The sequence below is a fragment of the Canis lupus genome, chromosome 37, assembly GCF_048164855.1.
Source record: "Canis lupus baileyi chromosome 37, mCanLup2.hap1, whole genome shotgun sequence".
In the NCBI taxonomy this organism is placed as follows: Eukaryota; Metazoa; Chordata; class Mammalia; order Carnivora; family Canidae; genus Canis; species Canis lupus.
The window spans coordinates 15,293,432-15,437,610 of record NC_132874.1 but is presented as its reverse complement, the minus strand read 5'-3'; the positions used below and the strand labels follow the sequence as shown (position 1 = coordinate 15,437,610).

Here is a 144,179-nt window from a genome sequence, read left to right as displayed (position 1 = left end):
ATCTTAACCTCTTTAAGTTCAGTTCAGTAGCATTAAGTACATTCATACGGTTGAGCAGCCCATCTCCAGAGCTCTCTTTATCTGGTAAGACTGCAAATCTGTACTAATTTAAGCCATGACTCCCCATTTTCAATCTCCCCCTGCCCCTAGAAATCACCATTCTACTTTCTTTCCATCGCTCTCAAGTGGAACTGATTTAGCTATTTCATATAAGTGGAATCATGTAGTATTTGTCCTTTTGTGACTGGTTGATTCCACTTAGCACAATGTCCTTAAAGCTCAACCACGCAGGAGCACGTGTCAGAATTTCCTTCCTTTTTCAAGGCTTAATAATATTCCATCATATGGATAGACCACATTTTGTTTATTCATTCATCTGTTGATGAACTCTTGGATTATTTCTATCTTTTGGCCATTGTGAATACTGCTGCTATAAACATGGATGTATGACATCAGTATTTTTTATTACAACAGTATGGGACTCATCTTCCATTTTATGGTCAATCTACTATTTGATCCTCAAGTCATATATTTTATAGAGAGTATAAAATTGTTCTGATTTGGGGAGCCCTTGTACCCCATGATACTGATACAGCTGAGTGGGGTTAACCTACGGGCTTAGAGCAGAAAAGAAGCTAACCGCTTTACACATCTACCTCAATTTTAATCTCTGCCTCCTTGGCACTTAATTTTTTTAATTGTCCAAACCATTCCAGCTAAGATATACCAAATGAGAAATATTATCCACGAGTCCTACCCTTACTGATATCAATCATGGCTCATATTTAAACAGCACTCAGAATGTTTCAGGCACCATTATTGGCTACTATGCTATCAGTACACCTGTTTTTCTAATGGGACAATGAGTCCAAAAGTGACTAAGCATCTTGTTGAGTGGTACACAGGCAGGGTTGTTATGTGAACCCAGGTAGTTTTGCTCTAGAGTTCATTCACTTTACCACTCTACCACACTGTAATTCATATATGAACATATATGGATAGATGTATGTGTTGGGGGGGTGTGTAACTAAGTGTTTTGACAACCAGCAATGAGAGAAGATGCATAAGAATTTCAATTGATGGGGATCCCTGGGTGGCTCAGCGGTTTAGCCCCTGCCTTCGGCCCAGGGCATGATCCTGGAGTCTGGCTCCCTGCATGGAGCCTGCTTCTCCCTCTGCCTGTGTCTCTGCCTCTCTGTGTCTCTCATGAATAAATAAATAAAATCTTAAAAAAAAAAGAATTTCAATTGATGTTGCATGAAAATGGTGCAACAATGTATGATAGAAAGTGCTCTGGTTTGTTTGATCATTGAACACAGCTAGTTAGAATCAGAGCTCTCCCACCCGCTGTCTGGTAACATTGGCCAATTGTTTTATGATTTTGGCTCCAGTTTCCTCCTCTGACAATGGGGATAATAATAATATCTATTTGACTTAGCAGCAAACACTTAAGGAAATAATGTCTATAATATAATTAACTCCTGGAAGGTACTCAATAAATGTTAGTTCTCTTAACTCTTACAATGCAAGGAAAGAACATGATCTCAAGAAAGAGATATGTGTTTTCCTAAGGACATGCACTGCAGAAACACATTCATTATAAACACACTCTGATTTTCTGTGCACAAGGGCACTTAAGAATTACATTGCTGCCTCTCTGTTGTATTCTGCTAGAGTCTAATCAGAAATACAAGAAACTTGCCATGTAGGAAATCTAATAGTAGGTCCTGATAAAATCAACCCCATATTTACTTCAAGTGGGGAAGGAGCTCCAAATTCTATGACTTTGGACATTTATCATAAATCAGCCTTTCATGCCAGCACAGGAAGGGCTGCCTCCCAGTCTTGACTCAAGGCCATTGTTGTGCAATCATGTCTTGACAGTCACATAATCAATTTTGCCTCTTCCCTTGATTTAATATTTTAAATGTTAAATTAAATTAAATTAAATTAAATTTGAAGAGTAGGAAGGATGATAGATTTGCTTCTTTATTGATAAAAATTATTCACATGGGACCTTATATATTGTCTAGTGAGTTGAATTGCTTGAAGAACATGCCTCCTGAGCTCAACTGATTCAAGCATGAGGACCCATAGTAGAATATTTTGTGCAAGAAAGGTGTCTTCACATTGCCCCAATACTCTGCTTTGAAGATACACACAGTAAGGCATGAACAGGATCAATGAGGGCTGCATACAAATCCAGGTCTGGCAACTCTCATAAGAAAGACTTTCCTGACAGCAGAGAAAGAGTTTCTTCACAGAGACCGAAAGATAGCCTATGTCTCTGTGCGGACATACTTGCATTTTTACACATGTATATAAAACAAATATAGGTTTTTGCAGTGTTTCTCACTATCCTCTTTCTTTTCTGTGTAATGTTTTCCTTTGAACAAAATGTTAACTTCTCAGTGTGTTTTCATTATATGATTATCAAGGATTGCTGTTAAGTCCAATACCAAATGGATGGCAAGTTTAAACACGCTTAAGGAGTTTAGGAACTGTCTGTAAGAGAGATCTGATTTTCCCATCTGTGCACTGACTGGTTTGTCATCTACATCGCTGGAGGTTCCAGCCTACTGATAAAGAAAAATATTTGATTGAGTTCAAAAAGCAGGAATGGAAATGTGGCATTTTTTTAAAAAAGACTATTATTTTAGAATAGTGTAAAGTTCACTGCAAAATTGAGAGGAAGATACAGAGGTATCCCAAGTATATGCTGCTTCTGCACGTGCACAGCCTCCCCCATTAGCACCATCCTCCACCACGTGGTACATTTGTTATAGTTGATGAACCCATATGAACACAACATCACCCACAGTCCATAGCTGACCTTTGGTGGGACACATTCTATGGGTTTGGACAAAGGACATGTAAGTGTATAATTATAGTGACAATAGAAGTGTGGATTGTTTCTTTTTTGTTTATTGCCTCAGATGACAAAATGCAGGTCTAGCAGCCAGATAAGCTGCATGGAGGGCTAGTGGCTTCCTAGAGGCAAGAGTTGGCTGGAACAATACCATTTTATAGAGTTGGATCAGCTCTTCTGACTGTTAAGTTGTAGCTGCCAGTTCTGCTGTGTCTGTGTGTGTCTGTGTGTCTGTTGTATTGTGTTGTTGTAGTCTATGCTTTCTGATGCCTTTTCTTGAACAAGTAGGTTCCTCCTCGGAAACGGGTGGCATGTCTCCTGACAATGCTTATGGCAGATTACACTTTCCCTTTAGTCCCACTCTGCTTATAACTGAGCTATTGAACTACCACCCTGAATGAGATTAGAGCACATGCTCTTTGCTGAAATGAAACCAAGCATGAAATAGGGTGGTGACTGGTTAAGAAGCTAAGATGAATTTTGGTTCAAGGTGAGAATTCACAGGCCTTGGCCCATTGAGCCATGTTTCCCATGCTTACATATCTGTGACACAGCTGCTATAAATGGAAACTTTGAGAAGTTTTCTCAGCAAAATTGAAGATTAAAAAAAATAAATAAAACAACTATGCTCTTCCTTCTGCCCTCTTCTTTAGACATAGCATCTGTCACAATCTTCACAGCTGCCTTTTGTCCTTGACTTCAGCACCCTGTGACAGGTGCTCACTGCCTTGCAAGAGATTCTACTCAGACCCAAGTACTTCTACTTGGTAAAAGATATTCCTCTGGTAGGTGGCATCCTGCATCCCTAAGAGTCTACTTCTTGGTTCTTGAAACTTGGCCAGCATTTTGGACAAGGATTTCTGAAAATCATTTTTAAAACAGAAGATACTGTATACCTTAGCAGCTGGATCACTAAACTTGAAGTTAATGAACCTTACTCCTATAATTTATAAATCAATTTAGTTCTTTACTTGTATCATCTTTTTGCCTTTGACCTCGGTCATTTTGCTCTCTTTTCCACTTGATTGTCTTCCTTCTCTCTGTGTATATGTCTATCTTTTTTTTTTTTTTTTCTCAGTCATGTTTATATTTCTCCCTCGGGTATTTTTTCAATTTTTCTTTTTTTCTTTTTTATTTTATTTTTACCTTTTCCATCAATCTTAGTGACCATTTATTATGCAACTACTTCAGACTGAGGAGTGGACTAGGTACTTAAAGAATATAATGAAAGCCTTTGCCTATCAAGAAAATTAGCTCCTCAATAAAATCTAGCATGTCTCCCTTAATTAACTATAATAGAAAACCAAGTTATTTTTCCTGGCTTTGTCTTATTGTTCCTCTTACTTAACTGAAAAAGAGCAAATTGAATATATGTTTTATTGTAAGGAACAAAAAGTATCATCTCAGTGGGTTTATTTTTTTACCTTTCTACAGCACCCAACTGATTTTCCGCCTTTTACATCCTAGGGCCTTGGCTGGAAAAAAAATATCTTTATCCCTGCATTGCTCCCCTTTCTTTGGCATAAGGAGAATGTTAAGAATAAGGGCCAGGAGTTCCAGAGACCCTTTTGGTTTATCTGTCTTATCAGTAAGCAATGCCATATGCCTGGCTTATAATACAAACAGCTAGTGGTCTTTTACATGAAGTATATAAACCAGCGGTCCTCAAACTTGAGCCTGCATTGGAATCACCTGGAGGGTTTGCTAAAGCATCCATTTCTGGGTCCCACCCTCAGTGTCTCATTCAGCAGATCTGGGGTGGAACCTGAGAATTTGCTTTTCTAACAAGTTTCAGAGCAGCCAATGCTGCTGGTGTGGGGACCACATCTTGAGGACCACTGTGCTAAATTGAATCTCAATGGGTTAAGAGACAGTTTTGCCAGGAGAGTGTTGGTGGCAGGTCTATTCATGTATTCCCCAGTTTTTTGGTTCAGAACAGTGAACTTTAAAATAAACCTTTATTATTAATTTTGGTCAGGTTTGTTCCCAGATATTTTATTCTTTTTGGTAATTTGGCAATTGTAAATGAGATTTTTAATTTCTCTTTCTGCTACTTTATTATTAGTATATAGAAATACAACTGATTTCTGTATATTAATTTTGCATCCTGTAGCTTTAGTAAATTCATTTATCAGTTTTTGTAGTTCTTTGATGGGGTCTTTAGGGTTTTCTAAATATGGCATCATGTCACCTACAAATAGTGAAAGCTTTACTCCTTTACCAATTTGGATGCCTTTTATTTCTTTTTCTTATCTGATACCTGTGGCTAGCATTCCAATACTATGTTGAATAAAAGTGGTGAGAAGGGATAGCCTTGCCTTATTCCTAATCTAGAGGAAAAGCTCTCAGTTTTTCCCCATTGACTATGGTATTAGCTATAAGTTTCTCATATATGGCCTTTATTATATTGAGATGTGTTCCCTTTAAACCTACTTTGTTGAAAGGCTTTTGGGTTTTTTTTTTTAAGATTTTATGTATTTAGGGATCCCTGGGTGGCGCAGCGGTTTGGCGCCTGCCTTTGGCCCAGGGCGTGATCCTGGAGACCCAGGATCGAATCCCACATCGGGCTCCCGGTGCATGGAGCCTGCTTCTCCCTCTGCCTGTGTCTCTGCCTCTCTCTCTCTCTCTCTCTGTAACTATCATAAATAAATAAAAATTAAAAAAAAAATAAGATTTTATGTATTTATTCATTAGAGACACAACCCCTGAGTCACTCAGATGCCCCATTGTTGAGAGTTTTTATCATGAATGTATGTTGTCAAAATAAGCCTTTAAATAAAAATATTATTTAATGCATTGTTCTCATTTAAATGTTTTTCTGTGAGTGAAAAATATGATTATTGTTGAAAGATTCAGAACTTCCAGCTGTGGTATGGATCCAAAGGGCAGGAAGACACTTTGTTAGGTGCTGCTTAGAGTTTGCACGCTTCTTTCCAACTGTGTCATGATCTGCTATGGAGATTTTAGGTCAACTCTGACAATCCTGTTTTTCCAAGCAAAGGAGCAAAGGCATGGGTGTGACTCAGATTATAAAATGTTGATTTTAAAGGCCTCCTGCTCTTACTGTTTTTGTAATTAAAAGAAATCTAATCCCTTCAAACTGTCCTGCTGTGCTGTTCCCTGAGCCATGTTTGGGCTTTGGATTCAATATTCAGATCATGATTTAAGGTCACCTGGGTGGCTCAGTAATTGAGCATCTGCCTTTGGCTCAGGGTGTGGTCCCTGGGTCCTGGGATCAAGTCCCTGAATCAGACTTCCCACAGAGAGCCTGCTTCTTCCTCTGCCTATGTCTTTGCCTCTCTCTGTGTCTCTCGACAATAAATACATAAAATCTTTTTAAAAAAAATTAAAAGAAAAAGAAAATGGCCCCCTTAAATGTCAGAGCTTCTTCTAGACACAGGCTGTGGACCAGCCAACCATTGTTGACAGGGATATATGTCCCTGTACACACATATGTGGTGTGCGTACATCTCTGCCAAGGGCACTTGTACAGGGGAGGGATGGAGAGCTCTGGCACTACCCAGCTCATGAAGCATTCAGATCCTTTATTGTTTAAGATTCCTGATGATCAGCTTGACAGATGGGCTAGGGACACAGGAAAGAATTGTAGCATTTATGAATTTCCACAAATTATGTTTCAGTGTCACTTAACTCAAACTTCCAAGACAACAGTGTTATGAACTTGTTGATTTCCAGTGCATCCCAGTAATACCAAACTTATTGCTGTGGTTCTCAAATGAGAATCTTCTTGGTTTCTAAGCCAAACTGTAAGCCACTACAATACTTCTCATTTGGACCATAAAAAAATTCGGTGTGAGTCCTGAGACTATTGCATCTACAAATATTATGTTCTTTCTTATTTATTCAGCAGACTTACCTTCGAGCCCAATATAGTAGTGCAGAGAATACTTTATTTCAACTTACTTAGTCTGTCTATGTGTAAATTGGTAATTGGTAGAACTGGAAAGATCCTGATATACACACTTTCCTGGCAAAGAAGAGATTTTTAATATTACGAGTAAAGAATAATTCTATTCCAAAAGAAGGAAGGAAGGAAGAAAGGAAGAAAAAAGGAAGGAAAGAATTGAGTGAGGGAGGGAGGGAGGGAGGAAGGAAGAAAAAGTAAATTGAATATATTTCTTATTACAAGGAAGAAAAGGAAAATCTAAGTGGGTTTGTCGGTTTGTTGTTTTTCTCTTAACCTTTATGTGATGCTCAGTTGATTTTCCACCTTCTATACCAATAGCTCTTGGCTGAAAAAAAAAAGTTCTTTATCCTTGCATTACTCTGCTTGTTTAGCACGAGAAAAAAATGTTAGGAATAAGGCTCAGGTGCTCCAGAGACCTTAGGGTTTACCTGTCTTACCAGTAAGCAAGGCCAAATGGTTAGGAAGAAAGTCCCAACTCTATTCCAAAGTATCTTTGTGATTTTCCCAAGACACAAACGCCACAGGTCACACCATCCATGGTCTTCTCTGGTCATTCGAAGAACCTCAGCTTTTTGGGGACATGGACAGAGAGAGACCCTGGAGACAACTAAACTAATCAAGAAAGGAATTTGTTGTTCTAGAACCAGGCTAACCTGGTTAGTGAGTCTTGTTTTCCCTGTTGATTATTTGTAACCTGCTTCAATAAATGGCATGTAATTGACACAGCAGCACACGGTTTATTTGTGATCATTAAGTGAAGCAATAAAGCGAGGGGAAGCTGATGATATATGCTCAGAGATGGAGCCATTTCTTCCAGGGAGACATCCCATTAGTTCATGTATTGAAGAGCAACCCAGTGCCCATTTCTGTACAATTATGGTTTCACTCAATCCCAGTTCTGCTTTCCCAGTCATGAGAGGCTAAAGGTATAGGGAACATTTTTCATTTTATTCGTTTCTCTACAAGGTCTTTCATATGCCAGTCTTTACAACCTTCCTTACTCTCCTTTACTAATATTGAGAGCAAATGCTATGGGGGTGGAGTGGGGACAAAAGGGCAGACTGAAAAAGCACAGAGACAGGAGAGAGGATGACAGACCCAAACCCCAGAGTCAGAGAAAGAGCCCAGCAGAATGATGTAAGACCTAAAGAAAGATAAGAACAGCATGCCCTCAGTGAATGGATCGGAGACCAGGAACTGACAAATTACCTCCAGGAAAGCCAGAGTGAGGCATGACTCAAAGTCAGGGCCAAAGAAAAGACCAGTAAATGGCTCACAGAGATGACCCAGGGAGATGACTGGAATCAAGGTAGAAGGTGCTCTGAGAGTGGCTCTCCCCTGGCTGTGCATAAGAATCATCTAGAGCTTTGGAAAAATGCCAGTGCCTAAAGAACTATCTGTCTTTTATAAAGTTTAAAAACAGGTAAAACTTAATAATATGTAATGTATATGATGCCTATTATATATGTGTTAAATACATAAAACATATATATACACATATAACACTTTTAAAGCAAAGGCAAATAATTTCAGGGTGTGGTTACCTCTGGTGCAGGAAAATGGATGAATAGATGAGAAACACATAGATAATAACCTACTTCTAATGTTTTGGTTCTTAAATCAGGTGATAGGTTCACAGGTATTTGTTACATTATTAAAATTCAATTAAAAGAGGGACATGCATGGACAGTGTTGATAGTGTGTGATGAATCATGAATCAAGTTTTGAACTTACCAAATTCTGAGCATCTGGGATTTGAATGTTAAACTTATTGATGCAGGGAGCTGACTCTCAAATGTTCTGATATAAGTGGTATGAGGTAAGGCCCAGGCATCAGTATCTTGTAAAAGCTTGCCAGTTGATTCTAGTGTGCAGCCAGGTTTGGGAACCAGGCTGGTATAAGAACACAGAGGAAAGTCACTGATTTCCCTTGGGACAAGAGAACCGTGGGTCTGGGAAGACTTCACACAGAAGGTAGCATTTAGGCTGGCAAAATGATGAATATGATTTGACAATGCACAAGACATTTCTAGGCAGAGGGAAAAGCATAGACAGTCCTATGTGGTGTAAGGATTTGTGGCATGCTCAGAGCAGCAGAGCAGCATGTAGGAAGGCTGCGTTGGATGCATGGGTCTACACTGAAGAGTGTATGGGGAATGGGCAGGGAGGAAATGAGGGAGGAAAAATAGACTGGGAGCAAATTGCACACTGTCTGCGGTGCTATGTAAGAAATCTGAATTTTGGTGCAGGCAGTGGAAAATCATTAACAATTTTTAAATGAGGAAGTGATTTTTTAAAAAAAAAAGTGTATTTCAGAAATATAATTTGTGAAAAAGCACTGAAAAAAGAAATAGAAACAGTGCCTTCATTAGTAAGCTATCTAGCAGACCAGATTTATTATTTATTTATTTATTTATTTATTTATTTATTTATTTGCTTACTTACTTATTTTTAGGAGTAGACCAGATTTAAAAAAGAATAGTCTGATTTTTGAAAGTGGCAGTGAGAGTAAGTCATTGATTTGAGATACATTTTGCAGAAGGAATTTACTTGACTAAGGAAGAAAGAGGAAGTGAAAATGATGCCCATTCTTCTAGCCTGGAAGACTAAGAGGGCGGTGAGACATCTGAGCGAACTAGTGAATAAGGAGAAGAATCCAACTTACAAATGTTGAGTTGGAGGTGTCCGGGGTAAAAGTGACCTGTAGTAAATAGGACTGAAGTTCAGGCAAAAAGCCCAGGTGGAGATGCAGACCTAGAAGTCTATGGTGAATAAGAGGGGCCCCAAGGAAAGTTGTGAGTATGTGAAGAGAAGTTGGCAGTGGCTGAGACCTTGGGATCCACCAGTCTTTAAAGGGTGGGCAGAGCGGGTGGGATTAATCTAAGGAAAAGATGGAGGAAAGGATTATCAGAGATGGAGGGGAAACAAAGTAAAATAATTTCAGAAATAGCAAAGGCAGTCAAGGGAGAAAAGCTATAGATAGAAGGAGGGGATCCAAAAGGAAAGTGAGTTGGCCTCCTTAGTGGGTCACTGAAGAATGTTTAAGAACAATCTAGCTGGGCTACGGAAGTGCTTTGGTTTCCTGTGTTGTAGGGTAAGTGAGATTTAAATGAGCGGGAAGTGAATGGGACTTTCCAATGGGAAAGACAGTCAAGAGGTAGAATAGGAAGGAGTCAGGTCCCAGAGGAGGCGCTGGAGGATGGCTGTGAGCACAAAGGACTGTGGTCATAGCTGCCGAAACACGCAAAGGAAGAGAAAAACGATGAAAATACACAAGCACAGAAGATGGCAGTAATGTTAAGAAGCTGGCTGGGTTAGGGGAGCCCTTTTTTTTCTGTCTTGATATTTCTGTGTTGCTGTTTTACGATGATTTTGTAATTATTTTACCTCATTTATATATTGGAGATGAAGTTTGTTTCTAAGAGCCATGTGAAGGGTCAGCCTTGGAAAGGAAAAGATACTTCTTCTAAAGACAGGGAGAAAGGTGGTACGGATTCTCTTCAGCTATTGACGATTGTGGAAGCTGAGGCAAGAGAATTTAGGAAGTTCATCCCAGATGGTTATTGTGAATTTTTTCCTGCTTTCCTAAGTGGAAGTAATGACCACTCTGCTTTGTTCCTTTTGCCCTATCCATCTACCCATCAGTGTACCTACATGGTTCGACTATGCTCCTTTCTTGTGTGTATCTCCCTCTAGCCAGCTCGAAGCCCACCCAGGGCAGAGGGCATGCGTAATCTGTCTTCGTATTCCAAAAACTCTGCCCATTTCCTACTTCATAGCAAGTGCTCAATACATTGTTAGGTAAAACACTGCATAGAGAAGACAGGATGTTTTATCACTGACTTTAAGAGCAGCATCAGCAGCAATGAAGTAACAGCTGATGCAGGCATATCCTTATAAGAAAAGACAATCCAAGTTGAGGCCTTCAAGGAGATGTGAGAGTTACCAAGCAAGATTCCTGAGACCGCCTCTCAAGCTCTGGTGAGTGTAGAGCTGGAAACCAGGGCACCTCAGGCCCTCCCTCAGCCTGAGAGATGTGTCTTCAGTGTGTCTAAGACCAGGATGCAGGAGCCTTGATGGCCGTCTGGCAGAGGACCAATCAAAACACCCCCTCTGCTGGTGGAAGGTCAGGGTCCAAGATGACAGGTACAGCAAAGGTCACAGGCACATGACTCTCAAGGATGCCAGCTGGCTTTACCATATCAGGTGATTTCTCTTACTCCCTTGGCCAAGTCTCCTGTTTTGTAACAGTTCAGTCAAGGGTTTTACTGGAGTAGACAAGCATGAAATGAATTTTCCAGAGCAGTTTCCGAAGTGGGGGAAAGTTCATGGCTCAAAAGCACTGGTGGGTAATGAAATAGGACGGTGAGCTTCTGTTTTTCTTTATAAAGAGAGCGCTCCAGGTTTTCAAATCTGAATCTAAAACTTTTGCTGTGCCCTGGACTCGAAGCTCATCTTATTCTCTGACTCTGCTGTTGCAAATATATTTTATGCCGCCTCTAAATCTCCCGAGTGGCTTATGCAGGTTCTGCTCTGCACCAGGATGTTGTTTGGAACATGCACAGGCTGGCCCCCCTTTGCTCTGGAGACTGTTGGTTTGTGAGTCATCGCCAGCCCAGGTCACAGTGACCCAAAGGAACACACTGAGAGGAAAACTGTGAAGGGTGCTTGCCTTCACCAGCTGGTAACCACACATTATCGATCTTTATTAGACTGTTATTTATTATCAGGAACTCATCTTTCACTTATCTATAACCAATTAATTCACAGTTTTAAGCATGAAGAAAGAAAACTAAAACAAAACAGGCCATCCCTTTCTGCCTTGGGTATTACCTATAGAGCCCTTGTCTTTGAAATACAAACTCATACAAACCAATGTTAGGTTCCCAGATTAGGAGAAAAATAAAATAAAATAGAAATAGAAATACAGCTTTCTAAAACAAACAAGTGAAAATACTTGGATTCATCCTAATTCAATCTGCTTATTCTTTTTTTTTTTTTTTTATAATCTGCTTATTCTTAATCTGCTGGTTCTTGACCCCAGTTCCACCATTTTACCTTGAGTAAGCCAATTCATCAGCCCCGGAGACTCAATTATCTCTAAATTGGAATAATCATGCCAATCAGGAAGGGTTGGTATGAGAATTACATATGTAAAATATAGAACACAGGACACTGGATAAATATCTGTTCCCATTCCCTTCAAACTGCCTCTTGGAATTACTCCTTTATCTCCATTAAAATTACCACAGTCAGAACAGAGACCTTTGACTGATTGCATCTTACAACCTATTACAGAGGCAGCATCATGGTATGACTCCAAGCTTACCTCCTTGAAACCCATCTTGCCTGATGGCTTCAAGAGTGTGCTTTCTAGGCACCAGTGTGGCTCAGTTGGTTAGGCACCTACCTTTGGCTCAGGTCAAGATCTTGAGGTCCTGGGATCAAGCCCCAAATCGGGCTTCCCGCTCAGTGGGGTGTCTGTTTGTCCCTCTCCCTCTCCTCTTCAGCCTGCTTGTGCTTTCTCTCTCTCTCAAGTAAATAAATAATTTTTTTTAAAGGAATGTCTCTTCCTAAAACACACTACCTTCATGATACTCTTGCTGGAGTTCTCCAAGAGCTCTTCCTGCCCACTCACACCGCACCTGCATTGTGTTCATGTCTTTCAACTACACGAAATGTCCCTTTGCTTCAAAACAGGGTACCCTTTGAATCTTTTTCCTACGGCCAGGGAAATCTAACTTATTTTTCCTAACTTTTTTGCTTGTTTGCTTCTCGGTATGTGTCTCCATTCACACTCTCTCCTCTGTGCTACTCTTTCTTCGTCAAAATCCTGGTTGAGCAGAAGATTTAGCAGCAGTCCAACCCCTCCCATAAAGTAATTCCGAGCTTCTCTGGGCCACACTGACCATGAGCCTCTCTGAGCCATGATTGCCCCTGTAGTCCTAACTTCACCATGGTTCCACACTTTTCAGAGTTGAGACACACTGCAAAGCATGGAAACCCAGAGTAATTGGTAAATAAACCTTGACCATTATCTTCTTGATGGTACACAACCCAGGAGACTGAGTTCCAATGGTCAAGCTAGCTCAGGCATGGCACCTCTTTGACAAACCCTGCCTTTCTTTCTCTTGCCCTTTTCTTCTTTCTTTTGTTCTTCTTTTCTTCCAAGAAAAAGTATTTGGCATTGGATCTTATATCTTGACCTGCCAAGTTTTATATTCAATTTATCATTTTTCCCCCTAAAGTATTTTGGAGGTACTTCTTTTCAATTTTCTTTTTTTTTTTTTAAGATTTTTATTTATTTATTCATGATTGAGAGAGAGAGAGAGAGAGAGAGTCAGAGACACAGGCAGAGGGAGATGCAGGCCCCATGCAGGGAGCCCGACGTGGGACATGATCCTGGGACTCCAGGGTCACATCCTGGGCTGAAGGCAGCGCTAAACCACTGAGCCACTAGGGCTGCCCCTCTATTTTCTATAATGCTGAATGTGATATTTCAATCTGACCTTCAGTTTTTGCAGACATTTCAACAAGTCATGATTTTGGGTTGCCAGAAGTCACATGCTTGAAACAATACACCTGTTAGTTGCGACTTTGTTTTACTTTTTTTACTTTAATATTACACACACACACTGTAATCCACCACAAAACACAGATGGTTTAGTATCCATTTCTGTTATGAGCTCATAGCATTACATCAATGTTTTATAGATACAATTTCATATCTCTAGGTATTGTTGCAATGAATTCCAAGTCAGCAATTTTATTTTGTAATTCTTGGAATAGGAAGAGTTAGCAACTGCATAGTCTTGGGACCAATGTATTTGAAAATAAACAAAAAGACTAATTTTGTAGGAGTTCTCAAATTTCAATAGTTGAAAAATTATAAATAAGCAACAGCTTCCATAGCTATGGTCACAGTGTAAATTCAGATCAAATAAAATCCACAAAAGGGAGAGAAAATAGAAAAGATTAAATTTTGTTAGTGAAAGTCTGATTGCTCTCATAATTTAAGCTTTGGTTATTCACCGTCATTAAGGGATATCCTGCTTCAAGGCTAAGACATAAAAGCTAGGAGCTCCCTCTAATCTGTTAAAGTTCCACATCCTCTTTGAACATAACCTGAAAATGAAATGTATTCCTTACTCTCACTGCCAGATATTTTACCAAGGAATAAATTGGCAGGCAACCAAGGAAAAACAAATGGTTGGAATAATCTAAAAAATCATTCATTCGTTCAAGAGATACTTATTGAACGTCTATTGAGGGCAGGCATTGTTCTAGGCAGCAGTGATGCAGCTATTAATAAGACTGAGCAAGTCCCTACTCTTAGGGCACTCACATTCTTGTAGGAGATGAATGACAACACAAACAAGTCTGTAATTACAACTTGTACTGAGGGCTTTCCTGGGCAAGAACTGGGTGTGGTGATGAGAAGGAACACTTCCTTTGAACAAAGTCTTGAGGGAGGTTTGATCTAAGGGGCTAACAGTAACCTATAAATTAAGAACTGACAAATAAGAAGGAACCAGCTATGCAAAGGGATAAAAGAGAAAGTATATACAAGGACCCTGAGGTGGAAAGCGTAACGGCATATTGGCAAAAAGACAGCCAACATGGCTTGGATAGAAGAGGTGAGGGAGAAATGGTATAAGGTGACAAGGAGTTAGGTAGAGGCCAAGTCCACTGGAGTCTTGTAAATGGGGGAAAAGAGGTGCCTCTTATTCTAAGTCCCTTTGGAAAGGAGATACCTGGAGAGTTTTAAGCATGGAAATGACACGATCTCCTTTATATTTTATTTTTTTAAGATTTTATTTATTTATTCATGAGAGACACACAGAGAAAGAGGCAGAGACACAGGCAGAGGGAGAAGCAGGCTCCATGCAGGAAGCCTGATGTGGGACTTGATCCTGGGTCTCCGGGATCATGCCCTGGGCTGAAGGCGGCGCTAAACCACTGAACCACCAGGGCTGCCCAGCTTTATATTTTAAAAATCATTCTCTGGTGGCTCTGTGGTAATGGATTGTAGTGGGGGGCGGGGAGTGTAGATAGGGAGACATTCAGAAGCAATTGTCATCAAGTAAGTGGCATTGGTGGTTTGAATTAACATGGCAGTGATGAAGATGGAACGAAGATGGATGGATTTGACATATTCATTGAAGATAAAGCCCCCAGTCTCACTGATGGAGTAAAAAAGAAAAATCAAGTCTTGAGCTCTTGGCTGGGAAGAGATGCCATTTTCTAAGATTGGGAGGCCTGGGGGAGGAAACAGTTTGGAAGGTAGGAGAAAATTAACTTTATATTGGAGGTACTTATTAGAGGGCCGAATGGAGATAATAAATACAAAGTCAGATATCTGGTCTGGAGCTCAGGAGAGAGGTTAGGATTGAAAAGGAGAACCTGGGGATCACGGCATAGCTGTCATCACAGGCCATGGGACAAGATTATTTCCTTAGAGAAACGATGTAGGTAGAGAAGGGACCTAGAAGGGACCTAGAACTATCCTCTGGGGGCCCTCCCTCCCGTGTGTCAGCTCAAGCTGACAGGAGAATCCCCCAGAGAAGACATAAAGAATGCTGCAGAGGTATGAGGAAAACCTGGTGAATAGAGACTCAGAGAAGTGGGACCTTCCAATGAAGAGGAACAGCCTCGTTAAAAGATAATGAGTGAGGCTCTAGTGAGAGGAGCACCTTGGGAAGAGTCTTGGATTTGGCATCGTGGAAGTTGCCGGAAAGAATCCAAGGAGGTGAGGACATGGATACAGATGCCAGGAAGGGCTCCATAGAGAATTTTGCCAGTAAAGGGAGGAGAGAGATAGGCAACAGCTGGAAATGAATATTGGGTCAAAGGAGAAGCTTGTATGTTTTATTTACTATTATGTTGGGGGGACAGCAAAGTGACAGATATTCTGAAAGTGACAGCCCTACAGATGACCCAGCAAGCCTGATGATTACAGAAGTGGCACCAGGCCTCAGATGGTTCTTGCCCTCAAGTGGAAGCTGGACTGAACCCCCAGAAAAGGTTCAAGCTTGATACTTGTATTCTAAGACAAATCCTTTGGCTTCTTCAATAAAATATAAAATCTGAATAAAAGGGCTACAATTTGTTTTCTATAATTCCTAAAATCCCAGAACAGGGATATAAAGAAAAACTTTAACACCCATGTTCACAACTGTGTAGATTCAGTTTCTGCTTCTCCTACTTAATACTTAGAGCAACTCTTAATCAGACAGGAATCTAAAACTTGCTAGAGCATTTTCGAAGCTTAATCCAAGTTAAGGGTAGAACCACATTCCTGTACCCCAGACCCTCTCCCACCTTGGGGAATGTCTGAAAGTAAAACAACTTTATTTTCACAAATGAAGTGGCTCTAAGCTTAGAGAATGGTTCAAGATGAATTTCCTTGGCTGAGGAAAATTCAGACACCCTAAAAAAAGAAAATGTCAATAAAATGAAAGGAAGAAGGAATGTGTCTTTAGAACAATTATTGCAAAACTTCTGACAGATTAAAAATGTAGGTTTAAAATCATGATTCCACTGTGCAAATAAAAGGGAGACTTAGATTAAGGAAGGTCCCATTGGGCCATTAGGACAATATATAAAAGGAAATGTATTGTATGGCTGCCAAAGGCTACACAGAAAATTGTGCATTTGTTTTCCTTTTTTAAAAAGATTTTCTTTATTTATTCATGGGACACACAAAGAGAGGCAGAGACATAGGGCGAGGGAGAAGCAGGCTCCATGTGGGTAGCCCGATGTGGGGGTCAGTCCCAGGCCCTCGTGATCACGACCTGAGCCAAAGGTAGACGCTCAACCACTGAGCCACCCAGGGGCCCAAATTGTGCATTTCTGCTGCAGTTTAGACACAGTGAATACAAAACTTGGCACTTTCTTGAAGCAGAGCTAGCAGGTTGACAAGGATTTAGAAATAAGACACAGCTACAAAAAATTAATTCCGTACCTTGGATTTATTAAAAATAAACAGGTGAAAAAGAACGGATCAACAGTGACACTGTGGTTTCCATGTCCATCTCTGATCTCTCTCTGACCTTCCACCACCAGCAGAATATCCCTGTTCTCAAACTTATGATCCAAACCCCATTTGCTAACCTAAGGCATTTGTCCTCAGCAAGTTTCCAAAGACCTGTGCATGGGGGTGAGGATGGTGGGTTAGATTTTAAAGATAGCTCCAAGTTTCTGATCTTGGGCAAGCAATTTCACCTTTTAGCTAAGTAAATAACCTTTGCATTTGTACCCATTTAAAAAGATTTATCATTCTGTGGTTTTTCAGCAGTGACCTTGTAGCTGTCAAGTTCGTTGATTTAAAATGAAGGGCTGACATGCTCGCGCTCACTCTCTCAAATAAATAAGTCTTTAAAAAAATAAAAATAAATAACATGAAGAGCTGAATAGGTTACATAGGTGATGGGGAAACAGGAGGGTACTCTCTGTGACAAACCCTGGGTGATTATGGAAGTGTTCAATCTCTGTATCATACCCCTGAAGCTAACATTACACTGTTATGTCAACTAACTGGAATTTGAATAAAAACTTTAAAAAAAGACGAAATAAAATGAACGGTTGAATTCTGTGTTAATGCATCATTGCCTCTACTTAGGAGGCTTGAGACTTTTTAAATAGGAGCTCTAGGATTAATTTGTTGTTTCAACTGAAAAGTTAAATAATGCCTAGATAGGAAAGAAGGCACATTCTACGACTCACATATAATTGATTTTTAAAATAGCACACTAATACTAACTTGAATTTTTAAAAATGAGATTACTTCTTCTCCCTTAGCTGCTTTTTTCCCATTCGTACACAGGTAGACATCACTGAAAAAGAAAAAAAGGAAGGAACGAAAGAGGCAGGAGGGAAGGAAAGAATGAAGAAAAGAAGGATGGAAGGAGAGAAGAGGCCTTTCTCATCAGTTATATAGAATATATTAGTTGTCCCAACAAATTTGAAATCACCAAATGAGAGTCCCCTTTAGCAAGCTGCTCTTTATAAAAATTACGTCAATATTTAGCAGGAGTTTACCTGAGATAAAACTAATATTAATTGTCACCTGAGGTTTTCTTGGTCATCCATTGAGTAAAAGCAGTAGCCAGGCCACAAGTCCCTGAAGTGAGTCATCCGTGTTAAATGCTTTCCCTATTGGCAGCCTAAAGCTCCTTAGACTCTGAGGGCCTTTCAGCCTTAGTATTTCTTCCTCTTTGCTTCTAAAAGATTATCTCTCTCAGAGGCTAGGATAAAGTTTCCACAACATCAACAAATATGTCACTTAAGAATCTCGCTTTACAACTTTTCGTTTGCTGGATATATGGCATTGCAGTAACTCCAGCTGTGCAGTAAGTTACCCCAAAATGTAGTGGCACCAAGTCATCATTCATTATGCTTGTGAATTCTGTTGGACAAGAATGGTGTCCAGAGAACAGTGGGGACAGCTTGCTTCTGCTCCACAATGTCTGGGCTCCAGTCAGAATAATCTGAAGGGCTTGTTCATGCAACTTGTCTAGAGGTTGATGACAGCTGATGGCCATGAATGTAGCTGGAGTTGTTGGCTCAAACACCTACATGCAGCCTCTCCTGTTGGCCTGAGTTCCAAAACATGGTTTCCAACATGGTGGTGGGGTTCCAGAGGTGAGTGTCCTGGGAGAAAGTGGGTAGAAGGAGGCGGGGAGGAGAGAGGAAGAGAAAGACAAAAAAGAAATAGAGACAGACAGAGACAGAAAGAGAAACAAAGGGAACGATAGTAAGAGAGAAAGGGAGAGGGAGAGAGGAAGGACAGAGAAAACCAAGGTAGAAGCCATTGTCTGCCATATGTCATTTATGATCTTGTCTTGGAAGTCACTCAGCTTTGCTTCCAGGGCATTCCATCCATTAGCAGCCAGTCACTAAACTCTGTCCATATTCTTCACCTCTCAATGGAGCAGTGTCAATGTCACATTATAGGTAGAGCATGTGGGATGAGATATATTTTTTGTGGCCATCTTGGAAAAACACAATCTACGAATTGGGCAATCCATGTTTAAACTAGCGAATGGGCTTGTTCCAACTGCATCGAGATAGCTTTACTCCTCTCTGCCTAGGAGGGTGAAAGATGTTTCATTGTTCCGGTTTCTCAGGGACAAAGGGACAATTCTTGTCATCAAAAGAGCCTGAATCTGGAGTTAGCACTTCACCTCTTACCTTTGAATTTTCTATGTGAAAAACTTGTCCTGATATTATGGTAAACTTTAACAGAACACTAAACTATACCAATTCAGGAAAAACAAGAAACAGTGATGAAAATTAATATTTTCGTCAAATGTTTCAAACCATTTTTAGGACTTTATTCAGAGATCTCAATATTACATTTCGATGTATAAAATAGATACTAATTTAATGATATAAATAATTAAGGCTCTTTTTTTTTTACACAATTCTTAGGAAATCTGAGGAACAAATTTTTACTCATGTAAAATTAAACTTCAGAAAACAGCAAAGTATTGTATCACAATTTAATTAAGAGGATAATGTTATGGGTTGAGTAGTGTCCCCCTCAAAGAGATATGTTTGTAATGAAGATCTTTGTAATGAAGCATCCTCTTCTCCCACTCAAGCCTTTCATTGTGACAAGGTTACATCTTTCACTACACACCCTCAAAGTATGAGGAGGGTGGCATAACAGAATGCTTACAAGCATGGACTCTGGGGAAGACAGGTTGGGTTCTCTAGTGTCCCACTCAGATCCCTCTTCAAAGAGCCTACTACAGGGAGTAGTAGAGTACTAGAGCCCCCAAAGTCTGCTGAGACTACTACACTAGGCCATTCATGAGGGTCAATGAAGGACTCTTCCAACTTTGACTCAAGACTCCTCATCCATTGGCCTGAGACTTTGTCAATAGTCAGAGACTTTTCCTACCCAGTTCTTCCTTCCTTTCTTTTACAGATAGATATCACACCCGCATCTTGATCTGCTCACTCCTTCTGCTCCCTCCCCATCCTTCATAGGTGTTTCTCTCAATAAACCTTGTGCACATCTAATCTCACCTTGGTGTTTACTCCCCCGTGGGAACAAATGGATACAAGTTTAAATCCTGGCCCTTTTATTTATAACCTCAAGGTTGACTTTGGTCAAATAGTTTTTATTTTTTGCCTCTGTTTACTCATCGCAAAAATTAGAGAAAGAATAGCGCCAACTTCAAAGGGCTGTCGTAAGGATTAGACCTATTCCTGTGTGTAAAGCACTTAGGACAGTGCCCTTAGAACAAGCACTCTGTTAGCTATCATGAATTCTTCAGTGCCTGAAGCTGATTAGATATTTGATCAAGGTGTGATGAATGTTACATTCCCCATTAGAAGTAAACACCATTATTATTTCAATTACCAATGGAAAGTATTTCTGACTCTGTGTTATGTAAATAGCATTACTTCTTCATTCCCCTTGATGGGTATTGCTGTGTTCTTAACCCCCAGGTTGCCCTGGGGAATAGCATTCTGAAACTATTCTAGGACAATTTTCTGAGTTCCTAAATGTTCCATTGTTACGAGAGAAAAAAAAAAAAAAACTAACTAAAAGTTATTTTAGTTTAAAGTCAAATTCTTGCTTCTGCGTATATTCACTCGTCCTTCCTTGCTCTTTGGTGAGAAAGAAGAATTGCACTCGTCCTGTTTATGACAGTTGGGGAAAAGTATGGCTCTACTTATTCTTCTTTTCTCTAGACTAAACATCACCAGTTCTCCTAATGCTTTCTTTTTGATCTCCATTTCCAAACTATTTATCACTCATGCTCTCTTTTCCTGAATGTTCTCCAGAGTTCCAAAGAGTTGAGCCACACATTGGAGAAACTTCTCCAAAGGGGTTTAAACGATTGCAAATAGAAGCAACAAGAGCTCTGCCTGCCTTCCCCAAAAGGCTTGTGATTAATAAAATCCAGGGAAGGCAGTTTCTTCCTTTAATTTATAACTTTGCTCTATTGGGGGGTGGTGGTGGTGGAAAGCAGTAGATTAATAAGGAATTAAGTGGAGGGGATTGTTTTTGCATCTGGATACAGTTAATATAAAAGAAATTCAGTATGAAGAGTTTCCATTTTTAAGTGCTACAAGATGCATTTGTTTATCATCGTTAAAAAGTTAATTGGAAAGGCTTACTATCAATTAATTCACATATCATTTGCTGGTAACCACATAACTCAGAAAACTTGTCAAGAGCCAGAACTTAAATTACAATGTGCTCTACAATTTTCTTAAAAAAAAAAAAAAAAAAAAAAAAGCACCAATTAAACCTAGTATTCTGTTCTATAATGCATCTTTTTTGGCAGTTAAACTGTTTTATGGTGCCAACATAAAAGCCTTGATGAGAATGTTTTGTTACGGATCCTGTTTTTAAGTAAGCACTACCTTTGGTGTTGCTTGGTGCTTCTTGTGAATGAGGCCTGTTTTTCTTCTCCATTTGCTGGAAGTGAAAATAAAGCAGAGTTTTCCAGGCCACTGGAGTGCTAATCTGCAGCACGCACGGCAGAATGATCACTGATAGTCTGTGTAGACCTGGTTGGTAGTCTCAGTTGCCTCTGTTGGCCTTTGTAACGGGCGGTCTAGGCCACAAGCCATCAGGTTCACAGCACAATGCCCGGCACTGCATCAATCATGCCAATCAGCGGAAACAAGTCCAGAAGCTTGAATTTCACCTGCAGAAGTGTGGATAAAATAATGGGATTTCTGAGAAACAGACTGTAGGCATTTCACTGTGTTTTTTTGTTTTGTTTTGTTTTTACACGTTGGGATTATGTAGAGATGCTGCCCAACAGACTAAGCTCAGTGAGCCAGGCCTCATTCAGATTCAAAAGCTTTGCCTTATTGCTAAATAAAATAAATGGGAGACACCATTCAAGGAGGGAAATCAGAGATTTGGAACACCCTGGTAGATGTCAACAACAAGAGTGTAGCACGGGACAGGAAGGCTACAAGACAATGAGTCTTAAGGCTCTAACACTAACAGGGCTGTGCTTTTAAAAGCTTGTCATCTGAAACCAACAGGGGATCAAGAAAGAAAATTAGTTTGGCATTCTGAGGCCCTAGTGTTAAAAGAAAAAAAAAAAAAAAAAACTAAAAGGTACACATGCTCAGAAAAAAAACAACAGAAACTAAAACTAAAATAAAATTTAATTACAAATCACTTCAACTTCCCCATCACGAATCCCTCAGCTGTCCCAGATTCTCTCATCAAAGGAGGTTCTGTAAGACAGTCAACAAATCGGAATTGTAAACACCAAGGAAAGAATAAGATCTCCTTGGTTAAATTTAGGGCTATTGGTCCAACGTGGTTTCTCATATTTAAAAATCATGAAGTCACTTTGGAATGTCTACAACCAATCATTTTTCCTAGTTAGGAACAAAGTGAGGAATGGGAATACAAATGGAAAATAACAAAAGGTCGTCACTAAGGTGGCCTAAGAATTGTTGGATTTTATAAGAAGCTTGAAATCATCCCTTTCTGTCAGATGATGAACTGGAATACCTCTTTGATACAGAGGCTGAGTGGAATGGCCAGCCAGTAGTCACCTCTGTTAGGGCTCTGCTACCCACTGGCCATTGGGTAACCTAGTCGTGGCTGACTCCTGTCAGCTGTCTATCTCTGGTCCTATCAACCCTTTGATGAGACAACATGGCAATAAGTGAGGTAACTGGTGGCCAAGGACTTCCTTTGAAAGGACATTGGGTGTTCTGGGTACTCTAAGACTTCACGAAAGTAGGAAATAGATCCAGTAGGCATCTCACTAAGTATTCCCAGTATATCTCACTTCTTTGCACTAAGCAAGAAGCTACAGAGTAGTTTGTATTCCTTGTCTTTACTTTCTCTACTACCTTAATACCTGAAATACTCTGACTTCTGAGCTCATATTTCTTTTAACTGTAATTGAAATGACCTCTTAGGTTCAATATCCATTTATCATTTTCTCCTCAAACTTGCTACTGCATTTAAAACCATTGATTGAGCACCTCCACCCACAAAGTCTTGTACCTTGGCTTCTCTGACTGCATTCTTCAGGGTGAGGAATGGACAGCAAGCTGTAGGAAAAGTCTTGGAGTCAATGGACCTGGATAAGTCCAGATTCTCTCCACTACTCAACATCTACCTAGTATAATGCATATGAATTCTACTCAGTCAATAAATTTAATTTTTGTCTACTTGTTATATTTGTGATGACTGTGTAATGGGGAAGAATTCCAGATAACACCAGGGATTGGATTTAGATGAATGTGAAAATAATCAAACCTTACTTCTCACACCCAATTAGATGCCAAGATCTACTAACTCCATGTCTGTAATATCTCCCACATTTATTCCTCTTCATCTCTATTACCCTCTAGAACCCCCCACGACCATTGACCTAGCTTAGTGGTTAACAAACTGAATTCTGAAATTCAGTCTTGGAAATCCCAGGGAGACCCTCATGGACTTCTGTATTTGGGAAAGTAAGAAAGTGGTGTGTCTCCTCTTGATGTCCATTCATGCCTTCTCAGTTTTAATAAAGTCAGTTCCATTTTTATGTTTTATGGGTTTTTTTTAACATTTGAAGGAAATATTTTCTATTTTGTTAAAAAAAAAACCATTGGTCCACATATTGATTTTTATCTCATAATTGGTCTATCTTTATAGCACCTTTTCTGTAATCTACTTTATAGTCAATTTTCAGATTATTTCAAGCAAAGCACACTTCAGCTCATGCCATTTTCCATTGTCTGGAAATGCAGTACTAGATTTGGTAGCCATCAGTCAGAAATCACTATTTAAATTAAACTAAATTAAAAATGCAGGTCCTCAGTTGCACCAGCCATATTTCATACTGCACACCCACATATATGGAGTGGCCTGTCATATTGCACAGCTCATATTTGGAATATTTCCATTCTTGCAGACATTTCTGTTGGACAGAGCTGGTTTGGATCACTATATAAAAACTTCTGACCTTGACTTAGCCCTTCAATCTCTCCTTCCTAAGCCTGTCTGCTGCTGTTTTCCTTGACACTCTTATTAGACTGGACTGTTACCCTACGTACATGCTCACTTCCTGTCCAGCTCATCCAACTCCTTTCAGTTTTCCTTCACTCAATCACTGCGTGCTCAAAACCTCCTCTCCACTTTGGGACTCTCCTCCATAAAGTCCTTGTGCATTCCTCAACTCAAAGTAATTTTCTCTTCCTGGGAACTCTCCTGGGATTTTAAATGACACACTCCACCGTCATCTTTGACCATTTTTTCTAGAATTAGAACTATATGTGCATATGTGTCAACCCTTGAGGTAGTACGGCTCCTTCCAGAAGTGGATTCTGAAACAAGGACTCAAATGTAAGTAGTTTAGTTGAGAAGAGATCCCAGAAATCTCCAGCTGGGGAGAAGCAAATCAATAAAGGATGCATTAGCAATTCAGATACTACTATGGACAATGGACCTCAGTCCCATGGAGAGACCATGTCAAACAAAGCACCCTAGGTCAAAGAGGTTGCAGTATTTTTTCTTTTTTTAAAAATTTATTTATTCATGATAGACATGGAAAGAGAGAGGCAGAGACACAGGCAGAGGGAGAAGCAGGCAGAGGGAGAAGTAAGCCAGCAGCTTAACGTGGGACTCCATCTCGGGCCTCCAGGATCGCACCCTGGGCCAAAGGCAGGCGCTAAACCACTCAGCCACCCAGGGATCCCCTGGAGTATTTTTTTCACCAATACGTCTTCCACTTTTTATTTGAGGGTTGCTTCCAGGGAAGAGAATTCTTGGGCACTTCCAGTTTTGTCCTACATTCAGGTCAAACACATTTGACCAGAAAAGAAAATCCCTCAAGCAGAGAGCTGTGAAGCTCACAGTATGAAGCCTTTCATGTGTAGCAGTGGATGCTGAGGTGGTACAGGCAGTGCACGAGCTGCCTTGGCCATAGTGCCTGCCAACTGGAAGGTAGGTCCTAGAGGGCTGAGGCCACCTGAATCAGTTCTGTGTGTCTTCCTCAGTCACTTAACACAGGCGATTGATAAATAGTTGTTCAGTGAACAAATATATTATCCCAAGGATACTAGGCACTAGAGAAGAATTCTCAGCAGAATCTAATGGCTTGGAACCTGAAGTCACTCTCTCTTAACCCAGGTAACGTCTGAACAGAGTGATACTTGGGGGTTTTCTGTTGGCTTTCACATCAGTACCTACAGACCACATATTGTATGTAGAAGTGTGGGAACTTGCCCAGGCAAACTATAAAGGAGCTCTGGGGTTGCTTCAGAAGCTTCCCTGGAAAAGGAGGTTGTAGCCAGAGAGGAATGGCTCAGCTCAGCCATCTGTAGTACTTGCCTTTAACCCTGCTAATGCTTTGCCACAGCTGTCAGAGATACCAGACTTCATTTCAGCAGTGACTGGGCTGAGTCCATCTTCTGTGTCAGTCAAGAGGGGTGAGGGAGTCACATAGAATTGGGAATCTAGGAGGAAAGCGAGTGTGTGTGTATGGGTGGTGTGCATGTGGTTTTGTATGTGATGTGTTTGTGTGGGGTATGTGTGTATGTGAGGGAAGTGTTGTATACGTGTGGTATGTATGTGTATGTATGTGTGATGTGTTTGTGTGTATGTGGGATGTGGGATGTGGGGTGTGTGTATGTGTACATGGGGTGTGGGGTGTGTGCACGGTGTGTAGGTGTACATGGGATGTGGTGTGTGATGCGTGTGTACTCACATCAGTGCTGGCTGGGCTGACAGCAGCCTGACCACCTGCCTTGTACTGCCCCCACCATGGGGCTGCAATAGCCCAGGCCCCTGGTGCCCCTGGTGACGCTGGTTCGCATCTCCTCTGACTCTCCCCAACAAGAAACCATGCAGAGCGCAGAGCTCCCGCGGCGGCCGTGCTCACAGAAGCTCCCTGCACACACTGTTGATAGCCAGCATCGAGCCCTTCGGCAAACACGCTGCCAGGCCCTGACCTTCCTGCTATCATTTGCCATTTCTGCAAATTAAACATTTAAACAAGAATAAACTAAAAAAAATTAATAAATAAACAAGAATAAACTTTCCGTCTCCCTCTTCATTTATTTCAGGCTAACTCCTACCGATTCTGTCCACTTTAAGGAATTAATTGTGTCCATTTACTTCTTTCCATTTTAGTGGAAATAAAGCTTCCAGGACAACTGATGCCTGTAAACAGACCTTTGGAAACCTAAGGCATGGCTGCAATTTCTCAGGAAGATGATAGAAAAGCGGAGTTGGGGACTGGTCCCAGGCTGGCCCAGGAGGATGGTGCACACAGAGGCAGGGCTGCTGACAGTGGAGCTTTCAGGAGGAAAAAACCAGAAACACTATGAGACTGCTCTCTTCTGTGTCCAAGGGCATCTCGAGGGATGAAGGCTCACAGATGACGTCAGGGGCCGGCCTAGGGCAGTCAGGCCTTGTCCCCCCAGACAAGGGCAAGATTGCAACAAGAAAATCCGGTAAATAATGTTTTAAAGGCCAGGCAACGTAAGCCTGGGCCGCATCCCTGAGGCTAATCCAGTCTCCCAAGAGGAGCCTGGTGAGAGCTGGAACTAGACAGATGGCCAGGGAGAAGCTAGAACAGATGTCAAAGTGTCAAAGCCACAGAGATGTGATTCCATGTGTCAGTCACACGGTAGAGTCACAGCCTGTAGACTGTAATTTCCAGAATGCTTGTCCTTCTAGCCCCAGCTTGATGCTCACCTGCGGAAGTTAAGCAACCTCTCTCCAGCCTCAGCATCCTCCACTTTAAACCAAAGATGGTGAAAGTGCCCACCGCAAGGCCTGTGTGAGGATGAGCAGTGATCAGATCATAAATACCCGGGGAGGGCAGCTAGCACTATGGATGCAGGACTTTTTAGATAGCTCTGTGCCCCCTCATCCTGGGCCACATTTACAGTAAGGGTATTTAAGGATATAATGGGGTGGGGTTGCCACTCACTCAGCAAATCCTGAATTACACACTGGATTTGTAGGATGGGGGTTTATAGTTGCAAACAACCCCATGCTGGTCTGGGAACTGGCGTGAGCTGAGCCTGCTGGGGTAGACATCAGTGCGCCCCATGCTTGGGGAGAGAAAGGCAGTTTGAGTATGGGATTGGAGCCTCATAGACTTTCCCCCGATAAATTGTGAAGTAAAACTGGAAATAGGTTGGCACAAAGCATAGGAAATGTGAAAATGGTCAGCTCAGGATAATTTGAGAGACTTTTGACCATGTCATCTCCAAATACCCCTTGCCTTCCCACCCCATAGAATTCCTGCCTGGTGATTTTATCTGCTGAGTGTCCTGAAGAGGCAACTAAGAAAGGAGTCTTCCCTGGGGATGGGGATTATTAAAATGCGTCTTTAAGCAGGAAGCAGAGAGATTCAGGGGGTTGGGGTGAACAGGGTTCACCCTGTTCTATCCCCTTAGCACCATGTTGGTATATAAAGACATGGTGATGGTCCTTGTTGGGATAAAACATGAAACAGATGGCTTTCCAGGTTGCAAACAGAATTACTGGAATTTCTGTGTTTATGATAAAGTTCTTCATGATTTGGTCAACATCACATATGAGGTCTAGCAAACGTCCCCCAATCCCTCCTCATAATTATAAGCATAGAGCACAGATCCTTCTAGTAGTAGTGCCACCGTGTTTAGCTTTCCCCTCTTCTGCGGCTGTCCCTATCTGAACTCAGAAGCAGCAGGGGAAATGAATCCCCCTCTCCCTCACTCAGAGCCAATCTTCCCACACCACTAGAATTCAAAAGGCCTATGTGGGCAGGTCTAATGAAAAGTGACAGACATAGGCCCAGCCTTACCAAACCACAGTGAAGAAAATCGGGCTAGGGTTGTAATGCAAAAAGGAAAAGAATGTGAGGGAAGGGGCCCAGCAAGGAGAAGAGGAGACCAGTGCCCTTGGAGAAATTATTTACCTCCAGGTGGCCAGGTCGGAGGCAGTTCACTAGCACCTGCTGTGATGCCAAAAAATTCCACATCTCATGGAACAGTGTTGCAAGACCCCTCGCTGCAAAATAACAGGGAAAGGACATGGCTCGGGGAGCTGAGTGCAAGTCCAGATAGAGATGAGGTTGGCCTGCCCCTGAGGACATTCTAACATTTATGGCTTGGGGGGTGGAAGTGGGGGAAGGTTGTGGAATATGCTAGTTTCCTATAGAAAGGGGTGGACACCCGAAACGACTGGCCTTGCAAGTGGGCCTCTGCTCTGCCTCTCCCAAATCTCAGGAACCTTCTTCCACCCCAGAAAGGCCATCATACCAGAAAACTGCATCCAGGGACTCCATCCCTCAGAAACAGGCTCCTGTGAAAAACTTCTAGCCTGCTTAAAGATTCTGAACCCTACTGTAACCCATTCTAGATTCAACTACTGAAAAAACAAAACAAAACAAAACAAAAACAAAAAACAGGTGCAGAGACTAGGTGCCCAATTGCTCTTGCCATTGTGGAGTTCATTGTATTGGGACACGTCCACAGGGCAGGCTCAAGATTGAGGAGCAAGTGGTTTATGAGAAGAAAGTCATCCCAGAGAGAGGCACATAGATTTGGGCCACAGGATATGGTCTTTCATCATCTCGGGAGGGGTTGGGAGGCAGGAGGGGCTGCTCATGCCTCTGGATGGTCTATCAGGACATCAGGGAAATGAAAAGAGCCCTTGAAGATGAGCCCTAAGAAGTGGTCCAGGCATGGAGGGTGACAGCTCTGGGGACACAGAATGCTAACTTCCTCGGCAGAGTCCACTGACTGTGCTGGCAGCCACTGAGGACATAGAATGAAACAGAAGCTCTCAATGGGGAGCACGAAGGGCCATCCCAGCAGGGACCCGAGTCTTTGCTGTCAGCATCAGTGACCCGGGCACCCAGCCACGCAGCCTCTGGAGTGTAGTGGGTGTGTCACCACCACAATTCGGATCTATAGTGTAGTCTGGGGAGCCAAGAGGCTCCTTAAGAACGTGTGTACGAAACTGCCTGGGAATTTCCAGAGCTCGCTGGGAGGGATCGGAGATGCTCTGAGGCTGTGCAGTCTGCAATTTGTGGTCAAGTCAAAGAGGACAATGTTCGCTGTTACTAGTGTGTTAAAGAAGAGTCTACCCCATATACATCCTGTGAGCACAGAGTGATGAGACATGGCCATAAATTATACCCATACATCACTCTCATCATTTATGGGCGCATGATGGGTTGCAACATTATTCTCCTGACTTTACCATACATGGTGTTTGGTTTGGTTTGAATCCCCAGCACAAGATGCATCGGTCCCATATTCCTTTCTCCCTTGGTTCTCTTTGGGATTGATCAGCATGATGGAAGGTAGGCTGGAGGGAGGTTACGGGAGACTCTCAAAGAATCCGCTCTTCTCTGCCCCCACTTAGCCCCTCTATACTCCACCAGGCTGCAGTGTCCTGACCTCACAGTGTAACCCTCTGATCAGATAAGCTGACCACAAAACCTTCTATGTTCTCAAGACCAGGGCTCCACTGGAGCCCAGCTGTACTCGAGCCACCCTACTCGGGGCAGGGGCCAGCCTTCAGGAGTGACACAGAGACTGGCAGGCTGTCACAGTAAGCGCAGGCTGCCAACCCTCTCGGGTTACTAGGAGGGATTATGGGTAAAGTATGCTTTGAATGTTGGAAAGGGGGGAGACCAAAAATGCATTTGGCTCAGACAATTCATTTTAAGGGATTTGGTCCCAAATTTCCTGCAATCATCATCATGGCCCATTTTCACAGTCACTAGACTCTCAAATCCTGCATATACAAAACAAAGAGCTATAAAAGGGGGAAATTTGGGAATTTTTAAGTTAGAGTGGTGGTACAAATGTGACAATAAAACAGTATGGGAAGTAAACTGCAGCAGAGGGACTGCTTCTCTGTGTTTCTACGTATGGCAGAGATTAGGTACAGCACTGTTTGGAAATCATAGCCTTGCAGATCTCTTCTCTTTTTAGGGGATTAAAGCGAATATAACCTGCTCTGCTTACATTTACAGCTGGGGAGGGGAGCGGATTTTCTGGTCTTTTGTTTGCACCTCCAGTCTGGGGGCAGCGTTGTATGGCAAAATAAGCTTCCTTGTTTTTTTAGACCGCGTTTGCAGAGTGTTCTGGAACGCAGCTTCCTTATGCATGCTAGCATACTGGTTATGAAGCCTTTCCCCCATTTTTGCCAAGTTGACCTTCTACCAAGGGACAGTGAAAAATTAGAGGCTGGCTCCTCCTGGAGGCTTGGCTGGAAAAGTACACCTGCTTGCATGCGGCCCTCGGTGCATGGAGGGGGTGCCCTCTAGTGCACAGAGACGGAGGAAAACTAGGAATGAAATGCCAGTTACTAATGTCTTATTAAAACACTAAAACTACAAAATGTCAAAACAAAAGCAAAAAGCGATGCCCTTTCTACAAGCCAGGCGTTGTGCTAAGGGCTGTCTATTGTTGCCTTGGTTGCTGATTGCTGTGGCTTAAAACACTGATGGTTTATTATCTCCCATGGGTTTCTGTGAGCAGGAATTCAGGAACACAGCTGGGGGGGGGTTCTGATGTCGGATGCTTTCAGTTGGCAGTGGCATCGAGAAGCCTTGTTCCTTCTGTGTCTGATGGCTGAGCTGCTAATACTGGAAAAGCTGTGGTGGGAACATCCTGAACGTCTCCCTGTCTCTGTGTAGCCCTTGCATGGTATTCCCCAGCATGTCCAGACTATTTTCATGTTGGCTCAGGGCTTCCAAGGTGGTGTCCCACAAAGGAGAGCCCAGAGAAGGAACTGGGTGGCTCAGTGGTTGAGCGTCTGTCTTTGGCTCAGGTTATGATCCCAGCATCCTTGGATCGAGTCCCACATCGGGCTCCTAGCAGGGAAACTGCTTCTCCAGAACTCTGCTTATGTCGCTGCCTCTCTCTGTGTCTCTCATGAATAAATAAATAAAATCTATTTTAAAAATCATCTATATTGTGTGTGTGTATAGATAGATATGCACACACATGCATATATGTGTGCACATATACAGTTCCCTACTTATGTTAGTTAGACTTATGATTTTTCAATCTTATGATGGTCTGAAAGTGATATGCATTCAACAGAAGCCATACTTAGAATTTTGAATTTTGATCTGCTCCCGGATTAGCAACATGCAGCTTGATCCTCTTTCGCAATGATGCTGGGCAGTGGCCACAGCTCCCAGTCAGCCGCTTGCTCACCAGGGTAAGCAAGCAATACGCTGGCAGCCATTCTGTACCCAGACAACCATGCTATTTTTCACTTTTGGTACAGTATTCAATAAACTACATGAGATGGTCAACACTTTATTATCAAGTAGGCTTTGTGTTAGATGATTTTGCCCACCTGTAACTGTTCTGAGCATGTTTAAGGTAGGCTAGGCTGAGCTATGATGTTTGAGCATTAAATACATTTTCAGTTTGTGATACTTTAAATTTGTGATGGGTTTGTTAGGACAGAACCTTATTGTAAGTCACGGTGGATCTGGGAAGAGAGAGAGGGAGGGAGAGAAGAGGATTTATTATGAGGAATTGGGTCACTTGGTTATGGATGCTGAGAAGTCCCATAATCTGCTATCTGCAAGCAGGATACCCAGCAAAGCCCTTGGTGTAATTCCAGTCTGAATCTGAAGGCCTGAGAACCAGGAGCTCAGTGGTGCGCCTCCCAGTTCAAGGGCAGGAGAAGACTGATATCTCATCACAAGCATGCAGGCAGGAAGCAAAAGGGGAACACATTTCTTCTTCCTTGGCCTTTAGTCCTGTTCAGGCTCTCAACAGATTGCATGCTGACCACTCCCACTGGAAGGACAACAATCTTCTGAGTCCACTGACTCAAATGCTAATCTCATCCAGAAACACCTTCCATATACACACCCAGAAATAATGTTGAATCTGGCATTCTTTGGCTTAGTCAGCTTAACACATAAAATTAACCATCATCAAATCATTCTTATTTTTCAGGATTTCTGTAATCTTCATTATTTTGTGTACAACTACGTTTCTGATATTATGGTAGTCCTTCTGTAAAAGATTAAAAAAAATTTTTGGCACAGGTGCACTGGTAATGAATTCTTTAAGCTTTAGTTTGTTCAAAAACAATATTTGTCTTCATTTTTGAAAGATACAGAATTCTGGGTTGATAAGTTCTTTTTCTTCTTTTCTTCTGGTGCTTTAAAGATGTCACTTCATTGTCTTCTGGGTTGTATAGATTCTAAGGAGAAATCTGCTATAATTTTATTTGGACTGTCTTCAAATTTTTCTCTTTATCTTTGGTTTCCAGCAGCTTGATATTATTTGTCCAGGTGGATTCTTTTTTCTCATACATGCTGTGTGGGCTTCCCTGTACATTTGGTATATGCATATCGAAGTCTTTCATTACTTTAGTTAGCTCTACAAATGCTTTGGCTGCCTTCTCTCTTCTATACCTTGTGTGGCATCTGATTTCTCTCCCCCTCATGCTTTACTCCAGGGTTAAAGTGCTTGCATTCGTAGAGAGGCCTATCTTTCTTTAAATGTCAGACTTCTTGGTTATTCTGCAACCCTGGTTCTCTAATGTATTCAAAAAGAGTTGTAATCTTACAGATTATCTGGCATTTTCTTGTCATTATGGTAGAAGTTATATTTTCTTTTTTTTATAATAAATTTATTTTTTATTAGTGTTCAATTTACCAACATACAGAATAACACCCAGTGCTCATCCCGTCAAAGTTATATTTTCTTTCTAGTTTTCTGTATCTTAAGAATCAATGGCACTTACCATCATTTATTTTACTATGATTTAAAATGTGGATAAAAGTTGGAAAAATGACAGGAGAAGCTCCCATATAACCTTTACCCATAATAATAAATTATTTATATTAGCTTTTTTAAAAAAAGATTTTATTTATTTATTTGAGAGAGACAGCACAAAGTGGAGGGAGGGGCAGAGGGAGAGACAGAAGCAGACTCCCTGCTGAGCACGGAGCCTTATGTGGAGCTCAATCCCAAGACCAATCCCAGGCAGATATTTAACCATCTAAGCCACCTTGGTGCCCCTTATATTTGCTTCGTAATCCTCCCTGTCTCTCTGCCTTTCTTTCTTTATATATATCTATTTATCTACATCTATATTTATATATCTTAGAAATTATTTGAGAATTGGTTGGAGTCATATTATCTTTTACCCTAAATATTTTAGTGATTGTTTTTGTGAGGGCTTTTCCTCATAAGCAATAGTATATTTATCAAAATCAGGAAGTTTAACATCAGAGCATATGTCAACATAGTCTATATCTTAAATTTTTAAAAAACTTCTCAATAATCTTTTTAGTTATTTATTGTTTGGTCCAGGATCTAATCATGCACTTAGTTGTCATACCACTTTAGTTTCCTTTAATCAGGAAGAGTTACTCAGTCTTTCTTGATGTTGACATATTTGAAGAATAAAGGCCAGTTTTTATATAGAGTTTCTTTTAAGGAGATTTGTCTTATGATAGATTCAGGTTATGATGCTTTAGCAGAGATGTCACATAAGTGGTCATGTGTCATTCCCAATGTGCCATGCTGGAAGGCACATGGTGATAGTTTGTCCTAACATTGGTGATGTTAGCACAATCACTTGGTTAAGGGGGTGTTTCCCAGGTTTCTATTTTTTTCCTCTTTATAATTAATAAATTATATGTGGAAATGTACTTGGAGGGTATGCAAATATACTATTCTCATAATTTTTTCACTTATACTTTTAGAGTCCATTGTTGATTTTTTTTTTAATTTTAGAGACAGAAAGTGATAGAGCCCATGCATGTGTGAGTGGAGTGGGGGAGATGGGCAGAGGGAGAGAGAGGATCTTAAGCAGATTCCATGCTCAGTGGGGAGCCCAGTACAGGGCTCAATCTCAGCACCCTGAAATCATGACCCGAGCAGAAATCAAGAGTTGAACAATTAACAGACTGAACCACCCACATGCCTCCTATTGTTGATTTTCTAAATCCATTCTACCTTTATTGACATTGCGTTTTGAGTTCTTTGGGGCACATGGGTGTTCAGGGGGAGTATGTGCAAGAGAGCAGGCAAAGAGCTCACAATCATGGATGGAGGACAGTAGATGTTCAGCTCATGATCATGGGCAGGAAAGGGGACTTGTTGGATGTGATGTTCTAGACATTCCACTGTTATCAGGGCTTTTCTGGTCTGGTGGTTGGAATGTTCCAATCATTGCAAAATGTCTTTGTGCCTCAAGAAAGTGCTATAAGAAAGAAATACAATGAGTTTCAGTTACAAGATGAATTAAGCAGTCTTGTCTATTTCTGGTTTTAACTATTGGGGTCTATAGCCGAGGAACACCAGAAAATATGTATCCATGCATGTGTATGTGTGTATATGCATATGTGTACACAAAGAGTGCATGAATATGTATGTATTTATCTTTAATGTGTTATGTATAATTAGTATAGACATGCACAAGCATATATAGAGAGACAAATATGCCAATAGTTATTTTTCTGTCAGTTTATACTGATATTTTCTATTGCAGTCAAACACCACAAGATACATTGCCACTTTCCCATTTCCATATGGAATTCCTTCTAAATGGTGAGAAACCCGGTTCTCATTCTTTAATTATCATAGCTATATTTCTATCTATTTGTATGTATAGATATCATATGATAGATATAGAGATATATTTTTATTAAGCCTAGAATACATGGAAAGACTCTTCAGAATTGCCCACCCATACCTCTGTAGAAAGCAATCCTACTAACTGGAACTCAACATCTCTTTACTGTGTTTCAGGTAAAATTTACACATGTTGAAATACACAAACCTTAAGTGTTCAATTTAATGAGCTTTAAAAATGTACATACTCTTAGTGTCACACTGAAACTTAACCTTTTCTTTGAAGATGACCTAGGTTAGCCGCCACATGCAACTCAAACATTTTTATGTTACAAAACCTACTGCAATTATTTCCCTGTAGATTATGGTCAGTAGACTATGAGCTCATTAAAGAAAGAGACTATGTCTCTTCATTTTTTGAGTACCTAGTTTCAAACGATGTCTAGCATATAAGTAAATAAGTAAAATGCCATTGCAACAAAGAGTCTGCAGCTTTCAATAAAGGGTATGTATAATGTTAAAAGCTAAGATCTGCTTATTATTTCTATTGAATCACCAGTAAGGGACATTTTGATAAGAATTGTCAAGACATGAGAAGGGGGAAAAAGGCAGCAGTTGGAATGCTAATAAATCATTAGGTTCTTGTAACTCTTTACAAAGCCCTAATGCTCTTTTAAGCATTCATCTAGTCTTTGAAATTGGTGGGTGGTATGAATTACTACCACTATATTTATATTATTAAGACCTTAAGTTTTAGCAAGATATTCAAAGGTAAATATAGGTTACCTGTCCAAAAGTAAGTGGAGAAGAACATTTTTGTAGTTCCTGGTTGATGTTCTGACACCTAAGATTTATTATTTTCAGTTGCCTAAAAGCAGTGGGTAATCAAATTTGTTGACAGACAGATATTAGTATAATATCACTAACTGTTATGACAAAAGGAGAAGCTACACGAGTTGAAATTTGATTCTGCAATTGCTTCAGAGTCATGTCTGGAGCTGTTTTTCTTTTTCTTCCAAAAAAAAAAAAAAGAAAAGAAAAAAAGAAAGCCAGAAAATATATATACTCTTTTGAATATAATTAGCTACATAAATATTTCTAATTCCTACGAGAAGTTATGGCAGAATAGTTTTATGACAGGAACCCTGGAAAGATATCAAAACACTCGGATTCTGGCTATGGATCATCCACTTGTCAACTTGAAATCTTATATAAGTCATAATACTTTAAGCTATATGATGACAAGAGAGCCACTTCATAAGGTTATTATGAAGGCTAAAGAAGATGATAATGATGCTGATTCTGAGAGTAGATTACATTTATTTGGGGCTTATCATATACTAGGCACTCCTGTTTATTTTTCATTAAATCCCCACAAAACCCCCTGAAGTTTAGTATACTTTTTGAAATATGAGACAACTGGAGTTTGGAGAATTTAGGTAACTTGCTCAAGGTCACATATTTCAAAAAGTGGTAGAGCAACATTTCAAATCCAGGTGTCTCCAATACCAAAGTACAATTGTAATTGTTCTTTATTCCAAACACATGAAAAAATATCAGAATTTCTGATGAATATTAAATAATCCTATTGTGCTAGTTCCTTTCACTTTTCCTTCTATGCTCTCTGGAGCATCTCAAGGCATGCTAACAAATTTAACAACCACCTAAAACATTATGCATCAAATCTGCGTTTGCAACTCAAACTGCCTTTCTGTAAACTCAATAACTATACATCCAACATCCTTGAATGTTCTATAGGCATCTCAAATTCAATATAGCCTTACCCAAACTCATTATTTCCATGTTAAATGTGTTCTATCCGTGGTCCCTGTATCAATCAACAGTTTTCTTGTAGCTACCTTACCTCTTTCAAGTCTTCATAACTTATTGGATGTTGTTTATACTCCTTAACATGACTGATCAAATCCTTCTACTCATTAAAAATTCAGCTTGAAAAACCCCTTCCTTTTTGGGTCTTTGCAATATCATTTAATTAGCATCACCTCTATTTAGCTTTCATATTTTGTATATGACTCTATTCTTATATTTTACCATTCTATATTTTAGTGATAAATAAATTTTTATCCCCCACTGCATAAACACAGTTCATTAGAAGTTCTTGGATAAGGGGCCTGGGTAGCTCCATTTGTTAAGTGCCTGCCTTCAGCTCAGGTCGTGATCCTGGGGTCCTGGGATCGAGCCTCGCATTGAGTCCCTGCTCGGCAGGGAGTCTGCTTCTCCCTCTCCCTCCACCCCTTTCCCCTGGTTGTGGTCTCTCTCTCAAATAAATAAATAAAATCTTTTTTAAAAAAAGGAAGCTTTGGATGATGGAAGTGTATTACATATGTTCTAGTAACTACTATGAGGCACAGTATAGCAATACACTCTATGGTCTGTAAGGGCAGAGACTATATCTTTGTTTAGTTTTATATATCTAATATCAAAAACATAGGAGATCCTCAATAAAATATAGGAAATCAATCAATTGGTCAATGAATAAATAAAATATTTTCCAGGGGCCGAGTGGGGGGAAATATACTTACCACAAATACCAGACAATTGCTACATGGAGGTACTGAGGAAACTAATTAATAAACTTTGATTTCTCAGTGAATGAAAAGTTAATGCAACTAGGTTTTCAGTAATAGAATAGGAGCTTCTATCAAGTCAACCTACTCTTAGATAACAACTATAAATTCTATTTGAAATATAAAACACAATAATCTAAAGGCATTCTAGAGGAACTAAAAGAAACTGGAAGTATATCTACATTGAGAAAAAGTAAGTGGCACAGGGTAATTTTTTTGTTTTTAGATAGTTTTTTGTTTGAGAGTAGGCCCTAGTTGTAGCTTGTTGCATGGCTAAAATTGTAATAGAAATGCACAGGCTTACAGCCATAGGAGAGAATTTGGGGAGACAACACAGCTGAAAAATGAAGAGGGAAATCCTGGGAAGTGAAAGCCACAGGCAGGGCAGGAAGAGGGTGGTTCTGCATATAAACTTGGCCCAACTCTCTGATTGATCTTTGAACTACAAACACATAGAGTAAACTCTAAATGCCCTGCAGGGAAAACAGAATTCAAGTTTGAGTCAAAGTCAAATTAACTGCCTGCTTAAAAATAAAAAAAAACAATGAAAAATATTCTTCAGAGAGACATAACACAATCCAGTGTCTCTACAATGTATTAGTCACTACGCTCAAGTCATTCAAAATTACTGGACTTATGAAGAAACAGGAAAATGTGATATACTCAAAACAAAGAAAATAAGTGGAGATAGAACTTAGATGACCCAGATGTTAGAATTAGCAGAGAAGGATTTTAAAACAGCTACTATAACCATCTCAAGGGTTTAAAGGAAACATGTTCATAAATAAACAAACAGAATATCTAAGCAGAAAAACTGAAATCACAAAAGAAAACCAGATGAAAATTCTAAAAATGGAAAATACAGTATTTGTTTGTTTTTAAAGATTTTATTAATTTATTCATGAGAGACAGAGAGACAGGCAGAGGGAGAAGCAGGCTCCATGCAGGGAGCCTGATGCAGGACTCAATCTCAGGACCCCAGGATCACAACCTGAGCCAAAGGCAGATGCTAAACCACTGAGCCACCCAGGTGCCCTGGAAAATACAGTATTTGAAATGAAAATTTCACAAAGTGACTTTAACAGCAGACTGAAATGAGAAGAGTCAGTAAATTTGAAGATAGATCAATAGAAAATATCTAAGCTAAAAAAATAAGAGATTGGAAAAAATGAAGAGTATCAGTGGCTATGAAGGCATTATGGAAAGGTTTAACATATATTTTACTTACAGTCACAGCATGAGAGAAAAAAATTTGAAAAAATAATCGCGATAATTTCCCTTAATTTGGTGAAAAGGATACATTCACACATATAACAAGTCCAGTGAACCCCAAGTAGAAAAAAAAATAAAATTACATCTAAGCATGTCAAAGTCAAAGACCTGAAAACCACAAATTAAAGAAATTCTTGAAAGAAATCAGATTAACCAGAGATTAGTTTATTGCCTGCAGTGGAGTGATTTGGATTAATAATTTCTCATCACAGACAATGGACAGAAGAAGATAGTGCAATGACATTTCTAAAATGGAAAAAGAAGAAAAAAGCCAACTCAATGCAGTGAAAATAACCTTCAAGAATGAAAAAAAAAAGACATTATTCGATAAACAAAAACTAAGAGAACTTTTATCAGCCAGCTTGCAGTACAAAAAAATTCAAAAGAAATTCTTCTGAGGAGAAGAATTAATTCCAAAGGGACACTGGGACACTCAAGTCTTCAGAAGAAAATGAAATACCAAAAATGGTACATGTGTAGCAATATATAAGATTAATTTCTTCCTTCCAGATTTTTAGAAATGTGCATGACTGTTTAAAGCAAAAAATTATAACAATTTATTATGGGATTGATAACATTTGTAGATTAAATACATATGGTAACTAAAAAATGAAGGAGTTTAAAATTCAATATTTTTAAAAAGGTCATTATACTTTATATAAAATGGCGCAATATTAAATCTAAGTTGACTGTGAAAAATTAAGGGTATGTATTGTGACCCTTAGGGTGGCCACTTGAAACAATGCAAAATGATGTAATGACCAAAACCCATTAGAAGGCAATTCTCTAAAAAGAGAACTAAGAGAAATTAAGAAAGTAGAGTCAGAGAATAAAGAAACTTGCTGTGACAAGAACTGGGTGTTGTGATGAATCACTGAAACAAATATTGCACTGTAAACTAACAAAACTTAAATAAAAGCAAACAAACACACACACACACACACACACAAAACAGATGGAACCAACAGAAAACAATAGTAAAATGGTTGGTCTGATTTCCAACACATTCATAATTAGATTAAATGTGAATGAACCAAACAATCCAACTAGAAGTCAGAAATTCTCAGAACAGATAATAGTGAGACCCAATATAGTCTCTTCACAAGAGATGAACTTTATTTATTTTTTAAGAGATGAACTTTAAATATAAACACACAGATTGGTTGAAAGTAAATGAGAGTAAAGGATGAGTCATGCAAACAGTAAACTCAAGAACACTGAAGTAGCTATATTAACATGACATATAATACATGCCAAGGCAGAGTATTACAAAAAGATAAGAACAATAAGAAGATAAATTTCCAAAAAGACATACTAATCATACATGTATATGCCTAATAAAAGAGGTTCAAAATATATTAGATAAAAAGATAACATAATTCTAGGAGAAAAGAGATTGACAATGATACCATATGACAGGTAAAGGGAACAAAATCATAGAACCTTCTCAATAGATGCATAAAAAGCACTTGACATATTAAAAACTTCATTCTTGATATTAAAAAAACCCCTCTAAGTAAACTAGAAATAGAAAGCAACTTCCTCCACTTGATATTTATGTAAATGTTACAGTTAATATAATACTCAATGGTGAGACACTGTTTTCTCTATTGGACTGGACACAGGGCAAAGATTTCCCCCCCCCCTTAATATTGTAACAGAGGCTCCAGTCAATGGAATAAGACAAGCAAATGAAATAAAGAGCAAATGCGTGTTTCTGTAGAAAATTCTAAGAAATCTATAAGCAACTACAGAAATAATAAGCAAATTGTAAAATGTTGCAGGATACATGATTAATCTTCTATAATAATGTGTTCTTTTTATATTTCATTGATTTGCTGCTATAAAATGTAAAATTCCATTTCTAATAACAATTAGAAAAATAAAACATTTAGAAATAAACAAAAATGTGCAAGACCTCTCCACTAAAAAACCCCAAAACATTGCTGAGGGAAATTCAGGAAAACCCAAATAAATGGACAGATATACCATGTTTATGGATTAGAAAACTCAGGTAAGTGTGAAAAAGAAGAAAAAGGCTGGAGGATTTATACTACCTGAATTTAAAATTTACCAAAGTTACATCAATCAAGACAGTATGATACTGGCATAAAGATGGACAAATATCAATAGAACAAAATAGAGAACTGAAAAATAGACTCACACTCATACAAGCAATTCATTTTCAATGAAGGCACCAAAGAAAAACATTATGGACAAGGAAAATTATTTCAAAGAAAGATACTGGAATAATTGGATATTGAACTGACAAATGTTTGCCCAGAGGGAACCTGGATATTTTTTAGTGTTGCTCTTGTCCAGTACACTAATCTTTTTTTTTTTTTTAAGATTTTATTTATTTATTCATGAGAGACACAGAGAGAGAGAGGCAGAGACACAGGCAGAGGGACAAGCAGGCTCCATGAGCCCTACATGGGACTCGATCCCTGGTCTCCAGGATCATGCCTGGGCTGAAGGCGGCGCTAAACTGCTAAGCCACACAGGGATCCCCCAATACACTAATCTAATGTGTCACCCTTTTCTATTTATCCCTTGGCAATCTGGCAATCCCTCAGCTAATCAAAGCACTGTTTCCACCATCATAGTAATATTCCTACTGTAGGAGAATTCTTTATTTTTTTATAAAAATTATCTTTTTAAGTTATAAGAGCAACAGTTTTTCATTAGTGAAAGCTCCAATGTTAAAGTATAAAGTAAACAAAAACTACCCATGATCACACAACCCAGACATTTTGGGGTGGTCTTTCTAATCTTCTGTATATGATGTCATAAATTTGTATAATTCATTTTTAACCTAATATTGTTTTGCATGTGATTTTCTTTTTTTCAAGACTCCTTTTAAGAGTTTATTATTTTTATTTCATGGCATGTGACAATATTAGCTTTCATTTCAACATATTCTCATGACATTTTTAGCTCCTTAAGAGTTTATTATTTTTATTTCATGGCATGTGACAATATTAGCTTTCATTTCAACATATTTTCATGACATTTTTAATTACATTTGCTGAAGACCTAAATTTTAACCGCAAGCTATATCCCAACTACTCTTCCAAGAGACATCTATTTCTGGAGTATATGCCGAATCCATAGTGACTCTTCTTCTGTGGAAATTGCCCATTTCACAATCACCTCACCAAAATATAACTTTGCTATTGAACAAGCATGGTTCAGAGAAGTATCACAGATCACATTTTATTATAAATTGTATTATAAACTTAAACTTTAAATTTATTGCGGATGTTTAGTTCTTGACTTGCCCCTGATGAAATTTAGGGGAAGGTCACAAACTGAGCATTTCAAAATTAAATTTTATATCCTGTTACAAGAAAAACCACAGAAGTGGTCTCTAGACTGCCAAAGTTACAGTAGATAATCTGTTCCAAGACCACAGATGATTCTAAATTTTGGGCAACATAAACAAAATGGGCCAATTATACTGTCACCTGGGAATTGCAAAACAAAGTTCAGAGTAAAATGTGCCTCTTCATGTGGCCTGTGTTCATAACCCACTTGATGGAATGAAGGACCAGAGAAAGGCAGTCTTTAGAGAGAAGGAAGCAGGAGGAAATGCACAAAGGAGAAGCAGCTATGGACTAAGAGCATTTCCTGAGTCTGTCAGCTGTCAGTTGTTGGTTTCACTTCCTTCCAGAATGCCAGTTGCATTCCTGCTTTTGGGTTCTGTGAAATCCCTCAATCTTTGCAACACCCAACTCCTCACTTCTTTGTTTTTGGTCAAACTGCATTTCTGATAAAGAGGCCCCAGTAATGCAAAAATAAATATAGCTAATGGGAGGTTTTCTCCTGTCAATCCTACTCATGATTAGTATATTCTTTGGCTTTGCCCCTGGAAGGGGGTCCTTCTCTGACCTATTATTGCCTTAGTCTCAGGGTCCATGTTGGCTTTATACTGCCCAGTGCTCACTCACCACTTATACTGCTCCTCACTCACTCAGTTTATGTTACCCCTGCTACTCACTACTTACATGCTCCACCTCTACTTAACGGGCCTCCCCTCCTACTCACTATTTATATGCACCCCCACTCAGTGCTTATATGCCCCCCCCACTCACTAAATGCTCCTCACTCACAAATTACTTATATGCCCTCTGCTCACTCATGAATATGCTGAGTAGAGTGTCTCAGATCACCTCTACTCTTTTGCAGCTTCAATGTCAAGCTTTAACCTATATTTTTCAGAGGTGAGAGAGTAGGCTGTCAGAAAATGCACAGGATTTTATATTCAGTGACTCCTTCAGATTAATTTTTAACTCAAATCCCTTTGTGTTGTTTCTAGAGAGGAAATCAAGTTTTATTTGCCTAGTAAATATTACTAGTATTTCCAATGTAATCAATAATTTTAATACTTTGACAATGAAATACCTGAGTTTTTGGCTTCTGAATGTCAGTAAGTTCTGTTTTCAGAAATTTTGCCTGGGGTGAAGCACAGATTTACATGTCATATTTTTAGTGACTAAGCCCTGCCCTCCCCACCCCATAAAAGACATTCACTCACCTTCTTAAACACAAATTTTTCCAGTATTACTAATACAATTCTTTTCGTTGTTGTTGCTTCCTCACAGCAGTGTGAACTCAGGATTGTTAGACCTGTCACATGAAGGCTGGCTTCCAGGAGGTCCTCTTTCAGCCTGGGCTCACCTTACCAATATATTTTTTATTGGTTAGTGTAGTTCTTTTTTTAAATATTTTTTTTATTTATTCATGACAGACATACAGAGAGAGAGAGAGGCAGAGACACAGGCAAAGGGAGGAGAAGCAGGCTCCATGCAAGGAGCCTAATGTGGGACTTGAACTCGGAAATCTGGGATCACACCCTGAGCCAAAGGCAGGCAGTCAACCACTGAGACACCCAGGGGGTCCTTGGTTAGTGCAGTTCTAAGCATACATCTAGAACACCAAAGATAGTAGAGACTTAGCAAAACTCTAAAATTTCTTGATAATTTTTCCTCACATAATTTAGAAAATTATCTTTATAATTCATGTTGCAGACTCTGTCTGCCTTGGGTGAAAAAGTTTTAGCTTAGAAAATTGGTTTGTAGAACGCATTAGGTTTTTGAAACTTGGTTTCTCTGCACTCTCAAACTATTGTGAAACTTTTTAAAAGTAAGTTAATCAAGCAAAAATGATCAATAAATGGCCTTGTGCTAGGTGACAGGTGTTATAGAACACCTCCCCCCACCATGAGATATGGACTTTGCCCTCCTTTGTCTAATCAAGTGGATGAAAAGAGATACAAAGCACCAGGAATAAAAGTGTAGAGTGATATACGTATGTTGATTTTTAGAACTTCTGAGACCAAGGAAAGAGAAATGGAAGAAGTAAACACAGAAGCTAAGTTACAAAGCATTCCCAGAGAGCGTACAGTTTGTATTTCTGACAATGTTTCTGTCATTCCTTTCTTGGGGCTTACCTAAAATGAACTAAAGCTAAAATGGTCAGAGAGAATATTCTAGAGAAGTGGAAGTTGATTTGGAGCCAAAAGGAGGACACAGGATTTGAAAGGATAAATCACCATGTGGACAACATAAGTCAAAGTATGGAGATGAGAATATACTCAGTTTTATAGAGAAGCAGTTAATCTTACCAGAGCATAAGTGCAGGTTGGAAGCCGTGGGAAGCAATACCAGGTGAACATGATGGATAAGGAGAAGTCAGAGGAATATAAACATAAGGAGCATTGGGAATTGCTGGACAGAGAAATAACAGGATGAAAATTGGGGTTGGGGAGATGAGTTGGCAAAGGTCATGAAAGACGCATTGGAAGGGTGGAGTCTGGAACCTGGAAAACTAACTAGGACGTTGCTGGAGTGGGCAATAAATCAATGGACTGGGCAGTGTCACTGCAATTATAGTTTCATTCTTTTGCATGAGGCTGTCCAGTTTTCCCAGCACCATTTATTAAAGAGACTGTCCTTTCCCTGTTGTATGTTCTTGGCTCTTTTTCATATATTAATTGACCATATACACATGGTTTTATTTCTGGGCTCTGTATTCTGTTCCATTGATCTATGTGTCTGTCTGTATGCCAATGCTATATGGTTTTGATTATTATAGCTTTATAATACAGTTTTAAATCAGGGACAAAGATACTTTGTTTTTTCTCAAGCTCTTTAGAGTCTTTTGTGGGTCTGTACAAATTTTCTGATTCTTTGTTCTATTTTAGGAAAAATGCCATTAGAATTTTGATAGGGATTGCACTGTATCTGTAGATTGCTTTGGGTAGGATGGGTTTTTCAACAATAGTCTTTCAATCTATGAGCATGAGACTTCTTCCCATTTATTTGTGTCTAATTTCTTTCATTAATATCTTATAAACTACATACTTCAGAGATTTATTATCATTTATATTAACCTTTAGAGAAGATGCTCTGGAAGGTTAGATTCTTAATCTAATGATGTTGTCATTACCTCAAATTCTTAATTTTCTTTCAAACCAAGTTATGAACTATGCAGACAAAGCAATGAAACCTTTGAAAAACAAAAAGACAATGAGGATCCCAGATGAGAGTCATGACAAAGAAATACAATTGTGAAATGCTGGCTGAGATCTTAGATTATAGAAAGAACATAGGTGTGGCAACTGGCAAAATTTGAATAAAGTCTGTTGATTAATTAATGGTGTTCTGTATACTATTTTTACTTCCCTAGTTTTGAGACTTGTACAATGGCTTCATTTGTGGAAGCCAGAAGAGTATCTGAAAACTTTTGGGATTATTTTCATAATTTGGTTAAAAGAGTAAAATTAATTCATAATATATCATTTAAAATGTCCCTAAAATGAATTAATATACAAAAAAACTCAACAGAGAGAGATACATAAAAAGAGAGGGAGGCATTTCTTTAAAAAAATTTTTTTTGTTTTAAATTCAATTAATTAACATATAGTATATTATTAGTTTTAGAGGTAGAGTTCATTGGTTCATCAGTTGTGTATAACACAAAGTGCTCATTACATCTACCGTCCGTAATGCCCATCACCCAGTTACCCTGTCCCCCCCCCCCCCCCCGCACCTCCCCTCCGGCAACCCTCAGTTTGTTCCCTATAGTTAAGAGTCTCTTATGGTTTGTCTACCTCTCTGATTTCATCTTACTTTATTTTTCCCTCCCTTCCCCTATGATCAACTGTTTTGTTTCTTAAATTCCACACATGGTGAGAGGATATGGTAGTTATCTTTCTCTGACTGATTTATTTCACTTAGAATAATATCCTCTAGTTCCCTCCACACTGTTGCAAATGGTAAGATTTCATTTTTTGATGACTAATATTCCATTGCATATATGTGTGTGTGTGTGTGTGTGTGTGTGTGTGTGTGTGTATTCTACCTCTGTATCCACTCATCTGTTGATGGACGTCTGAGCTCTTTTTACATTTGGCTATTGTAGACACTGCTGCTATAAACATTGGGGTATAGGTACCCCTTTAATCACTATGTTTGTATTGTTTGGATAAGTACCTAGTAGTGCAATTGCTGGATCATAGGAAAGCTCTAGTTTTAACTTTTGAGGAACCTCCATACTGTTTTCCAGAGTGGCTGTACCAGCTTGCATTCCTACCAATAGCATGAGTGGGTTCCCCTTTCTCTGCATCCTCACCAACATCAGTGGTTTCCTGACTTAATTTTAGCCATTCCGGCTGGTATGAGGTAGTATCTCATTCTGCTTTTGACTTGTATTTTCCTGATGCTGAGTGAGGGCTAGTATCCAAGGTCTGTAAAGAACTTATCAAACTCAATACCCAAAAAACAAATGATCCAGTCAAGAAATGGGCAAAAGACACGAACAGACATTTCTCCAAAGAAGACATACAAATGGCCAACAGACACATAAAAAAATGTTATACTTTTTGATCAAAAGAAATATTTTCCCAGGCTGGTCACTCACCTGACATCACACCAAGCAACTCCTATATCCAAATAACAGATCCACCCTCAAATAATAAACATTAGCACCATTGATGGCATTTTAAAAAATGTGCTGTTTATTAAAGTTAGTCTAAAATACCCAATGTGAAAGAAAACATTCCCATTTCAAATAGAAAAGCAACCTTATTGGCATAAATGCTTGCCTTCAAACCAGGAAAACTTTTTAACACAACTTCATCAATCTGTTTCCAGATACTTAAATAGTTAGCCCTACCTGGCTACTCTTACTGAGGCAATGATGAAATTTTTAAGGATGCATTTCCAATTGAGGTCAATTCAGCAATTTCAAAGTAAGTGACCAATTTTAATACATGCATTTTTTTTCCTTCCTCATCTCTTAGGCCTCAGTATGCATGAGAAGGAAATGGCCTTGTTTTTCAAAGGCTCACAAAGACCAGAAAGGAATCAATAATGATTTCAAAATGCTTAATAATCTATTCACATCATGTTCAGACTTTCAGAAAGGAAGAGGACAAGCAAAAGGAAAAAGGGTCTTTAATTTGTCCCCACTTTAAGTAATTTCTCCAGAGTTTCCAGACCCAGGGGGAAAAATTGTTACAAAACAGTCCCTCTATTTAAAATGTGATCTTTCTAAATGGGCCTCCTAGTACCCTGGACCACAAATTTTTCACTGCTGATCCTCACCCTGGAGTAAATTAATATGTTTGTTCATCCTTCTTTTGTATTTTATGCATCATATTCCACAGTAAAATACTAAACTACACTTTATTTGAGCTTGGAAATCCAGGACAAATACAAGGAGGTTGAATTAAAGGGGAAGTTCCCTTGGAAGCCAGACTCTGAGAAGCAAGAAATGCTCCCTGCTTGCAGAGAGGAAATTGCATTTTATTGTGCAACTTGTTTGTTACATAGAACCCTTGGCCTAATTCTGACAAATGCCATGTTTTCAACCTTTGCCCAAACCCAGTGCCTTGTTCAATCAGTATCTGTTAATTTGATTTTAAGACACTGTCTTCTATTCCTTTGGTCACTGGGAATGATGAATTAAGAGAGGGAGCTGAGTGCTCTAGATGATACAACATTTTCTCAAATTTGGAATTGAGTAATGCATGTGATTTTGGCTGTGAGGAGGGCTCCAATTTATCCTATTCTTATAATTCCTTCAGCATTTATGGAATATGTACATGTATGTATATATATGCTTACATTTTCTATATGTATGTAATATGTTTTACTGAATACACACATATATTATGTAATATATGAAAGTATATAATGTATATTATTTATATAATGTGAAATACATATATACATATTGCACATATTACTATACATATTACATATGATACATATTTAATAATAAATACATATATACATGAATAATGATTTGATTATATATTATATATAATACATGTCACATATGTATATTTAATATGCACATATTATATATGTGTATATTATATATAATGTTAGTATACAGTTATTCTGAGGTTGTTTTTACCAATTTCTTTGTTGTTTCTAATGTATGTTCTAGTCTCCCTTAAACTGATGCTGAGGTCTTCAAGGGTAGGAATAAGAGTTTCTTTTTTTTAAAGATTTATTTATTTATTTATTTATTTATTTATTTATTTATTTATTTATTTAGACAGAGAGAGAGAGAGAGAATGGCAGAGACACAGGAGGAGGGAGAAGCAGGCTCCATGCCGGGAGCCTGATGCGGGACTTGATCCTGGGACTCCAGGATCACGCTCGGGGTCAAAGGCAGGCGCCAAACCGCCAAGCCACCCAGGGATCCCCAAGAGCTTCTTTTTAAAAAACGATATATGATTAGTATAATGAAAGAAAAATTATGAAAACTATTAACTTGGGTTCAAGGTTAAACTTTTACAATGGGCCCAATATTCTCATTTTATTACCCCAGTTTTACTATATGAGCTTGAAAAAGTTACCCCAGATTTACTATATGAGCTTGAAAATGTTATATTATCTAAAATGGCATAAAAATGGCCACTGAGAAATTTATGTTCAGAGTTTTACTTTTGTTTAATGTGACAAGGTATTTCCAGTTGAATTCAATTTATTCTAGAGTGGTAATGTAACTTAATTGAACAGAAATTTGAGATGGAGTGGAGTGGTGGGATATTGTTCATGCTGCATGTGATATAAAAAATTAGGCACTTGGAAAAAAAAATTAGGCACTTGGAATGGGTGAAAGAAGCTGGTTTGGATAAGTTCTCCAGAAAATGTCTTCACTAGCTGCAATAATTTTTGCTTGGGTAGAAGGATTTTGTGATAAACAAGACCCACTCAAATTGTTTGGGTCAAATAGAAAATTTGGATCACCTAGATCTGATTATTAAACTGAATTCATCAATAGATTCCAAGAAATAGAATCACTGGAAACATCAAGTACAAAAGAATACATTCCTATCAGAACAGTATTGGAATATTCATTAGGTTAGCTAAACTGCTGAAACAAAGGTTCCAAAATACAATAGCTTGGTACCAAGAAAGTTCAAAGCAGGTTCCAGGTCAGTGGGGGTACACTGTGTCCTGTTCCAAGCACCCTTTCAAGAACTTGGGCCACTGACTGCTTTGATATCTTCAACCCGTGGCTTTCCAGGCTACTTGGGTATCACCATCCCAGTGGATCAGAAAAGTGAAAAAGCATAAAGGAACAGTTACGAGAGGTCTTTATAAACCAAGCCTGAAAGGAGCACACAACATATCTGGGCACATTCATTCCGTGACTGTCCCTAACTCCAAGGAAGGCTGGAGAATGTATCTAGCTACATGCCCAGGAGCAAGGGAAAAAGAGAATCTGGTGAACAGCTAACACTTCCGCCATAAATATCATACAACAAGAAGGTCTTCTTCTATAGTTTCTATAAATCTTACTAAAAGAAGGCAATAGTTTGGGGAGTAAACAGGTAGGTTTTGGGGGTCTGAAGTTAAATGGCATTAGGCTAGGCGACCTTGCCAGGTTAGTGGCTGCTCAGAGCACATGTTTGTAACACTCCCACTCCCACTTTTCATTTTAGTACTTCTTTCTGTAATATTAGGGATATCCCCTCTGTTGAATATATTGTATAACCAAGGTGTCTTCAAATCTCCTGAACTTCCTAAGCTACCCTTGTGATGATTAATTTTATGTGCCAACTTGACTGGACTATGAGGTGTCCAGATATTTGGTTAAATGTTGTCTTTCGTGTTTTTTGAGGATGCTCCTAGATGAGATTCAGGTTGGAATCAGTAGACTAAGTAGGTTGTCTTCTCTAATGTGTGTGGGCCTCACCCAACCAGATGAGGCAGTTAGGGAACCTTTTTCCTCCTCTTCAAGCCACAATAAGAGGACTTCTCCTGAGGTTCTTTCTGTTGACACCTATGTCTCTGTCTAGGTTCTGTGCTGTCCTGAGCCTGGGTCAGGGAACCCCAGAGGAACAAAAGATGGAAAACTCATGGTCTGCTTGGTGGCACTTCAAATTCCCATCCTCTTCTCAAGTCCATCTGCCACTCTTTACTTTTCAAAGTTCTTCCTACCTTCTGTCTAAGTGTAATAGCTATATTCCACAGAGGACAGGTGAAGGGGTTACTCTATCTTACCTTGAACTGGACTGTGACTTATTAATTTTGTACTTACTCAAGTTTTCATTTAAGTATGAAGCAAAAGCAACAACAAAAGATTTTAAGGACTTTACTGTATTCCCATAGACATTCTTTAATGTCAATGATGAAGTAATATTATATAATTTATAGAAGTTGGAGGGAAGGGAGGAAATGGGAATGTCTAAATATACAGATTCTTCATCTTTCATAGCTGGGGTTGAAATGATATTTAAAGTGGCTAAGATTTAGAAAGAATCCACAGAAGAGTTAATGCCAGTGGATGCCTGAGGAGTACCAAGTGTTTGGAGACCAAGGGTAGAAGACTTTTCACTGAACACACTTCACATGATAAGAGTTTTCAACTATGGGGATGTATTATGTTTAAAAAGGAGGGTGGGGGGCACCTGGGTAGCTTAGTTGATTAAGCATCTGCCTTTAGCTCAGGTCATGATCCTGAGGTCCTGGGATTGAACCCCACATCATGCTCCCTGCTCAGTGGGGAGTCTGCTTCTCTTCTCCCTCTGTGCCCCCCCCAACTCATGTGCTATTTCTCAAATAAATAAATAAATAAAATCTTTAGAAACAAAAGGAGGTGAAAAGAAATAGAGGTAGATGCTTGTTCATCAAGGGAATTCCTTACAAGTCCTTTTTGCATATTCTTGAGAAGAAATATTGTTCAGAAGGTTGGCATTTCCATATGTTTTATAAAAATCTATTAATACTTTTAAAAAGCAATAATAAAAGCTAGCTTTAATTAAAAATTTATAGTTCCCAGACTCCATTCTGAGTACTTCTCTGACCCTCACATTAGCCCTAGGAAATGTTAAAATAAAATACATGATATATAAGTTAATAGTATATATGTATATACATAAATGTTTATATATATATATATATATATATATATATATATATATTTCCCATTATAGGAGGAAATTAGAGATTAGACGGGTTAAGTAATTTGCCTAATGTTAAATGTTCACATCTGGAAAAACAGTCAGAGTAGGATTAGACCCATGTAGTTCAGCAGTAGAAGTATAGAGTAGAAAAATATATTATCTACTATAATATGATGGGGAAGAGGAGGAAAAACAGATATGAGGAAATGGAGGTAAGTAATTTTAGGATGGCTTAGAGTGGGATAGTAGGTACATTCCAAACAGAGGAAGATGTGTATATCAGTGATGGTGATAGAGATTACGATAAGAAATAAAAACAGAATTTACTCTTTTTAAGAAACACAAAGGAAAAACAAACCATAACAATTAAATACCTTTTTTTAAAAGCAACACAATAGAAAGAATAATATAACTATGATACAACTGATATCACATACCTATTATATCAACCAATGGAAATGGTTTTAAAATTTTCTATTATAATAGTCTAATGGTCAAACTCAACAATAGAATGTCTAGAACAGTTATTCAGAAAGGTTGAAAAACAGTAGACAAAACTATGCGTGGCAAATTCAAACAAAAACATTTCATTTAAAGTCATGACCTTAACATTAGACGAGATGAAATTAAATTTTAAAAGCTTCTATAATACAAATGAAGATATTTTAAATCAAAAGATGTTAACCTTAAAAATAAAACTGCCAGTTATTTTACCAACAAAAATAGGTTTATTTGGGAATAGCAGAGAATTGCAATCCTGGACAAGCAAACTTAAACAAAAACCAAAGGCAAGTCCACTGAACAAAGCAAAGGAGTATTCTTTACAGAGGAGAGGGAAAGTTGGGAGGCTGATGCAAACACAAAGTCCATTGGAGTAAACTGGGCGTTAGAAGTCTAGTGGCTCCTCATTGGCTGAGTTGTGACAGACTCTCATTGGCTGGGCTGTTGCCAGGCAAGGAGGAGAGCCTTTCTTCCTCCTGTTGGGGTAATAAAACTGTATCCATGAGCAATGTCCGTCTCTTCCTGGCAGATTTGCAATTGTAACAAGTGGTAGGGCCTTGACAGCTAGGTCCTCCAACCTCCAGATTTCATTTTAGTGGTTTCCCTTTATTCGTTTTCACAAAAGTAAAAGTCATAATTAAACTCTAATATACTTGAAAATCTGTTCGCTGCAAAGTTTAGAATCAAAACTCATAAAGCCCAAACTACAAAAATAGGAGAAATAGACAAACGTATTGAGAGGCTTCCAGTCCAAGCCCCTTCCCAGCCAAGCTGACAGACAAATCTCACAGATGCCTGTACATGGCCCTAACTCTATTTTTTTTAGGTCATAGTGCCCCACATTCTCAGAAAATACACCACAGTTAGAAAATGTATTTTTCTCTAGCCACACCACAGCCCACATCCTGGAGGAGACCTGGGCAGAGCCCTTTGTGAAACCTGTCACCTCCTTCTCTACCTGGCCAAGTGTCTGCCCCCTGCCCACACACCCTCCCCCTGGGCACAGCTGCAACTCCCTCACATCCTTAAAATCCCTTAAAAGGCCCAGACTAACAGAAACTTGGGGCTGACATTTCTCTTGATGTCTGGTCCCTCTCCTTCCTTAGAGAGTGAATAAACTCTGTCCTGCTTGATGCTTTATTCTTGGTGCAATTCTTTGCCACCCATGTCACTGGCCACTCTGACACACATATTATTTGTAGGAGACTGACCTCATTCTGCTTGTTTTGGACTGTATTATTATCTATTCAAATTATTTGTTACCTCCACGAACCCATCTTTCCCCTCCTTCCTTGTAGGTAGAATATACTTCTTTCTCCTATTTATTTTGGTCTTGATCATGCAACCTACCTTGGCCAAAAGAATGTGAGTATATGCAACATGGGCCATATCCGTTCATAAACTTTAAATGCACCTGCTTTGTCTGGCCCTGCCTGTCTTGTTCCTGCCAGGACTGGGATTAGGGTGAGGGGGGTGATGTAGGGTTATACAAGTACAGGGTCAGATTCTTTTTTTTTTTAATTCGTGAGAGACGCAGAGAGAGAGAGAGAGAGAGAGAGAGAGGTAGAGACACAGGTAGAGGGAGAAGCAGGCTCCATGCAGGGAGCCTGATGCGGGACTCAATTCCGGGACTCCAGGACCACGTGCTGGGCGAAGGCAGGTGCTAAACCGCTGAGCCACCCAGGGATTACAGGGTCAGATTCTGTTTGTATTTAAAACTTTTGACATTTTGTTCATCATGGGTTTTTGTATTAATTAATTTTTTAAAATATTGCATGAGAAGATTATCTTGATCACTGAGTTTCTGGATTCTTCTTGAAATTTGCATGCAAGGCCAGAGTTTTCATCATGATCCTGGTTCCTGCCCTAGATCATGAGCACAGCATGAACCCAGAGAGTGGCTACTTCTCCAGGCCCGGATCTGAACTGAAAAGACCTGGAGCTGGACTGAGTCACAGCAAGGATACCAGGGGAACAGCAATTGATCAACAGTTCTCATGCACAACAAGCAAAAAATGAGTTGTGCTGTTTAAGTCAAAATTTTGAATTTCTTTGTTACGAAGCAAGAGCTAGTGAAACCCAATGTACAGCCCACGGAGATCTAGCAGGTAAAAATAAGAAAGATTTAGAAGACTGTTAGTAACACAGTAAATATGGTAGATCTTATTCATGGATACCACACTACTTCCTAAAAATAGAATATACCTTTTTCTGTGCATACTCCCTTACTAAAGTTAACCATATCCTGGGCCGCAAAGAAAATGTTAATAAATCCCTCAAAAAAGAAATAGTATACATAACACCCTTGACCACACTGTAATTGCACTATGAATGGCTAATAAATACAAAGCTTCCTCCCCCCACCCCCGGAAGCCAAAAATTAAATGATCTCTTTGAAATAATTTTAAAGTAGAAGTCAAAACCACAATGGCAGAATTTCTGGAAGGTAGTAACAGAAAATGTTAATGGAACCCTATGTCTCTAAAATTACAGGATAGAATTGAAGTAGTGCTCAGTGAACAGTCAAACTCACATACTTGCTAAGAACCAAGACCAAATAAAAGCAAATTAATCAAGCAGCTATCATAAAATTCATAGAAAATAACAAAACCATACAAAAGAAAGCAGAAGAAAACTAATAATGAAAAAAGCAAAAAAGTGAATGAATATATAGGTACATGGAGAATTGATTAATATCTCTAAGACCTAGTTAATCGGGAAAAAAATAAACTTATCAGCAAATATAATTAAGATAAAATGAGGGAAAGTGTAAATTCACAAAATAAGCAATGTTTTGGAGAACTTGAAAGAATTACAGGAGGCATTGGTTAACACTGAAATTACTTTTAAGAATAGTGTCAAAGGGCTAAAAATAGGTTGGAATGAAAAAAATTATAAAAAGGAAGCCAGAAGAGAAAAATATATCCAAACAGATCGATTGCCACAGGGAAAAAATATTAAATAAAAAAAGTTGGCAAAGAGCTGCTTCCCCAAAACATCAACAGCAGTTTTACATAGGACACCTGGGTGGCTAAGTGGCTGAGCATCTGCCTTTGGCTTTAGGTCATGATCCTGGGGTCCTGGGATCGAGTCCCACATCGGGCTCTTGGCAGGGAGCCTGCTTCTCCTTCTGCCTGTGTCTCTGCCTCTCTTTCTGTGTCTCTCATGAATTAATAAATAAAATCTTTATAAAAAAAAAACAGCAGTTTTATAGTTGAATCCCTCCAAACATTTAAGGAGGAGAGAAACCCATATAAGTACAGCTTCTAATTTTTTTGTATAAAGCCAGTACAAAATCAGGAAAAAAAATACCCTAAATTAAACATGCCTTTAAGAGAACTGCAGATCAGTCTCACTTATAATATCGATGGCATAATTCTTTTTTTTTTTTAATTTTTAAAGGTTTTTTTGGATTTTTTTTTTTAAGAGAAAGAAGAAGAGCATAGGAGGAGGGATTGAGGAGCAGAGGGGGAGAGAGAGAATCCTAAGCAGATTCCACACCCAGTGTGGAGCCTGATGTGGGGCTTGATCTCATGACCCTGAGATCACGACCTGCTCCAAAATCAAGATTCGGACACTTAACTGATTAAGCTACCCAGGTGCACCCCCTCCTTTTTAAAAGATTTTATTTTTAAGTAATTTCTAAACCAAATCACCCAATGTGGGACTTGAACTTACAACCCCATAATCATGAGTCACATGCTCTACTGACTGAGCCAGCCAGACACCCCTGATGGCACAATTCTAATAAAAAATTAAGATACAGAATTGAGTAGCGTGCTAAAAGAATGAGAGATCATGACCAAGTAGCATGAATTCATGGGACTTCTGGGTGGCTCAGCAGTTGAGCGTCTGTCTTTGGCTCAGGCTGAGATCCCAGAGTTCCAGGATTGAGTTCACTTCTCCCTCTCCCTATGTCTCTGCCCTCTCTCTGTGTTGTCTCTCATGAATAAATAAAATCTTAAAAAAAAAAGCCCACAAAAATAAGCAAACAAACAAAAAAACAAAACCAAGTAGCATGAATCCTAAGAATTCAGAGAATGAATTAGGAAATATATATACATATGTGTGTGTATTTTTAAAGATTATATATATATACATATATAAATAAATATGTAAATAAAATATATATGTATTTTAAAATATTTTATTTATTTATTCATGAAAGGCACAGAGACAAAGGCAGAGACAAGCAGAGGGAGAAGCAGGCTCCCTGCAGGACTCAATCCCAGAACTCCAGGATCACGACCTGAGCTGAAGGCCGACTCTCAACCACTAAACCACCCAGGTGCCCTAGAATTAGGAAATATACTAATATAATTCACCAAAGGAAGAATCACATGGCCAAATCTACAGATGTTAAACAGACATATTCAACAACTTTTCAAATCAAAAATTTTAAAATAAGAGATGAAGATTTCTCAATTTCCCCTAAACTTATTTATTTTTTCCCCAAACTTATTTATAAATTTAACTTGATTCCCCTAAAATTATAACTAGTAATATTTTTAAAATTCAGAAGCTGATTTTAAAGTTCCTCTGGGATAATATACATTCAAGAGTAATCAGAAAAGTAATTGAAAATGAAGAATAAACAAGAGGGAACTTAAATATTGAGGCATATTCTATAGTTAAAATAAAAACAGTGTAATACTGACACATGAACAGACAGATACATGGAACAGAAATGAAAGCCTGAAAATAGATTAAAGTAAAAAGAATTTTGTACATGGTATAGTTGGCATTTTAGGTAGTTAGATATTTTAGGCATTTAGATGGGAAAATAATGGATTATTTAATAAGTGTTTTGGGACAACTTGGTGGCCATTTGGGGGAAAAAATGGATCCCTATCAATCTCCTTACATTAAAAAAATTCCAAGTAGACCAAAGTTGTAAACAAAAACACTCATAAAATCTTTAGAAAACGTATAAGAGACTTTAAAAATCAATTCTGAGAGTGAGGAAGACTTTCTAAAGCATGGCTGAAGACTCAGATACCACAAGAGGAAAGCTTGACAACATAAATATCAGAAATTTCTAGATGACCAAGGGATTTTATTAAAATTAAGAGGCAATGGACAAACTTTCTGGAAAAGATAAATGAAATGCATATCATGAATACCTAATTTGTTAAATATTTAAAATCTCTTACATGTAATTTTCAAAAAGACAAATTACCCGAAAGAAAAATGGGTAAAAGTCCCCAGAAAAGGTAATCCAAATGTTCTTATACACATGAAAAAAATGTGTAACCTCACTTAAAAAATGTTAATTAAAATATGGTGAAATATCAGTTTCACCATTTTGTTCTTGGCATACAGTATTTGCTGATGTTTAGCTCAACAGTGAAATAATATATGAATTGAATGTAGTGTGGATTACATATAACAAATCTACAGATGCTGTTCAGTCAACAGACAATTTTATGTTATATATTTGGCCTTCCATCTATAATATGACCAGAGTGGATGCAGGGTAATTTGTAGACACTGTGTTTTATGGTGAAAGCTGAATCTTGTATGTTGCAAATGCAGGATTTTTGTGCACATGATTTTAGCAGAATTTTTCTTCTTATGCTCACAGAGGCTTCAAATTGAATTGTTAGAGTCCCAGTATCATTATGTATTCTTTCTTTTTAAGACCTGGGATAATAAACAGGGTGGTTTGAATACACAGGTAAAAAGAGGACACAAAAGTGAGGTAGAAAATGTAGCTGGCGGCACAGGTGGCTATCTATCTGTCCTTCCATCTCAAACATGTCCCTGATCCTTCATGACTGTGGATGGAGGTCCTATCTCGTTGTCAATGTGGAAAGCTCTTCCTTTTCTAGGCAGATCCATAATGGTAGCTTGGCATCCTAAGTGTGCCACATCTTACTGGGGAGATAAAACAGGACACATCTTTGTATTTCCTGGTCCCAGAAATTTCACCTTTTTACATTCCCCAGGTGAGGAAAGTAGAGTGATTCTAGTTTTGGTAGGTAGACTACATGTAGGATGTGAATTTCCATAATGTCATTTTGCGACTTTGTGTTTAGAATTCTAGCTTTCAGAGAAGGAAATACTCTTTACCTTGTTTCTCTGATTTACTGTGATGGAAATGTCTCTTGACTGTAATAGGTGTTCTGAGAAACATTGCAACATGCAGATTTCGATGTCATAGCCATCTTAGAATAATATATGACTCCTTCTTCTTACTTCTGTCCTTTCTTTGAACTGGATTTTATTTTCTTCAGAAAATAAAAATAAAGTGCTTTCACTTGTGTGTGTGTGTGTGTGTGTGTGTGTGTACAAAGATTCGGACAGCTTCGTGTACAGATTTTGAAAAGAAATTAGTTTAATAGTGTTGTGAAATTTTAACTCATCCTTGTGAAAATTGAATCTATAGTATTTGATACTATAGAGGCCTGGGATGAGGCCTGGCATGAGGAAGGAGCTTACGTTCATTATAACTATTACTTAAGGACGCCAAAAAATCAGAAGAGAGAGGTAATATTATTTTTCCAATTTTAAAGCTAGAAAGTGATGGAGCCAGTGTTCAAACTATATTTTTCAGATAATCATCGATCTAGTGAACCTACTCCACCATGCAGAGTTTGGAACCACTGGAATGTGCAAGAAGATGAAATTAGATTGCCTACATAATATGACTCTATGCTGTAGTACCGCAGAGCAAGAAAGGAAGATAATAAAGTGAAGGAAAAAAATTCTCAATAGTTAATGTTTTTCTCAAAGGATCCCTATCATTTGATATGCCAATAGATTTTGAAAGCTTTCTTCTGGGCCCTCTCTGGACAATAAATAGGATGCCTAAGTGAGGATGTCCCCTCACTTGCAAGTGAAAAATAAACCAGAAACTGTTTGTGAATTGGGCATAAGGGCACAAGATTGAAAAACACCTCTAGGATTCATTTGGGGGCATTCCCTACTTCTGTAATGTGGCAAAGCCATTCCTTGATGGTTACATTAATTCAGTATCAAAAATCTGCAAGGAAACAAGTTATGCAAGTGACTTCTATTGGCATTAACTCGGTTTGGAGTTTCATAACTCTGGCTATTGGGAAAAGGTTCAATTCTCTTAAGAATATAGGCTTCCACATGGTGGGTATCATTAGCTTTATTGAGGCAAACACAAATTAGATGCAATGCATTAGCCTAGAGAGTAGAGACCTTGTTCATCTTCCAATCCTATAGATAATGCCTAGCATAGAACATTACGGCTAGTAGGTGCCAAAAAAAAAAAAAAAAGCATATTCAGCTGAACTGAAAAAGAAGGAAAATTGTCGGGTTATCAAAGCACTGATCAACTTAAGGCTTCACTTCTGTGTCTTACTATCTCATTTCCTGAAATTGCTTAGGTTTAGTTTTAAAAATTATGTGAAACAAGAAAAATGCCGACTTTTCTATGAAGTTCATTCAATTATTCATTCAGCTAATATTTATTGAATATCATGTGCCCCAAGTCCTGAATGTTTTAAATGTATGCTACTATGTTTAAATAATAGTATGTAACCATAAGAACCCCAATGGATTCCGTGTAAACTGACTTAAAAGTTCCTGATGGGAGAGTTTAATGAGCTGTTGCTACAAACAAACGCTTCATGGAATGTGCTCACGTTCTCTAATTACACTAAGCAAATAACGCCAAGTTTCTTAATGTTGCCATTAGGTCACCTGCACATCCCCATTCAAACTTTAAATTATGGAGTTAATCGCTGAGGTGAGAAAGATTGTGTCATTTGCAAGAAAGAATTCATAGACTAGGAATTCAAAAACTGGGCTCTGAAGGGGTGTCACCTCTGTCAAATCACTTAATTCTGCAGGATTAGTTTTCCGCAAGTGCCTCTTTCAAAGTCTGATATTCTATAACCTTTAATTAAAATCGAATACTTCTAAATTGTAGGAAGAAGATAAATTCTACAATGAGTTTTGACTCAATTCCTATTAATGATGCAAAAATTCATGAGAAAATGCTCTGCATCACTGGCCATCAGGGAAATGCAAATCAAAGCCACAATGAGATACCACCTCACACCAGTGAGAATGGGGAAAATTAACAAGACAGGAAACAACCAATGTTGGAGAGGATGTGGAGAAAGGGGAACCCTCTTGCACTGTTGGTGGGAATGTGAACTGGGGCAGCCAGTCTGGAAAACTGTGTGGAGGTTCCTCAAAGAGTTAAAAATAGACCTGCCCTACGACCCAGCAATTGCACTGCTGGGGATTTACCCCAAAGATACAGATGCAGTGAAACGCCGGGACACCTGCACCCCGACGTTTCTAGCAGCAATGGCCACAATAGCCAAACTGTGGAAGGAGCCTCGGTGTCCATAGAAAGATGATGAACAAAGAAGATGTGGTCTATGTATACAATGGAATATTCCTCAGCCGTTAGAAATGACAAATACCCACCATTTGCTTCGACGTGGATGGAACTGGAAGGTATGATGCTGAGTGATTTAAGTCAATCGGAAAAGGACAAACATCATATGGTCTCATTCATTTGGGGAATATAAAAATTAGTGAAAGGGAATAAAGGGAAAGGAGAGAAAATGAGTGAAAATATCAGTGAGGGTGACAGAGCATTAGAGACTCCTAACTCTGGGAAATGAACAAGGGGTAGTGGAAGGGGAGGTGGGCGGGGGGTGGGGGTGACTGGGTGACAGGCGCTGAGGGGGGCACTTGGCGGGATGAGCACTGGGTGTTATGCTAAATGTTGGCAAATTGAACTCCAATAAAAAAAGATGCAAAAATTTCCCTCTCTTGGGATATCAGATAATACATACATACAACAATTACATACATGTAAAATCATTTTTAAAGTGGTCAGCAAGACCACCGTTTCACAGGTGATTCAGTCCTTCTGTGCTTTTGCCAAATATACTTGGTGATTTACCTAAAACACGAACTTCTTTCCTTCTCTTCGTAGCTTTTCTTTTCCAGGAGCCAGAGGGGTTGAAAAAGGCTGGAGGGGAGGAGGGGGTTGCCTAGTGCCTAGTGCATGTTTGCGTTGTCGCCAAAATTTGGTTTTTATTCTTCCAGGTAAAAGGTTTCACACTTCAAGGAGTTTAATTTGCTGTGGTTGTAATTCAGCTCCTGGGCCAATGCTGGACACAGAGAAAGGCAGCAAACCACGGGAAGAGAGTATTATTTCAGTCGTAGGGGGGAGTAAAAAATAACGGAGACTTTCACGATTTAGATACAAAGAAATATTGCAAAGAAAAAGGAGCTAGACCGAGGGGATGGCGTGGAGGAGTAGGACACCTGCCGATCCCTGTGTCAATAGGTGATCTCAGATGCTGGAGCCACGGGAGGCCCATGTTCTGGAAGCTGGAAGGACAGGATGAATGATAAAGCGGGTCTATTTCTGTTTTAGCGGCTGGAAAATATATTCTGCAGGTAGTGACCTCGTCAGATCAGCTGACTCACTTAAAAAAAAAAACAACACACACACACACACACACACACACACACACACACACAAACCTGCAAATGGATATATTTAAGACGTTGAGATCTTTACGCCCTGCAAACAACTTGCACGCCAACGTCTTTACGATCAAATGCATTTTGGGGGCCGGCGATCTGGGAGGCCACAGCACGCACCCACGTGCTCCCCCCAGCCCGGCTCCCCACCGCGCGGGCCCGGCTGCAGCGACCGGGCTCCGGGGGCGGGCAGGGGGCGGAGACTGTTCCCTCGGAGCAGCCAATCAGCAGCCGGGCCGGGCGGTGGCGCTAGTGACGTAGGCGGCGCTTCCCTCCGCCCCACTGCGGGCCGCCGCTCGGCGCCGTCAGCCACGCGAGCCCGCGCGCGCGGGGAGGGGGAGGGAGGGGACGGGGGAGGGCGGCGGGGGCCGGCCGGCTGTCGGAGGGCGGCGGGTCGCGGGGAGGGGCGTGAGCATGCGCAGCGGCTCCGGGCTCGGCGCGGGGGGCGGGGGGGGCGGGGGGGGCGGGGGCTCCCGGGCGCGTGCGCGCGCAGCAGCGGCCCGCCGGCGGCCGCGGGCGGAGGGGGCGGTTCCTCGAGTGTCGGCGGCCGGAGGGTGGGCAGGTCGGCGGCAGGTGCCGCTGCGGCGGGCGCCGCAGCCTCGTGCGGGCCGCGGGCCTCCCGGAGCCCCGGCGGCGATGAGCTGGGCCCCGTCGGGGGCCGCCCGAGCCGTCCGCGCGCCGCCGCGGGCCTCCCTGCGTGACCTCGGCCTCCGCGCGGCGCGGGGCTGCCCCTGAGGGAGCGGCAGCGCCCGGCCCGGCCCCCGCCCGCCCGCCCGCCGTCCTCGATGTCTCCCCGGCGGGGAGGGGGCTGCCTGGGAGACGCGCCGAGCCGCCCCCCCCGGACGCCCGTCGGCGGCCGCCGCAGCAGCGCCCGGCAGCCTTCCCCGGCGGCGGCGGCCTGGAGGAGCCGCGCAGCCGCCGCCGCCCCCGGAGCCTCGCAGCCGCCGCCGCCACCCGGCGCCCGAGGAGAGGGCGGCGGGCGCCCCCCGGGGAGGATGAAGGCGGAGGGGGGCGACCACTCCATGATCAACCTGTCGGTGCAGCAGGTCCTGAGCCTCTGGGCCCACGGGACGGTGCTCAGGAACCTCACGGGTAATTGAGGCCCCGGCGCGGGGGGGGGGGGCGGGGGAGGGGGGCGGGGGGGCCCGACCCCGCAGGTGCCCGCCCGCGGCCCCGGGGCGTGTGGCTGCGTGTGGCTGCGGAGCCCCGGGCGCCCCCGCGGACGCGCACCCCGCTTCCCGCCGGCCGGCGAGCTGCACCTGTGAACCGTGGTTGCTCCAGGTGACTGCGGAGGTGGGTCGCGCTGGGTCCCGGGCCGGGCCCAGGGTCTCGTGGCCTCGGAGCGTGTCAGCTCTGACCCTGCATCTCTCTCCTCCTTTCCTTTTGTCTGTCTGCCTCTGGCCCCCGACATTCGATGATTTCTTTTCCCCCCTGCGTTTGTCAAGGCTGTCAAGGGGGAGTTGGACTTAACTACATCGTAATAATTAACCTCGATTTTAGTTGCGGAAGGGAGCAGTAGTAGTCCTCTTTATCGACTCTAGATTCGGTTGCAGGTGGTTTGTTGATGTGGACATCCTTATACCCCGCGTTCTGAATTCAAAACAAACAACAACAACAACAAAACACTCTTTATTTGGAGAGTAGTGGTTAGAAGAAAGATTCGGTTGCAATTTGGTGACTCCTCCGTGTCTGCTTCTCGGAGAAAGAACTTAAAAACATACTCCGGATTTAATTCTTGAAAACGTGTAAGGCCAATTTTGGTAGGACATTTGAAATGCATTATATCACGAAAAAAAAAAAAGAAATGCATTATATCAAACTGGTTAAGAATGTGAAGAGTATTTTAACGAATATAACCTGTCCTGACAGGTTAACTACCTGTATGTGTATGATATAGATACTGTATATCGTATATGTTTATATATGATACTATGTAGAATAGTAACACATATTTACATATTTATTATAAAACCTGGCAAGATAATGGAATTCAGATACCTGTAGAGAAAAATTTTATGGGATTTTATACCGCAGGAAGACTTTAAAGACACTGATTTTCTTGAATATGGGAACTATGCAATTAATACAGATTCTGGATTGATTTGTAGTGTCCTCACTTTTAATCTGTGGTTATTTAACTTGGAGCACACTGACCTTATGTGATGGTTGAGGATCGGGAACATGTTCTTATTTCTAAAAAAAAAAAAAAAAAAAAATTGACTTGAAGACCATTTCATGATTCAATTGAATTTGGAGATAGCCTACGTTATCTTACTTTTCTGGCTTTGCTCCTTTTTATCCACGGTTTGTAGTTCAAATGCTGTATCAGTAGTGTTTGTAGGAGTGAAGTGAAAAGTGAGAATACATATTTGTGTTTGTTAAGGACTGGTTTAGCTCATCATTTATTTAGAGAGAATTAGTTTGGGGAGCCATAGAGTAGCGTAAAATGTAACTTACCACTTGGCTAGATTTAGCAATATTTTTTAAATGTTTACTTTAGGATTCCAGTCATTATAGTGCCTTCTAGTTCCATGGGTCAACCAGTAGGCTGATAATAGTAGTTTCAACCCAGGGTTAGCTCTCATTATCTCTAATACAATTTTAATAATTGTCAGCTGCTCATTAGACTTTGCCATTTCGTAAAGGTTATGCTAAACATCCAAAACGAGTTCCTCAGGTGGGGCATGAGGACCTCTTCTAGGAAGTAACGAGCCTGAATATACAAAATTCTGCTTGTCAGGGTAGAAATGGAGGAAGATGTAAATTAAAAATACACTTCACCAGCAGGTGAGTGTACCACATGATGGGACCACTTCACTTCTAAAAAAGTGGATTCTGGATATGGTCACATTGTGATGTGATGTGGTTCACTGTGGCCTTCTCACTCATGCTGGTGACCTTAGTGATCCCACATGTGGCTTGGTCATTAGTCAAGAGATGCTCCCCACAGAGCCATTTAGAGTTTGGGCTATTAAAAACACCTAAAACAAGACTACCGCCACTTAGTTCCTGCTATGTATCAGTTACTTTACAGATATTATTTCTAATCTGAAGAATAACTTTCCAAAGTAGAATTGCAGAGAACCCCAGAAAGGCAAAGGATGTTGCCCCAAATCATATTGCTAGTAAATGGCCAAGCGAGGCTTTCCACCTTGGCTTTGCCCGCAAAACTACTCTTTCTCCGTTACTTTCTTCAGGCAGAATGAGTTACTGCTTCACTCTGCTACCTCTGCTCCATATGTGTGCTTTTATTATTATATTTTTCAATGACATTATTTTTATAGGTCTCTTCTAGACTGTGAGCTTTTGGATGGTGGGTCACTGTCATAATCACGGAATTTTGGAATGTTAGCATTATTCTACATAGCACATCTAAATACTGAATACATGTTTATTGAATTGCATTTCTAAAATAATTCTTAACAGTTGCACTAGTTAAAAATTCTAGTTGCATTTGTTTCAAGGTACATCTATTGGAGTGAAAATGCTGTTAACTAGGAATGAGTTACTTAAGCAATTTTTTATAGATAGGTGATACACCGTTAAGCTACATAAATGCTTATTAAATGCACTTTTCTGTGCTAGTTATCATGCTTTCATGTATTTTATTTAATCTTTTCAATAATCTTGAGATTATTGTTTATGGATTCAGACATTGAAGCTAAGAGTAACTTGCTTAGCTCTGATAGCTAATAAGTGAAAAATTACTACCTTTTTTCAGATCATGATAACACATTAACTCAGAAGGTATGTTTGTTATCATGATAAACTTGGAAATGAAACAGATAATACAGAAAAGACCATAGTTTAGAACCAGGCTGATTTGGATTTATGAAATGATTATGTGAAGGATTTGCAGAAATCTGGTTAATAGAACCTTTGGTTAATTAAAAAAAAAACAAACAAACAAAAAACAAAAGGAGAAGGTATTCTCATTTCTATTTTTTTTCCCTTCTACTAACAGAAATAACAGATGTCATTTACTCTTCTCTTTGTATTTTATCCTAAAAAAAGGTGAAGCGGGAAAATTTTTATATTGACTTTTTCCCCCTTAGACACTGACCTTTAGGAAACAGTGTTGTGTATGTATTACTTTGATGAAAATACATTTTTTAAAAAATTAAAAAATAAGAACTAGAAACTAGAACAAGCTTTAGAGCTAGAAGTTATGTAGTTTGACTACTTCATTTTAGAAATCTGATGTATCACATCATTGAAGTGACATGGCCCGGATCCGTTATGCAGTGACAGAGGGCAGGCCTAGAGATGATGTTCAGTGACTCTTAGTTCTGTGCCTTTCATTTTATTCCACATGGATTCTTAACTCGGGCATGTTTGGTGATAAATCTTTAGATACTTAAGAATAGCCTGGTATTATTTGCCCCCAAAAGCCTCAGAACATGTGAATGGAGCTAGTTTTTGTCCAGTAAATAAAAGTACTGGAAAATGCAAGACATTATTGAATAATAATACTTTCCCCAAATTTTAAGTTGCCATTGCCTGTGTAAAAGTTAGTGATCTATATTTATTATATGTGTAGTTTTAGAAATTCTACCAAGTTTGGTCTGCTGTTTATTTTTTTCTCCTTTCTGAAGACACTAGTATAGGGATTCCATATAGAACAGATTTTCCTGGTGATCCCATCTCCTCCTTAAATCACCATTGCTAGAGTTCTCTTCTGTACCCATCACTTTCCAAAGTGCATAATTCACAGGATTCTAAAATTGTTAATAGTGTATAGGTTATTATATGCTTCTTCAGCTTACTAGAGATAAATTCTTTCCTTTCTTTGTGAAACAGTTTTTCTTTCTCTATATATGTTCTGAATCCCACTCCCCTAATCTAAAATTACAGTCCATATGCACGTATTCTTTCAGTTTTATGAGTAATTTAACTTAAATAATCTACAGTGAAATATATTCCTTTGCTTTACTTTTATTTTCGTCAACTACTTTGGCTCCCAATTTTGTGTTCTGACCCAAATTTGGTTGCTAAGAGTTTAGAGAAAAATTTTTTACTTAGAAAAATGCAGGATCCCTAAACCCATGGGTAAACACAGAGTCAGGCTGGTACTGGGAAAAGAATAATTGGTCCCTGGGAAAAAAGGCACAGGCTGGCCTCAGGCTCATCTCCTTTCTCCATGTCAGTTGCAAATGTGGAGCAGGTGCTCTCCTCTTCTATTGGTACAGACATTGAGAAGCTGGGAATTCAAACTTGAATGAAGGTCAGATGTCTTTTTGTGTGCATAAAATATATATGTGCTTATTTTTATGTTATACATGCACACTATTATAGTTCCCTTCTAGATTTTATAGTTGCTAAGCTATTTAGTGTTAGTATTGATTGTCGGGAAAAAAAAAAAAAGAGAAAGGTGGAGGGAAGTGTGTATCCACTGCGTGTAGTTGGGATTGTTCACACTCACACTGGTATATAGCCAGCACCTTCCTTCAGTATGCTTTCAAGAAAGTGTGCAGCTTTCTGGGATACCCTGCACCCCAGCTCCCTTGTGGATTAAGTTCCTCCTTGTAAATGCTCAATTAATTATAGGAGGTTTTTCTGAAATATAGGTGAAAAATTCTTTACTCTTTTGTGGTACAGTCAATTAACTAATGCTGGTATGTACTATTATAGTTTATAGGAGTTCACTTTTTGGAAGTTTTACCTGTATATCTTACTGAGAATGAAGCTTACTGAAAATGAAGTTACTGTAATTTTTCAAAAACCAGAGTTGTCATCTGCAGGTTCTTACTGTCTTAATCTCCATCTCATTATCTTTGAATCATGTATCCATATCCTCTGGCAATAGCAAGTGTGAGGTCTAGATGACATTTCTTAAACCTAAAGCAATTTCTGGGTAAGTCTTAGGACAGTGTAAGCTGTAATTCTGACTCTTTAATAGACGTAATGTAAATTATCTTTGCTTTTTTTTGATGAAAGGAAGGACCAGAAAAGTAAGATAACTTATGGAGAGTCAAAATAACTAGAGATATTTGTCTTGTAAAAAGGAAGCCTAAACAGAAGAGGAAGGGCGAGTCAGGGATAGGGAGGAGGCAGTGAAACCAGGAAAGGAAATTGAGATTAAGAATAGTTAGATGTAAATTACGAAGGTCCTGGAGAAAACAGGGGCAGTAATCATTTTGACATTGGCCATGGCAACATTTTTTTCTAGATTTGTCTCGCGCAAGGGAAACAAAAGCAAAATTACACTATTGGGACTATACTAAAATAAAAGCTTCTGTGCAGCGAAGGAAGCCCATCAACAAAATGAAAAGGGAACCTATTGAATGGGAGAAGATACTTGCAAATGATATATCTGATAAAGGATTAATATCCAAAATATCTAAGGAACATAATTAACACCAAAAAATGAATAATCCAATTAAAAAATGGTCAGAGGACGACCTAAATAGACATTTTTCCAAGGAAGATCTACAGATGGCCAACAGACACATGAAAAATACTCAATGTCACTCATCATCATGGAAATGCAAATCAAAACTACAATGACTAAGCACCTATATCTGTTAGACTGGCTAGAATCAAAACGACAATAAATAACAAGTGTTGGTGAGGATGTTAATAAAAAAGAACTCTCATGCACTGTTGGTAGGAATGCAAACTGGTACAGCCACTGTGGAAAACAGTATGGAGGGTCCTTAAAAACTTAAAAATGGAAATACCGTAAGATCTAGTGATTCTACTACTGGTATTTACCCAAAGAAAATGAAAGCACTAGTCCAAAAGATACATGCAGCCCTATTGTTATTGCAGTTTATTTACAATAGCCAAGATATGGAAGTTACCCAAGTGTTTATTGATCGATGAATGGATAGAGAAGACCTGGTGTATATGTGCAATGTGATTATTAGCTATAAAAAAAAGAATAAGATCTTGCCATTTGCAACAATATGGATGGACCTAGAGGATATTATGCTGAGTGAAATAAGTCCATTAAGTCAGAGAAAGACAAATACCTATGGTTTTACTTATATGTGGAATCTAAAACCAAAACAAACCAACCAACAAGCAGAAACAGACCGATAAGTACAGGGAACAATCTGATGGTTGCCGGAGAGGGAGATGGAGGGATGGACAAGATAGATAAAGGGGAGGGGGAGAAACAGGCGTCTGGTTATGGAATGAATAAGTCACCCCCATAAAAGGTATAGAATATGGAATTAGAATGGTATTGTAATAGTGTTGTATGGGGACAGACGATAGCTATACTTGTATTAGCACAATGTATAGACTTGCCCAATCACTATGTTGTGTACCTGAAACTAATGTAACATTATATTTAAACTATACTTTAAAAAGCATGTCAGAGGTAAGAAGAGAGCCCTGAGAGTGTATAGCATGTTGAATTTACCATAGTATCAGATGAGAAATTCTAAGAAATACCAAAGTTCTAAAATGATTATGTTCCTTGAATATTTACTACGTGCAAGATCCTGTGCAAAGCATTTTGCATGCATCTCTTCTCCTATAATTGAAGTGGCCACGTTACTTAACGCTTTATTAAATGTATGTGATTATATCAGGTATGATAGGCTAATTGTGTTTTTAATGGCTAAATATTTTAGCAATAAAAGTTAATCATAGAATAAACAGTGGCAGTGGAAACACTTGAAAAATGTCTCATTAGACTATCAAATTTCAGTAACCTTAGCTAAATAAATTAAGCTTGAAAAGGAGATTTTTCATCAACCTTCATACAAATGTGAAGAACCAAACTTTTACCTGGGTCCAGTTGCATGTGTTCTTATAAATCTCGGGGTATAATCCAGGAGGTCTTTTTTGTAAGAGTGAAGTGGTACAGTAGAAGCTTTTGAAAAGCAGGGGATACCTGTATACTACTCTCAAAAATCAGTGTCTAGTTAAGATGTTTTTGTCAGTGTTGTGAAACTGGATTTTCGTGATAAAATTCCTCCCCTCTCCCATTTACTTTAATGCAACATAGTTTCTGAACTTTGCTGCATATCAGAATCACCTGAGTTTGGTTAAAGGTGCAGATCCAGGGTCCCAGTCCATATTTATGGAATTAGGATTTTTGAAAGCAGAGCCTATGAAGCTGCATCTTTACCTAGCTCTTCTGGGTGATTCTGTTATTGAGAGGTCAAGAATTGGGAACACCTGATTTTTAAAAATTAAGTTTTCTGTGATCAATTCATAGCTGTTGTGATATATTAAGCAAATTAAAATGGAGAATTTGGTATAACTCAGGACTTACAAAATTTTCAGTATAAACAATTCATTTACTTCCCAGAGGATGCTCATACCCAGTTTTAAAACAGTGACTGTCTTTTAACATGTATTATTAATATTATTATTAATATTTTAAATATTTTAATTTGTTCTTTATATGAACTATTAGCTATGAAGAAAAATTCCTATTAAATGGTTGTATTTTGAAAATTCAAGATGGCTTAAAAAAAAAAAAAAGATGGCTTAGGTATATTAGACCTGAAGTATGCGGGAGAATGTGACATTAACAATATTTATGTAAACACTTAGATACTGTGCAGTTACTGGAATTTTTCCCTTCAGAATAATTTGCGTTCTATTAGTTTTTTGTATGCAAATGGAGAGCCTAAAGAAGCAATAGGACCCTTAAATTTATGGGTCAAGAAGCTGAGTTTCATACTTGACTACAACTACTTGGTTTTTGCATGTTAGACAAACCATGTTTCCCACGCTCTGGTTTCTTGTGTGTAATGCAGTCTGATGCCAGCAGCTCTCATGTTGATGTTAAGGGAAAGCTGATTTAGAAATTAGAAAGTTCAGAGGGAAAAGTTTAGTTAACTATGAGTTAAGAAAAGCACTTATCAATTTGCATATAAACTTGTTTCTTTAATCTTTAAAAATAAGAGACTTTCTTTTCAAGTGGGGCTTCCTCAGACTTTTAATAGGCTGATTCGGAAGTGTGAGGCTTAGGACCTAGAAAATCTTTGTTCTCTGAGCACCATTTAATAGCTCTTAGGATTAAGCCTTCTTAGGACTTGTTTAGGAAACTCTGGATTCAGTGTCTGCAGATCCCTTCCAGGTCTGGAATTATGTCTTTGTTTTACTTTGTTTTGCTTATCTGTGTGTGGCATAACTGCTTCCACAGGGTTACTGTCAGTGATATCCAAGCTGTGGTGCATCACTTGTTGGATTTTCTCAGTTGTGCTTTTATTTTCTGGTCTGTCATTCACTCGGTCCTTTCTTTAGATTTAAGAATTTGTTACATTGAGAATTTCATCATAAGTTAATGCTCAGTGATGTAAAAAGTTCACATTTTTCACTGTTCAGTATCCCTTGAAAATACTGTATCATGAGATTGTAAAACATTTTATCAATTGCTGAGAAATTTTCTTTAGATCAGTGACTGATTCAAACAAACATGTTGTTACTGACTTTTTTAGTATGGCATGTATAATTTAAGATACTTGAAGGCATATAAGTAATAACAATTGAAACCATTGTATAAGGCTATGTTATAATTTCATAATAGATTCAGATTTTGACATTTAATTCTTATACTTTTATAACTGAGTAGTGGATCAATTATGAGGAAGAACAAATTGACATCTTTTAGGAAGACAGTACTATGGCTTGACTATAGAAGTCTGAACTATTTAAAATGGCCTTCACCTGATTTCTTTAAAGCAGTAATATTCTGATTGTTTTAAATTTAAAAAACTTGCTTTTAAAAAGAAATTTCTTTTACTACTCAATGATAAGTACTGTAATTTACAGTTTGAAATTATATAATTAGCTGGCAAAAGGGTAATTTAGTATAAGTGGGTAATAAGTGTTGCCATAAGCTTTGAGAAAGGCGATGTATTACGGCAGCCCTTTTAAGTATCACTATTAAATTTAAAAACTAGTGTTTTTGGTTTTTGCTCTCTTTCAGAAGCAGAAGCAGACAGCTATTAAATATTTACTATAGTTTCAACTTCTATGTTAAATGAGGTTTCAAGTGGATAAATACAGCAACTCATTTTTAAATCTGGTTAATATAGTAAGAATGACTAAAAATAAAAAATTGTTCTTTACATTTACCTTTATTTTAACTTTATTTTTGTTCATTTCTTTGTGTAGAGTTAAGGTTCTATTTACTATCATATTCCCTCTGTCTGAAGAGTTTCCTTTAGTATGTCTTGTAGGTCTGCTGGCAATGAATTCTCCCAGCTTTTTTTCCTTCTGAAAAAAAATCTTCATTTCACCTTCAGTTTTAAAAGCTATTTCTCCTGAATATAGATTTTTGGCTTTATAGGGTTTTTTTCCCCTTTAAGTCTTTAAAAAAAAAAAAAAGTCACTATTGTCTTCTGATTTGGTAGTTTCTGAAAAGAAGTTTGCTGTATCTTTTTATCTGTTTCTATATATGTAAAGTATTCTCTCCCCTTTCAATATTTTCCCTTTATCTTGGAGTTTTAGTCATTTCACTATGATATATTTTGGTATCTGTATGTGGCTTATTTTTATTTTATTGTGTTTCGGTTATTTTGGGAAGTCTTTATCTTGCTTGAGATTCTCTGGGAGTCTTAGATTTGTGGTTTGGTATCTTTCATTATTTTTAGAAAATTTTCGGCCACTATCCCTTCAAATATTTTTCTTCTCCGTTCTCTTTTTATTCTCCTCTGGGACTCCAATTACAAGTAAGTTAAACCATTTGAAATTGTTCCCTAGCTCTTGGATGGATGAACTCATTTTTTAATGTATCCTCCTCCTTTTGTCCTATTCTTTTTTCTCTCATATTTTAGTTTGAATAATTTTTTTTGGCCCATCTGTAAGTTTGTTGATTCTTTGCTTAACTGTGTCAGGTCTGTTGGCAAGACCTGACAGGAATTTTTCATCTCAGATATTACGATTTTTATTATTGATTTAAAAAAAAAATTCTGGTATTTCCATTGGGCTTTTACTTGGAATTTCCATTTTTCTGTTAAAATTCCGCATCTGTTCATGTCAGTTTTCCACCTTTTCCATGATAGCCTTTAACATGTAAATTATAGTAATTTTAAAGTCCTTATCTGGTTGTTGTGAAATCTGAGTCATTTTTGAGTTTGGTTCTGTTGATTGCTTTGTTTCTTGACAGTGGATTGTTTCTCCTATTTTCTTTCTTTTTTTTTTTTTTTTTTTTTAAGATTTATTTATTCATTAGAGACAGGCACACACACAGAGGCAGAGACACAGGCAGAGGGAGAAGCAGGCTCCATGCAGGGAGCCTGATGGGGGACGTGATCCTGGGTCTCCAGGATCACGCCCTGGGCTGAAGGCAGTGCTGAGCCTTCAGCTGCCCATTTCCTATTTCCTTTACCCTCTTCTACCTCCAATATGCTTATCAATTGGTTAAATTAAAATAATTTTTAAAAATTACTAGGTGACAGTGAATTCTTTTGGGACCTTTCTTGATATTATTCTTCTTGTTCAGGCTTCTGTTCCCCATAACATCAGCTATATACTATGCTCTGAAGAACCTGGCATATTAGAATAAATGCCATCAAAGTACCATTAACTAAACACTCACAATGTTAGCCCTTGCTAACATATGAAAGTACTGTATTAAATTAATTAAAGTTCTACAGTAAATATTTTCAGCTTTGCAGGCCATATGATCTCTGTTATAACTACTCAGCTTCACTTTCATAGCTTGAAAGTAGCCATTGACACTATATATGAGTCTGACTGTGTTTCAGTAAAATTTTATGGACACTGAAATTCAAAATCTGTGTAATTTTGATGTGTTGTGAAATACTGTTCTTTTGATTTTCAACCACTTCAAAATATAGACACTGTTCTTAGCTCACAGGCTATACATAATAGGTGGTAGGCCAGGTTTATTTAGCTCATGGACCCTACTTTGCTGACCTCTGATCTAGGGGACTTTTTTCAAATTATAAATGCATCATCTCCCTGAGAGTCTAGTAAGCCACCTATGTGGGACACATCCCCAAATTGAGAAACCACTGAGATTGGAAACTAAGGGAAGTGACTTCCATACCTTAGGTCTGCTGGAATGAGAACAGAGCTTGAGATAACTTAGTGTGAACATAGACTATTTAAACATATAATGTGGACCATTTCTATAAAGAAGGTAGAAATAATACAGCTTCAAAGTATGGTCATACTGGCATGGTATTTTCAGCTTGAGGCTCAGAGTATATTGAGCACACAGTAATGGTTCAGTATCTTTAATGATTTTATTAGAAGAGTGAGATATTCTCTGGGATTTTTTTTAATTTAAAAAATTTTTTTAAAGATTTTATTTATTTATTCATGAGAGACACAGAGAGAGAGAGAGAGAGAGAGAGAGGCAGAGGCACAGGCAGAGGGAGAAGCAGGCTCCATGCAGGGAGCCCGATGTGGGACTCCATCCTGGGTCTCCAGGATCACACCCTGGGCTGAAGGCGGCGCTAAACCGCTGAGCCACCCGGGCTGCCCTATTCTCTGGGATTAAAAAAATTTTGTGTTTGTCTAATGAGATGGTTTTGTTTTTATGACTTTGGATTTTTTAATAAGTATCTCTGACGTAACTGTAGCCTAGAGTAGTGATTTCTATTTCTCTTGCGTGTTATTATTTGGTAGAGTTGATGAAAATGTTGTTGTTTAGGTCTTACCTCTGGAGATTGCTTTAGTTGTTCAATGGGAAATTCTCGTGAGCAGCCCGGGTTGAGAGCCTTTGGCCTAGTAGAGATCTTCTTTGATGAATTTTAGAATGAAAAATTATTTTTTAAAGATAGTATGTGGCAAAATTTAAAAAGTATTTTTCAGGCAGGTGCTTAAAAAATAAAAAATGAAGAAAGTATAAAATAATATCATACATCTCCTATCTTTAAGAGATAGCCATTGGCAAGCTTTCCATTTGTGCATTTTCTGTACATATGCAAACGTATTTTTAAGCAAATAGGATCATACGGTATGTACCATTCTTTGACTTGTTTTTACTCAGTTAATATATTTTAGACATCTAGAGAAAATCATTTCTCATAAATAATTTTGTCCAAGGATTAAAAACAAAAGTACAGAAGATAATTTTTGAGCTACTTGGCAACGGGGGCTGATGAGAGATACAGATTGGGAGCAGGGCTATTTCTAGTATTGTTTGGAGGCCGAGACACATCACAGCTCTCCAGTGTAACAATCCAGGCAAAATTCGTTTAGGATGAAGATTATTGGACAGATTTTAACAGAGAAAAATAATGAGAGGACTTTATAAGGTGTGCCCAGGAAGAAGGAATATTTCCTTTCATGAATGAAGGTGATTGTATGGATGGCAGACTTCATAGTGTTCTATTTTGTGCACTGTATTTTTAAAATTTTGTTTCGCATCTTGCTTAGCATTAGCAAAGTCTCCCTCTGGCCTATCCTCCTTTCACTGTTGCTCAATTGCTGGAAGCTTGGATTAGGTGGGATGTGGGTAGACCGGGAGCACTGGGCCTGTGGATGTCCACGTTAGCTGGATGGCCTAGACAGTTTAAGGAAAAGTGGTGGTATCCCACGCCAGTCCTCTTAGCACCTGCCCTTCCTCCAGGGCTCTTGGACATCTGTTCTTGCTCTGCTCTTGGGATCCTGCAGTTCTCTTCACCTGAACTAACCCGGTAGGTTTCCTGTGTTTGCCAGTAGCGAGCAGGGCTTTAGACAGACTTGCTTATGCAGAATAGAACAAGATCTCCAGAGGCCCTGTCCACGGACCAGGTTGTGTGCATCTATCAGGTAATTCACAACCATAGTGATAACATGAAACCTGTTAGTTACAGATATTCTTAGCAGAGTTCAATTTTTTCCAAGATAAATAAATAAGATTGTTTTAAAAAGCTAGAAACATGAAAATAGATTTGAGTTTAGGTAGTTCATGCTCAGTCTGCTTAAGGGATAACCTGGCCTAGTTATTAGAGGACCATTTGAGGTTCTATTTTAGTTGTTTGATTCTTTGATATCTTGGGGCTTTATAAAACATTAAACATAAAATTTTACATTTTCAAATGATCAGGCAGATTTATTGTTGAGGCCAGTAACTGTGGAGTCTCTAGGCAGACACCATTACTTACAGTCTCTCACTCGTCTTAGATGGAGTCAAGAATTTTTTCACTCTTTTTGTATTTCAAGGACAGCAAAGAAAAGTGCTTTGTGGGGCAAATCTGGTAAGCTGTCAAAAGTGGGCTTGGGACACAAGGCAGATGACTGGCTGCTTATGAGTATGTGCCTATTGCTATAGAGCCTTTTTGGTCTCAGAGCTCCCTTGACGAAAATGCCCCCATGTTATTATTCCCTTATACTCCTACTTTTTAAGGATCACTTCGAAAAATTTTATCTTTTAAAATAGACACATCTTCTGAGCACGTTAATAAGCCTTTTCTTTCATGCATTTATTATAAATTGAAGCTATTTGTTTGGGAGTGACAGCATGAAAACACTACTCTCCTGAAAGCTAGAAGAGAAAAACCGTAAGATGCAAGCTTCGTCTACTTTTCCTTAATGACCAGTGTCTTTCTCTCATGCCATTGGAAGCATGCATGGTACTTCAGCAAATACTGGAAAATATATCCGATGTCTCTTCCTTCCAGTGTTTTCACATTAACTGAGTCCATTCTAAGTGTTAATTCTTAAGAATTTGGCAGGGTGAAAAGGCTTTTATTTTTTACATCTGTTTTCTGTATATCATTCTTTTTAAAAAAAAATTAAACTTTTTACTTTGAGATGATTAAGAGTCACATGCCTTTTGTTAACAAATAATGTGGAGAGAACCCATGTACCTTCTACCCAGTTTATGCATTGGGAGCATCTTGGGAACCACAGTGTAATATCAAAACCATGATAGTGACATTGACCCACCAACCTTACTCAGAGTTCGCTAATATTACTTGTGTATGTGTGTGTGTATTTATTATGTGTGTGTATTTATTTCTCTATGGTTTTGTCACTCATATGTGTATCCACCACTACAGTCAAACTATAGAATAGCTCCATTGCCACAAAGACTCCTGGTATTTACCTTTTTTATATCCACTCCTTCTTTCCTTCCTCTGTGAGTTTTTTTAAAAAGAGTTTATTTATTTGAGAGAGCGCACACAGGGGAGAGGGGCGAGGAGCAGAGGGACAAGGACAGGCAGACTCCCCACTGAGCATGGAGCCAGCCCTAATCCCAGAACCCTGAGATCATGACCTGAGCTGAAATCAAGAGTTGGGCATCTACCTGACTGAGCCACCCAGGCGGCCCACTTCACAAGTCTTTTGTTTGTTCCTCATTTATGGTCATGATGTAAAATAATTACCTTTGAAATTTATATCCATACTTTGAAAATTCAGTTTATATTTTTTAAGTGTAGTTAAAAAACAAAGTTTACCATCGTAACTATTTTAAGTGTATGGTTCAGTAGTGTTCAGTACATTCACATTGTTGTATAACAGATCACATCTTTTTCGTCTTGCAGAACTGCAGTTCTGTACCCACTAAACAGCAACTTCTCATTTCTCTCTCCCCCAAGCCCCTGGCAACCATTGGTCTGTTTTCTCTCTATGAATTTGACTGCTGTAGATACCACATGTAAATGAAATCATACAGTATTTATCTTTTTGTGGCTGGCTTACCTCAGTATAAAGTCAAGGTTCAGCCCTGTTGTGGCATGTGCCAGGGTTTCTTTCCTTCTTAAAGCTGAGTAATACTCCATTGTAGTAGGTACAGTCCACAGTTTATTTATTCATTCATTCGTTGGTGGACACTTGAGCTGCTTCCTCTTGGTGGTTATGGTGAATAATGTTGCTGTGAGCATGGATGTGCAAATATCTCTCTGTGATCCTGCTTTTGCTTCTTTTGGATATATACCCAGAAATGGAACTACTGGATTGTATGATAGTTCTTTTTTAAACTTTTTTGGGGGAACTACTGTACTTTTCCATAGCAGCTGCACCATTTTACATTCCTGTCAACAGTATATATCTGTACTTTAGTGATGTTAGGACAAATACATTTTAATCTATCTATTTTTGTCCTCTTTATTTCATGACTGTTTTATTGACTTTTCTTTAACACTTGATAGAGAATGCTAGCATGGATAAAAGATATTTTGTATTATAGAATGTTTGCATACCAAGGACGATCCTCAAGGTGACATCCAAACATTTTGGAGTCAGCTCTTAGAGCCATAAGTAACAGAAGACTTACCTGAACTAGTTTAAATAAAAAGGAATTTTATTGCGAGGAAACTGGAATGTTACGTTGGAACTAAGGATAGTCCTATGGCAGGAATCACTGGAATAAAGGATTTGGTTGTCTCTTGTCTTTGATGGATCCATTTTTCTTTCATCCTGTTCCATGGCTCCCATCATGTGATGATGATATGGCTCTTCACCAATCCTTCAGCTACTCAAAGACTGAGGTTCCTTGGTCCCAATCCAGAATTCCCAGGGAAAGGGAGTGATGGGCGTAGTTGGATCAGTTGCCTCCCCTGATGTACCTCACCATAGGCTTGGGCAGGGAGATGGAGTCAATGCAAGGATGCAGCAAAGCCTGCAGGAGCTGTACGAGTTGATGAGGTGGGTGCAGGAAGGGAATGAGTGCTAGGGAGACAGAATGGAAGGTGGGCTCATCAATCATAACCTACACGAAAATGAACAGTAATTATGGACACATCGAAGAAAGAACAATGGAGCTTGCAAAGGTCTGGGTAAGGACTATTAAAATGACCTGAGGCAAAGAATAAAAAGAAAAATTCTGAGTGATACTTTAGTATGTAAAATTGAGAAAATAGAAAATCATATGTCAAACAGCAATTAATTAACTTTATTCCAAGAGATTTACAAATCTATTAGGGGTATGTTATACACATTAATGTGATTACAGCTATATGACGGAGACACTTAGAGCATATTAGAGTGTAGCCTTAATGTTCTGACGTCCTGGAACTCCTTCCTCATTGAGCGTTAGTGATGATGATTGTCATTAACGTTTATTTAGTGTTACTACATGTGAGGCACTGTACTGGGCATTTTTTATATTTGGTATTTAATTTACCCTTCCTCCAAACCGTGGGTGTGCACTATTTGCTAAACCGAATTTTCTAGGATGTTTTCGACAGAACTATTAACACTCTGCTTTTCCTTTCAGAGATGTGGTACTGGATCTTTCTGTGGGCTCTCTTCTCCTCTCTGTTTGTCCATGGTGCTGCGGGCGTGTTGATGTTTGTCATGCTGCAGAGGCATAGGCAGGGGAGAGTAATCTCGCTCATTGCAGTCAGCATCGGATTTCTGGCTTCCGTAACTGGAGCAATGATTACTAGTAAGTTGATTTTGTTTTGTTTAAGGACCTAATTGTATATGCACTTTATTCTTACAATGAATGTGACAGTAGTGTAATCTCCCCTGTAGGATTATTTTCAGCACTGATCACACTTCACCTGGAAGGTAAAGATCAGTTCACTTACTCATTGAACACATTGTTTTTGTACTTCTCTGTGATGACTCGCTCTGCAAGGTTCGGTGGGAAATAGAACAACTTGTAAAAAACAGCAAAGGGCACAGAAACTCATGGGGAAATTTATCTTCTAGGGGACATAGTTTCTGCTTTAAAAGAGCTCCCTATCTAAGAAGGGAAGGAGGTAGGCACACAAATTTGACAGTGAGAATTGTCATTAAAAAAGTGAAAATATAATCCATAGGTCCTTGATGTTCCCTGCCTACGGCTACAAAATAAAATTACACTTTCTTCGTGGATACAAATTGTTAGGACACAAATCTCCCCAACCTACTAGAGATTAGCCACTTGAGAGGATCCTCTAGCTACGTGCAGCTCTTCCCCTGTGCTACCCTGTGTGCACTTCATACAGTCCTCAGGCTCATTCCCTTTGCCTTTTCTTAACTCTGGACGAGGCCTCAGCTCCACCTTGGGTTCAGTGAGTTCTGGTTTCTGCTGTGCTGGCTGCGCCAGGACTTAGATGTGTCCTGCTGAGACTGGAGAGTGCGGCAGCCGCTTCCTCCATCTGACTCTGCCAGAAATGGGCTGCTTCTCTGTGCTGCTGCTGATTTCTGCCTGAGCAGTGGACTGTAGAGGCTTACGTTGCCATTCACTTCTGGCCCACTTCCATAGGTCTGCAGCAGGTTGCTGCTGCCCCAGGAAGGACATTTCCCTTCTGGTTGGTTCGTAGCCTCCAGGATACATTAAGTCCTGTTCAAAGGCCTCCTTTTGTGTCGGGATAGTCACTTTTTCCCAGAGGGACTGGTATACCTTGCCTTGGGAGGAGAGCCCTGTTCCCATGTCTCTGTGTCTGTCCTGTGGCACAGCCATGACATCCATAAAATAGTTGTGGGATATGGTGAGACGTCTGTTTTTTTCATCCTTTCTTCACTCACTGTTTGGTGTTTCTGTGTCACTCTGTATTAGGTTTCTGTTGCTGCATGAGCCTGTAACCTTATCATACAGTACCTCATCCATTTGCCATCGACAGGGTTTAAAACAAGTTCTCCGGTTTAGCCAAAGCACAGGGTATGCCTAGTGAAGGGATGGAGATTCAGCTGGAAAGACAGAGTGGAGCCCAGTCCTAGAGGATCTTGGAAGGCCGACCGGAAAATATGGACTTTCTCCCTGCAGGCTGTGGAAAATAGATCATTTTGAATGGGATTGGCAAGAGGCAAAGCAGTCCAATGGAAAAATTCATTTTAATAGCTGAGTATAGGTATCTGTAAACCAATAGAAAACTCTGAAAGCACGGGGACTTTGTCTTCATCACTGCTATATTCCCATCAACAAAGCAGTACTGGATCATAACAGATACTCAGAAAATACTAGTGGAGATGGGGAGGAGTGCAGATGAAAGAAAGGGAAAAACAAGGGAGGGAAGAAGGGAGAAGCAGGGGAAAGGGAGAGGCAGGAAGAGGAAGGAAGAGGCCTTGCCTATGATCTGAACTTGAAGCTGGGACCCGAGCTACAGTAGTGGCTGTGCTTGGACATGACCTAAGGACTACGGCAAAAGGAAAATATTTGAATTGGTTTTATTCACTGTGGTGGCCACAGAGAGGCTTGAAAGGGAGTGCCAGTGTTTTTGATGGGGGCCACTGTTGTGATCGTGGACACACCACGAACAGAGGAGGAAAGAAGAAACAGCCCCTTAAGAGGTTGTAAGTAGTGTGCAGATATGTGTATTTATTGACATAAATCATTGTAAAAGGTCAGAGAGCGGGAGAAATGTCATTCTACTTCTATTTATCTCTAATCATTTGTACCCATGTTACCTAATTTCAAGTCACCCAAGAATAAAATAGGCCAGTGATTTTAAATACTGCAGTGTTATAAAAAACATAAGTGTACATAATTTCAAGGAAAAATTTCTATCCAGGTTAGCAATAAAACATTTAAATTTCTTCTGGCTAATTTTTTGACATGCAGACACTTGAATTGAGAAAACTAACCAAAATAAGAATATTTTAGCTATATTTATTTCTTAATGCAATTTGTGTCAATACACTCATAGCTGTATACTCAAGTCGGCAAATGATTGCTTAATATCTATTTTGAATAAGAGGGTGACTGAATATAAATACACATCTATTAGATTTTGCTGCTACTTAGGTTTTATTTCCAACACAGTGATTTTTCATTTTTGTTGGTTTTGATAATTAATACCAAAATTGGGAGAAACCAGGTTTCTGTATAGTGCCATCAGCTGGCATTATATACCTGACTAATTTTAGCAAATCTGAAGGTATAAAATGACATCTCTTGGTTGGTTTAATTTGCATTTCTCTGATCACTAAAGGTTTTGAACATCTCTTCCTTTGCTTATTATATATTTAGATTTCTTTTTCTGCAAATTGCTTAAGTTACATACTTTTCTTTTGGGGTTCTTGCTTCCTCATTAAGTTATAGGGATTTCTTACACAGTAGAGGTGTTGGTCTCTTGGTGGTTTTGGACTTTGCAAATAACTTCTCAGTCTTTTATCAGTTCCCTTCATCTCTGATATTTATTGAGCAGAAATCCTTAATTTCTGTGTAATCAGCTCAAAGAGGTTTTTGCCTTTTGGTTTATAATTTAAGAATTCTTCCCCACACCAGGGTCAAAAGATATGTTGATATATTTTCTAATGTTGATTTTATAGTTTTACATTTCATACTAAGTCTTTAATTCATCTAAAATAGGAGTCAGCAAACATTTTCTTAAAGGGCTAGTTAGGAAATATGTCAAACTTTGCAAGCCAGGTGGTCTCTGTCACAGCTCTTCAGCTCTGCCATGGGAGTGTGAAAGTAGATACAGATGTGTTTTAAATGAATAGACATGGCTTTTTCTGATAAAACTTTATTTACAAAAACAGGTGTCCAGTTTCAGGCATAATTTCATAAATTCCTGATTTGTGACTTGGTCTAGAGTCTAAATTTGTATTTGCTATTAGGTGGGACTCCAGGTATATTTATTTTTCTTCCCATGTAATAAGTCAGTTTTGACCACACCATCCACTAAACACATCTATCGTTTACTCATTGATTCATCTTGCCTTGCATATATATTATGCTCAAGGCACAAGGATCTGTCTCTGAACCTTATTCTGATTTGTTAGTCTTTTTATGTGTTCTTGCAGCAAGGTCACATTTTTTTATCCATGTGGTTTTGTAGCCTTTCTTAATACCTGGTTGGGCTAGATCCCTCTCATTTTTTTCTCAAAGTTAACATAGCTGTTTATGGACTTTTATTCTTCCACATAGATTTTAGAATATGTCTGTTAAGTGTCTTAAAAATTACAACTATGATTTTTATTGGGATTTAATTGAAGGGAGAGGTTAATTTGGGTAAAAGTGGCATAGTAAACTGTTCCTCCTAAGAACATGTTATAGGTTTCCATGTATTCAGATAATCTTTTGTGTCTTTTGTTAGAGTTTAAAAATGTCCTTCTCAACAAGAGGGATACATATTTTTAGTTAATTCTTAATTTTTTCTTAGGTCATGGTGGTTGTTCATGGTATCTTTCAGTGACATCAGTTAGTTTTATTGGTGTAGAGAAACACTTCAGTTTTCTGAGTTGAGTTTATGAAAGATTAACAAAGCAAAAAACTGATTCTTTGGAAAGATATGAATAGATTGCTGGCAAACTAATTAAAAAAGAAGTTAAGGCAGAAAAGTAAAGCATAGACCAAAATAGAGTAAATAACTACAGACTCAATAATAGAGCCAGAATAAAGAATTGTAAAAATAACAGTTTTGCAAACAGTAATATATTCCTAAATATAAAACATCAAAATTGGCATAAGAAGAAACAAGATATAAATAGGACAAAAAATATATTTAAATAATTGAAGTGTTGAAGACCCTCCCCTCCCAAAGGAACTCTTTGGAGTTTTTGGATGAGTTCTACCGAATTTTGAAGGAACAGTTTAGTTCCTGCCCAAATTATTGAGGAAAAGGGAAGAGTAAAAGCTGTTCACAGCTTATTTGCTGAGGTCAAAGTAATCTTGTTAAGCAAGATAAAAAGACTGTGCGGAAATGGAAAACTATACGCTCATTTATCTTTTGAGTGTTATTCTAGGAATGCAAAGAAAATTCAGGATCAGACATGACCATGACTGTGTGCCAATAAAACGTTGTTTATGGAAACTGAAATTTAAATTTTGTATAATTTTCATGTATCATGAAATAATTTTTTTAAAAAACCATTTAAAAACATAAAAATGGTTGTTTACTCCTGTGCCACCTCCATGTGCTGTGGTATGTAGGTTGGACCTGTGGACTATAGCTTGCTGGACCCTCATCTGACCAAACAGGCTGATAGAACCAACACTGTTCAAACCAAATCAGCCTTAGTCATCCTATCTGCTTTCTCAGGAAATACGGAGGGCAAATCAGATTGCTTTCATTGGTGTGCCATAGCAGGCCCTAGTCTCTCTTGACTTTGTAAGTTCTTATCTTTTCTTAACCATGTCAATCAGCAGTGTTGCTTTCTCCACTTCATCTTCACTGCACCAGTGTTCGCTACTCCCCTGGTCCTGGGGGGAGGGGAGGGGGTCTTTCCTTATTTCTAAGTGATTCTTTCTACCATTGTTGGTAGTGGCAGTTCCAGACATGCATCATTTCTTTCAGGCATCCTGTTCTGCTTGTGTCTTCTTCATTCTTGCCTAACTTAACCTTGTATTTCACCAAGAAAATAAAGACCATAGTATTTGTATTCTTTCAACTAGCTAGTGTTCAGCAAAATCTACTACAGAGTGAAGACTAAAGTACAAACTGGGAGGAAGACATTTGTTAATATATATAAATAGAAAAAGATTACTATCCAAACTATAATCTTAAGACCTTATGAATCAAATAAGAAGAAAACTCAATAGAAAAAAGGACAAAAGATTTGACAGGCATTTCATAAAAGTAGAAAGCCCTCTTGACCTCTAATATGTGAAGAAAACTTCAGTCACATGAATTATCAGAGAAATGCAAATTAATCACAGAGATGACAACTCTTATCAAATTGACAAGGATTAAATAAAAAAAAAACAGCTTCTGAAGCTAGGGAGTATCTGGAATATAAATCAGTACAACTATTTTGGAAGCAGTTTGGCATTACTTAGTGAAGTTCAGAGTGCCTATAACATAACACTGAGCAATTCTACTTTCACCCATATTTTGAAGAGAAATTTTTGACTCTGAATGGACCACGGGTCACGCACAAGAATGTTCATAGAAGCACTGTTTGTCATTGTTAAGGATTAGAAAAAAAATGTTATTGTGTTATTGGCAGTAGAATGGAAAAATTGTGGTATGTTCATGCTTAGAATTCTGTGCAATTGTGAAAATACATGAATTGTAGTTAAAACAGCACGGGTAGCTTTCTGACCTATAATATTTGAGCCCAAATTCCAGAATACTTACAGTGTCAATTTACAGAAAATTAATTAATTAATTACTTTTTAAAATTTATTTAAAAAACAAAATAATACATATTCTAAGGATACAAGAAGGTGGTAAAGCTGACAAAAAGCAAAGGAATGTTAAAAAATTAATGGAGGGAATGGGACATAACAGTAGAGTCCATGGGAACTTCAAAGGAAATAGTGATGTTCTCTTTAGTGGGATGATGGTACTTGGGAATTTGTTGTTATTTTATAATCTACATATGTATTATTTATTTGAGAGAGTGAAAGTGGGGGAGAGAGGAGCAGAGAGAGAGGGAGAGAGAACCCCAAGAAGGCTCCATGCTGAGCACAGAACCCGATGTGGGGCTCAGTCCATGACCCTGAGATCACGACCCAAGCTGAGACCAAGAATTAGACCCTTAACCGACTGAACCACCCAGACATCCCTACAAATATTTTTATAAATACTCTTTTATGTCTGCTCAATATTCAATAGCAGTGTTTCCAAATTCATTTAATAGGCACACAAAATTGTTTTCTTGCAGATCTTTTAGATTGAAAGTTCCACTGGTATATAGTCTTCTTTGACCAGTGCTTCTGAGTGTGAAATCCTCAACATACTGGGGACTTCTGTAAATCTACTTTTTTTTTTTTTTTTTTTTTTTGGTAAATCTACTTTTGGAGGGCACTTGTAACTTCCAAAATGTTTCCTACCTGATTATCCACTGGAAAGAAAATGGTGGTTTGTTTTCTTTTCTGTATTACACTACATAGACTTGAAGGGCTTGTCCTCTGCTCTTTGAAAGATTTTAAAGAAGAATGGGTTATTTAGTAGCTTTGTTGGGTTTTCCTCAAACAACAGGGGCCTTCCAGAGCGAAATAAATCCATTTTAATCACCAGACCAGCCAAATACTAAATGAAGGTGTCAGCTTATTTGTGAAAGATGATGATAGTGGAGTGGAAAGGTTCTCAGTACTCATTTTCTAGTCCTTAAATCTCTTTCTTATTCCCTTCTCACTTTGTCTCTTAGGATGCTTTTCCATGGCTCCAGACCTCCAGTTAAATTCTAAACCCCCATGAGAGATGCCCCAAACATGCTTTCCTGGGTCCTCTACCTCCAGCCAAGAGGCCCCACCCTGAGCTTCAAAGGCGCAGAAATTATAAATATAATGAAAGTTTCTTGGAATTATAGGGAAATTTAGGCAAGTTGGTGTGGGTATTTTTATATTTTTAGAATTTTAATTACATAAGTCATGTATGAGTATATATATTCTCATTGTAAAACTCAAAACATTATGGATAACACAAAGGTCTCTTTTGACTAGCACTCCCAAACCAGTCCTCTTCTCAATGTAATCCCCATCTGTAGCTTGTATTCCCCCCAGATTTTTATTTATGCATTACATTCATTCATATATACATATATCCATGTTTACATACATGCACACATGCATATGGTGGATGCATGTTCTAGTAGAGAATATATATAGCTTTAGGGTTCATTTTCTTTGCTGCATAAATGCTATGTTTTAGGTTCTTTCTGTGTCAGTTCATAAGGTTTTTATTTTTCTTTTGAAATTGTATGGGTTTCATGGTGTGGGCTTGATATAGTTTCCCCACTCCAGACTGATGGATATTGGGTTCTTGCTTTTGGTTTTGTGATATTTTTGTTTTTTGCTATTACAAAAAGTACTGCCTTGGTTATCATACATGTGCTTGTATGTGTGTGTGTACTCTGGACATGAATCAAGTATTTTTCTAGTCTGTCCCTTTATGGGTTTTGCCCTTTTTAATGTAGTTTTAAGCAGTCCCCTTTTCCTAATACCATAGGTATATTCTGTTCAGTTTGAAACTTTACATTTATAGCTTTGTTTTTAACATTTTGTTCTTTAACTATCTGAAATTTATTCTGGAGAGTAGGGTGAATTAGGGACCTAGATTTATTCCTTTCAGTGGCTGCTAGTTGTTGCAGCACCATTTACTGAAAGCTGAATCACTGATTGGAAATACCTTTCTCATTTACTAGTATGACAGTTTACTAGCCAGAATTTAGGGTACATACTAGGACCACTCACTCTTCTAAGTAGTACCTCTTCATCTTCATGCCCACCCACTCTACAGTTGAGGAAATAAGGCACAGAGAGGTTAAGTGATTGCCCTGTATAGCACATCTGCGAGGTAGTGGATTTCGGAGTTTGGACCACAAGTCTGGCTCTGTAATCCATGCTCCTCACTTCATAGAAGCATGAGGTGTTTGACCTGACACATTCGCTTACCATTGCCTAGGCAGCTTGAGCTAGCAAGTGCTTAGATTTTCCACTTCGTGGATCATTTTCGAAAACTTAGTGCTGGCGAGATGGAGACCAAGTGATGCTTTTAAAATTGAAGATAGTCATGGAAATCTAGGGTAGAGCCACATGAAAACAGTATTTCTCAGGTTTATTTTAATATTTTCATTTTAATATTTCTAATAACAAAGTATAAGATCCCTGAAACTTTTTTCTTTTTCAAAGATTTATTTATTTTATTTATTTTTTATTTATTTATTTATTTTTAGATTTATTTATTTTAGAGAGAGTGTAGGAGAGAGCGGCAGAGGGAGAGGGAGAGAGAACCCCAAGCAGACTCCACACTGAGTGCGGAGCCTGAGTTGGGGTTCTATCCCAGGACCCTGAGATCATGACCTGAGCCAAAGTCAAGAGTCAGATGCTTAATCTCCTGAGCCATCCAGGCATCCCAGATATTTGAACCTTTTAAAGAATGTTACCTAAATCTAAAATTTGAGGATATTACCAATTTTACTAGTGAAGTTTATTACTTGATTATGTAAATGTTGGTGCCACTAGTTTTATTTAATGTTGAAAGGACTATCAGTCACTTTATGATTTTCTGAATTCCTTTTCTTTTTCACTTAGTTAGTACATGTGTGACATGATTGAATGATTTGGGGATTTATAGCCAGACTAACGTAGATTGAAATTCCCCTCCTTGTCCTTATTGTATTTCCTTGGGCTAGTAATCGAACCTCTCTGAACCTCTGTTTTTCTTCTTTACTTAGGTAATACTGCTCTGGAGTAGACTGTTATTCAAACAAGATATTTGTAAAGTTGCTACCAAGATACGTAGTATAATGTAGTAAACATGCAATACATTTTAATTTCTGTCTTAAAAATATGTATAGATTAATAATTTGCTTTTTCCACTTATATCTCTTTAGAGGAACACAGTTACTTTTGTTTAGGAGATTTTAAGAGAACTACAGAGTTAATTCTTAGCTAATTTTTAATGAACAGATTTCTATCTCAAATAATTGTCATTTCAGTGTCTCCGAATCATTTACTTCTGGTTTTGCTTTTTGTTTGGCCACATTTTCTGGGGGAAAATTTGAAGGCCATTTCAATCTGTGGGAACTCTAATTTAAATGTTTCATTCTATATAGTATATTAGTAAGGTGAAGTGTTGAATCAGATGGGCTCTGAGACTCCTGTAAATCTGGGATCCTCGCATTCTCTGAAATGAGCGTTATCTAAACATGTTTCCCAGATCAGATTGTCGGGTTCATCTTCCATTTTTATTAGATGTCAAGATACTAGTCTCCATCTAACCTTACAGTTGTATGCTTTATTAAAAAAAAGAATAAATTACTTCCTATTACCATAGATATTCCAAAATGTAATAGTCAAGTATCCTGATATTTTACATGACATTTAAGAATTAATTTTAAAAAAATTCTTGAATAATTTAGGAACTGCATTCAAGTGTGCGGTTTTCTGTGCCTTGGTTCATAATCGTCAGTGTATGGAGTCGTGGCGCCGTCTGGCCGGTGCCGCCGGGAGAGCTGCAGGGGCGGCTGTCCTGCCGCGGGGGCGGGCGGGGCGACCTCGGGGCGACCTCGGGGCTCCCTCCCGGGCGCCCAGGCAGTGACCGTGTCCCTCTGTCTGTCCGCCCCGCCCCTCGCAGGTGCAGCCGTCGCGGGCATCTACCGAGTGGCCGGCAAGAACATGGCCCCGCTGGAGGCGCTGGTGTGGGGCGTGGGGCAGACTGTATTGACGTTGATCATCTCCTTTTCAAGGATCCTCGCCACGCTCTGAGCCCCGAGGGCAGGGCTTGCTTCACCGGAGGAGGCGATGTACAGATGCTCGGAAGGCGGCGTGGTCGGGTCCTGGGCGGCGGGAGGCGAGGCCTCGCGCTGCGTGCGGAGACCGCCCCCTGCTGTCCGCTGCTGCACCACCGCCTGCACCTTACGTGCCTCGCCCCGGGCCGGCGCCGCCTGGGGACCCGGGACGCGGGGACCCGGGGCCGGACCGGGTCGGAGCTGCGAGCTGCCCGCGGACGCGCTGCTGCGCACTGTCCTCCCGCAGCGCCGCGTCGGGTTAGGGACGCGGGACGTGCGGAGGAGGAGCTGATTCACGTGCCAAACTCTCTCTCTCTCTCTTTCGCCTTTTTGTTTTGTTTTGTTTTTTTGAAAAACATTGATCATGTGACAATTTGCAAGTGTAGATGTAGATGAGTGCTGTGAACCATATTCCACACGAATTCAGGTAACAGTGAGGTTTTGTTTTGTTTTGTGACACTAAATCCCGTATGAGTGCTGAATACTGAATCATTTAATAGGCGGTAAATGCTCTTGGTTTTCAATGTCGAACGTTTCTGGGATTTAGGGCTTTAATATATGTAGGCATTTATTGTTATTTACTTTAATTTATGTGGAAAAATAATACTTAATGGCAAACTAGCTAAACTCTTTTAAGGACTCAAAGTAGACCTGTAGGATGCATCCCTTCCGCTCACCTAAATAACACTTTTACTAGTTTCCCTCCTACCTAACTACTCTATTGATATGAATTCAAAATCTCTTGTGGGTCACACACATTGGCTGTAGTTCGTGTGTCATAAAAATATAAATTGAGAATTTTCTTATAAACTTTGTAAGAAAAAAAAGTCTGAAATGCATGTTGCATTCTTTGACCCTTCTAAAGAAAGTTCTTGCCATGTTTCTCATGGAGAAAACATCTTTATAACTAATATCTCGGTGGGATTATATTACTTGTTGCATATATCTTGATTTTTGACAAAACATAAACAGTCTTTCATTCTGGAGTATTACCTGTGTTTAAAGAGTGGCCTAAATTAGGCTGTGAAAACAAAAAGCCTCATTTGTAGATAAGTAACAAGTACATTATATAAGAAGAGTAATAAACTATCTTATTGTTGGGCATGTGGTAACATAATTTTGCTAAGTAAAAATTGGGGAATATAGCAAATAATTTAAAAATTTGGCAATTTCAGCGGATTAGTACAGTGCTGATCATATATTAGAGTGGTCTGTTGTTCAGTTCTCAATTTGCACTGCTAATTAAGTCTACTCGAATCAGTGATGACATTTATTAGAATGAAAAAGTCCTTCGTACAAAACACTTGAAGAGGTTTTGACAAGATGTAGTTGTTTTCAAGAGTGCAAGGAGTAAGGGAAACAGAACCTGGTTGAATTTGTCTCCTACTGAGATTGTTTTAAATGCCAGGTACTCTTAGAATAAATGTGCTAACTCAAAAAGCCACTGCACAAGATATGAAGTCAAGGGCAATCCAAAAAATAATCTGCATACTCTAGCCTCACTGTTTTATAACCTGATTTGGTTAAAAAAAAAGAAAAAAAGGTACATTTCTATTAGGTCGCATTCAAATTTAAGACCTTCATTACCCACACCACTTTTTCTCCACCGAAAATCAGAATATATATAAATGATTTAACAATAGGGAGTTGGGGAAGGGGATACTTTTACCAGCATGGAAGCCAATTTTGGGGATGGCTTGGAAATCTGTTTTTTTAAAAAAACAATAAGCAGCTTTGCATCCCTAGAGATCTTTGAAGTAAATCTTAAAATTGACTCTTTTTATTATGTACAAGCCTAAAAATTATTTTCATGTGTTCTTTATATTCCCGATGTTTTCCCAAATTAAATTTAGGCATAAATTTTCCAAGTCAATTTGATTTCTCCTTTTCTTTTAGACTTGAATTGTGTTCTTCCTTTATTTTGGCTGTTCTGTCGGTAATTTCAAGTGTTCATATTCTTTGAGAGGAGTTACCAATAATGTGTTCACATTGTTTCAGATCTGCAGTATGGATATTTATTTTAATGTATGGTTGTTTCATGATTTAAGAAAGTTATCATGGTAAGGGAATATGAGCACATGGTTTAGAATCCAAAATTAGCTGGAAAATTACCTGGACACATTAAATCCATCAATGTGTGGACCAAAGAGATTCTAACTCCTGTTTTTGCTCTAGAACGGAAATATAATTGGATGGTTAATAGTCTACGGAGTGTCCTGCAGCTATCTCCCCATCAGGTTGCATTATGTTATGAGTTTGTGTGTGTGCGTATGTGTGTGTGTGTGTGTGTGTGTGTGTGTACTTTTAACCGTTGGGGGAATTTTTGGTTTCTTTGCCTTTTCAGCTCTTTTCATTGAGATTTTGTGCAACTGTCACTCTCTTGATGTTTTAAAATGCAGTTGAATAGTGTGAATCAATGAAATTGTCTTAAATAGCTATTTCTATGCTGGGATCTTTTTTTTTTTTTAAATCAGTGGTTTTCCTACAGAGACAACAAATGCTTAATGATATATACCTACACACACATATATATCATAATATATCTATATGTAAAGCTGCTATATATGAATATAGTCTAATTGGAAAGCTTTTGTTCAGTGAACACTTTCATGTTCTAGTAGAGAATTTTATATATATTTGTTCAGTTGAATGATCTTTTAAATAAGGATGTTTGAGATTTTTGAATTTGGGGAAATTTTTCTTGGTTTATTAATGCTGGAGACCCTTGTTTGTGATATGACAAAAGCCCTTGTTGATGTGTTTAGGTTACAACTTCTTAAAATTTGTATGTGATTTAGCAGTAAACTTTCTTTGTGATAAATGCAGGAAGAAAGGGGGAAATCCTCTGGAGTTTATTCACTCCTTTATTTAAAGAAAATGTTTACGAAAATATGGCTAATGGTGAAATCAGTTCCCCAAAGAAAAGATCTATGCCAATATGCCCAAACTAATTATCATTTAGCATACTGGTTAGAACTGTCCAGAGATCAGAATCAATCAGGGAGGCCCATCAAAGCTACAAATGATGCATAAAACTTTTAGATGAAGGAGGTACAAGTGATCTGCCCCATGGATGACTCCACTGGTTGCCTAAAATAAGGGCATTTTTAAATGGTGGCTCCATTCAGTCCCCACAGCTTAATCATTCTTACTTTAGATGTTAATGTGTACTGAACAGTCTTATAGTTTGTTACTCGATGTACTTTCTTAGTGTTTGCAATGTACATTTCCACTGCCTAAAAAAGCATAAGGGTGTTGTCTGTACCTTAAGTGAGAAATAAGGAAGTGAGCTGCACTATATATCATGCATTTGTGGTATAAGGAACAGGGTTAAGTTAAAAATCAAAGAGTATTGTTGAAAAGAACTTCAGAGAAGGTCTAATTAAGACACAGGTGGCGTTGCCATGTTACTCTGCCCACAGTGGCACATGCCAACTAATTCAATTCTGTAAACATTATTTGATGGATCTACTGTTTTCAGGGTGCTGTACTGAGTATTTTCTTTAGTAAGTTGTACAAGGATGGCTGAGATGGATCCCTGCCCTTGAGTCCACCAAGAGCTAGGAAGGTGATTATAAATCATAAAAAGGTTGGGACACTTCATTTCCTGGTTCTCTTTGAGAGTTTAAGTCCTTCCCCCCCCCTGCCCCCAAGTTTGGTTTTCCCAGTTTATCCACCAAGTGGACTTCCTGTAATTGGGATATCAGTATGGTGACATGGTGGGCAGAATGCTAGACTCCGCTAAGCCAGCAACATCAACTCCAATCCAGGGCCTGTCACTTGGTGACGTTTGGTGTATGAATGCAAAGCAGTATGTATTTGGCAGTAAATGATCAATAGAAAGTCATTAGAATTAAAAAAAAAATTTTTTTTTATTTATTTATGGTAGTCACACACAGATAGAGAGAGGCAGAGACACAGGCAGAGGGAGAAGCAGGCTCCATGCACCAGGAGCCCGACGTGGGATTCGATCCCGGGTCTCCAGGATCGCGCCCTGGGCCAAAGGCAGGCGCCAAACCGCTGCGCCACCCAGGGATCCCATCATTAGAATTTTTTAAATTAACTTTTAACATCAGTTGAATATGTTGTTTTGTAAAATTTATCCACTTTCTTCCATTTCCACATTTTCCCTGCACATATTTTAAGAAGGAGACTAAACACTGTCTCTTACAATCTTGCTTCCTTCACCTCCTCTCCACCTCTTTATTCCAAAAATCACCAGATTCTCCAAGACCACCTCTGGGAGTGGGTGACGGTGGAAGTGGTGAGGGCAAGCCGACTGTTCACTGCTAGTTAAGCTAGAAAAAGAGTGAGGGTAGCCGGCACTGACTCCTTTGCCTTATCCTGCTCACTTCCTTGGATCGTTCAGCCGACATGCATTGAATCTCTACGACATTTAACCTAACTATCCTTGTTTTAGGGATGGGAAAGCGCGTCCTCTGTGTCCACTTCTCTTCCGCCATCCTGGGCTTCAGGCTTCAGGTGTCGCGTCAGTTCTGCAGGAAATGGAGCTGGGCTTCAGTGCCTACCACGTCCTTCCCTCGTGGACCAAAGGTGCATACACCATACTTGTTTCTAACTTCAAGGAAACGCTGTTATTTTTACTTTATGTCCATGTTATAGTTCACGAAGTCACGAGATGCTAAGAATATTTTCTGAAATATTCTGAAACTACTTCACTCTTGCTATTAATTTTTTTCCCCTCTTGGAAAGTCTTAATCAGAATCTCTTCAGAGTCCTTACTTGTTTGTAAAATATGAAGAACATGGAAAGTCACGAAGAAATCCTGGTAGACGTAAATTGCAGAGAAGTTGGCACCACTTGCTGGGTAGCTGTGTAAATTGCTGTTCCTTTTAATAATCAGGGGTGAGAATCTCAGTGCTGAGGGCTAGTGATCCAATTAGTTGGCTCATAATTTCTCTTAACTCCTAGTCCTTTTTTATAGCATCTCGGAGGGAGAACTCTTCAGGTACAAAAGGACATTTTTTTATTGAAGATGATAAGGTTTTCTAACACACGGTAGCATTTTGTGGCAGCGGGAAGTTTGAAGGAGGGTAGCAAGAAGGGAGGGTAAGGCGGGCAAGCCTAGGAGGACGTGAGGAAGTGCCCTAGGTGATGGGAATACAGCCTCCTCCTTGCATTAGGTTTGTAAACTACACTGTGTGAGTATTTCTGCTGCATGTCGACTACATGCCGTTTCTTTGTGAGACTTAACACAGTATTTGCAATCCAGTGGTGTGTGTGTGTGTGTGTGTGTGTGTGTGTGCAGTGTGATAGGTTTGTTCCTCTCACGGAGGGATCTCTGTTCAGTGTAGGCAGTACAGCGTTTTTGAGGAGGCTACTAAAGTAGTTATCTAAAAAACATATATGTGAATTTGTTTTGGGAAGGTAGTGCTTAATATATAATGTATTTTCAGTAGATGTGGAGATGTACCAGTTAATACTTTATTAAATTGATGGAAACACCCAAGTTTCTGAGTGAACAGAGAGCTATGAACTGCAACTGTCTCCTCCTCCCTTGAGTATAGAGGACTCATCTTTAAACTCATTGCACATATGTTGAACTTACATAATAACCCTTTGTCGATTTTGAGCACTAATTTTTCAGCTTCTTAAAAATCTCCCTCTTCCTTCCATTCTGTTGTCATATGGTATAATTTAAACATATGTACAGTTTGTTGATAGACTCAGAAGTTCTGGTTTAGAAGAAAATGTTCTTAACACCTTATGGTTATGCAGCTATAATCTTACTGAAAAATAAATGCTGTAGGAAAGTCAAGAGAGCATGAACCTCTTACGTGTTTTTTTGGATTATGTCCTGCACCATATCCATGCCCCTTCACTGGTACCAGGCCTGTCCCTTCTTGGGGAATGTATTTAGGTATGTAAGTGAAACTGGAAAGTGGTATCAACACAAATATATAGAAAGAGAAACTATAATTCATAATTATCATAACTGTAACCCTTTTTCTCCTAACCATATATTGATAATTTCCAAGGATCATCTCTTGTTTTAGATCCCTATAATAAATGAATGTTAACTTGACAGTACTACTGATAATGAGAAATTTCTCTTGTTTTTAAACTAAAATATTTGCACATCATCACTAAGTATCTTGGTGGAAGGACCGTTTTAAAGTTTTCTCCATAGAGAGCAAAGTAGAAGCACTTGTTTGAAAAGTAATTAAAAATTATTTCCTTTCAGTACTGGGTGAGTTAATAGCCTGATTGTCGACACTTTCTTGGTATTTGTGGTATCAGATGCAATACACACACGCACTCACACACACACACACATACACACAGACGTACAGACATGAGCTGTACACATTTAGATGAACAAATAAAATTCCACAGTATTTTGCATCTTAGTCTTATAAATTGGTGAAATTCATGTGATTGTACCAGGAAGTATTAATCCTTGACTTTAGTCATCTTAGGATGAGAGCATCAACTTCAAGTTAACCAACAAAAGTGTCTTGATTTAAATAGCAAAAATATAGTTTACCCGATAGGTATTAAAAATTCACTTTCAAATTGCGTTAACTCTCAGATCACTGATGAATCATTTAGTGAAACAGTAGTTTTTAAAAGCTAAATGGTGCCTTAGTGCCTTGGAAGTTAAGATACTTTTGCAAAGTGAATTTGGCAGGATTCAGGATTGACACACTTGTCACTGGGATTTAGAGTTTAGGGACGGTGTAATTAACTCCTTATGGTGAATAAAAATCAGCATTTTGCCATTGACTCTGACAGATGACAACGAGTTTCATCACCTTTTCATGATGTAGTATTTGTCTATATACTTTTTCTTTTTACAAGTAAGTTTGAAATGGAGAAAAATGTAGTCAAGACAATTAAGTGTGGGATTTTAAAATTTAGTTTTGTTGTAAACTAGAAATTCTAGTGTGAACAGTGTTAGGTTTATACCGTAGTACAAGGGCAGACAGTTGTAACCTTTAGGAATATGTTTACCATCAGGGATTTATTTTTACTATAGAAATACTTAATGTACTGTGAAGTTTAAAGACAGGAAGAATAAATGTTGGACGGGGTAACGCACAAAAACATAGGCATACGTGATGAAGTACCCTACATTATGTGAACACAATTCCTCCCCTCTGTTAAGACTATAAACTACACTGTATGAGTATGTGTACTGCATGTTTACATAATACAGTTTAATTTTGAAGGATTATTTTAAAAACTATGTTTATGTATAATACCTAACAAGCTGTAAATATTGTATACTATTGATTTTTAATTTTATATAAGCGATTTTTTTATTTCCCAATTCATGTACAAATCTCACTGTGTATATAGCATAATTTCCTGGAGAACACAAATTTTGCAGTGAACTTTAATTATTTTAATTGTGGTAAGCATCAGGTTAGCCTTAGGGATGTTGGTCTTTAAGTTATTTTTCACCACTCATTTTCTTCAAAGGGCAGCAATAAACATATGCAAGTTATTTTTGACTATAGAAAGTTGGTCTGCAAACACAAGATCTAGGTTGCAATTCATTGCTTTAAAGAAAAGATGCACAATTAGTATCATCCATTGTCTCACCACAGGACCGTTTCTGAGGTCCGTGTGTCTCTCTCCTCTTTGTAATATACAGGGTGAACTCTCTACTGACACACACAAGACAACTGTTAACAGTGAATCCAGCACTTAAATGTCATTTCACAGAATTTATTGGATTAAAAATTTGTAATATACAGTATTTTAATAAAATTTCTGTATTCAATTTCATGCACTTATATATAAATAAACCTGTCTTTAAAAGCTTTATGGGGCGTTTTGACTCTTGATGACATAACATTTCAACTCATTTGCTGCAAACCCGAATGTTTTCTCTTCCCCCTCTGTCCGTTTTTCTCGGCCGGTTTTACCTGTGGATTTTGGAAGTACTGCTGCAGGAATAAGCAAGAAGCCCAAAAGGTGAACTTGGTTGAGTTTATTGTTTTACCCAGGACCAACTGTAGGCCAAATAAACATCTTCTTATAAGAATTCTTGTTTTAAAAGGCATACTATCACTTTTATGAATAAATGACGACTGTTTATTGAGTACTATCTGTTAGATGCTTCATATGTATTTTTTTTTCATATGTATTCTTTAACGCAGTGATCCTTCAAGTTAAGTGGATTACTAAGGTTTATGAAGGTAATCCTTTACAGATAAAGCATTGGAGGTTCTGAGCAGGTGAGAAACTTCTCAAGGTCACACAGCTAATAATGCTGTGCTGGGGTTTTCTTACTCTCTTACCTGTGTATTTTCTCCAGTATGTCCTGTCAGCTTCTACAGAGCATTATGGGAGCTCCTGCCTGAATTATGATAAAATTCTCATTCTTGACCAAGACCAGATGGTGGTGTGGGGATTTGAAAAATTGCCAACTCAGGATTTGCAATCGTCAAGTTTATGAATATTTTGAATTTTGAATTTTGTTAGGGATTTCCAGGGGCTGGTATCAGGTACTCAGGCTCATCTATTTTCCTGCCTAAGAAAAAATTGAGACTGACGGAGCCCGTCACTGCACTGTAATTGCTATAAACCGCATGGGAATAAAAGCTAGGTAACTTTAAAAACTGTGCAAGCAAAATGGAAGTAAACAATTTTTCCCCCACGTACATGGGCATGCTAATTACTGAGTTGAAATATAACTTCTTTTTTTCTAGGTAACTATTTCATTCAACCATAAGAATTATAAAACTATTGTATTTCCCTTTCCTAAGTCTTAAAAAGTTCTTGAGCAAAATATAAATCTTGAGATTAAAAAGACATTTTCTCTTTTGCTTCTATTGTTTTTAGCTCTTGAAGTAATATTTTTAAATATTTTTCTAATGGGTAAACCATCTTTGGGTATTTTGATATTTACTGAGCATCAAGAGAAAATATCAAACTTCAAATTTATTGCCGCCAGCGCAGAACAAGAGCAGAGGGAAAGGTACTCTGGAGGACGGATGTTCAGGTGTTACACTGAACTAGCTCCATGATGGAGAGTGAGTCCTAGTCAGACTCGTTAAGAATAGCTGACTTACTGAATATATACTTATGCCATCTGTGTTTTGAAACTGAACCCTTGTTCATTTATAAAATAGTACCTAAAGTTTTAGGGTACAGGGAGAAAGGGAAATAGGACCTGGGGTTGATCTTTAAGGAGTAGAATTTGGGTTCACCTCCAGCTGCTGATGGAATCTTATCAGAAGAATCTTGACAGTAGAATACTTTCCATTCCGCTGTTCTTGTTGAACTGCTGCTAATTTTCCTTTATTTGTTGTTATCAGACATCTTTCTTTTGGCCAGTTTTATGAACATTCTTCAGGCTCAGAGACTTCTGGGGACGGATTGGCAAAACAATCACCATCAGGTGGTATTCTCGCAAAGCAAGAGTTTCATCACTAGATGGCGCAATGGTTCTATTTATTTTCCGCGGCTTTTGACTTCGCTTGTACCTACCAATGCACTCTACCTTTCTGTAGGATACATCCAATGTTTTTTTGTTTTTTTTTTTTTTTTCCGGATAAAAATACACGTGATGAAATTAGATATGAGAAAAACCAAGAGCCTACATAGTATCACTAACACACTGAACTTTCCAAAGAACGCTAGTATCGTGCTCAGGGGTTTGCAAACAGCAAATCAGAAAATCACATTAATTGTATGATTTTGGTAAGTCATTAATCTGGACCTGGATTTCTGTGTTTCCCTCAATTTTTTTTTATTCTCTTACATAATTTTTAAAAATCTAGTTAATGCTTTAGTGAAAGTTATATAGTTGGTCAACTTGTGGGATGAAAAGGAACACACCAACATCTTGCCATGGGCCTTGAATCATGAGACCTGCTTATAGATTCCTGCTCTGCTGCTTAGTATGTGAACTTGGCCAAGTTATTTTCCTTCTGTGATCTTCAGTTTTCTCAGTAAACAGTGATAGTATCTCATGCTGCATGTAATGCGTGTTCAGCAAATACTCGGTCCCATTGGTGGCTTTCTCTCGTGTCTTGTGTGCACGTGGAAGGATGATGTACTTCTAGACTATGACATACATTTTGGTAGTAAGTTCGGATACCTCTGTGTCCAAGTCAGAGCCAGGTTCTATTTCCACACAGTGCACAGTGTATTTTTAGAGAGGATTTGTTTCAGGTTTACACAGTCCCATTGAACCGTGTGCTGCTTTGGCAGCAGTCTGCTCAGGGAATTTCTCAGAGACATACCTCAGTAGAAGAGAGCCTGCTCAGAAAAAAGAATGGATAAACTTGCTCAGCAAGCGAATTCCTTGCATTCTGCAAACCAAATATGTACGAGATGAGGAAGCCAGAGCAGCCAACATAAATTAAATCCCCCGACAATGGTCGTGACTCGCCTGTCAGCTGTGCACACAGTCCTCAGCACTTCAGATCCTGTTGCAAGTGGGCTTCTTGGCTTTGTTCTGCAGGGACAGCTTGTGGTTCCAACCCAGAGAAGTGTTGGGCTTTGCAGCTCCAGGGATTCTGACCTTAAAAGCACAGGCCTCCTTACAGGGCATGGCCTGTAGCAGCATGGAGACGACCATGCTTACACTCTGAAGGGCGATTTAAAGAAATTGAGACCCAACTTAAGCAACCAGAGAATGTGCCAAGCATTCTCACAAAACGACACCCCTCCCTCCTGTACCCCATTTTTAAAAATATTTATTTATTTATGAGAGACACACAGAGAGAGGCAGAGACATAGGCAGAGGGAGAAGCAGGCTCTCTGCAGGGAGCCCAATGCGGGCTTAGAGCCCAGGACCCCAGGATCACGACCTGAGCCAAAGGCAGATGCTCAACTGCTGAGCCACCCAGGTGCCCCGATAAAATGCCTTTAAGAAAAAAAAATAATCAAAGCCAGTTACCTGGTTCAATGCAAGTATTTTATGGGCAGCAGTTTGGACAAGTGCTAATAAGAACAGACTGGAAATGGCCACAGCAGCCTCCTTGCCTGGATTCAGGTAATCCTCGGGCGTGAAGAGATCACCTTGAAAACTGATTACTTCCCAGATAATCTACGACTAGCTCCTCCTTCTTCCACAATGCTTTGGCTTAAGACATTTTCAGGAAGGATGCAGAAGGCCTATATGAATTCAACTGAGATTTTAATAAAGAGTCAACCTGTTTTCTTCCATCAGAAATCTCTTCCTTGGGATGAATATTTTTAGTCATAAGACTTACACACCAGTGTTGATAGAATGCTTATGTCATTAGAAGTGCCACCATATTAACGTTTTCCCAAGAGTTAGCTTAACTAAACAGATTATTACTTTCGTAAATAAAAAAGCGTGATTGTCAGAGACTTTTGTTTCAACTTAACTGGCCCAAGGCACACCGCAAATTATCTGGACAGGAAAAATTGCCCAGTCAAAGCAACACATTAAGTCTTCCTAGACATTTTGCATCCAAGAGAGACCAAGGAAAAAGGTATGCTTTCAGTGTCACACAGATGGGAAGCAGTGTGTTAGGGACAGCTGTAGGTTAGGGCCTGCAATAATTATCGGGAACTGACGCATTGGCCACGACAGGAGGAGTGGACAGCTTGAGTCAAGATTGAGTTAAAACACATCCACCCACGAAATCAAGGAATCTGTGGTATTTGAAACTGTATTGGGAAAAATATTAAAAGCTTGAACCAAAATTTAGATTACAGTGGTGTTCATAAATAAAGACCAGCTCACCATTATGTCAACCCACAAGAAGCAGAGATAATACATCTGTGAGTATCCCCAAAGAATTTTTGCTTGACATTGAAATCTGCACCACTTTTACAAACATCACTTTATATCTTAAAGCATTTCTTTCTCAAATGTATATAAACTTTGTCTTCATTCGCCATCTCTGGAAGGGGGCAGGAGTGGTCAAGTGTCAAAGGATTTCTTTATATGCAGACTACAGAATTAAGACAGATCAAGTAATAAGATTTTTTTGTGTGTGTTTTTGTTGTTAAAACAGCGATCCTAGAAGTTTACAAAATAAGCCCTTGAAGTAGATTCTGTGATAAGAGCAGAGCTTCTTCCATAAGCTAAAATGAGAACAATCAAGCAAAAAATAGCAAAGAATTGTTTTTTAAAAAAATACCCATTTAGTGTCTCTATTATTAGAAAATATCAGTTGTCAATTTGAGAAATGTATCAAGTCATTTGGTATGGCTCCAGTTTTTTGACGTGTACCTTAAAGTGTTCTATTATTATCTTGGCTGTGATTAAATCCAGCCTGGACTCATTTTGTCTGAAACTACCAATAACTTGGGCTTTTAATACTGTAAAAATTTGGCAAGTAAGGACCAATCTCTCTAAAATTTCCCAGTCTTTCTGCTTTTTGGGCCACAGAGAAACATGGGTTTCGTGTAGATGTAAATAGCATTTATTAACTGTGTTCCAAAGATCACTAATTGGAAGAGGCTCTTGAGAAAAAGAATTCCCTGGACAAATTAAATGACAAAACTTGCCTTCTCTATTCCTGACTCAGGCACAATTCACACAAGCGTATCAAGGACTTTGAAAAGCTTTGAGTTAAGAACCCTATTTGGCTTTGTTTCGTTGCCATGAATTCTCTGAAAAGTTGTCCACCGCAATAAGAGAAATCTCACTAGCTGATTTTGTGGCCTTTTGGAAAGCATTTCCAAACTTATTTTTAAATTTCTACTTGGTGTGCCCATTCCAAAGATCTCTGGCTCGGTCATGCTAAATGTGAAGTAGAGTTTTAATATCAAGGTTAACCTAAGTGTTTAATCCCCATTGCCCAGACTTGCTCCTCGCTGGCTTCCAATGGATGCTGCCCTGCTGGCTCCTCAGCCTCTGCCCAGTCCAGGTACCTTTGGCCGGAGGTGCCTTCCTGGCCCTATGATGTCATGTTTGGTGAGTGTATGCCAGGCATTTTTCTTTTCTTTTCTAAAAAGATTTTATTTATTTATTCATGGGAGACACAGAGAGAGAGAGAGAGAGAAGCCTCCATGCAGGGAGTGTGATGTGGGGCTCAATCCCGGGACTCCAGGATCACGTCCTGAGCCAAAGGCAGATGCTCAACTGCTGAGCCACCTAGGTGTCCCTCTTTTCTTTTCTTTTTAAAGATTTTATTTATTTACTTGACAGTGGGGGCGGGGAGGGAGAGCGAGGAAGAGAAAGCTTGAACATGGAGCTTGACCTGAATGTGGGGCTCGATCCTGAGATCATGACCTGAGCCAAAGGCAGACACCCAACCGACTGAGCCACCCAGGCGCCCCTTTAGGCATTTCTCTAACTAGCATACCTTACTGAGGCTTTCTGGTCCCAAGTTCCCAGGCTGGCATTTGCTATCCATGACTCAGGCTCCAGTTAGTCATATTCGGTGGGATCTTCATGTAAAATCCAAGGTTGTATCTGACAAATGTCAAGTGAGAGCTACAGGCTAAATGTCACAGCCTTTCCAGGGGCTGGGAAGGTCAGGGACAGCTCACGAGTGACATGGCATTAGGACAGGCCTTGAAGGGTGTTTCTAAAGGAAGAAGAAGTGGCCTCTGTTGAGAAGGGAAAGATGCAGGCAGATGAGCAGGAACCCAGGCTGGGGGGTTGGGATGTGCCAAGAGGGTTAGGAGTCAGAAGGGGGTGAAGTAGGAGACAGTGGAAGGTAGGCCTGGAAGGGGACTAGACACCAAATGCCAGAACCCTGCCCCGGGCACATGCACTGGAATTTTATCCTGGAGGCAGAGAGCGCCATTGAACCTTCTGGAGAAAGAAAAGCACACCTCCACCTCTTGTCTGAGACAAGAGGCAAGGAGAGTGAGGGCGCTGGTGCTCTGCCAGTCTGCTTGAGATTCTCCCTCTGCCTCTGCTTACTTTCTGTCTCTCTCTCTCTCTCTCTCAAATGAATAAATAAATCTTAAAAAAATTGATTTTAATCCCTCAACCCAGACTCTCTTTCTGGACCAAAGGCCTTGGTCTCATTCTCTCCTCATGGGGTAGCTTTTTTTATTATTATTATTATCACATGTCCATTTGGTGCCTTGTCCTTCTCCTGCATGTTCCACCTCCCACAGGTGTGACACCCACCATGACAACCTACTCTGGTGGGTTCTGTGCCTGGACTTGGTTTCTGGGGAAGAACTTGGACAGGCTCTGAGTTATAGGGGGAAATGCCAGTGGAGAAAGAGGGAAAGGTGACAGAGAGAGAGGGAGGGGAGGAGTGAGAGATGAAGAGAAAGAAGGAGAGGGAGAGGGAGAGACAGAGAAAGGGAGGGAGAGGGTGGGGGAAAGGGAGAAGGAAGGAGAGAAGGAGAGGGAGAGTGAGAGGGAGAGGAAAGAGGGAGGGAGAGGACAGGAGATGGAGGATGAGGGAGAAAGAGAGGGAGGCAGAGAGAGAGAAAAGGGGAGGGAGAGAGAGGAAGGGGAGAGATTGTTGGAGGAAAGTCTCAAAGGAGAGCAAGAAGGAGAGCAAGTAGCCTGGAGGAGGTCACACAAGGAGGGAGAGGAGAAAGCCTTGACCTGATGAGGCTTCTCTTGCAAGGACGGAACAAAGGAACATAAGACTGTGTGTGGCTGTGGGAAAGTAGGTGCCGTTGTATATCACATGATTATGAAATCACCACACACTCTCCCAGTGGAGAATGGCTCTCTCTCTCCCTCCCTCCCTCTCTCTCTCTCTCTGTAAGAAAGAAGAGCACTGGAGCAAGGGTTGGTTGTGGTGCTTCGGTTAGGGCTTCTTGCTGTTGACTCCTGCCATGGCTTTGATTGTGCATTTTCTGGGCTTATGGGGCCTGGGGTAATTTTCATAAAGAACATTGCAAGTCTACATTTCCATTCTTGGATGCCCCAGAGCCCAAATCCTGCTAAAATTTTAGAGGATGTATTTTACCTCTTTGACTTCCCTACTGATTAATTGCATTTATAATGAAATATCAGATCTTTCAAATCAACTTGATACCAGCAGGATTGTTAGAATATCTTCCTGGATTTATAAATAGGTATTTAGAGGCCTTCCAATGCTAGGCAATAAACAACCTAAACATCGTTAGATCAATAAATATAGAGCAAATAATTTGTTTTTAGTATAAATTGGTAAGAAGTTTCTCAGGAATGGTCTCTGCAGTACACAAAATGTTTTTTTTTTTTTCTGTTTTATTACAAACATTAAACTGCTTAAAACTGTGCTAAGACTTTTAGGATACATCAGAGCCATATTTTATGGGCTGGAAATTAGCAGTGTCCTATCATTTGGTCGATTTCTTGAATTTGACAACTCTACTGTGGTTATATAGGAGGGTATCAAATATTGCTCTACTCAGGGGTAAAGGGACATCTCTCTAGTAGTTTATGGAAAATACGTGAGAATGGGGGAGTCTGACTAAGTGGACTTAGCAGGATTCTTGCTGAACTTGGACAATGCAGAGACAAACACAGAAGTCCAATGTCAAGGCCTAGTTGGGAAGAGTTTAGAAGAGCATGGGCTTGAGTTTAGTCAAAGAGAATTTGTATCAAATGGCCAGTGGTAGTTATAGAGAATAATGTGAGTTGAGTTGAATGGCCAGAATGAGTTGCTACCTGCAATTAGATCCTTTTATTCTACATGCCTTTTACTACTAAGCCTGTCCTTGACCAAATATCAGTCAGGCTCCTCTAAGCCCTCTTTACGACTAGGCCTTAAAATTGGCCCCCTTCCTGTATTTAGCCTACCAGCCCAGACTTAGCAAAGAATCCTACTAGGTCATCTAGCCAAAGTCCTCTATTCTGGTTGTGTCCTCTGAGTAATATCCAGCTGCCTTCCCTCCAACCCTGCTCCTTGTGTATAAATCTTCATGTGTCCTTACTGTGTTTAGAGGTGAGCAGAGTCTCTCTCCCACTACTGCAGTAGTCTTGAAAAAAAGTCTTGTACCATTTTAACAAGTCTTGGAATAATTTTCTCCTTAACAGCACACATTAGGTCCCAGGTCTTATTTTTATGGAGATGCTAAGACTGGTCCCAGCTTGGATGGAAGTGCTTATGGATCTAACAGGGAGAGTGAGTGTGCCATGGGTGGGATGGGGGAGGGGGACAGTTGTGCAAACAGGAAAATGACAAGAGCAAAAGTAGCAGTGGTAGGAGTCAGCTGCTGTGAGAACTTTGAATGGGGACCTTCCATGTCTTGACTCAAACAAGTGATTCCACTGGTAGGGATTCCAGGTGCTTTTTGGGGGTCCTGCTCAAATCACTCCATGGGGCACACAGCTGTTGGGCCTACCCTTGACAGTCAAGTACACTGGTACCTGGAGACCCTGCCCCCAGGAAAATGCTCATTTCAATGACCCACATGCAACATCGCCCTACCTTTGATATTATGAAGGAATTTACTAAAAAAGAACTTTGGCCCTTTGGCTCTCAATGTCAAAAAGAAATGTTTCTCTCTTTCTTTAAAAACGAAATCTTTCTTTTGGTTCTTCTGAAGGTCCTGAGAAGACCAAAGGGGGTGAAGCCGAGAAGGAAGAAGGAAAAGAGAGAGCTTGGCACCAGGGCCTGGAAAATGAGTCCTTGTGTGTGGAAAATGTTTGAGCAGTTTCTCCTAGGCAGGACTTGAAGCAAAGAAATCATGCAGAAAAGCACATGGAAATTCAAACAAAATATTTTTAGCCAGTTGACCTTTTTGTAAGAGTAGTATCTCCTTTAAAAGGAAAAATTATCAAAAGAATGTTATGGTACTAATACTTGGAAGGGAGGCACGAGTGGGAATAAGCCAGAGGTAAAAATATCCAAGTTTATGGTATACGTTTGTGGGGCCTGGGTGCACAGCACCTCATCTTTCTGGACTGGATGGGCTGGGACTCTGCTCTTGGCCTCTGGTAGTACATCCCCTGCCTGTTGGAATGTGTCTCAGGACCATTTCTCCATTCTCCAAATTCCCAAAATCCCTCCCTCCCTCCCTCCTCATTTTTCTTTACTATGCTCAGGAAAAAGCAGCACCTGGGACGTGGTGAAGCTTCTGGTTAAGAACACAGACCTGAGAGTCACCATGGCCTGAATCTGAGTCTGGACTCTGCTGCTTACTATAATGGGTGACCTTGGGCAAGTTGCTTAATTTCTCTGGGCTTCTGTTTCCTTATCTGTAAGCTGGGAAGGGTAGTCGTAGCCACCTCCCTGGGTGGCTGGGATGGTTAGAGGAGAGAACAGTACGAGGGGATTCTCAGGACAAAGAGAGGAGCTCACTAGAATCCTGTTGACCCCTCACAGGGGAGAGGAGTGTAAGACAAGCCAGCTGCTGGGGACGCCCAGGCCAGCCCCCATGGGATTTTCATTCTTTCCAGTTTCATCCCACTACTCTCAGACTTTATTCTGTTCTACCTGGGTGGATTGCTCCGACAGAAGGAACTCTAAGCTAATCCCACTCCGTGTCTGCAAAATTCTCTGATAACAGATTCTTTCTCAGAATGCTCCACTGCCCCTGAAATAAAGCCAACTCCAAGTAAAATCATGATGCCTGTAGGGCTTTGCTTTGGTACTGTTTTGTTTTTGTTCCTCTCTATCTCCTCTGTCTCTAGATTTCTCATCTCTGTTTCTTCCTGCCCCCTAAAATCCCAAGTACCCAGGGTCTTGCTCTCCAGATACCTTTACACCTGTCCAGTTACTCCTTCTTCTTCTTTTTTTTTTTTTTTTTTACCAGAATGGTCTGTTCCATTGGTCGCCTTCCCCTCAGTCTCATTTCCTAGGACAGGAAAGCCACAGGTGACCAAGCCACAAGTGACCACGTGAATGGTCTTCTTTCCCATGCCTCTCTTCTCATTTTGATTTCCAAGGCACATCTCTACTAGTGAAACAGTGACACATTTCCAGTACACCCCCAGTGGTCCCCATCATTCAGGGAATTCCCTCTTCCTGATGCTTAGGCTGGCTCCAGCCATGTCGGGGTCATGACTCTCAAGAGACCCATGGCCAGATAGAGGGAGTGGGCTGCAGGGCTGAAAGCTAAGACAGGTCACAAAGCAGAGGTGGGAGCATGGGCAGGCCATCCAGTAGGCAGCGATCTGTCCCACGTGTTCTATTAGCCTGACTTTGCTGATTGGAGCAGTTCTTGGAATGGATACAGAGTCTTTTCCTTTTCTCGGAAAGTCTTGTTGAACTCATTTGGGCTGTTGGAAAGGAGTGAGCTTCCAGGGCTTGCGTGCTGTGATTTCAAGGGCTTTGTGGGGTCTAGACCTTCTGTGTATATTAACATTCTTTCCTATTTAACCAGATAGGGATCTTCAAACCTTTCTTTTTAAATCTGGCAAGACCAGCTGCACCTCTACTGCTCCTCCTACCTGACACCCCTCCCTCAACCAATGACCTTGGCTCATCCAGGGCAGGGGTGGGGGGCCCCTCAGCTTCCCTCATGTGCCTGTTTTCTTTACTTGTCCATCCCTCCTGCCTCTCCCCTCTTTTCAGGACCCATGTTTTCCTTTGCCTCTTGAAGGCTCATGCCTTACTCCTTGACCTTGACTTCGAGCCCTCCTACAAACCCCACCGACTTTATTCTATCATCTGTGTCTTCTCTTTTTTGTCTTGGGATGCTCTCCCTACAGATTATTATGAATAGTCTCGAGTCTTTGCAGTCTTCTTGAGTGGGAAAAAAACCTATGTCCCTTCCTCTTATGAGCTCCTGCACTTCTTCCTCTCCTTGCGAGTGGCAAAGGTCTTACAGGTGGCATTTCCACTCACAGCCCGCACTGGCCTGGAGCTCTCTCGGACTTCCACCCCTGCAAGCTTCCCGGATGCCAAGCCCAAAGCACTCTGGGTCATGGTCCTCCTCCTCTCTGATGCACTATAGTGTCCCCTTTTGAAGCTTTCTCTTTTCCTACTTCAATGGCACCTTCTCCATTGTGATTTTTTTTCTAACACTTGAGATAATTCTGTTTTCTTTACTGTGTTCTCTTCTCCCTTCCTGCTCCTGCTCCCCATTCCTCCTCAACGTGCGGGTTCTGTCCTGACATATATTCCATTTTCTCTACAGATACCCTTTTGTCCCTTTTGTTTTTCTTCTGACTCATATGCCAATGACATCTAAATGGGCACTTACCTCTTCTCCAAACTCTAGATGTCTCCACATCCTGGGCAGCACTTGTTCTTTATTTTTCTTTTTTCAATAGGAGCCATCCTAATGAGTATGAGGTGGTTTCACAGACAGTCTCCTTTTAAAACCCCTTCGAGTATTCTGAAGTATTCTTTTAATATCAGATTATTATTATATCCCTATTACTTAATGATAAAAACAAGGCATACCATTAACAAATTCAAAAATTCCCTTAAAAAAACCCCCTAAAACCAAAAAAAACCCTACCAGGCATTAGAGTGACTATAATGTTACTATAATATAAGGCTTTCTCCCAAGCCTTGCCCTACTCCCAAGCTTCTCTGACATCTTGTTCTTTTTTTAAAAAAATATTTTATTTATGTATTTGACAGAGAGAAAGAGAGAGAACACAAGCAGGAAGAGAGGTAGGCAGAAGGAGAGAGAGAAGCAGACTCTCCACTGAGCAGGGAGCCTGACACAGGGCTCGATCCCAGGATCCTGGAATCATGACCTGAGCTGAAGACAGGCACTTAACCATCTCAACCAAGCAGGTGCCCCTGTCTTCTTGTTCTTCACTTCCCCACTAGCCGCACCCCTGAAGATGACAATGGAGTTTGTGGGTGTGCACTAGCCTGATGGCTTATGGTATGTCCGTTCCCACTGGTTATTGCCTGTACCTTACTGGTTACTTGATATTTGAAATATCAGTCTTTGCTTGGGAGTCCTTACTCCTGGATACCTCAAACTCAGAACAGAATGAAGAGAGAAGTTCTGGTGCAGCAACCACCAGGCGGGGAAGCAGCTACCCTAAAGGATTTCTCATTTGGCTCACTACAAGAATCCCTTGAAGACTTTGCACAGAAGGCCCAGGTAATATGAAATCTTTCATCCTACTCTCCCCTCTCACTGGAAGTCACATCTTCCTCTTCTTTTTTAAAAAAATATTTTTATTTATTTATTCATGAGAGACACAGAAAGAAAGAGGCAGAGATGTAGGCAGAGGGAGAAGTAGGCTCCATGCAGGGAGTCCGATTTGGGACCCAATCCCAGGACTCCAGGGTCACGCCCTGGGCTGAAGGCAGATGCTCAACCGCTGAGCCACCCAGGTGTCCCAACATCTTCCTCTTTTTTGTGCTCCCACAGCACTTTATTTGGCTCTGTAATTACATATGATTATTAATAAATTCTGCCCTTTATTTGCATATATCTAGCCTCATCACTGGAATGGTTGGCTTTTTCACTCCCTTTAGTGATGGCCAGACAATCTTGCATGTAACAGGCAAAGATAAGTGTTGCTCAATTCAACTGCATTGGGGCTATTGCTCTGGAAGGTACTGGAGATTTCATCACTGTACCTGTTTGAACATGCATGCAGTATTGAGCTACCCCAGGGATGCCTGCGTGAGTTCCAGCAGCAATAGTCAGACAGCTAATGATGTGTTTTTTCAGAGCCAGAGATGCTGACTGGGACCCTGGATCAGGACTGTGGTTCAGAAATGACACCTAGAGTTGCTTCCTGGGGTCTCTGTGCCACCAAAGTCATTTCCTGGAACAGACTTTCTGTACCTCCTGGGGGTTGGAGATGGATGAGGAGCTTTTATGTAAGGAGAGAAAATGGTGATGGGACATCTGATTTCTCTTCTGAGATCATTCTCATCCAGCCCCATCCTCTGGGCCTCACTCAGGCTGATGCACAAGAATCCTGGTTAGAATCCAAAATCTTGAGACTGCAGTGTACGATGGCTCACCCCTAGTACTCTGTGGGTTGTTGGTGGCCAGACCTTGAATTCCTAAACTTTGGACTACCTTATCCATGAACATAAAGATAAGGAGTACTCTGGGATCCTACCCTGGAGAGCTGGGCCAGAGCACACATGAGCTAATCAAGATCGCAAAGCATGAAGTGACAAAGAAAAGGAACAGATAATCAGGAATTCACTCCGTGGATGGAGGCAGTGGCCAACAAATGACCTGTAACAAACATCGTTGTAGAACTGAATGTGTAGGACACTGTCTGGGTTTGGGCAGACTGTCTACGTGACTTTGAGGAAGCTGTCTCCAGTAGATAGTTGATGGCACATCAGGACATCGCCCAGTAGTAGGGGCCTGAGTGTGAGGTGAGATCACCACTTTCTCATAGGGTAGCTGTAGTGTGAGTCCCTGATATTAAGCTTTTCTTTCTTTCTTTCTTTCTTTCTTTCTTTCTTTCTTTCTTTCTTTCTTTCTTTCTTTCCTTCCTTCCTTCCTTCCTTCCTTCCTTCCTTCCTTCCTTCCTTCCTTCCTTCCTTCCTTCCTTCCTTCCTTCCTTCCTTCCTTCCTTCCTTCCTTCCTTCCTTCCTTCCTTCCTTCCTTCCTTCCTTCCTTCCTTGATTCAATTTATTTATTTGAGACAGCGAGAGGGAGAGGGAGCATAACAGCACGATCAGGGGGAGGGGCACAGGGAGAAGCAGGCTCCTCACTGAGCAGGGAGCCCAATGCGGGGCTCGATCCCAGGACCCTGAGATCATGAACTGAGCCGGAGGCAGGCGCTTAACCAACTGAGCCACCCAAGCACCTGAACATTAAGTTTTTGACTGCTGAGGCCTCCATCTCACAGTCATCTCGAACAAACATGTCGCCCACTGTACAACTAGATAAAGAGCCAGGCCATAAAGCTCCCCTTTTAGAAAGCCCTGAATGCCGAACATGACACATCATTCTAGTGACCCTGCTTTTCCCTTTCTGCACTTTCATTCCTGCTCTTGTTTTAACTTTGCCCATAAAAAGTGAACCTGAGAAACCCTAGGCTCTCCAATTTTGACTCCACTGAAGCAAAACCCCAGGTCTACGAGCATTCTCTCTCAATCTCTCTCTTTCTCTCTCTCTCTCCCCCTCCCCCCACAACCTCACTATGTGGTCTTGGGCATGCTGCTGTGTACCCTCCAGGACTTGTGAGTAATAAACCTTGTTTTTTCATAGTTCCTCTATGGCTGTCACAGAGGTGCATCTTGCAATCATAACAAGGACCTCGAGGACCAGCCAAGCCACCGCACTGGCTTGGGTCGGGGAGGTGTCTACAGGGGCCCAGTGAGAGCCATAGGCGGACTGAGCTGAGAGCATGGCCAGGGACAGGCGAAGGCTGACCCAGAACAGCAGCCTGCAGAGAGCTTTTGTTTGCAGCGAGAAATTTAGCTCCTGACAAAAGCAATCCCGACAGGAGGACTACAGGTAACCAGGAAAGCGAGAAACAGAGGGAAAGGGGATATAGGAAGGGAGAGAACCGGTGGCTCAGAGTCTGTGCTGTGATGGGTCGTTTGATTTTTGTCAGCGTTAGCAAATGGTTCAAAGCAGGAGAGCCCCAGCCTCTTTCCCTATTAGGCTCCCTAGATCTTGCCTTTCAAAATCTTGTCGTGTCTATTTAAAATGTTCTTTGTGAAGAATAGGAGAGCATAAAAACCTATTCTGCCTCTAAGCCTAAAGCAGGCAACTTTTATCAGCTTCTGGGAGCTTCCTTTTTGAATAATCTGTTAATCACCTTTATTTGAGGAACTTGGAATGCATAACTGCAAAGGACTCATCCGAAGCCACAGACAGGACTTGTAAATGCGTGGAGAGGACACACGCAAACCACCACCATGCACACCCCCACCTCCCCCAGGCATCCCAGGGCAGAACCTTCGAGGGTCTCCTTTGGAGCTTTCCCAACAAGAATCTACTCTTGCTCTTGGCCTGGCTGCCCGAGGGCGGGGTACAGGAGCTCTGGGAAAGGAAGAAAACCGGATTGCAACACCGCTTGTTTTGTTTCTCCTACCCCCCGCCCCCCTTTTCCCCCTTTGGAGTTTGGGCACGCGTGGGTACCATTTGTTCCCACACAAAGGGAAAAACAGATCCGTTGTAAGTTCCCGGTGTACCTGACGCTGTTACCTGATGTTGGGATGGTTTGTTTTCTGAGATGCCTACAGGGGTGCACATTCCTTTCTGGGGTGAATGCTTTGTATAGACATAAACAGCCAGCGAAGCTGCGGGGAATAAACCTGTAGCTGACTTTTCTTTCTTTGGAGCTGCATTCCTGCAGAGATAAATATACAGAAAGACAGACAGATTATAATGGAGGAAGGACGCCGTGTCAGCATGAGGGCTTCAAAGAGAACAAAAGGGTGATCGTGTGCAGAGGCCGAAAATAGAATATAAAGCTATCAGAGCTGGGGAAACGGTGGAGGCCTCTCGGGAACCACCTGCAAAAGAAATTCTGAACCTCCCAGGGAAACAAGCCCTGAGTGGACTCGAGTGAAAGCAAAACTTGAAAAATCTGTGTTGAGTAATGCCATAGGATAGAGAGGAGAGAAGCACTGCCTTCACATTTTGCTCCCAGCAAGGCACTCTGGCCTTGGGTGCAGAGCTTTTGCAGAAGCTGCCACAGTTTGATGCAGTGGAGCTGGGGCAGGTGGGGCCTGGGGCAGGTGGGGGCCTGGGGCAGGTGGGGCCTGGGGCAGGTGGGGGCCTGGGGCAGGTGGGGCCTGGGGCAGGTGGGGGCCTGGGGCAGGTGGGGCCTGGGGCAGGTGGGAGCCTAGGGCAGGTGGGGGCCTGGGGCAGGTGGGGACCTGGGGTAGGTGGGGGCCTGGGGCAGGTGGGGGCCTGGGGCAGGCTTTCGAAATGGGCCTTGTTAACCACCCAGAGACACGTCAGTAGAGCTGCCACAGAGGGCACATTTCTAAAACAGCCTACGGTAGACTGATTTTACATTAAGACCCTTTATCAAAGCAGATGCTCTCCCCCGGCCCCTTGTTGTTTGGCAAGCTTGTTGGAATCCAATGAGCCAAGTCAAGACTGTCTTTAGCTCCGACTTTGTGCAGGATCTCTGCTCCTTTGCAGATGAAGCAGCTAATGAAAACCATGTCAAAAAAAGGTTATTTCTCCTTTTAGGCTCTATTTCGATGGGTAGTTAGCCTTGGAGTCAACCAGCTCCATACCAGGGTTCAGCTTCCTCCCTCTCCCAGACACTCCCATTTAGTGTCCTTTAATTAATTCGAGTACATTTTGTTTATGAGGCCACAAGCTGGTGTAGGATCCAGTTGGCCACCTGCCCTGCGTGACAGAGACACCCACTGAACTGCCCTAGGGAAGCTCAGCTGAGTGCAGCGGGTCAGATGAGACAAATCCAGGAAAGGAAGGTGCCCTTGAAGAAGCCTCCGCCTTCTGTTTAACGTAATAATGAAGCCATCATGCCTCTTAGAGGGTCGTTGGGCTAGCTGCTAGCTTCTCCAGACAGAAGCCTTCAGCTAGACATTCCAGCACTGCACATCCTCATCAGGGTGCCAGGGCTGAGTGCCAGGATCGGTGCCCATCCCGGAAAAATGGCTTCAGTTCTAAACACCTGTCATCTAAGCTCTTCTACTTGCCATATTAAAATCTGCCCTGTTTGTTCTATACCCCGACACCTCTTATGTCTAATCTTAATTAGTGTCTGTGAGTTGGAGCCAACCATTCTGCAGAAAATATCCCTCACCCCGTACCAACCCCGCCTTCACGTAGATCCACACTGGCCAGCAGTGTTTGCTGGTGTTGGGTGAGTATCTCTATCTGACCGAAGCTGTTGAATTTTGGAAGTGAGGCAGATGCCTCCATTCACTCATTCATCCACTTATTCGTTCACACATCAATTAATTTCGAGTGTCTAGTTTGTGCCAGTCACTGGTCTGTGCCCTTGAGATACATGAACAACAAAACTTGTTGCCTTGAAAACCCACATTATAAAGGAGGCAGGTAAGTGTGGGAGACAAATGGGAAACAATAAACAATAAGTCAATTGTGTGGAACATTAGAAGTTATAGGAACAAGGGGCGCTTGGGTGGTGCAGTTGTTTAAGCGTCTGACTCTTGGTTCTTGGTTTTGGCTCAGGTCAGGATCTCAAGGTAACAGAGATAGAGCCCCGCCTTGGGCTCTGAGCTCAGTGGGGAGTCTGCTTAAGATTCTCTCTCCCTCTCTGTCCCTCCCCCCACTATATGCAGGCTCTCTCTCTTTCTTTCCCTCTCTCAAATAAATAAATAAATAAATAAATCTTTAAGAAGAAGTTACAGAGGGATGCCTGGGTGGTTCAGCAGTTGAGTGTCTGCCTTTGGCTCAGGTTGTGATCCTGGGATCAAGTTCTGCATCGGGCTGTCCACAGGGAGCTTCTCCCTCTGCCTATGTCTCAGCTTCTCTCTCTGTGTCTCTCAAGAATAAACAAATAAAATCTTAAAAAAAAAGAAGCTATAGAAATAAAATAGAAGCAAAATTGGAGCAGATTAAGTGGGATCTGGTGTGTAGTTGGACTGGGGAAAGGGAAACTAGTAAAATGTTCAACTGCAGCTTAACTGAACCATGAGAGTTGGTCTTGCCAATAAACAAGTGTTGGGACAGTGACACACATATCACTGTCTGCAGAATTTAATTTTAAATTTTGAATAGAATTGAATATTAATAGAATTTAATAGAATTTAAAATTAAATTCTGCAGATATTTATATTTATTTATAAAACAATATTCAGAATATCATTTTATAATTATGTATATATTATATGTGTGTACACAGATACAGAAAAATAATGCTATAATTTTTTTAAAAATATTTTATTTATTTATTCATGAGAGACACACACAGAGAGAGGCAGAGACACAGGCAGAGGGAGAAGCAGGCTCCATGCAGGAAGCCCGACATGGGACTTGATCCCAGGTCTCCAGGATTCAGGCCCTGGGCTGAAGGCGGCGCTAAACCGCTGAGCCACCCGAGCTGCCCAATAATGTTATAATTTAATTAAAAATGTACCCTCGGGACGCCTGGGTGGCTCAGTGGTTGAGCGTCTGCCTTTGGCTCAAGTTGTGATCCTGGAGTCCTGGGATCAAGTCCTGCATCGGGCTCCCTGTGAGGAACCTGCTTCTCCCTCTGCCTGTGTCTCTGTGTCTCTCATGAATAAATAAATAAAATCTTAAAAAAAAAATGTACCCTCAAGGAACTTTGATACCACTTTCAAGTCAGGTGGATATAGATTCCCATATATATGAGATAGTTTTTTGGCTTATTTAGGAAGAGCTTTCTAGCCTGATCAACTCAGTTGGTCAGTTTGGTGACATGAACAGCAGAAGCACCTCCCTGCCTTTTGACCCTGTCCTGCTGATCAAACTTAACGCTACTTCATACTGACCTTCGGCCCAAGACACCTTTCGGGAGCAGAGGGAACTCCAGGCAAAGGGACCAGGACTGGCACATCAACAGGAGAATAGCACTCCCCACAAGGGAGGATAGGGAGCAGGGCTATTGCCCATGCATCTCCTTCTATACTCCATTCAGCTCTGAGCCCTAAGTCAGAACCCCAGTTTCTGGTTTCTTTGAAAGTATTTGGTGCACAAATAAGCAAATTTGGGATAAGGAATGTCTAGTCATTGTTCGAGGATTTTCTGGAATTCGGAGTATTGTGATTTTTGTTGTTTAGAAAGGCTTTGGTTGCCTGTTTATCATACAGTGCAGGCTCATGAATAACTTCCTGGGGGACTGGCCCACATTCTTGGTCCTGTTGGCGTCTCTTGCCCAGCAAGGCTCACTCAGGGCGTCTTCCCAACATCCTGTCTGAGAATGACCTTCTTTTCTCCACTTACTAAGCTCCAAGTCCTTATTGAAATGACCTCCTGCACAGGAAGACCCATTGTGGCGCCTGGCAAGAGAAAACAGTTCTGGTTTCTAGGAAGTTAGATACACACACACATGCACACGTGAAGTCTCGTTCTGAAAAGACAAAATGTTTGTGTTCCTCCACGGCCCAATACGGAAAACTAGCAGACATTCCAGCCATGCACAGAACAGAGGTGAGGGCAGGTGCAGGGAACACAGCTGGAAGCCAGGGAGCACAACAAGCCTCTGTCCGCAGGCACAGCAGCCCTCGTGACCCCGCCAGGCAGCTGTGGGTGCTTGAACAAAGCCAAGGGCATGTGTGCGTGTATCTGTGGGGATACTCAAGCTTAAAAAATGACTCAGTGGAAAGCCTGCAAAGCCCTAAGAATTTCAGAGAAAAACAACCATGGAATTTATCTTAAGGTCTAGGAAGGATTTTGCTCTTGCCAGATGGGTTCTAAGGCTGTCAGGCTTTTGTCACTTTTACTGGTGAGAATGAGGGGGACTCCAAATAAAGGGGCAGGTGTGTTCTTTAACTTCATCGTAGCTCAGAGCACCTGGGTGCTGCAATTGGTTGAGCATCTGCCTCTTGATTCTGGCTCAGGTCTTGATCCCAGAGCACATTGGGCTCTGTGCTCAATGGGGAGTCTGATGGAGATTCTCTCTCTCCCTCTCCCTTTACCCTTCCTTACTCATGGTCTCTCTATTTCTCTCTCTAAAATAAATAAATAAATAAATATTTTAAAAAATAAATTCATTGTAGGCTTTAAATGAGACCTGCTTGAACATGAAAAAAGCTCTAAGGAGAATCTCTCTCTCTCTGGTACAATAATACAATTTTGGAAATAAGACCTTTGTAAAGATCATATATAGGAAACTCATAAGGACTTTGATGATCAAAGAGTTGTGCCTTGCCCTTGGTCATCTATTGGGTCATCTGCTGATCGTAATGCAGAACTGTGATTCCTATGTCAGGGTGTTCAACATGCTATGTTCCCCTCTCTGGGCTGGTGATGAGGGGCGGCATCGAGGGCAGGTGATCTGTGCAGTGGTCCAGGTCCCACTCTCAGAAGGGACCCACACCTTCTGGCTTAATACTCTGCTATCACCATCTTGAAACTTTTAATAGTGTTGTCCTTGAATTCGTGTTTTGTAAATGAAGTCCAATGGGATAGTGGAGCATGCACGTGAGCTGAGTAGTGACATGCAATGTGGATGTCCATTGGTTCTTATTGTCACTATCCATTTATACAGACCATTTGAGATGCCCCATAGGCACAGAATTCCATAGGACCCAGGACAGATCGGAGTCCAGGAAAGACTGAAAGCAAATACAAAGTTAGCACAACTATGACTAAGATGGGAGTGGGGAAGGAGGAGGAGCACAGAACTTACCCACTCCAGAAAGAAGGCAGTGGTTTTCTGAGCAACACAGATGACCACAGGACCCTGTCATGTCCTTCCTTACTACTGTTGCTTCCCTGTTTTAACCACGTACTTTGGCAGAGAATGAAGACATAGAAGGAAATGGAAAATGATAGAGCAAATGATACTTTTTTTTTTCTTTCAGTTCTTTCTTACTCACCAGTAAGAGGTATAGGCTACTGGTAGAATGTGTGTATGTCATGAAATGAAATAAAAACAGTTGAGTTAGTTTTTTTCCAAATAGCATTTCCATTGCTTTGATAAGAACAAAATTAACTACAAAGTATGAATTACATAATTCTGGAGATTCTGCAGATGAGTTACATGCTCTTATATTTGCATTTAAGACTGGAATTGTATGTGTAAAGAAGAATGCTATTAATTGTTTCCTTTTTCTTTACTGCAAGGACATTAAATAACAGTTAATAAAAAATACCATGGCAAGTTTGAGAGATTGCAGAAGAAAAGAAAAAGCTTTATATTATAGGATATTTTTAAAAATTCATTTTGTATTTTATTTTATCTATTTTATTTATTTTTCAAGAGTTTATTTATTTGAAAGAGAGAGAGAGTCAGAAAGCATGAGCAGGGTGAGAAGCGGAGAGAGAGAATCTCAAGCAGACTCCTCGCTGAGAGAGAGGCCTAATTCAAGGTTTGATCTCACAACCCTGAGATCATGACCTGAGCTGAAATCAAGAGTTGGAGATTTAACCAACTGTACCACCCAGGTGCCCCTATATTATTGTACCTTTGACAGCATTTGCCTCCTCCTTTCAAACAGTTTTCATTTTGCCCTGGGCCCCACCAAATAGGTAGTTGGTGATAAATATAAATGTCTGCATAAACACCTAACATGGTTGTTAGACTCAACCCTGATCATAGATTTGTATAGTTCAACTCTACTAGTGTTCACACCACATTTAGTTAGGATTTCATTTCAGTAATTGTCTGTGTTTGGATTCCCCAAGAAATATACCTAGGGATAAAGATTTGAGTGGAAGTAATGTATTTGGAAGATGATCCCTGAAAATGCCAAAAGGGGGAGACAGATGGAGGAGGAGAAAGAGAGAAGGAGGGAGAGAGAGAGGGAGAAGGGAGGGAGGGAGGGAGAAGGAGGGAGGCAGGGAGGGAGAAAGAGAGAGAGAAGGAAACCAATTAATGGTGTGCTATCAAACTAGTTATCAGTGTCGGGAACTGGAGGTCAATCCTGCTGGGACTCCCAGGAGATAGTGGTATCCCACAGTGACCCCAGATGAAGACTGAGGAAGCTGGGGTGTTTGTCTTTCAACTTTCCATCTTTCATTAGTGGAAGGCTATTCCTAGAAACATTAATTCTCTATCATTTCTGACATGTTCTGCTCATGGCTACCATGGCCAGAAACAGCCCTAAGGGAGAGTGTTGCAGATATGGAAAGGGTACCAATAGCATCAACTATCTGTCAAGCAATAGAATATTCTATACAGATTGGCGATACCTGTTAAAAAGGCTAGTGAGACCCCCTAGAAAAAAAAGTAATTGTGTTACAATAATAAATTTTTTCTTTGCCTGGCTGAGGCTTCAGAAAAAACACAATCATAAGAGTCCTCATAGATAAGGGTCCTAGATGATGGCATTACACTTGTTTCTGGGCAGAATGTGAGATGAAGCTTTCAGGACAGTAGAGAAATATGGGGGATCTGAATGGAAGCTGCCGAGGAGTCATGCAGCTCGCACAGATTTACTAAGGAGAGCCGACAGTCCATGAGGAGGCCTGGAAAGAGAACCTTATATTCTTGCCAAAGGCCAGCTTCAGACTTTATAATGAATGTAAGTCTTTGATGACTTTGGGCCACTGTTGGTTTCCTAATGCCCCAGCTACCTAGGGGTCAGAGATATACTGCCCAGCCCCCTGCAAAATCCCACTAGGGCCTAAATGATCCTGGCTCTATGTGTGCACAGCTCCAAGCTGCATTGGCTTTTGACCCCCCCACCCCCACCCCAGAGTTTAGTTATGTTTAATCTCATTGTATTTTAATGGTTTTATCAATTTTATTTCTTCACCTCAATGATAAGCTCATTCCTGGACAAGTTCTGTGTCTTCTTTTCTTACTCTCATGGTGCTTAGCCTCACTGGACACAAAATAGGTGAGTGATAACTGCTTCATGATCAACTGTCTTTCCCAAGGCCAGAGAGCTTCACTCAAGGCAAGCTGGGCAGTCCTGGTAGGGCCCACGGCTTCTGAACTGCAGGCCCAAATGAGATCAGGACACGTGCCACCAGGTGCCGTGAGGGGTTTCCAGGGTTCTGAGATGTTTCCTGGCATTGCAGGAATGCCAGGAGGGGAAGGGCTGCTCCCAGAAGAGTAGGGAGTGATGAGAGTCATGGGGCCAGGCGGGGGCTGCATAGGCATCATAGGAGCTGGTATCTGAGCCAGCTAGGGAGGAGGAGGTGATGGCATTTGGTGGTACATTGTGGGTAGAGAGGGAGCAGTTGATGGGGCATCATGCCAGGGTGCTCTGCTGCTCCAGTGCCAGGCCAGGTCCTCCTGAACACAAACTCCCCCTGTCCACATCACTGGTGTTCCATTGGCCACTGAGCTCATGGCTCAGGGTATATGCACTCTTCCACATGCAAGTTCTTCTTCCCGAAATTGCTTTCTTCTGAGTTCCATGTTGTCTTTGCTCTCCTTTCTTCTGATTCGGTATCCTCCCTGACTTCATGTTTCTGTTCCTTCTCACTATGTATTTTTTCACTTTCTCCATCATGTGCCTTATAATCCTCACCTGCTTCATTTTCTCCTTTGTTTTCTGCCTTTTCTGGATGCTGACCATCAGTATCTGCTTCCATTTCTTACCCCTCTTCAGCGACTCTGGCTCAGTGGGTCTCATGTCAGCCGTACAGCTGCCCTCCAGGCCAGAAGCACTAATGGGGGATTTCCAGAATGCACTGAGAATTGAGGGATTTATCTAGGGCCAGGAAATCACTTATACAGAGTCAATATAGGAAATACGTATGAATAGACAGGTATACAGTGAATCCTTCTGATTTGCTCTTTGTGAATGCAATGAGCCATTGTAAAATGTAATATTTATTAAATGGTAGTGGTTCAGCTAATGCCATTGGGAGGGGAAATCCATTTACTCTGAATCCTTGTGGGTTTAAAAGTTTGTATTATGTAAACAAAGGATGAGAGTATGTGTGCATGCACCCACCTGACCTTCATTTGAGATTTTTATTTTTATTTATTTTTTTAGGTGAGGAGGTTGAGAGAGAGAGAGAGAGAGAGAGAGAGAGAGAATCTTAAGCAGGCTCCATGCCTAGTGCAAAGCCCAAAGCATGACCCTAATCATGACCTGAGCCAAAATCAAGTCTGCCTCTTAACTGACTGAACCACACAGGAGCCCTTGAGATTTTTAAAAGATCATACCACTTTTACCATTTTATCCAGTTTTCACTGTTGTATCCTGCTGGGCCTCAGGTTTGATTTTTACCTATATATAAGCTAACAAATTAGCTTGTTGGTGTTTCCTCGATGCTGGCAGAAGCTCCAAGATTCTGGGGTCAGAGAACAAGGACTCTGTTACTCACGGCAGAGCTGACAACATATGCCACCTCTCACCAAAGAAACACAATGTGGCCCAGATGGGTGCGACTCAATGTGTTTGCATTGTAAGTGACACTAAACTTGAGGGATCCACTATAAACAGTAAGCTAACTTGTCCCTCACTCAGGGAGAGGCGTTGTCTCATTTCGCAAGGGGAAGAGCTGTGAAACATTCCTGAACAATTGCCTGGGTAAAGAGTGACAGGGCCTTGCAGTATAGGGGCCACTAAGTAAGAGGTGTGGAAGATATTAGAACACCCAGTATAAATGCCTTCCATAAGCTTAAGAAGTTAGAAAAAATTATGAGGATATTGAGGGAAAGCATGACATTTAGTTTAAAATAGAAAAGACCTGAGTCAATCACTTAAGTATGAAAATGCCATGTCTGAAATATGATTACGCTGAGTGGCATTAATAGCAAATTAGATATGGTGAAGGAAAACATTAGTGAACTTGAAGACTCAGCAGTAGATACTGTTTAAAATGGAACATGCGGAGGAAAGAAAATGGACAACATCAACAGAATATTAGTGGGCTCTGGATCAACCACTAGCAGCATCATGTAGGTGTAATTGAAGTTGTGGGAGGCTGAAAAAATTGGCTGAAAATTTCCTAAAATTATAGAAAACTATAATCTCACAGATCCAAGAAACTGAACAAAAATCAAGCAGAAGAAACGTTTAAAAAAAAAAGATTTGAAGGCACATCATAATCCAATTCAACTGGGTAAGAATGGTGGTGAGGATGAAGCCCATGACAGGTTTTTAAATTAATGTTAAAATTTAAAAAAAATCATGGTTAGGAGAAAATCTCCCAAAGGAAAAACATACAGATGATATACAGAGGGACAAAGATAAGAATTTTAGAAGACTTCTCTTTGGAAAAAATGTGAGTTAGAAGACAGTGGAGCCACATATTAAAGTACTGAAAGAACCAAAAAGCAAAAAGCAATTATCCACCTGGAATTCTCTACCAGCAAAAATAACTTTCAAAAACAAAGGTAAAATAGAGACTCTGTCAGACATACGGAAATTGAAATAATTCATCACTTGTTGACCTGGCCTGCAAGACATGTTAAAGGAAATCCTGGAGGCAGAAGGAAAATGCTACTTGATAAAAAGCTGGGTCTACACAAGGGAATGAAGGACGTCAGGAATGGTCTCATCCATGACATCAGTCATTTCACCCATGACATCAGTTCCTTCCAATAGCTCTTTTCCAGATTTCAGTCTCCACATGGAGCAGAAATGCCCTGGAAAGCATTTGGTTCTCAGCACTGCGATGTGAACAAGAAATATGTTTTATCTGTGCTGAAGGATCAAAAGCAAAAAGATAGGAGAGGAAGTGTTAGAACTTGGAGGGGAGAGTGGCTGAGGAAGAGAGATCCCAGAGGAGAATAGCCCTTCTCTGTGGCCAGAGACAGAAGATTAAAGCTCCTGTGTGTTTGCTTCTGTAGGATGCTGGTAGTCTATTCCCTTATTGAGATTATAAATAATAGAAGGAGGTGGTGGTGAATCAGAAGAATTTAGCAACATACAGAGTTTACAGTCAACTTAAAAGTCTGACTTGATATATTTGGGGGTAGCAGGAGAAATAGTTGGACTTTGGCGGTATTGGGAAGTGGAGATAGGAATAAATCTCAGTCCCTGTAGTTGAAATTTGCATAAACTTTACCCTGACTGCCATTCCTGACACAGCTTTACCTTCCTGGGAGTAAATACAAGCAAATTTCTCTCTCCCACCATTGTTAGGTGGTTATTGAACACCCGAAGACACAGGATTCTGGCGAAGGATTCTGTTCTCAAGGATGCACTTACAAAGATGGAATATTCCCCTCCCATCTCTTTCCTCTGCATTCTACTTATATCTTTTCTTTTTTTAAATTTTTTTTAAACTTTTTAAAATTTTTTTTTAATTAATTAATTTATTTATGATAGTCACAGAGAGAGAGAGAGAGAGAGAGAGAGGCAGAGACACAGGCAGAGGGAGAAGCAGACTCCATGCACCGGGAGCCCGATGTGGGATTCGATCCCGGGTCTCCAGGATCGCGCCCTGGGCCAAAGGCAGGCGCTAAACCGCTGAGCCACCCAGGGGTCCCTATCTTTTCTGATATTATCAGTCTCTCTTCATATCCACAGACATGGGAATAAATTCCAACATCAAGCCACAAATGATGGATTTTACAGAAATGTTGCAGGCCATTGTTTCAGAAGCAGGGAGTGGTTCAGGGAACATTTTGTGGATCAGAGAGGTTTTGAGTTGGAAAGAAATGGGATTTTGACGAACAGAGACAGAGCATAGGCACCTGTCTGGGAAGATAAAGTGTTGATTGGTAGCTCTGTTGGGCTTGAGGAGTGGATGGCTGCTTACATTAAGCTGGTTGTTTTGTTCCCCAAATAGGTCTAATCCAAAAGGGATGGAAGACAATAGATAGACATCTATTTCTAAGTTTCCCGCATAGTTAAGGTGGAGAAGGGAGTGTGGCTGGCATCTCCAAGATCTAGTCAAGAGAGAAGGGCAGATGGATCAGCACATTTATCTCAGGGGTAGGAGAGGAGCCACGAGGCAATTGCTGGGGAGTCCAGGAGGTCAAGAGTGTTGAAGGTTGAAAGGTGAGCTGTGTCCAATGATGTGGAACAGAACCTGAGAACAAGCCACCAGTTTGGGTGGGTGAAAGGGGGATTGAGAAGGAAGTTCCAGAAGAAAACCAAATTTCAGACGGCTGGGGAGGGGACTGGGTGATGAGGGGGCAGAGGCAGGGTTACATTAGCCCAGATGAAGATTTTGGACAAATTAGAGAAAGTACTCATCTGGGGAGACCAATTAGAAAAATGTGCCTTTTTTTTTTTTTTTTGCATCAAAAAAAAAGACATCCCAGTCTTAGGAAGATGCAGTCCTGTGCACCCCCTGCCCTGGCAAGTGGATTCAGGCCTGGATTCAGCTGTCATTCACCCCTGTCCCAAGTGTCTTTAAGCAGAGCACAACCTACAGAGTGGGTACGTGGTGGTTCTGAGCAGAGATACACAGTATAAAGTGCTCATTAGAGAATATGGATGGTGCAGGGAATGATAAAGTAGTAAAATCACTCAAGGGGGCTGAAGGGGTCACAGAAAGGTGTTTGAAAAGAAATCTGTACATCTTTCTAGGCAGAAACTATGCCCCCGCCTCTTTCCCTATCCCCTCTCTTTGTCCATTATGTCTACACCTGTGGATTTCAGAACTGTTTAGGAGGAGGTACATGTGTGAGGTTAATCCCGTTGTTATGGACTGAATTATGGCCACCCCAAATCGATACATTGAAGTCCTAACCCTAGGACCTCAAAATGTGACTATTTGGAGTTTAAAACAGTAATTAAATTAAAACAAGGTCGTTAGTATGGACACCAATCAATGTGATTTGTGTTTTTTTTTTCCAGTTCACTCTTTTAATAATTTCTTAGACTTCTGTAGTCTAAAAACTTTAGAATACACGAAACATCTTAGCAATCATAATCAATGGTGCCCTTTAGATTTCAGATATTAAACAACTATTGTATAGCCTACAAAGGCACAAATACACTCAACACGTAAATACTACTTCATCATTTAGAGTCAAAGTCAGAAGGAACTGCATGGTTTGCAAGGTATTTCAACTTACATGTGGTCATTAAAACCCAACAAGTAAATCAAGTATAGTCATATAAGGGCAGGCAATTCAAGGCTCAAATTTCACTCTAAAATTGAAGACCTGAAAATAAAAGCAGCTGAAAACTTTGTGTTTCTCCATCTTGCATATACATGGATAGATACTGAGACCTTACTGTGGAAAATATACAGTTATTATACATGGTTTCCCCAGAAAATAATGAAGCTTCAGAAAATACAGAAAGTGTCAAGATCCATAATTTGCTTCATCAAAAGCTTTTCTAGCTCGTTTCAATTCTTCATTCATAGTAAGCAAGTCTTTAACCCTAGCAAACTTCCTTGGGTCCTTTCAAATCAAGAAGACGACCTTGTCTTCCAATTGACATTGCCTTGTGAGTCATTTCAGTGATGAACTCTATGACAAGGTCTTCAAGAATATCCACTGACTCAGGATTCTGGCCATCCCCAAACCCCATACATCATACATCGCACTCTCTGTCTTGTCCAATGCTTTAGTCCGAAGGCCCAACTTAATTCCTACCATCAGCACCTGTTCCAGGATCCATCATAACCTTAGACTTGTAGTCAAGGAGTTCTGATTCTTTAGAAAAAAGTTTCTTCCTTTTACCCTGTCCACCTTCTGCACCTCCTCCACTTTCTTCATTTTCTTCCTCAAAAGTAGGGTCTTCCTCCTCGTCGGCCATGCCACCGGCCAGCCTATGGAGCCTGATTTGTGTTTTTAAAGAAGAGGAGATTAGGACAGAGACAACTCAGACTGGGCTCATTGAATGTGGGAGATACAGCAAGACAGACATCTCCACTCCAGGAGAGGGGTCTCAGGAGAAACCAAACCTGAGGGAGACTCCCAGCCTCTGGAACTATGAGGGAATACTTTTCTGCTGCGTAAGCCTCCCCAGTGTGTGGTTCTTTTTTTCTGGCAGCCCTAGCCAATGAACATACACAGTTAGAAAGAAATCTCATAAGGCAGCTGTGACCAGTTCCTTACTGAGTGGACCCCAGGAGAAATGTGGAAAGATCAGAGCTTGAGGGCATGGAAAGGCAGCAAGTCTGTAAACCCAGCTCAACGTTGGAGGAATTTTGAAGGTCAACACTGCCACTACGTAGATTTGTGACCTTGGGTGTGTTACTCTCTTGGCACCTATATTTCTGAAAGTGTACAATGAGCTTTGCAATAGTGCATGTGTTACGAAGATGCCTTCGGGATTAAATGAGAGAACACCTGCAAAGCACTTCTCTTAGCACATAGTAAGCTCTCTCAGCGTGCCAGCTTATCCTCTTGTTTTCCCGCAGTCAAAGCTGCTCCAGGGCCAGCATCGTGACCTCCTCTGCTTTCTAAAGGAAGCATTTATTAAGTGTCCCTTGTATGTCAGCCTTTTACTTTAAGGAACTGAGCTGTGGGGAACCTGGAGTCCGGTTAGGGAAGGCCAGGTACACAAGGGAAATGCTGAGGAAGAACACAAGGTTGCATAGGGCCAGGCACTCTGTCCTACGCTTGGATTAATGTCTATTTCATTTTAATTCTCCACAAAGTTATGAGCTAGAAGTCTTTTTGCCTCTTCTTCTTTAGAGATGTGAAAATTGATGGCCAGAGTGGTAGGATTTGTCCAAAGCTCACTGCAAATGAGCAAGAATCAAACCCAAGTGTGTGGGCGTCAAGCCCATCTATGTGATCACTGTTAGAATGACACCCCCCCAATGACCTTCTTAATAACCTTGGGAAGCAGGGCAGACCTAGCGCTAAAACCATCTTATGTGTTAGGAAAATATCACCCAGGAAATACTGGATCCTTCATGTACACACTCAATGTAAGAAGTTAAGTCAGTTCTTAAACCCAGTGAGGTTTCTGGGCTATGAATCTTATGATTAGATACTGTTTAGATATTCAAATTCTCAGGGATGGTGTCCATGCACCGTGGGTGGACTTGACTTTGAAGGGGGTTGTGGAATGCCACGTTTCCTCTGTGACATGGGGTTTCAGTGTCAGCCATGGTCTGATGGCCATAGACCCAGCATGGGTTTAGGGTCAAAAGGCAGAATTATGGCTCTGGCTATGCCACAGACTGGTTGGATGACCTTGGGCACTTAATTCCTCTTGGACATGGGCTTCTTCTCTGCAAATAGAAGATACTGTGCTTAATGATTTCCAAAATTTGTTAAAAATCTTATTCTGTGATCCAGAATCATTGAATGGCCCCGAGAGACTGGTAAGAAGCCCACAGGCATATGGGGGCAGAGAGTTGCTCCCGGTCCTCCCATCAAGAAAGGAAAGCTCCGCCATGGGCAATGCCTTCTTGTGGAGGAAGGTGCCGAGATGCCATGGCAGAGATGACATCAGGGACCAAGTCCTTATTAATGTCATGATTACAGTAAGAAGTCTGCTGGGGGACTTAAAGGAATCTGATTTGTACTCCAAGTACTCACAAGTAGAAATCCTTCATGCACTCTCTCTCTTTTTTTAAGATTTTATTTATTATTCATGAAAGACATAGAGAGAGAGAGAGAGAGATAGGCAGAGACACAGGCAGAGAGAGAAGCAGGCTTCATGCAAGGAGCCTGACGCGGGACTCGATCCCTGGTCTCCAGGACCAGGCTCTGGGCTGAAGGCACTGCTAACCTCTGAGCCACCCGGGCTGCCCCTTCATGCGCTCTCTGGCCACAGAACAGAGAGTCCTAGAACAAAGTCTGTTTTGATCTTTTGTCTTGGTTAGGGGTGATACCAAGTCTCCAGCATAAACTATGATGCTTGTATTGTTTGCATGCCAGCAATAAAAGAGGAAAACATAACCAAGCAGTTTGGTTAGTTTTGGCATGCACAATTCAGGGTGGGAAATTCCCTCAGATTTTGGCCGATCACTTAGTATTTAATTTTTTAAGTAAGTGTGTCAGTTTCAAAATACCAGAGGTTCTTGTTGAAGGGCAATCACAAAGAACTGGACATCCTGGTGTTTGGAGCAAACATTCCAGCTCGTTGGCATCACAGCACTTACTGTAATATTAGCGATAAGAGCAGTGACTACACGGCAGTGTAGGTCCCTGGGGACCTCCCCGGGGAAGCCTTTCCATTTATGGTGAAAAGCAGTAAAGAAGTGGGGAGCTGATGTGCTTGGAGTAGCACCTCCTAGGTGTTCCAATGTCGAGATCAGTGAGTCTAAAGGAACTGGCCTCAGCTTCAGGGGCCCTGAGACCTTGACTATCAGTTGTCCAACCTGGTTTTGGAATCCACTGTATGATCTTGGGCCGACCTTGGTCCTGGCTTTGGGAAGTGTATGACTTCCTGGTTTGAGGTCCACCTACTTTGGGGACCTTGTATGTTCTGATTCCTAAGTTAGAACATATGACTCGAGGGACACCTGGGTGGCTCAGCGGTTGGGTGTCTGCCTTTGGCTCAGGGCGTGATCCTGGAGTCGGGATCAAGTCTCACATCAGGCTCCTTGCTGGAGGCCTGCTTCTCCCTTTGTCTGTGTCCCTGCCTCTGTGTGTGTGTGTGTGTGTGTCTATCATGAATAATAAATAAAATCCTTTAAAAAAAAAAAGAACATATGACTCAATACCTTGCCTGACAGTGGTCTGGGCTCTTGCAACGCTTAGTTGGTTCTCGGACCAGCAGCATCAGCATCCCCGGGGGAGCTGGCTAGAAATGCAGAATCTCAGCCCCACCCTGGATGTACCAAATCAGAACCTGCCTTTCATCATGATCCTGGGGTGATTCGTTTGCACATTTCAGTTTTCAAAGCTCTGTACCAGAATACCCAAAATAGAGGCGACCATCCTGCACATCCATGAGACAGATGAGCCATTCGCTGGTCCAGGATCATTTGGTTATAAGAAGACTTAACTTCAGGAAGCTTGATGGGTACACTCAGAAGTTTATCTGTTTTCTGCTCCGTGGTGTATATAAATGTCCTATATATATGCACACGCATGCATAAGAAAATCAGTCATGATTGTTTTTCCATATGCTTTCTGAAATAGCGCAATCGAAAAATACTAGATAAAGTCTGCTAAAAGGCTTTCTGTTAGCAGCTCTGTTTGAAAAGCATTTGCTAAAAGCGAGGATGGCAAGACGCCTTCTGCAAAATGGGACAACATGAACCAAAAGGGAGTCCAGGGGGTCAGCCAGGTGGTCAGGAACCCCTGCTTTCCTTTCGGCTTTCTTCAGGTTTCTTGGCCAGCTCAATAGCACACGTAGGACACTCTCAAATGACCCCTGACCTTCTGGAGTTCACAAACGTGGCTGGCACAGGGTAGATGGGGCCAGCTGACACTGGGAGGCCACAGAATGGCTCCAGGAGGAGCTGTGGGAGGAGGAGGCTGTTTCTTAGCAAGTACTTCTTGTTACTCTACAACAGCCTTAATGTGTTCTACGCTGGAATTTTTATTCCTTCTTGGAAGACGAAGCCATAATGCAGTTGATGTCATCATTTTTCAGTTCCTCTCCAATATTTATTTGAAAAACCCCTTACTTGGCTTCCTTGATTCACATAAATGTCATCACTCTGAAATTTTCTAAAATTAAAACACACACACACACACACACACACACATCACCTGAGCTCAATAATGCCGATGGCTTATGACTTTTGACTTTTCTACGTGCTAAATGCCCACCTGCTTGTCTTCTTCCTTTTATATTCCCCAACTTAAGTGGTGGTCTTGGAAGGTTTGGGGTCCCGTTGGTGACCAGTGCTTTCCTGTGTTGAAGAAATCTCATCTGAGGAAGTGACATAGTCATAGGCCAAGGAGGCTGTATCCTTTCCTCTCACGTGTGGGGTTTGGAGAGGGAGCACTGCCCCCCTTTTGGGACCCATGCTTCATTGTTTGTCTATGCATAGGCATTGTTATTGCTGTCATCAATTACCACAGACTTAGTGGCTTAAAACAATGTGTTGTTTTATAATCCTAAAGGTCAAAAGCCTAAAATCTGTCTCACTAGGCTTAAGTCAAAGTGTTACAGGGCTGGCTCCTCCTGGAAGTGCTAAGAGAGAATAATTCCTTTCCTCTTTCACCTTCTAGAGGCTTCCAGGTTTCCTGGGCTCATAGCTGCACCCTCTGGCCTCTGCTTCATCATCACATCTCTCTGGTACAGACCCTCCCTGTCTCCCTCTCATAAGGACCCTGTGATTTACATTGGGCTTACCAGAAAATTTAAAATAATCCACCTAACTCAAGATCCTTAACTTAATCACATCTGCAAAGTCCCATTTGCCGTAGAAGATAACATAGGCATAAATTCTGGGGATTAGGATGGGGCATCTTTAGGGAACCATTATTCTATCTGCTATGGCCTAAAAAGCAAAAATGCTGAAATTATGATCTTTCAGCATTTTCAAGCAGCTAAGGTGCAATGCTACTTATTACCTTTAACTTGAGCTGCTTGGAATCAAACCACATAACAATTCCCAGACACCTCAGAGATGAGGAGGCAGAACCATACTCTTGATCGACTTGAGAGATGTGTTTTTACCAGAAAGGAGTCAATTTGAGAAGATAAGAAGGGACAAGAATAAAATGTGGAGGCTTGAAAGAATTTAATAATAATAATAAATAATAATAATATCTGTTATTTACTGGACTTCTACTATGATCCAGGCACGGTGCTAGGTACTCTGCACACTTTATTTCATTTGATCTTCATAAATGGCTGGAAAAACAGCCATTGGTGTCTGTGTTTTAAAGATGAGAGAACCAAGCTCTACAAGTATTATGGGCTGTTTATACAGCTTCCTTCCTAGGTAGGTACGCCGGGACCACTAGTTGTCGGTAGAGATGATGTTTCTGAATTTGATTTTTAATAACTAGACTTACCTTCCATATTTATAGACTTCCCAGAAACTCTGCTGTTTGTAAATTTGGGCTAACCCCAGAGCATCAGCAGAATGAGTCCAGCCAATCATTAGAGAGGATAGTATTTATTTTGCTTGCTGGGTATATCATTCATTACTTTGCTTTCTCACTCAGTTGGCCAACAGTCTATTGGGTCTGCTTGACTTTGATCAGAACAGAAACTCTAGAGTGTCCTAGTGGTTAGAATTCAAGACTCTTTCTAGAATACATCCATATTTGATTAACATTTATTGACTGCCTATCACAGGCTGTAGGTTGAGCTGGGTTCTTGGAACATAACTCGGTAAGAGTTGGAAATGGGGCTCCTACTCCAGCTAAGAGGTCAACTGGCTTAAAGTGGTAAGGAGAACTTCATGGTCTGCCTACTTCCATTATTCTCTGACCTTCAGGAGAAGAGCCGAATGACTGGACCCCAAACTGGTCTTAGTATTTTTACCTCTTATTCTCCAGCCCAAGGAAGTTCAGTTTCAAAATATGTGTCTGTCTATTGTCAGGCTATACCCACCTGTCACAAAATTTTGTGTATTCTAAGGAGAAAAAATTTAAAACCCATATATATGAATTTAAATTTATTTCAGCCAATCTTGACATTTGTTAGCTTATCCCCAACTGGTAGTGTGCTGGGAGCCAGCTTGAGCTAGCTCTTGAGAGCCAAGGGTGTATGCACATCTTTCCAGATTCTGCGCTTTAGTAATATCAGGATTGTAGCTTGAACCTGGCCATGGTAGTGCTGTTTACATGGTGAGAATCTGCAAATGCTACAAATCAGGACTTTCTCCTTCTCCTCCTTGTCCTCCTCCTCCTTTCTTCTTCTTCTTCTTCTTCTTCTTCTTCTTCTTCTCCCCCTTCTTCTTCTTCTTCTTCTTCTTCTTCTTCTCTTCTTCTTCTTCTTCTTCTTCTTCTTCTTCTTCTTCTTTCTCCTTCTCCTTCTCCTTCTTCTTCTCCTCCTCCTCCTCCTCGTCCTCCTCATCCTCCTCCTCGTCCTTCTCCTCATCCTCGTCATCCTCGTCCTCCTCCTCCTCCTTCTTCTTCTCCTTCTCCTTCCTTCTCCTTCTCCTCATCCTCGTCCTCCTCCTCCTTCTCCTTCTTCTTCTTCTCCTTCTCGTCCTCCTCATCCTCCTCGTCCTCCTCTTCCTCCTCGTCCTCCTCCTCATCCTTCTCCTCGTCCTCCTCCTCCTCCTCCTTCTTCTTCTTCTTCTTCTTCTTCTTCTTCTTCTTCTTCTTTCTTCTTCTTCTCCTCCTCCTCCTCATCCTTCTCGTCATCCCTCCTCCTCTCCTCTCCTCTCTCCTCTTCCTTCTTCTTTTTCTTTTCTTCTTTCTTCTTTCTTCTTCTTCTTCTTCTTCTTCTTCTTCTTCTTCTTCTTCTTCTTCTTCTTCTCTTCTTTCTTCTTCTTCTCCTCCTCCTCCTCATCCTTCTCGTCATCCTCCTCGTCCTCCTCCTTCTTCCTTTTCTTTTTCTTCTTTCTTCTTTCTTCTTCTTCTTCTTCTTCTTCTTCTTCTTCTTCTTCTTCTTCTTCTTCTTCTTCTTCTTCTCCTTCTTCTTTTCTTCTCCTTCTCCTCCTCCTCCTCCTCCTCCTCCTCCTCCTCCTCCTCCTCCTCCTCCTCCTTCTTCTTCTTCTTCTTCTTCTTCTTCTTCTTCTTCTTCTTCTTTTCTCAAGAGCCACTTTGCCAGCATACCACTGTAACCAACATATACATTGTCTGTGCATCAATCATAGTCAATGAAAATAAGTAATCGACTAGTTAAAGAAATATTAATTTGGGGCACGTGGTGGCTCAGTCGGTTAAGCATCTTCCTTCAGCTAAGGTCATGATCTCAGGGGCCTGGGATTGAGTCCTGTGATGGGCTCCCTGTTCAGCAGGAAGTCTGCTTGTCCCTCTCCCTCTGCCTTTCTCCCCACCCTCCGTACTCTCTCTCTCTCTCAAATAAATGAATAAAAAAATCTTTTAAGAAAAGAAATATTAATGTTTGTTAGATTAGTAGGCTAATAATGCTTAAAAAAAGCAATCTTGTAAATTCATAGATATGTGTGCTGGAAGAGATGCTAGCCATCAGCCTGAATACTTTCCTATTTTCCAGACAAGGAAACAGAATTGGTCCTGAGCAAGAAGAGCTCTGTGTCCTTCTCAGGGAATGAGCCAAGCCAGATCCTCTTGGAGATTACCTTTCTGTGTGCTTTTCCTCAAGGTTTCAGTTCTTAGGATTCAAAGGCAGTAGGAATCTGCAGGGACAGGATCTTCAAACTCCAGTGTAGTAGAGTCAGGGGAGGCAGAGTGGGGGCATAAATCCAGAATGCATGGTGGACATGTCAAGGATAGTTTGCCTCTGCCTAGACTTGTAATGATTAACAAGAAAATAAATTTCTGTTTTTTGCAAGTCCTTTATTAATTCCAAATTGCCTTCACACATCAGGCATGGAGAGCCTAGGCCGAGAGCAGGGGTCAGCAGCCGGCTCTTATGGGGCTGTCTGCTATAGAAACTCCTATGACACATGCATAGACGTGGAAAAATCCAGGGTAGAGGAAAGTGTTTGCATTGTGCTTATGTTGCTCAGGAAATCATCCTTCCATGGCTAACCATACCAAATGGATTAATTTGTTTTAAAAATTTACATAAGCAGAAAATCTATCACAAAACAGTCTGTAGGAGGGCAGGCTTTTTGTAATTAGCATCCAGAGAACATATGAATGTTTCTTCTGTCAACATTCCCCTGCTCTGCACTTCCTGCTCTGTTTGCTGGACTCAGCCCCACACTGAGCCTGTTGAAGCATGAAGCTGGGGAGGTCAAGCATTTCATATGGACTAAATCACAGATGTCACTTTCCTTCTTCCAGCCCACAAGCCACTGAACCATGTAGGGCGAAGGTTAGAATTATAGTTCTTGGCCATTACTTGGTGTTCCCGGGAGCAGTCTTTTTTCCCCATGTCCCTCTGGCCTCCACATGTCACCCCCCACCCCTACTCCTGCCCCATCATATAATAATTCTTGCAAAAATAAACACACAGGAAAGATGGTGTAATTAATAGTTTACATATGAACTCTGGTATGTTGTAAAAGCTAAGTTCTTGTGTCCAACAACCTAAGGTGGATCTGGTCATGTGTATTTGATAGAGTAGCAGCTGGAAATGTGGTTTCTGATTCCAGAAGGCCTCCCAGCAATGGTTGCAGATTAGGGTAGCAAATATTTCCAGCCATTTTACTGGCCTCCCACTCACTCATTCTCCTTCTGTAAACTTCTTATCCACTGCTCCCAGGCATAAAATGACTAAGAATATAGCCTTCTTTACGATCTCTCCATGGCCCCGGGAAAGAGGTTTTGAGGTCTGACAAGGATGAGTCTGGCAGCAGAACATATTACGCAATGGAGTCAGGGTTAGTGGCAGAAAGACTAAGGAGGATTCCAATGTCATAAAGCAAAGGCTAGATTGTGATAATGGTGGATATGGAAAGAGAGAGAGTGAAAGGAAAAATGGAAGGGATGTTGTTATTGATTGGACTTAGGGATTCAATTATAATAAAGAATCAAATGTGACTCCAAGGGCTTGAGTCTGAGCCATGGGAGAATGGGGATACCATCGACAGAAGTAAGGAGGGATAATATGGGATCAGTCCTGGAGCAGTGAGTATCTAAGGGAAACATTTGGATAGCACTACTATTGCTCTACATGGATTTTGTGGTACCAGCCCATGGGACAATACTACCAGCCCATGGGACAGTTATTTTCATGGAAAGAAATACTAACTAAGCATGGACCTGCCTAATGCAATTGTGCTGAGGACTTAAAGAAGCAAACTAAAAATGGTTTGTGTCCCCCCTTACCCTGACCCCTACCCAGAGGCTTGTTGTCAGTGACAAGTTACTACTGCTGTACATTTATAACTTCTTGTGACAGAGCAAGATTCTTGGCAGCCACCCAGATAAGACTCTCTAGCCAAGCAAGCAAGACCAACCAGAAAGTTTCAACCCCATAAAGGATTTTCCCAAGTCATTCACTTATCCTACAAGTCAGTTAAGTATTTTGTAGGCCAGGCACAAGATTAGCTGTGGGGGGACAGGGTAAATGAGAGAAGCCCAGTCTCCAGTATGAGCACCCTTGGTGGTCTCTTAAGATTGTGGTCTCGATAGACTGTGTATTAGTCTGCTTGGGCAGCCGTAACAAAGCACCACAGACTAGGTGGCTTAAACAATAGAGATGTATTTCTTCACAGTTCTAGAGGCTAAAAGTCCAAGACCAAGGTGCTGGCAGGGTTCGTTTCTTCTGAGGCCTCTCTCCTTGGCTTGCAGATATCTTCTTCTCTCTGGGTCCTCACAAGGTCTTAGCTCTGGGTATGTCTGTGTCCTAATCTGTTCTTACACTAGTCATATTGGATTAAAGCCCCCACATATGACCTCATTTTACCTTAAATACTGCTCTAAAATCCCTATCTCCAAGTACTGGGGGCTAGGACTTCAACATATGATTTTAGAGGGACACAATCCAGCCTATAGCAGATTGTTCCCTGCCTGTCTGCGTTCCAAGGATGACTATGAGAGATTCTGTGGAACTAAAAGCACTATCACATCCTCAGTCCCTGAGAAGACTATCTCACAAGCAGGGGGAAGCCAATATATCTGATCTAGCTATAAAGATCTTTTGACCAAGAAGAAAAATATATCTGTAGCATGGACAGGCCTGTCCTTCTGCACAGATATCTCTGCCTCTTGTCTCCTGAAATCTGTGGTTGCCATGTGAGGTGTGATCCCGTGACTGACTGCAAGTACGCCAGGACACCTCCCCTTCTCTCACCTGGTGCTATCTCTAACTCAGAGAACAGTTGGAGGAGTTCTTCCCACCTCCATGTAGGGTCTTCAGGGATTCTTTACACCCTACCAGATCCCTGAAGCATTGCCCTTCCCCCATCCACAATGACATGCCACTTGCCCATTCTGTCCTCTTCAGGCAAGATTCTTACTATAACATGAGAAAAAAAAATCTCAAGATTGACTCAAAGATCCAGCTTTTATAAGCTGTTTCCAGTTTTATTTAGCATGACAACAAAATCGTTCTCTGAAGACTCTTTCAGACTTTATTCAGAGAGCGAGATCCTTCCTGCAAAATGTCTTCCCCATGTTGCGGTTACCCTAACTGAAGCTCAGTAATGTCTTAGGGCTCATGGAATTTCCCTGAAACAAATTCAGCTCTCCCCTGATCATATTTCCAATACTCAAGTCCTTTTTCCTCAACTCACTATAAAGTTTTCTCATTTTTCTCTAAGCTCAAAATTCTTTGTGAAATTCCTAAATATCTTTACAGTTCTTTCCTACAACTAACCAGAGTCCCCAACCCACCTGGGTAGCATGGAATTCAAATTCATGGCTCTATGCCTCAGATAAATAGTGGCACAAAATCATCTTACTGAAATGAGGCATTATTACTCCATCCCTTAACAGAATACATCTGGTTACGAATACACCTATGATTGAAGTGTGGGAGCACACTTGCTGTGGGAGAGTGTATATACATGGGAATCATTTTCCTCTAGAAGGATGAGTCCCATGAGCTTACTAGATCTTTTTATTTGTTTTCAAATTCTAATACTCATGCCTAAATTGCCGACAAAAACAGATCTTTTCCAGGAGAGTTGGCAACAGTGTTTAAAGTCCATAAAAATCAGACAATAGGTTGTTAACATTTAAGCCAAGTGGTAAAAAGTTGAGAGAGTCCATGGTAGCCTGGGAAGTCATTTCAAGCTCTTGTAAAGCCAGTATGAGATGCTGCATAAGACCTGACCTGGTGTTAATGCTATTTTTACAAAACTATTTTATATCTTGATTGTTTAGAAGAAAAAAAAAGTTATTTTCTTGTACAAAGTGCCTTAATGTGAGCACTTTGAGCACTTTAGACTATCTTAAGTATAGGCTGAGATTTCCTTTTCTTACATTTTGTAACTAGGACAACTCTTTGCACACTGGCTTCCCTGGAAGGAAACTCTGAGATGGAAATTTGGCTGTAGGGCTTTGACTGGGGAGTACTCTCAGGATCAATGCCTGTGGGGACAGAGGAAGAAGTTGGCTCAATGCAGTCGCCATAGGATCTTGGCTGATCTCAAGGGTGGGAGGAGCTGTAAAGCAGGAGTAGCCCATCAGAGAAGTCCTGAGTTCAGGAGAGGGACCAGACATTTACAACCTGCAATAATCACCTTTTGGATGCAGTAAACATTTATTCAGAATTTGGTGTTGGAGGTTCAACACCTAAGTCCTTCTCCTTTCTTTCCTTCCCTCCTTTAAACCTGTTTATTCTGTGCTTTTTTCATTGAATGAGAGGGTAAAAAAGAGGAAGTCGTTGAAGGTGATTCCTAGATTTTTGCTTTGGGAAGGTAGAGATATCCCAAGGAGGAAGACAAGGAATGCAAGCCTGGCCATATTGACATTGAGGGTCTGTGGGATATCCCAGTGGAGATGGATCACAAGTGCAAAACTGAGAATTTCTAGGCTAGACATACAGATTGGGAAGTCATCAGCCATATGGTTGGGTAAGACACTCTAGAATAAAAGAATGCTCAAAGAACATTTCCCTCGTTAAATCAAATGCTACCTTCCCCATGCCTGAGGTGGTCTCTCCCTTCTCATAACTTCCTCTAGGGCTTTCACGTCGGTCCACACATTTGACCCTTGTCACAGACTCCCTAGTTCTTTTATGGATTTCCTCTCTCCTCAAGTCACGTAAGCTCTGTTGTTGTGTGAGGCTCGGTGCCTGATGGGCCAACATTAATGCCTTCATAGCTTTTTTCCTTTCTTGTACCTCGTTTTCTTTCAGCATTCTCCAAGGTATGTCTATTATCACTCAGTGAGAGAAGATGGTGAGAAAGTGTGGAATTTGGGAGACCTGGCAAGAGCAAGGTGGGGTCCCAGTAGAACATTTTGGAGAGTTCTGTAAGATGACAAGACAGGACTCAGAAACAAGTGAAGAGAAGCAAAGAGAAGCTCAGTGACCAGAGGTGCATGGTGGCCTCCAGATGAGGAAGTTGTATAAAGACGTGTGGGGATAGTTGCAGGGAAGAGTTATGACTAAGGTGATCTCAGGGGCTAAGGGGTTTCTCAGGTTAGACCCAAATGGGGAGTGATGTGATTCTCAACCCTGCCCGGTGGGGAGTGGGTGGGCAGCTAGGAGGGGAAGAGGGGAAGGATGTGAGGAGGAGGACTGAGCGTGTTTGGAACGTCCTGTTAGGATTGTTCTGGAACTTCAAGCCAGACAGGTGGCTGGTTGGGAGGAGACGAAGGGGTGTTGCAGGGGAAGTGCTGGCTTCCTTCTCTGAAGCGGATGCTGTTGCTTCTGCTTCTTTCACGGCCTCATCTGCTGCTGTGGGAACCAGATTTCCCTCCTGCAATCCAGCCTTTGGAGAAGGGGTGAGGACCTCCCAGTAACGACATACCCCTGGGCCCAGAGGGGAAACACAAACTCCCCTTTTTGAAAGAGTATGGACCAGCTACCCAGGACCTGGGCCTAATAGCATTTCAGTGACCTTATTGGGGTTGTCATTATGGCCCTTTGAAGATATGCCTACTGGAACCTCAGAATGTGACCTTATTTAGAATAAGTATCTTAATGTAATTAAGGTAATATAGTTCAGGGAAAGAACTCAAATTGAAATCATGCTCATTTAGGGTGGTCCCCAAATCCAATAAGGAAAGTCATTATAAGAGGCAGAAAAGGAGAAGACACAGAGTCACAGACAGAGAACACCACGTGATGATGGAGGCAGAATTGGAACAACGCATTTACAGATAAGGAATATCAAGGATTGCTAGAAGTTATCAGAAGCTAGGAGAGGGGCATGGAACATTCTCCCTCAGAGCCTCCAGCAGCAACCACGCCTGCTGAACATTCTGATTTTGAACATCTGGCCTCCAGAACTGTGAGAGAAATAAATTTCTGTTTAAGCTACCCAGTATGTGGTAATTTGTTGCAGAAATCCCTGAAAACTAATGCAGCATTGTATCTGAGAACTCCTGGTCATCCATTGCTCTGTGTTCCTTCTGGCAAGGTTAATGGGGGGGGGGGGGCACTCTGACCCCAACTCCAATATTTATTCCTAGCTTTGCAGGTCTTGTTAGTTGACCCTTATTCTCCCTAGCACAGTTTTAGGAAGACTTACAAAAATAAGTATCCTGTTGGCTGACCCGAATACCCCAGGATTGGTAGGCTCTCAGAGGAGGCTCCTAGCATGCCTACTATAGTCAATAAGGCACAATTTACAGTTTTCAAAGTGTTCTCACATTTATTATTTTAGACTCAGAGCAACTCAATGAGGAGGAAAGCCAAGGACAGTTACCTGTTTTACCCAGGAGAAAATAGAAGCTGTTCTTTAGAACACAGGAATATTATACTTATTCCATTATTTGCTGGCACATTTATGACAGACTCAGAAGGGATCAGGTTATTTCTTCTTCTTACATCAGCTAGGAATGTATTTGGCAAAAAGTCCCAAAAATATTGACTAATTGTGGCTTCAAGAACAAAATATTTGTTCATCTCATCAAATAATAGTCCAAGGAGGCCAGGCCAGGACTGATGGATAACCTACCCGTGCCCTCTAGATAGGGACCTTCTGCAGTATGCTGAGCGCATAGGGCTCTTCCTTATACTTGTCATCTCTTGTCTTCCAATATGGTGGCCGCATCTTCAGGCTGTCCACTAAGGAAAATGGGAAGGCAGAAGAAGAAAGGTAAAGGGGTTTATAGAATGAAAAGCCTCCTGTTAGCGAGGCTCTGCCCTTTGGTTTTTAGAAGAGCCCTCTTCCCAGTAACATCACCAGTCAGGACTGGGTCACATGGCAGACTGTTTCCTTAGGGAGGCAAAGGGGGAGGGAGGGAGGGATTTTGCTCAGTAGTTCGCCATCTGCCTTAGCCCTATTCCAAGCATTGGGCTGAACAATGAAGAGGAAGTGCTTCAAGGCCTAGAATATCAGGGGAGGCCTCATGGATTGGGATTAGGAGTGAAAAACAGAACCTGGATTTCCAGTATTTCTTTTTCCCTAAACTCTGTTTGGGTTGGTACTTGATGAATTCTTTCATTTCTCATTTCACGAGTGAAATCTTAGTGAGAGCTTGTGACTCTGGTTGTTATTTAGTATTTGTAATTGTCACAGTGTCAACAATAATGATGCTGATAGTTATCAATATCCATCTGATCACTGGACTCTTTTGCTTAATCATTAGCAACACGGGGTGTTGGATCAACCAAACAAAACAAACAATAAATATGTGGCTGTTGTTCATGTGAAATGTTTGAACTTTGAAGCTTTTTAATACCCCCTCCAAATCATAAATAAATGAGAAAAGCAAAAAGCGCAAATATTTTTGATATGTTGCCTAAAAATTAATATTTTCTGCCTTTGGTTCATTAGACTAACAAAAAAGCAATAGGAAAGTTATTTTGCTTCCACCCAGTATTGCAATTTGCTTTGCTATGAAAATGTCAGAGGCCAAACTGAAATGCTAAAGAAAGTTTGTGCTCCTAAAAATAACATCAAATCTTCCTGGAGACCCACAGGAACAGGCGGAGGAAGCCCTGTTTGGGCACAATTTCTGCTCTTTCAGTGGTAAACTGCCAACTCTGCCTTTGCAGTTCAAGGATAAAAAGTTATGGGAGGTCGTCGTGGATGTCGATTCTTTCTTTCAGAGAAAGACTTTCTTTGCCTCTGAGCAAAGATGGGTTTGCCAAGAAGTCCATGAAACTCAGCCTTTAGGACCCCTCACCTACAGGGCTCCCTTTCTGCATAGGATCCTAGCAATGTGTCCATAAGTCATATGTCTTTGACAATTTGCGGAAGGAATCTTTCCAAAGTCTCTCTCTCTCTCTCTTTTAAAGAATGCTCATCAAATTGTTTAAACTCCAGGGTTCACTAAACCTGGATCTACCCTTGCCTCTGGGATGACATTGTTGGCAAACATTTCCTTAGAGGCAGCAAACATTTGCCTTTTTTCCTCCCTATACCTTTGGTCCCCGACACATGGTATTTCTCTCCTTCACGGGCCTGAAGCTCACTGGGCCAAGCTGCATTGGCAGTGAGTTAGTCCTTCCTGGTCTAACTGGGATACTTTCTGGCTGGAGGGACATGCACAGACAGTGGCTCTAGGAAGAGTGTCGATGGAGAGAAGCCAGGTGGAGGAAATCTGCACCACTCAGTTATTGGAAACCAGGCCAAATACATGGCTTTTAATGTGAATGAAATCTTTCTGGGAAAACTTCTTTGAAACCCCAGGCTAGGGGTGGATTATCCTATGGGTGTATTCCTTGCTGCTACTGGTTTCACAAGAGTTGGTACATGATGTTGACAGTATCTGCCTCTTTGTTTCATGACTTGTTCCAGACCATGAGCTCTTTGAGAACATTGGTCTTTTATTTTCTCTGTGCCCAGGACCAAGGCTCAACAACGTGACTGGTAAACAGTAGGTCCTAGGACTATTTGCTAAGCCCCCACCCCTTCTCTAATGGGCGGTTTATAACCAAGGATGCTAGCACAACCGGCACCTCTCCGGTGAGGCTGTTATAAGAGGCACCTCCTCGTACCTACCTTCCTAGAGTATGGAGCAGCCATCAGTCTTTGAGTAGCTGCTCCAATAATAACTGCCAGTGTGTGATTTTTAGGAAAATCGAAGATTTCTGCCCTCAACTGTCCCATCTTCACTGGTTATTTTTATCAGAGCTGTCTTCCTTCCCTATGAGAGTTTTCCAGATTTGAGTCCTGCTCTTAAATTGTAAATATTCCACCTTAGTTATCAATCAATGCCTTTATGGGATATCTAAAAGACATTGGATGCCAGGAAGATTAGAGACTGAGAGGACCGGAGGCAGCAGCAAAGATAAAGGTCTCTTCTGTGGATGTCCAGGGTCAGTGTCTTCTAAGCTTTGGTGGGAAGCTCAGGCTCATACTCCCAAATCACCCAATTCTGGAGAGCAGCCTGCCTACGATGGGGCTTGGGGTTGGTTTGGACCCAGCTGGAGCTGAAAGCTCAGTCACCATTTGACAGGCACAATGCCATGGGTGTGTCTCTTTCAGAAAGGCCAGCTCAGGACCATGGAGGGGTGGGGGTGGGGGTGCTCTCACCTGCCCACTGAAAGTCTCTGGCAAAGGTTGGTAATTCAGCAAGTATTTGTTGAGTCTTGATCATGAATGAGGCACATTCTAGGTGCTAGTGAACCCCACTGTACATATCATTTTCTTTGGGTCTTTGTTACAGCTCAGAGAAGCTGGTATTGGGAAAGTGAGAGGCTGGAGGTCAGAAGGGGCTAAAGTGAAGTGGAGGCCATTGATGTGGGACCCCTCACCTCCCAGGAAGTCCACACTTGGTGACCTTGCGGCCAAGCTCTGGTTGTGACTGGTTGTACAAAGTATCTGATTAACCTGGTTTCTCAAGTTTCTTTGATCATGATGGTATGTTCCAGGCCTGTGAAGGTAGGTCTTATTTTCTGTTCACATAGTATGATCGCTTTTCAACAATCACAACATATGCATTAGTTATGTCAGTAATAACAACCAATAGTGTGGATTTGTTACTGTATTTTGGGTGCTACCTATACACCTTATTTTTATTTCTTTTTTTTTAAAGATTTTATTTATTTATTCATGAGAGACAGAAAGAGAGAGAGACAGAGACACAGGCAGAGGGAGAAGCAGGCTCCACGCACAGAGCCCAACATGGGACTCAATCCCAGGTCTCCAGGATCATGCCCTGGGCTGAAGGCGGCGCTAAACCACTGAGCCACCCGGGCTGCCCACCTTATTTTTATTTCTGTAAAATTGGAACAAACCCCATTTTTATGAGGATTAAATGAGATAATTGACTTTAAGTGCTTGACATATTATAAGCTCTAATAGAATAAAACCAATTAACATAATTAATAATTTTATTTGGTTTAATTACTAATACAAATTGCAATATACCCAAGGGAGGGCATAGTGAAGGAGAGGCTGGGGATTTCTCAGTTGAGGGAAGAATGTTTTGGTGGGACCAGATATGACTGGCTTGCCCATTTCAGGGATTTCCAGGAGCACAAAAATCATGTGGCTACTGAATGACACACTTGCAGACCATTGTTTTCTTTTAAGGTGTGTGCAGTTTGCATGGAAGAAGGAATTCTTTTTCATGTTCCGGGAAAACTGACATGGAGCAGCAGATCTTGATTGTCTGGACAAAGCTCACCCTCTTATCCATTCTCTACACTCCTGACCCCACCTCAGGGAGGACTATCTTCTGAAATCACTTTTGTTTTAGAGAAAAAGCTGGATAGGATCATGATTCCTTGCCAGCCCTGGCTGGCAGCCCTCCTCTGGAGAGCAGAGAACTCCAAAGACCCATGGCAGACACAGGACCGAGAGGGGGCTCTTATGGGCTTTGGCTAAATTCAAGGAATGTCAGGCCCTTCAGGCTCAGGCAGGAGCAAAACAGAGCCCCTCCACAGACAGGTGTCTGCTTTGCCCGGCAGGCAGGGCTGCCACACATAACCTGCCTGTCACTGACTGACACCCCTTCAAAGCCTTGACCCTGAGCAAGGGGGCAGGCATGAAAGGCAGGGCCACAAAGGCCTCTGGCCACGACAAGATCCTGTCCGGACTCGAGGGCTTCGGCCTGAGTGTGGAGAATGAGGGCTGTGGCTTTGAACCTGTCTGCCATTGGCTGTTATGAGGATGCTGGTGTCTCTTTGCTTTCGTGTTAATTACGTGATCATAAATATTGACAGTGAGAATATTTTTAGTCAAAACCTAACCTCGTGCCTTTGTTAGAAATGAAGATGAGAAGAAAAGAAAGGGATGTTGAAACCCTTTGCTCCCTGACTCTCGGTGGTGGCAGCTTCCCTCTGTGGGGGAGAAGTCCTGGCTGGGGTGGACGACCTGACCACAACGCTGTCTCATTTCTTCCTTCCTTCAATTAGTTTTTCTTTCAACCTGTATCTATTAATTGCTGACTGTATGCCAGGCATTGTGCTAGATGCTGGGAGATGCCAGGCACCATTGCTTCTCACAGAGAACTGGAGGTCCGGGCTTGTTATTTCCACTATCCTTGGAATCTTGTGTGTCCTAATTCTTCCAGCGACACTCCGAACACCTCATTTCTCCCTTTTCTTTTTAATATAATTCTAAGGTGGATTATTAAAAAAAAGTGACTGATTTTCCCATGTAGTGGTAAAACGGATTATCAACAATGTTTTAACATGTAGAGTTCCAAAAACAACCTGAACAATGAAAGACATGGTTAGAATGTTTGCCTTCCATGCGATTCCATTGAAGGACACCCTTTATTTGGAGACAGGAGTTCTGGTGAGTTTGTGGATAAACAAAATGAAAGCTAAGCCTCATTATCTTATTAGTCACACCTTGTACAGGCCGAACCACATTACCTGTGTTCCCTGAGGGATCCTTTGGTTGAACTAGCCATTTAGTTTGTGGGATAATGTTTCCTTCTGTAATACACTGATCATTAACCACTGCTGAGAAATCTTTTGTAATCATATTTTAATATTGGGATTGGGTTTACACTATATGTATCGAACTGGTGCCTTCAGTGTATTTTTTCCTTGATAGCTGACAGACTGAGAACTGAAACAGTCTATTAGTCCTCTTCTCATCCTTAGTATTAAGTGCAGTCTCTGTCTGGCAATGAGGTGAAAACCAACATTTGTTGAGTGAATGGATGAAGCATATATGAAGGAAAGACAATGCCTGTTTAATTCATTTTTTATTTATTTTTAAAGATTTATTCATTTATTAGAGAAAGAGAGAGAGAGAACATGGAGGGGAGGAGAAGAGGGAGAGGGAGAGAGGACCTTAAGCAGGCTCCATGCTCGGCATGGAGCCCAACACCAGGCTTATTCTCACAATCCTGAGATCACAACCTGAGCCAAAGCAAGAGTTGGGTGCTTAACCGATTGTGCCACCCAGGTGCCCCTTCACAGATATTTTTAAAATAACACATTTATTTTTGTTTTTAGATGTCCAAATTGAAGTAGAAATTAAAATGAACCTGAGAAAAAATTAGAAGAGATAAAGAGAAACAAGAAAATAAATCCCTTTTATAAAGCAGTCGCTCCCATTGTTTTCCAGGTTTCTCTGTGATGTTTGTGTGTATGTGTTTGTGCCTATATGTTTATGTGCACATTTTTCTTGAGTCTCAGACTAAGTTTGAGTGAGATTGACCCAGCTAGATAAGACAGGTTTGCTGCGTGTCAGTTTACATGGGGGACAAAATAGGTGTGGGCTCAGAACTGATATGAAGGATGGGCACACTGGGCTGTGTGTTTGACCCAGCAATGGACTGATAGTTGTGGGAGAGAGGAGACCCCAGGAGAAGAATATGGAGCTTTCTGCTGTGCTCGTGAATACTTTTACTTCCCAGGAAGATACCTCATTTCTTGTTGCACTGGATCAGTGGCCCTGGAGAGCCCTGAGCACCCCAGCAGAGAGAGCTGAGGAACAGCCCAGTAGGGAGATGGGGCTGCATCTACCAAAGAGGCCTGGGCTGCTAACTGCCTTAAATGTTAAGACATGAATTGGAATTTCCAGAAAATTCTGGATGCTGTTGCTGCCACATTTCACTTGGGAAAGTATAAGAAGTTCAGGTCACTGCCTAAGCCAACCATGGACAATGTCAGCTTCATCCCCACCTCCAGCTTTTATGGTTTGATGTCCCTCTAGTCCCCATGATGGTAATCTTTGGCAAGTTGCCTTACCTGTTAGGTCTCAGCTTTGTCATTTGTGAAATGGGGCTTGTAATCAATATTCTTTGAGCCCCTCTCCAATACCTCCTCATTATCTCAGTCTCATTCTTCATGCAGCTCTCCTAGATTCCCTCAGCCAACCGTCTAAAATTCTTCCCTGCGTCCTCAGTCAAAGGGAGAGTTGCCAACATCTTGGAGGTCTACCACCCCCACAAAGAATGAAAATAGCATGTTGTTTGGAAAGAAAGAGTGGAGGAGGAGAGTTATTAAAGCTAATTATGGAAATAACAAGTTAGAAAGATACCCTAAGAAGAGAAAAATCCAGGCCCCATTGCTTTGTGGGTGAGGAAGTCATTCTGGTTTGGAGGTCCAGCTTCCCTTGAGAGGCTTGAGGGGGGATGGCGAGGGTCAGAGGGCGGCCAAGAGTTTGTCATTTGAAGCCACAGTGGGTATCACCAACTTTTTGAAGAACTGGAGATCTGGGTAGAATAATATTTACAAAGCAAGCTGGGTGAACCCTATGATGGCAGCCTCACTCCTCCTAAACTCAGCCAATTCTAGAATTTCCTTTTCCCCAAATATAAAGGAAGAAAGCTGGTTTTTGTCAACAGCGAATTAAAAATCCATTTAACATGACTTGCTAGAGTATATTGGGCACTGGCAATCAGTTCATTGAGGTCTTACTGCTGCATAGAACCCAAATAATATTTTAGGAATGGGAGGGGTTTCACAATTACCTAGTCTTACTTGTAGAAACTTCTCTTGAAATGAAAGGAGATGTAGAAATGTGTAC

At 40.6% G+C, this 144,179-nt stretch overlaps 1 protein-coding gene, 1 long non-coding RNA gene and 1 pseudogene across 5 annotated transcripts; 1 reads left to right on the top strand and 2 right to left on the bottom strand.

Moving 5' to 3' along the window:
* Nucleotides 1-33,714: 33,714 nt before the first annotated feature.
* LOC140626469 (uncharacterized) lies at nt 33,715-43,946 on the bottom strand. Its single transcript, XR_012025643.1, has 3 exons — nt 43,842-43,946; nt 42,753-42,895; nt 33,715-33,984 (listed from the first exon to the last, which is right to left on the bottom strand). It is a non-coding gene; the product is annotated as an uncharacterized lncRNA (long non-coding RNA).
* Nucleotides 43,947-61,521: 17,575 nt separating this feature from the next.
* TMEM170B (transmembrane protein 170B) lies at nt 61,522-110,595 on the top strand. 4 transcript variants are annotated; one of them, XM_072813983.1, is made up of 4 exons: nt 61,523-61,724; nt 77,719-77,889; nt 100,317-100,428; nt 106,955-110,595. In XM_072813983.1, exons 1-3 carry the CDS (start codon nt 61,628-61,630, stop codon nt 100,415-100,417), a joined length of 369 nt encoding a protein of 122 aa, XP_072670084.1. In that variant the 5' UTR covers nt 61,523-61,627; the 3' UTR covers nt 100,418-100,428; nt 106,955-110,595. The 4 variants fall into 4 exon arrangements, with proteins under 4 accessions (XP_072670082.1, XP_072670084.1, XP_072670085.1 ...); XM_072813984.1 differs by having other exon boundaries at nt 103,968-110,595; XM_072813981.1 differs by lacking the exons at nt 100,317-100,428; nt 106,955-110,595 and adding an exon at nt 87,513-95,346 and having other exon boundaries at nt 61,522-61,724.
* A 10,677-nt stretch (nt 110,596-121,272) lies between these two features.
* Nucleotides 121,273-123,523, bottom strand: LOC140626178 (transcription initiation factor TFIID subunit 13-like; annotated as a pseudogene).
* Between the last annotated feature and the right edge of the window lie 20,656 nt (nt 123,524-144,179).

What these genes read in the sequence shown, in the direction of transcription:
- TMEM170B (XM_072813981.1), top strand. Translation starts at nt 61,628, where the DNA reads ATGAAGGCGGAGGGGGGCGACCACTCCATGATCAACCTGTCGGTGCAG. An exon ending in GGTGCTCAGGAACCTCACGG is followed by an intron (nt 61,725 to 77,718) that starts GTAATTGAGGCC and finishes TTTTCCTTTCAG; the next exon opens with AGATGTGGTACTGGATCTTT. An exon ending in AACTGGAGCAATGATTACTA is followed by an intron (nt 77,890 to 87,512) that starts GTAAGTTGATTT and finishes CTCCTTTTCAAG; the next exon opens with GATCCTCGCCACGCTCTGAG.